The following is a 144,179-nucleotide window of genomic DNA, read 5'->3' as shown; positions in this document are numbered from 1 at the left end:
GATTATTTGTTCCATTTCTTTGAAAAAAATGGATGGTATTTTTTTTTTAAGATTTTATTTATTTATTAGTCAGAGAGAGAGAGAGTGAGCACAGGGCAGACAGAGTAGCAGGCAGAGTCAGAGGGCAAAGCAGGCTCCCCGCCGAGCAAGGAGCCTGATGTGGGACTCGATCCCAGGACGCTGGGATAATGACCTGAGCCAAAGGCAGCCGCTTAATGAACTGAGCCACCCAGGCGTCCCAAAAATGGATGGTATTTTGATAGGGATTGCATTAAATGTGTAGATTGCTTTAGGTAGCATAGACATTTTCACAATATTTATTATTCCAATCCAGGAGCATGGAACATTTTTCCATTTCTTGGTGTCTTCCTCAATTTCTTTCATGAGTACTTTATAGTTTTCTGCATATAGATTCTTAGCCTCTTTGGTTAGGTTTATTCCTAGGTATCTTATAGTTTTGGGTGCAATTGTAAATGGGATTGACTCCTTAATTTCTCTTTTTTTTTGTCTTGTTGTTGGTGTACAGAAATGCAACTGATTTCTGTGCATTGATTTTATATCCTGACACTTTACTGAATTCCTGTACAAGTTCTAGCAGTTTTGGAGTGGAGTCCTTTGGGTTTTCCACATATAGTATCATATCATCTGCAAAGAGTGATAGTTTGACTTCTTCTTTGCCGATTTGGATGCCTTTAATTTCTTTTTGTTGTCTGATTGCTGAGGCTAGGAGTTCTAGTACTATGTTGAATAGCAGTGGTGATAATGGACATCCCTGCCGTGTTCCTGACCTTAGTGGAAAGCTTTCAGTTTTTCTCCATTGAGAATGATATTTGCGGTGGGTTTTTCATAGATGGCTTTGATAATATTGAGGTATGTGCCCTCTATCCCTACACTTTGAAGAGTTTTGATCAGGAAGGGATGCTGTACTTTGTCAAATGCTTTTTCAGCATCTATGGAGAGTATCATATGGTTCTTGTTCTTTCTTTCATTAATGTGTTGTATCACATTGATTGATTTGCGGATGTTGAACCAAACTTGCAGCCCTGGAATAAATCCCACTTGGTCATGGTGAGTAATCCTTTTAATGTACTGTTGGATCCTATTGGCTAGTATTTTGGTGAGAATTTTTCATCTGTGTTCATCAAGGATATTGGTCTGTAGTTCTCTTTTTTGGTGGGATCCTTGTCTGGCTTTGCGATCAAGGTGATGCTGGCCTCATAAAATGAGTTTGGAAGTTTTCCTTCCATTTTTATTTTTTGGAACAGCTTCAGGAGAATAGGAATTAGTTCTTCTTTAAATGTTTGATAGAATTCCCCTGGGAAGCCATCTGGCCCTGGGCTTTTGTTTGTTTGGAGATTTTTGATGACTGTTTCAATCTCCTTACTGGTTATGGGCCTGTTCAGGTTTTCTATTTCTTCCTGGTTCAGTTGTGGTAGTTTATATGTCTCTAGGAATGCATCCGTTTCTTCCAGATTGTCAAATTTGTTGGCGTAGAGTTGCTCATAGTATGTTCTTATAATTGTCTGTATTTCTTTGGTGTTAGTTGTGATCTCTCCTCTTTCATTCATGATTTTATTTATTTGGGTCCTTTCTCTTTTCTTTTTGATAAGTCTGGCCAGGGGTTTATCAATCTTGTTAATTCTTTCAAAGAATCAGTTCCTAGTTTCATTGATTTGTTCTATTGGTTTTTTTTGTTTGTTTGTTTGTTGGTTTGTTTGTTGGTTTTTTGGTTTCTATTTCATTGATTTCTGATCTGATCTTTATGATTTCTCTTCTCCTGCTGGGTTTAGGGTTTCTTTCTTGTTCTTTCTCCAGCTCCTTTAGGTGTAGGGTTAGGTTGTGTACTTGAGACCTTTCTTGTTTCTTGAGAAAGGCTTGTACTGCTATATATTTTCCTCTCAGGACTGCCTTTGCTGTGTCCCACATGTTTTGAGCCGTTGTGTTTTCATTATCATTTGTTTCCATGAATTTTTTCAATTCCTCTTTAATTTCCTGGTTGACCCATTCATTCTTTAGAAGGATGCTGTTTCGTTTCCATGTATTTGGGTTCTTTCCAAATTTCCTCTTGTGATTGTGTTCTAGCTTCAGAGCATTGTGGTCTGAAAATATGCAGGGAATAATCCTAATCTTTTGATACTGGTTGAGACCTGATTTGTGACCCAGGATATGATCTATTCTGGAGAAGGTTCCATGTGCACTTGAGAAGAATATGTATTCTGTTGCTTTGGGATGAAATGTTCTAATATATCTGTGATGTCCATCTGGTCCAGTGTGTCATTTAAGGCCTTTATTTCCTTGTTGATCTTTTACTTGGATGATCTGTCCATTTCAGTGAGGGGAGTGTTAAAGTCCCCTACTATTATTGTATTATTGTTGATGTGTTTCTTTGATTTTGTTATTAATTGGTTGATATAGTTGGCTGCTCCCATATTAGGGGCATAGATATTTAAAACTGTTAGACCTTCTTGTTGGACAGACCCTTTGAGTATGATATAGTGTCCTCCCTCATCTCTTATTATAGTCTTTGGCTTAAAATCAAATTGATCTGATATAAGGATTGCCACCCCAACTTTCTTCTGATGCCCATTAGCATGGTAATTTGTTTTCCACCCCCTCCCTTTAAATCTGCAGGTGTCTTCACGTCTAAGATGAGTTTCTTGTAGGCGACATATAGATAGGTTTTGTTTTTTTATCCATTCTGATACCCTGTGTCTTTTGATTGGGGCATTTAGCCCATTAACATTCAGGGTAACTATTGAGAGATATGAATTTAGTGCCATTATTAGCCTGTAAGGTGACTGTTACTGTATATTGTCTCTGTACCTTTCTGATCTACTACTTTTAGGCTCTCTCTTGGCTTAGAGGACCCCTTTCAATATTTCCTGTAGAGCTGGTTTGGTGTTTGCAAATTCATTCAGTCTTTGTTTGTCCTGGAAGCTTTTTATCTCTCCTTCTATTTTCTTTCTTTTTCTTTTTTTTTTTTTTTTCTCCTTCTATTTTCAATGATAGCCTAGCTGGATAGAGTATTCTTGGCTGCATGTTTTTCTCATTTAGTGCTCTGAATATATCATGCCAGCTCATTCTGTCCTGCCAGGTCTCTTGGATAATTCTGCTGCCAATCTAATATTTTTACCATTGTATGTTACAGACTTCTTTTCCCAGGCTGCTTTCAGGATTTTCTCTTTGTCACTAAGACTTGTAAATTTTACTATGAGGTGACGGGGTGTGGACCTATTCTTGTTGATTTTGAGGGAGGTTCTCTGCACCTCCTGGATTTTGATGCTTGTTCCCTTTGCCATATTAGGGAAATTCTCTGCAATAATTCCCTCCAATATACCTTCTGCTCCCCTCTCTCTTTCTTCTTCTTCTGGAATCCCAATTATTCTAATGTTGTTTCGTCTTATGGTGTCACTTATCTCTCAAATTTTCCCCTGTGGTCCAGTAGCTGTTTGTCCGTCTTTTGCTCAGCTTCTTTATTCTATGTCATTTGGTCTTCTATATCATTAATTCTTTCTTCTGCCTCATTTATCCTAGCAGTGAGAGCCTCCATTTTTGATTGCACCTCATTAATAGCTTTTTTTATTTCAACTTGGTTAGATTTTATTTCTTTTATTTCTCCAGAAAGGGCTTTTATATCTTTAGAGAGGGTTTCTTTAATATCATCCATGCCTTTTTCGAACCTTCAAAATTGTCATTCTGAACTCTAGATCTGACATATTACCAATGTCTGTATTGATTAGGTCCCTAACCTTCGGTACTGCCTCTTGTTCTTTTTTTTTTGTGGTGAATTTTTCTGCCTTGTCATTTTGTCCAGATAAGAGTATGCGAAGGAGCAAGTAAAATACTAAAAGGGGGGGGGGGCGCCTGGGTCGCTCAGTGGGTTAAAAGCCTTTGCCTTCGGCTCAGGTCATGATCCCAGGGTCCTGGGATCGAGTCCCGCATTGGGCTCTCTGCTCCACAGAGAGCCTGCTTCCTCCTCTCTCTCTGCCTGCCTCTCTGTCTAGTTGTGATTTCTCTCTGTCAAATAAATAAAATATTTTAAAAAAAATACTAAAAGGGTGACAAAGACCCCAGAAAAATGCGCTTTAGCCAAATCAGAAGAGACCCCACTTCGTGGGGTGGGGGGTGGGGGGAGATAAAAAGAGGTTCAGAAAAAAAAAAGAAAAAAGTTTAAAAAAGAAAACAAATAAAGAAAAAAATTTTTTAAATATATATATTAGATAAGCTAGTTAAGAAATGTTAAAATAGAAAAGGGTAAAAGTTTTAAAAAAATTTAGCAGAAGGAGAAAAAAGAAAGAAAAAAAATTCAAATTAACTGCAAGACTAAAGTAGCATGGGGAGAAAGCCATGAGTTCCATGCTTTGCTTTCTCCTCCTCTGAAATTCTGCTGCTGTTCTAGGTATTGAACCTGTTTTCCTTGGTAGATGAACTTAGTCCTGGCTGGATTTTTTGTTGATCTTCTCGAGGAGGGGCCTGTTGTAGTGACTCTCAAGTGTCTTTGCCTGAGGTGGAATTGCACCGCCCTTACCGGGGCCAGGCTAAGTATTCCACTTACGTTCACTTTTGGGAGCTTTTGTTCCCTGAATGCTTTCCGTAGAGTTCCAGAGGACAGGAATGAAATTGGCGGCCTCCCAGTCTCTGGCCTGGAGCCGAGAGCACAGGGCCCCCACACCTCAGTGCGCTCCCAGAGAACAGCGTCCAATCACTCCCGTATCCCTGGCCTCCAGCCGCCCTCCGAGCTCACCCAGCCTTTGACCGGTTCAAGGTAACCCCGAGCTGAGAGCTCAGTCCTTGGCTCTATCTCCACAACCGGCTTCCCTTTACTAATACCTGCGAGCTCTGCGACACTCCGACACCCCCGATCCTTCTGTGACCCTGTGGGACCTGGGGCCACGCTGACCCTGTGTGGGCTTCACCCCGGTTTAGCCTCTGGAGTGATATCCCTCAGTGGAACAGACTTTTAAAAGTCCTGATTTTGTGCTCTGTTGCTCCACCACTTGCCGGGAGCCAGCCTCTCCCCCCGCGGTCTATCTTCCCGTCATTCTGGATCCACTTCTCCGCCAGTCCTACCTTTCAGAAAGTGGTTGATTTTCTGTTTCTAGAATTGCTGTTCTTCTCTTCGATCTCCGATTTGCAGGTGTTTGCAAGGTTTGCAATGTTTAGATAAGCTATCTAGCTGATCTCCTGCTACCTGATGTAGTCTCAGCCTGCCACTTCTCTGTCATCTTGACTCCTCCTGGTCAGACATTTTTTAATATTATTTTGTGCCTAAAGAACTTGCTACATTTTGGGGCATCTGGGTGGCTCAGCAGGTAAGCGTCCAACTCTTGGTTTTGGCTGAGCTCATGATCTCAGGGTCCTGGGACTGAGCCCTGCATTCAGGCTCCCTGCCTCCCTTTCCCCCTTCCCTGCTTGCACTCTCTCTCTTTCAAATAAGTATATAAGTAAAATCTTTTCTTAAAAAAAAAACTTACTACATTTTTATGGCAGGTCTAATTGTTTGCTTTTTACTCCACTAGTTTCTAGGTAGAAATTATATCATCTCAAAAAAAAAAAAAAAAGATTCTTATTCTCTTGAAATCCTTAAAATTTTTATCTAAATAAGTTCCTAAATTCTCTTATTACTCCCAGTATTTTGCTTTTTATTTTCTTATATACAATCATATGATCTGCAAATAACAATGATTTTTCTTGAGTTTCTATTTTCATGCCTCCTTATTTCCCTTGCTTTGCTGGGTTAAGAGGGCTTGTAGTATTTTCTACAGAAGAGCAAATACTCCAGTAGGTGGGCATCTTGTCCTTCACTCACTAGAATGCATTTCAACCTTCAGAATCAACTGTGGGTCATACAGGCTGCTTGCAGCTACATTTCTCTCTGGTCTGGGTTGTTCAGGTTTTATGGGAAGGAACATGTAAATGCACCAAATGGTTTTTTCTGTACCTCTGGAGAGGATTACATGACTTTATTTTCTTAATCTGTTAAAGTATTTCTATTAAGAAATTTTTAATAGCACAGTCCTTGTATTCTACAGATAAATCCCAATTCATCTGATACTGGTTTCTGTTTGCAAATATTTTCAGTCTATATACCTACTTTCCCTGTATGTATATATAAATGAGGTAAGCAGATAGTCACTCGTTTAATAATTGTTTTACTTTTTTCTGGGAAAAAGCCTTGCTGGCTTTGGTGTCCTGAGGATTTTGTGCTGGACTCTTTCCTATCCTTTTCTCTGCCTGGAACAACGCATCTGGAGTATAATTACCTGCTGCTCGTCTGGTTTGTACCTAGGACCCTGCACAACCAGCAGGAGCTCTGACCCTCTCCCTCCTATCCCTTAGCAAGCACAGTGCATTCAGACTTTATCCCTCTTCTAGGATTTTTTAAGGTAAAATTTTATTTATAACAAATGTGTTGATATAAGCCATAGACAACACATTCTTCTTCAATCTACATGCCATTCTTTTTTTTTAAGATTTTATTTATTTATTTGACAGACCAGACAGAGATCACAAGTAGGCGGAGAGGCAGGCAGAGAGAGAGAGAGAGAAACAGGCTCCCCACTGAGCAGAGAGCCGATGCGGGGCTCAATCCCAGGACCCTGAGATCATGACCTGAGCCAAAGACAGAGGCTTAACCCACTGAGCCACCCAGGCGCCCCTACATGCCATTCTTGGAACATGTCTACTTTCTCATATTTATTACTCTTTCGATCAGTTCAGAGAGAGGTTTTATATTTTTACGAATTTTCTCAAAAGACCATCTTTGGTGTTGTCAGCCATTTCTATCAATTTTTTTTGTTTGCTTTGCTTTCTCTTTTAATTTTTAGTGCTTTTAAATGAATTTTCTACCTTCTAAATTTTTGCTGATTTTGTCTTTTTCCTAGCTTCCTGATTAAAATCTTAACTCATATTTTTAATCCATCTTGTTTACAAGTAAGTGTTTTGAGGCTATAAATTCCCCCAATACTTGTTACTTCATAATCACTTTGAACCAGAAAAAGAGAATATGTGCTCACCAACATAAAAGCAATATCTGTCAATGAGACTGTGAAAACCACAGTCTTTAAAAATCCCAGAATATTTGAAACTGAAGAAATGCAGAAACAGAGGGGTGTGAGGCCAGAGATACACCTTCTTCATCTCCTGGTCGGCATCTCATTAAAAACACTGAAGAAACTGAAGTTACCAGTCATCACAGAGAAGGGAACAAAGCATAAGCAAATTATTTCTGAAAAATAGTGACCACAGCAGTGATCAAATTCGCCAGTGAGTGCACCTAGCCCCATACTAAAGTCACACAGAGAGTGGATTTCACGTAAAAAAGGCTAATACTAACTCTGCTGATACACGCCCTCGGTTGGCATCTCCTTCCTTCTTGCTAATGAGGAAGCACGTGTTTGTGTGCAGACATGTCCAGGCCTCATTTGAGAAGAAATGTCCTTTCCCTTCTTTTTCACCGCTGGTGCTCATCCTTGCTCTCAAGTTCACTTCTAATCTTTCTGGAAGGGACAAATTCCCTGGGTGTTTGCAGCTTGCTGTGGACTTGATCAAGTAAGCTTCCTCTCATGTGAGAATAAGAAAAGGATTATTTTTAGGTGACCACACACAATTAAAATAATTAAGAATCAAATGATTCATAATGAAATTATTACAAATTGTAAACATAGAGATTCATAAACGTGATCAATAATGAGTTAACTCTTCTCTCATGTACAAAGCTGACTGTAGCCACCTAGTCACATGTCTGGATGGCCTAAAAATGGCTCTTACCTGCCATTAACAAGTTTAGAACAGGGGCGCCTGGGTGGCTTAGTGGGTTAATGCCTCTGCTTTCGGCTCAAGTCATGATCTCAGGGTTCTGGGATGGAGCCCCGCAATGGGCTCTCTGCTCAGCAGGGAGCCTGCATCCCCCTGTCTCTCTGCCTGCTTCTCTGCCTGATTGTGATCTCTCTCTGTCAAATAAATAAATAAAATCTTTTTTAAAAATAAATAAATAAATAAAATCTTTAAAAAAACAAAAACAAAAAAAAGAGTTTAGAACAAAATTAGAATCTAATGAATAAATTAAGAAAAGATCAAATATTAACTAACTAAACACACTTTTACTATTCAACACAACTTTACATTTTAAAATATCTCACTTTTTGACTCAATCACATTACTTTTATGTCCAACAATCAGGAGAGGGACACAGTGTGGGAACCAAATGCTTAGGACCTGCCACGTCTGAAGTGTGGGACTGGCCGCCATCACTCTCTCAGCTGCTTCCTGTCACCCTGTGGACTCTGACAAAACTGCCCCCCCTTCCAACTGCCAGATCCAGAAAGTTAACATTTCAGCTTCTCCTTTCTCCCATGTCCAATCACAAACTGGCCTCGTGTTTATACTACAGTGTAGAACCTTCCGTGAGGAGGTTCTCCCAGTGGACACATCCATCCCTTCAATACAAGCCCACTGTGGCTGAGGTAGAGCCTCTGTTGCTTGCAGGAAGAGAGGAAAGCTGTGTCAGCACTCCATGTGGAGGTTCACGAGGACCACCTTGGGAAGAGAAGAAATGTTTCACAGATTTGTAGAGAATAACTTGGCAAAGACAAATGCTGGGACAGACAAGCTGCAAAGATTCCTGAAGTTTGCCTCTGGGTGGTTAAATGTAAACATAAATAAGGAAGAAGCTTGGAGGAAGAGATTATTCATTGTATCTTAAACATCTGGACACAGAGCTGCCTCTCATACACCCTGGAAACACTCACAGAGAGAATGTTTACCATAACAATAGGAAAAGCTCAGTACATGATGAAATCAATGAATGAATGAATACGTGGACATATTGTGTCAGGAAGAATTCTAGAAAATGTCTTGCATGTTGACTGTTTAACTGTCATGACCACAATACTTCCCTATTTATCATGTGCTGATGCAGCTCGTCCTTTGAAATGTCTGACGAAAATGCTGGAGGATGGATTTCTGCCAGTCACTGATCAGCAGCAGACACGGAACCTCAATTCCTGGCCAGAGGTTTGCTAGAAATCCTTGAAAACACCCAGGACAGGGATTGATTATGATGGCAGGTTAACGTGCAAAAAGGGTGAGTGTTACAAGATGAGGACACATGAAGAGAAAAACAAACAAAGAAAAGGGCTGGAGGAACATTTTCAAGAATCCAGGGAAGGGAAGAGGGAAGCAAGGAGGAATGTTGCAAGGAAGAGAGACGTTATCCCAGTGTCCCCATGAGGCCATGTCCACGTCCATCAGAGAGGAGCTTTTGGTCATGAAGGCTAGAAGTCCACCCTGTTGGGCTGAAATCATGGGGGAGTATTGGCTTATGGAACTGAGGAGCCCAGAGTCACTGGGGCTCCAGGCCCTTCTGTGGGTCTGTGTATCTGCCTTCACTTTTCTGATGCTTTGGTTTTGTTATTGTTGCTATTTTCAGTATCACTGAAGTACGATAACAAATGAACACTGGACCTATGGACAGTGTTCAGCTTTCTAGCTGCCCAGAAAGGAAGGTTTGGAGGCACCCTGGGCCTAACCTGCAGGCTCTAACAGGTGCAGCAGAACCACTGATGTGACATGAACGAAGGTCCTCCTGAGGAAAGTCCTCCAACAACTTCCCAGAGAGGACGGCCTGAAGATCCACAAGAGCCTGGTGCACATGTGGTCTGCAGGGAGCTGCAGCTGAATGCTCACGTCCTTCCCTGCAGAGCCTCCAGTGAGGGCACTGGAAAGAAGGAAAATGCAGAACTGGTCAAGAAAACGTCTACTGAAGCAAATCATGAAAATTAATATTTTATGTAGCATTCGTCACATGTTGGAATACTTCATTTGCCATTTTCTTTTAAAAACATAAAATGAAGTAGCCACTGGAAGTTTGATGTATGTGTACATGGTGATGTGATGTCCACAACCAGGGCAGCTAACTCGGTCACCACCTCACATCTGGAGCTTCTTCTTCTCTTTCTTTTCTTTTATTTTTCTTTCTTATAGTGAGAACACTTGGGATCTACACTCTTGGCAAATTTCATACACTTTCCCTGCCTTCTTGCTTGCAGGCTTCATCCTTAGGCTTGCTTCTCGCTGCTAAAAAAGGATTGTATTTATTTCAGGCTTCATACCCTGACCTTATCATCCAGGACAGGAGAGAGCATTTCTTTTTCCTACATCCTCCATAAGAATCGGGCTGTGATCAGGGAGATCCAAATCAAAACCACATTGAGATACCACCTTACACCAATTAGAATGGCCAAAATCAACAAGACAGGAAGCAATGTGTGTTGGAGAGGATGTGGAGAAAGGGGAACCCTCCTACACTGTTGGTGGGAATGCAAGTTGGTGAAGCCACTTTGGAAAACAGTGAGGAGATTCCTTAAGAAATTTAAAATAGAGCTTCCCTATGACCCTGCAATTGCACTACTGGGTATTTACCCCAAAGATACAGATGTAGTGAAAAGAAGGGCCATCTGTACCCCAATGTTCATAGCAGCAATGTCAAGGTCACCAAACTGTGGAAAGAACCAAGATGCCCTTCAGTGGAAGAATGGATAAGGAAGATGTGGTACATATACACAATGGAGTACTATGCCTCCATCAGAAAGGATGAATACCCAACTTTTGTATCAACAGGGACAGGGCTGGAAGAGATTATGCTGAGTGAAATAAGTCAAGCAGAGAGAGTCAATTATCATATGGTTTCACTTATCTGTGGAGCATAAGGAATAACACGGAGGACATGAGGAAATGGAGAGGAGAAGGGAGTTGAGGGAAATTGGAAGGGGAGATGAACCATGAGAGACTATGGACTCTGAAAAACAATCTGAGGGTTTTGAAGGGGCGGGTGTGAGAGGTTGGGTGAGCCTGGTGGTGGGCATTATGGAGGGCACGTATTGCATGGAGCACTGGGTGTGGTGCATAAACAATAAATTCTGGTACACTGAAAAGAAATTTTAAAATTAATTAATTAATTAATTAATTAATAATTAAAACAACAACAAAAAAATCAGGCTGTGTGTGACCTGTGCTACTGAGAGCAGGTGCCTGGCCTTGAACCCTCACTTTGGGTGATACAAATGGAATCTATCTGATGACTGGCCTGACCTGCAGGTTACCTGTCCATCCTTCAACCTGTCACATTGACAAAAATGCTTTCTCCTTCTGTCCTCAGGCTGATCAGAGCCCAAGGTTACACATGAGGGTGGAGTCAACCAACCTAAATCCACATGATGTCCATGCAAGGGTGACAACGTGGACTAGAAGGTAAAGAAACAGCCAAGCAGTCTGATCCAGGCAGGAAGATTACAGAAGACCCATGGTTTGCTCTCCCCATTCCCATATTTTCACCTTTGCCACCCCTCCCATCTCAACGTTATTTTCCAGAAATGACCAAATGTGTAGGTCTGGGGCCTGCATGTGGTCTCTCTGGACACTTTCCAACCGTGGGTCCCACTCTCAGCTCTAAAACAAAACAAAACAAAACAAACAAACAGATAAACAAAAAACCTAAGTCCCTGTCCCCTAGTTCAACTCACATAAATTCCTGACTAATAAACTGGTTAGAAACAACAATGAACACCATAATCAAATCAGGAAAGCAAAATTTTCAAGGTACAAAGACAGGGAAGACCTTTTCTTCCCCACTACTTGAAACCCAGAATGTCCCTGCTTCAGGGTCAGAGTTTGAGAATGGTGTGCTCAGTTAATTAATGAAACTGAGAGTAATTAATGTCTAGTCATGGATGACTCCACCCCCACTGGATGGAGGTCATCAGTCACAGAGGGTCCATCTTCATTATTCATGGAGTCTGTCTGTGCTGATTGGCCTACTTGCTGACCTTTATTTAAGCCCCAGACACCTGTGCTTAACAATATTCATGGACGTGTAGAGTGACCTGACATGAGTCAACCACAGGTGTTCCAGACCAAGGCTGAACCAAGTGTCTTTCTGCCTTCATGTATTAATTCTGACACTATAAACACATATCCTGTTCATGATCCATTTGGTGCCACATTTTCTGCACCCTGTTGTCTTTCCAGGTGACTTCAGTGTTTTAAATGGCCCTGAAGCCCAGAGCTTCAGGTTGACTGGTGTCCTAGGCACAAGAAGGTGTAATGGGCCTCATGACAAAACACCTGTGTAGGTAAGGCTCGCTCAGGCTCCTGATGCAGAGCTGGGGGCTCTGAGCTCACTGATAATGAGTAGACAATGCAGTAAACCCAGGGAAAAGAAGAGGACATTCATGACATCAGTGTGGACCCACACCAGAGAATAGTAAAATAACATCTAGGAGGCTTTGATGATGCCATGATGACACCAAGAAAAAGGGGAAAAGGAACTCTGTTCTTGGATTCATGAGAAAATGACTGTTTCTTTTTGTTAGTTCCTAAAACTGTATTGGGCAGCATAGCCGCGGTACTGAAAGCCAAAGATTCTGGTGATCACAGAACCCAAGCTGGGAAATTTACACACTTCTGAGCTGGTGGTTTATTGTGGGGAAATACTTCATACAAAAAAATTATTTACAAATACATATTAAAGAAGCTGTCTTTAATTTTTTTTTCTTTTTTTAAGATTTTATTTATTATTTGACACAGCAAGAGAGGGAACACAAGCAGGGGGATTGGAAGAGGGAGAAGAAGGCATCCCGCTGAGCAGGGAGCCCAATGAGGGGCTGGATCCCTGGACTCCAGGATCATGACCTGAGCTGAAGGCGGATGCTCAACTGGCCGAGCCACCCACGAGTCCCGCTGTCTTTACTTTTTTAAGATTTTATTTATTTGAGAGAGAGGGAGACAGAGATAGAGAGAACACAAACAGAGGGAGGGGCAGAGGAACAGGGAGAAGCTGACTCCCTGCTGAGCAGGGAGCTGGACTACATTTCGATCCCAGGACCTTGAGAGTAATACCAGAGCCAAAGGCAGCAGCTTAACTGACTGAGCCACCCATGCACCCAAGAACCTATCTTTAAACAGAAACACACATGAAACAAGTAACAAGGGTCATGAGCAAAGACCCCCAGAACCTGAACCTGCTATTCCCCCAGGAGCAATGGCTCACTATCTCTGACTCAGAGTCCCAGAAGCTGTAAACAGCAACCACGAATGCCAGGAGGCACTGTATGCGTGGTCTCTGCTGGATCTCCATACATTCCTGACCACAACACTCCTGTTCTCTTTCCTGGAGCGTCTCTCTCCCTTCAGGGACTCACAGACACGGCTACCTCTCAGACATCACATTTGTGCACCTGTGAATCTCCCTGCTGATTTTGCTAAAACGCAAATTGTGATTCAGGAAGTCAGCTGAGACCAAGACCTTATATTTTAAAAAGCCCCGGGGGTGACAGTTCTGTTGCTACTGCTCAGAGTCCAGCAAACATCAAAAAAAAAAAAAAAAAAAAAAGCCTGAATCCTGCATTTCTGTTTAATCTAGAACATTTGGAGCAACAGATTTGTCCAATAGGTTTGTGTAGTTAAATAACACAAATCTTCACAGAAAACGTGTTTCTCCTTAGGAGACTGGAGATGTCACCAGAACAGGGAAACTGTGCACTCCCTTGGCCAGGAGACAAGACTTTTAACAAGAAGAGCACAAACATCTCAACAACTACAAGCATGTCTGGAAGAAGAAGAAGGAGGAGGAGGAGGAGGAGGAGGAGAACCTATGGATTTAGCATAAATTCAACACGGGTTTTTTTTTTTAATTTTTTTCATATTTTATTTATTTGAAAGACAGAGATCACAAGTAGGCAGAGAGGCAGGCAGAGACAGAGAGAGGGGAGGAAGCAGGCTCCCTGCAGAGCAGAGAGCCTGATGTGGGGCTCGATCCCAGGACCCAGGTCAGGGATCATGACCTGAGCTGAAGGCAGAGGCTTTAACCCACTGAGCCACCCAGGTGCCCCTCAACACAGGTTTTTATTGAGGACATTTTCCATGCAGGTGAGACACCTTCCCAAGTAGACAAATAGGAAGAACATATAGACTTTGCTCTCAAGAATCCAAAGAGTTAGAAGGAAAACTGTCCTAACTGGGGAAAACAGGCACCAGGGATGGGGAATAGAACTGTCAAAGTGCAGGGAAAAGTGGTGGGAATTCTCACTACACAGACAACTTCCACTTCTGAATAAGGGAGGACTCTCTGGAAGAAGTGACATCTGATGTCTGTCACCCATGGAGGTGCTGGGACTTCATTTTACACCGAGTTAAATTTGAGAGTTAAGTTCCAGAACCAAGTCAGAACAACAAACCCCACTGAATTACACTGAGTTTATATTGACAACTGATAACATTAAGTACAACTGAAAGTCAAAGTTGCACCCAGAAAGTTGTAAGGACTTCACCACTGAGTTGGGTTTAGGTAAGTACTGGAGCCTGGGCTGCTGGGATCTCGTTCAGAATGGAGGTCAGTGCACGGATGTCTCCAGTGTGTTTTCCTGGGAGCAACAGAGGAAGAGTCATTCTGCAGCAGGGGGAGGTGAGGACTGCAGGGGGGAAGGGCACTGGGAGCAGGAGGGCTGAGGACAGACTGAAAGGTGGGACACACATGGGAAAGAGCAGGAAGGTGACTCCAGAGACTTACCAGCGCTTCCAGAGCCACAATGCCAGACCGGCCAGAAGCACCAGGGGCACTATCACCACCAGGAAGACCAAGCCCATGGAATGGGGTTTCTCTGTGGGTTTGGTGCACAGAGGGTGTCACTTCCCATCTACCCTGGGTTGAACTGCACCTCCCTGGTCCTCCTAGCTCTGGTCACCCTCTGCCTAACCAACTCCCCTTCCCGTTTTCACTTCTCCCATCCCTCCTCAGAGATGGACCCTTCACCCAAATTGATGCATCCTCCCATATCCACAGGACTGCACTCCCAGGTCTTCCTTTCTTGGATTGCCATTTTTTTAAGTTACTTTTGGTCTAGCAGCCCCAATTTTTCATCTGGTTCTTCTGCTCTACTGGAGAACCACCCACCCTCTTTCCCAGCTGGGCCCCAGCTCTTTCTTACCCCAGTAGAGGATGATGTCCTGGCCTCCTAGACTACTGTGTCTCACCCGGCACGACAGGCCAGCAGCCTCCCTGGCTTTCACATCCAAAGACACCTGAAGATACCACGTCCCATCAGTCTGGGGCAGAACATCACCTCGCTGGGTGCCTTGTTGTTCCTGCTCACCACGCATCCACATCACCCACACAGGCTTTGGGTAGAAGCCAGAGACATGGCACACCAGCAGCAGACAGCCAGGACCTGGACTGGGGCCAGTGGACAGCCAGGCCTCTGGTCTCACTGCAGACACAGGACAGATAATCACAGACTGAGAGGGTAGATCTTCACATCACTTTATATAGACATCTTTCCACATCTAGAAACCTATAACCATCGTCCCCTCTCCCTCTTGACTCTTTCTTACCCTGAATTTGATGAAATGTTATAAACTATGAGTGCAGAGTAGAGAATTCATTGAGGAAGGGACCAGGACTGACCTTGTCGCTGGAGATACGCCTTCCCTGCTTCAAGAAGACCCAACAGGAACTGGGGGCAGGAATCACTGAGGAGTTTGTATACTATTTCATTGAAAACATGGTACTGATTGAATACTGTACAGACTTGCTGAGCCCTACTTCCTCCCTTTGGAGATGGCGACCATGACGTGTTCTGGAAACTCATGAGATCTGATCCTTGATAAGCAATCCGCATGAAGCCTACTGATGCTTCTCCAAAGTGGGAATCACAGCCTAACACCAGCTGAACCTGGAATGGATCTGGGGAAGAGAGACTGAATTATAGTAGGGGGAGTGAAGGAGATGAAATGAGATGAATGCAAGTCAAGGATGCTAGAAGTAGAAGGGTGAAGTTGGGAACTGGAGCAATGGAGGAAAGTTGGACTTGAGGGGAGGCTCAGACAAAAGGGAAGTGGTGGTCACAAAAGGTGGAGGCAATGGTGAATGACTGAGGAAGGAGCAAATGTGGAGGAGAGACATGAAGGGTGTGGAAAGAGAATAGGGGAGGACTCAGTGGAAGATCTGGGGTAAAAACAATCTAGGGCGAAGGGAATGCAGTAGGGTACAGGGAACACATAGACATCACTGCTGAGATTGAATGGAGAGAAAGCACAGTTCAAAGTCAGTCACAAGTGAGGGAGCAAGGGTGCTTGGCTGGAGGCCAAGGAAAGGGGTAGTCAGGGGAGACACTAGTGAGAGATGGAGAGCACGACCTGTGGTCAATGAGAGGAGTGGGAAGCTGAAGAAAATGTGAAGCTTTTCAAGAATCAGGGTCTGGCCTCTACCCCTGCCCAGAGTCGTGTGATTCACTTTTCAGATAGAGAGAGATGAAGTTCAAAAGCCAGTGCAGTTCATTTCCTAGAGAAAGAAGGAACTCAATGAGACACACACACTTGCCATGTACAACCCAACCCAGAGGGAAATGAACTCACATTCAAGCTGCCATTGGCTGACGTGGTTATGATATGCTGAAGGAGATCTAATGGAGTATGTATAGAATAACTTCTCTACTTCCCCCAGCTCCTCATCGCTGAAGTTGCCTTTAGACCAAGGCTGCAGGTAAATGAAAGCGCCGGTCTTATTGTCCCATCCGTGAGTCTGCAAATCATCCAGCCAAGCTGAGCCTTGATTTTGTGTCCAGGAGGGGTTGTAAAAGGATGTAGTCAGGATGATTCGGAAGGAGACTGGCTCCTGGAAGTCTGTGGGAAAAGAAGCGATAAACTCTGGAGTGGAGAGCATTGGGAAGGAGAGAGGTGTCAGGGAGGGGAACCAAAATCTGGAGGACAGAGAAGCCATAGGTATCTCAGGAGACATGTGCTTCCTCAGACCCTCAAGCCTCATACCCAGCCTTTAGAAGAGCATAAGTCCTCAGGGTCATGAATTCTCAGGGAGGAACCAGGCTGAAAGTCTCCCTCCCCTGTTATATGTTGGGGAACCCACACCATGAATGCACACACTCAGAGACACAAATGCACACATACAGACACACACAGAGATGTACGCATACACACACATGTAGTGCATACACAAACACAGACATGCAGACACAGAACAACACATGTACACACACAGAAATGCAAAGAGATGCAGAAGACTATACACACAAACACACACACATATTCAAGCGCACATGAGCGCATGTAGACACAGCACAAACACACACAGACACACATACACAGATACAGATACATAAACAGATGCACACACACACAAACACACGTGTACCCACTGGGCAGGGCTAGAGTTCTCACCGTCTTCACTGTCACCATCTGGGAGGAGAACCACCAGCAGCACAAGTTGCAGGAACAGCATTAGTATTTGCAGATGTTCTTTCTGTTTCTTACAAAGTCGGTCTTTGACCTCTTTTCTAACAAACCTACCCCACACACAGCCCCTCTCTTCTGGCTTCCTTCTCCACACACAAGCCTTCCCTGAGTCTCTGCAAAAATGCAAATGTGCTCCTCCCTCAACCCTGCACACCTACTCAGACTCTCAGTTCCCCTCCTGGTCTGACCCTCCTCTCTGGCTTCCAGCTTCTCCCTGTCACCAGCTTCCATCCTGCTCCCTGTCCCCTCATTCTGATACCACATAATGAGTCCTGTGTGGCATGGAAACTGATCCTAGCTCTCCTACATTTTCTTCTCATTCGGACAGTAACCCATGAAAACACACAGTTCCCCAGCCCTAGACCCTGCTCTCACTCTGTCCCTCCTGCCCATGTGACATCACCCATGCATTTCCTTCCCCTTCTCATTCCCACCCCAGCTCATTCACACTCTAACTTCTCGTTGGTTGTGTTAAAAAACAAAAGCAAATGGGTAAATTTGGAGATACAATTGATTTTATTAAGCAATTCAAGAATAAGCCAGCATCCCATCTGGCAGGTAGAGGGGAGCTCAGAAGAATGGGGCTAATGGAAAGATTTCATAGCAAGAACGTTGGCAAAGAAGAGAAAGGAGTGTTTCAGGGAAGATCACCCTCCCTTAATTAGGAGAGGAGCAGGTATTATCATGAAAACGACCTCCCCTCCTTGTGGGTGGAGAGGGCCCATGGGACAGAGCCCCTCCCTGGTGCTGACCAGAGAATTCCTAACTGACAGGCGAACATTTTAGGGGGAGGTTAGAGATTAAGTAAGGTTTTGGGACTTGACATGGCCCAAGGTGCCATTTTGGGCCCAACATTTTCTTTTCAATGGTTGTTTTATTGCTTCTCTGGATCCCTTCATGACTGAATGCGTAACAGTATTAGCAACCACCAGTCCACCATTATCCTTAGGGGGAAACCAGCAGCCATCACAGAAACCACGTGACACTGAAACCTCTGAGGAAAACCCCCTCGGTCTGACTTGAATTAATATATATTCACTCACCAAACAGTCACTTAGCCCCTGCCTGGATCCAAGCACCACACTACACTCATGAAAAGCACAGTGTTCACAGTGCAGTCACTTTATTCAGGGAGATTTTAAAAAAGAAAAATACATAAACCAAGAACTATAAATTTTGGTGTCCTGATTTTTTCTTTGTTTGGTTTATTTATTTTAAGGATAGTTAATGTACAATGTCATACCACTTTCAGGTGTACAGGGTAGAGATTCAGAAATCCCATACATTACTCATTGCTCATCAGTTTACGTGTATCCCCAATATCCTTCACCTATTTCTCCATCCGCCAACCCACCTGCCATCCGGGAACCAGTACTGTGTTCTCTATAGAAAAGAGGCTGTTTTTTCCTTTGTCACTTTTTTCTCTGTTACTTTTGTTAGCTTCTTAAATTCCACATATGAAGGAATCCTATGGTATTTGTCTTTCTCTGACCGCTTATTTCACTTACCATCAGACTCTCTGGCTCCACCCATGCTGTTGCGATTGCAAGCTTTCCATCACTTTTATGGCTGTTTTATTCCATTGAATGTACACACCAGATCTTTTCTTCTTTATTCATCTATCTACGGACACTTGGGATGTTTCTATACCTTGGCCAATGTAAATAATGCTGCAGGAAACATTGGAGTGCATGTTTCTTTTCATTTTAGTGTTTTCACATTATTTGGGTAATATCGAGTAGTAGAATTATTGGATCATATGATGATTCTGTTTTTAACTTTTTGAGGAACCTCCATACTGCTTTCCCCCATAGTTGTACCGGTTTCTGTTTCCACCAACAGTGTACAAGATTTCCCTTTACTCCATTTCCTCTACAACACTTCTTTCTTGTGAGTTTTTGAATTTAGCCAGTGTGACAGGTGTGAGGTGATGTCTCATTGTGGTTTTGATTTGCATTTCCCCGATGATGAGAGATGCTGAACATTTTTTTCCTGTTGGCCATCTGGATGTCTTTTTGAAAGAAATGTCTACTCATGTCTTCTACCCATTTTTTAATTGGATTATTTGGTTTTTTGTTGTTGAATTGTCCAAGTTGTTTATATATTTTGGATATTAACCCTTTATCGAATATGTAATTAGGAAGTATCTACCCACATTCAGTGGTTGTCCTTCAATTTTGTTGATTCTTTCCTTTGCTGTACAGAACATTTTATTTGATGTACTCCCAACAGTTTAGTTTTGTTTTTGTTTCCCTTGCCTCTGGAGGCATATCTGGAAAAATGTTGTTGTGGCTGATGCCAGAGACTTTACTGCCCATGCTCTCTCTCTCTTTCCCTTTCTCTCTCTCACTCTCTCTTTGCACATTATATTTTTTTTATTTTTTTACTATTTTTATTATGTTCAGTTAGTCAGCATTTAGTACATCATTAGTTTTTGATCAACAATTCATTAGTGTATATAAGACCCAGTGCTCAATGCAACACATGTTCACCTTAATACCCATCACCTGGTTGCCCCACCCATGTACTCCCTTCCCCACTGTAACCCTCACTCTCAGATTGTTTCTGCAATCCAGAGCTTCTCATGGTTTGTCTTCCTCTCTGACTTTTTAAAGTTCAGTTTTCCCTCCCTTCCCCTGTGGTCCCTTCATGCTATTCCTTATGTCCCACATGTAAGTGAAACCATATGATAATAGTCTTTCTCTACTTGACTTACTTCATTCACCATAATCTCCTCCAGTTCCATCCATGTCGATGCATATGGTGGGGATTCATCCTTTCTGATGGCTGAATATTATTACATTGTGTATATGTGGACCACATCTTCTTTATCCATTAATCTGTTGAAAAGCATCTCAGCTCCTTCCACAATTTAGCTATTGTGGACATTGTTGCTATGAACGTTGGGGAGCATGTGCTCCTTCTTTTCACTACATCTGTATCTTTGGGGGTAAATACCTAATAGTGCAATTCTTGGGCCTTAGGGTAGCTCTATTTTTAACATCTTGAGGAAATTCCATACTATTTTCCAGACAGGCTATACCAGCTTGCATTCTCACCAACAGTGTAAAAGGGTTCTCCTTTCTCCACACCCTTGCCAACACTTGTTGTTTCCTGTCTTATTCATTTTTGCCATTCTACCTGGTGTAAGGTGATATCTCACTGTGGTTTTGATTTGTATTTCCTTGATGGCTAGTGATGATGAACATTTATTCATGTGTCTGTTAGTTATTCATATGTCTTCTTTGGAGAAGTGTCTGTTCATGTCTTCTGCCCATTTACTGACTGGATTATTTGGTTTTGAATATTGAATATTGAGTATTGATCTTTATAGATCTTGGATACCAGCCCTTTAACTGAAATGTGAAAATGTCTATACTGCCCAGAGAAATTTACACTTTCAGTGCAATACCTATCAAAATGCCATTGACATTTTTCATAGAGCTGAAATAAACAATCCCAAAATTTTTATGGAAGCAGAAAAAAACTCAAATCTTCAGGGGAATGTTCAAAAAGAAAACCAAAATTGGGGACATCACAATGACTGACTTCAAGCTACATTACAAAGCTGTAGTCATCAAGATAGTATGGTACTGGCACAAAAACAGACACATAGATCAATTGAACAGAATAAATGTTCAAGAAATAGCTTCAAGAAGTGGAAAAAGGCTCAGGAAAATCTCTAGTCAACTAATCTTGGACAAAGCAGGAGAGATTATCCCATGGGAAAAAGATAGTCTCTTCAGTCAATGGTGCTAGGAAAACTGGACAACAATATGCAGAAGAATGAAGCTAGACCATTCTCTCACACCATAAACAAAGATAAACTCAAAATGGATGAAAGACTTCAATGTGAAACAGGAGTCCATCAAAATCCTAGAAGAGAACATAGGAAGTAACCTTTTCAACATTGGCCATGGAAACTTCTTTCAAGACACGTCTCTAAAGGCAATGGAAACAAAAGCAAAAATGAACTTTGGGAACTTCACCAAGGTAAAAAACTTTGCACAGCAAAGGAAACAGTCAAAAAAACTAAGAGGCAATCCACAGAATTGGATAAGATATTTGCCTGTGCTCTCTTCTATGATTTTTATGATTTCAGATCTCAAATTAAGGTCCTTAATCCACTTTGAATTTATTTTTGTGTATAGTGTAAGAAAGTCACCTAGTTTCTTTCTTTTTATGTGCTGTCCAGTTTTCCCAATACTATTTGTTGAAGAGACTCTCTATTCCCATTGCATATTCTTGCCTCATTTGTCAAAGTTTAATTAACCATAAAGTTGTGGGTTTATTTCTGGGCTTCTATACTGTTCCATTGACCTATGTGTCTATATTTGTGCCAGGTCCATACTGTTATATACAGCTTTGTAGTACAACTTGAAAACTGGAATTGTGATACATCCAGCTTTGTTTTTCTTTTTCAAGATTCTTTTGCCATTCAGAGTACATTTTGGTTCCATACAAATTTTAGGATTGTTTGCTCTAGTTGTGTGAAAAATACTATTGGTATTTTGATAGGCATTGCATTAAATCTGTAGTTGCTTTGGGTAATATGGACATGTTAACAATATTTGTTCTTCCAATCCATGAACAAGGAATATCTTTCCATTTCTTTGTATCACCTTCAATTTTTCTCATCAATATTTTATAGATTTTAGAGTATACATCTTTTGCGTCCTTGGCCAGGTGTATTCCTAGATATTGAATGATTTTTGGTGCATTTGAAATGAGGTGGTTTTCTTAATTTATCTTTATGCTGTAACACTATTAGTGTATAGATATGTCAGAATGTCTACTCTGCTATTTTAGGATGCAATGGTCTGAACTATCTTTTATCCATCTGGTTTAATATGTCATTCAAGGTCACTGTTTCCTTGATGGTTTTCTGATTGGATGATCTGTCCATTGATGTAAGTGGGGTATTAAAGTCCCCTACTATTATTGCATTACTTTTCATTACCTCCTTCATCTTTGTTACTAGCTGCTTTATATATCTGGGTGCTCCCATTTAGGGTGCATAAGTGTTTAAAATTGTTATATCTTCTTATTGGATTTTTCCTCTTATTATTATATAGTGTCCTTCTTTGCCTCTTGTTACAGTCTTTCTGTTAACATTTATCTTGTCTGATACAAGCGTTTCTATCTTGGCTTTCATTTCACATCCATTTGCTTGATAAATGATTCTCCACTATTTCAGTTTTAATCTCATGTGCTTTTAGGTCTGAAATGAGTCTTTTGTAGGCAGCATAGAAATGAGTCTTGATTTCTTTTTTCCATCCCATCACCCTGTCCTTTGATTAATCATATAACCATTTATATTCAATGGGATTATTGATAGGTATGCACTTATTGCCAGTTTGTTACTTGGGTTTTTTTAGCCTTTTTTAAAAATTTATTTTCAGTGTTCCAGAATTCATTGTTTATGCACCACACCCAGTGCTCCATGTAATATGTGTCCTCTGTAATACCCACCACCAGGCTCACCCAACCTCCCATTCCCTTCCCCTCCAAAACCTTCAGATTGTTTCACAGAGTCCACAGTCTCTTGTGGTTCATCTCCCCCTCCAATTTCCCCCAACTCCCTTCTCCTCTCCAGCTCCCCATGTCCTCCATGTTATTCCTTATGTTCCACAAACAAGTGAAATCATATGATAATTTACTCTCTGCTTGACTTATTTTACTCAGCATAATCTCTTCCAGTTCTGTCCATGTTGATAACAAAAGTTGGGTATTCATCCTTTCTGATGGAAGCATAATACTCCATCGTGTATATGGACCACATCTTCCTTATCCATTCATCCCTTGAAGGGCATCTTGGTTCTTTCCACAGTTTGGCAACCATGGCCATTGCTGCTATGAACATTGGGGTATAGATGGCTCTTCTTTTCACTACATCTGTATCTCTGAGGTAAATACCCAGTAGTGCAATTGCAGGGTCATAGGGAAGCTCTATTTTTAATTTTTTAAGGAATCTCCACACTGTTTTCCAAAGTGGCTGCACCAACTTGCATTCCCACCAACAGTGTAAGAGGGTTCCCCTTTCTCCACATCCTCTCCAACACACGTTGTTTCCTGTCTTGTTAATTTTGGCCATTCTAAGTGGTGTAAGATGGTATCTCAATGTGATTTTGATTTGAATCTCCCTGATGGCTAATGATAATGAACATTTTTTCATGTGTCTGTTAGCCTTTTGTATGTCTCCATTGGAGAAGTGCTTGTTCATGTCTTCTGCCCATTTTCTGACATGATTATCTGTTTTGTTTGTGTTGAGTTTGAGGAGTTCTTTATAGATCATGGATATCAGCCCCTTGTACTGTCACTTGCAAATATCTTACTTGTTTTTTGGTTGTATTTGTAGTTCTGTTCCTTTCTCCTCTTGCTCTTTTCTCCAATGGACAGTTGGCTTTCTTTAGCAAAGGACTTGGATTTTCTCTTCACATTTTGCATATCTGTTACAAATTTTTGATTTCTGGTTATCATTCAGTTTGTACAGAACAGCTTTTGTATATAGCAGTCAATATTAAGTTAAGGTCAAGTAAGTCTGAACATATCCTTTATTCCTCTCCCACCCCCCACCTACATTTTCAGTATATTAAGTCATAATTTACATCCTATTATTTTGTGAGTCCTTGACTGATGTTTACAGATGCCTATTTTTATTGCTTTTGTACTTCCTTTCCTTTTCGTCTTTGCTTTTCATTCAGAGCCCCCCTTAACATTTCTTGTAGTGTTGTGTTAGTGGTCATGAATTCCTTTAAAATTTGCCTACCTGGGAAACTCTTTATCTCTCTTTCTATTCTGAATGATAGCCTTGCTGGATACAGTACTCTTGGCTGATGATTTTTTCTTTCAATATTTTGAATATATCATGACATTTTCTTTTGGCCTGCAAAGTTTCTGCTGAAAATCAGTTCAAAACTCTATGGGTTTCCCTTGGATGTAATTGCCTTCTTTTTTCTTGCTGCTCTTACAATTCTCCTTTAATACTACTTTTTTTTGAAGGGCTGCACGCAGACGGGGGTGGGCCTTCGCTCAACTTCCAACAAAAGCCACTGCTGGGGCCAGCCACCTGGCGGCTTCCGGGTGAGGAGGCACCACTCACCAGCCCCTTCAGGCCCAGGTCAGGGCCCTCTTCGCCTCCCCAGCCAGCTGCCTCCCCTCCTTCCTTCCCTCCCTCCCTGCTGGGGCCACAGCCTCACAAACTAGATTCACAATAAATAAAGCCCACCCCCCCCAAAAAAAAACTACTTTTTTGCCATTTTAATTAATATGTATTATGGTGTGGACCTCCCTGAGCTGATTTTTTATTTGGGCCTCTCTGGGCCTCCTGCTTCTTGATTTCTGTTTCCTTCACCAGATTTGGGGAGTTTCCAGCAATTATTTCTTCAAATAATTTTTGGTCCTTTTCCTATTTCTTCTTCTGTGATGTATAATGCAAATGATAAAGTCACTGACTTCCCTAAGTCTATTCATTTTGTAGTTTTTCTCTCTCTCTCTTCTGGTTCACTTTGACCACTATTTATTACTCTGCCTTCCAGATCACTGATATGCTCTTCTGCTTCCTCTATCCTACTATTCATTCCTTCAGTGCATTTTTAATTTCATATTTTGATTTCATTACTGATTGGTCATTTTTTATGCTTTCTATCTCTTTGTTGAGGGTCTCACTGAGGTTTTCTACTCCTTTCTCAAGTCTAGTGAGTATCTTTATGAGCATTCCTTTAAATTCTCTATATGGCATATTACTATTCTTCTTTTCATTTAGTACTCTTGCTGTGATTTTTGTCCTGTTCTCTTTCACTTGAGACATATTCCTCTGTCTCCTCATTTTGTCTAACTCTCTATGTCTGTTTCTATGTATTAGGAATGTTAGGTGTGTCTCCTGTTCTTGAGAGAAGTAGCTTTATGAAGACGAGGTTCTGAGGCCGCAGTCACCATGTTCTGTGTAGCTACCTTTCTTTCTCCCCAGCACAGGACTCATGTTGGAGTTGTGTGGCCTATGTCAGGACTGCATGTGCATTGCTAGGACTGTGGCACTGCTTTGCTTATAGTATTATCAAGATATATTGGAGAAGAGACATCTGACAAAGAAAACTAGTACTGGAGGCACAGTCTTAGTAAGAATTGCACAGGTGTGTTTTTGGAGGGGTCTGTAGTCAGTGAGATGCAGGCAGGCTGGTTTGAAGGGGTTGGAGCCACCCCCGTCAGAGGGCACTGGAGCAGGATGCATTGTGTTGATAAGGTTTACATAGGTCTGCTGCAGGAGGGCACCTGGAGCATTAACCTAACTGGAGGGAGTGTGCCTGTAGGGGAACATGGGTTTGTGGCATGCTGATAGCAAGTGAGTTAGTTGGCTCCGTTAGGGCCAATTTAATGTTAAAACCTGTTTAATTATTTGGGCCTGCTTAGCCAGAGCGACTCTATATTGCCTAGTTAGCCATATTGTTGTTTACATCCATGGACTTCATTCCGGGAATAAATGCCCCAGTAGTTCCTTGTATGGTTCTGGGTATCGATTCTGGGAGTAAACACCTTAACAATAGAAGCCACAGTACCTTGGGTCTGTGGTTATGCCCTATAAAACCAGCCTGTGAGATCGGGAGGGGGTCTCTCTCTTTGGAGGTGGCCCTGGCAGGTCAGTCTGACTTCTAATGCTTGGCATAGAATAAAGCTTCACATAACTTTCACTTTATCTCAGTCTCATTCCCCTGGCCGGTGAGTCTAACTTCTGATGCTTGGCATAGAATAAGGCTTTGCATAACTTTCACTTTGTCTCAGTCTCGTTCCTTTGATAATGGACCCCAACAGGCTCAACACAGGTTTTCACAGTTGTCTGTGTGCTCACACTCAGAGGAGGAGGGGAAATGTCACCTGCCTGCTTCTTTATTCCTGGAGGGGTCCCCAACAATCTCTGTCCCTCTGGGGCATGCTCTGACATTAGCAAATGACTCTCTCCCATAAATCCAGGCCTATTTCAAACCACAGCATCTATGCTGTTACTCTCTTGGCTCTTGGTTTTCTGCTCTTTAAGAGCAGGAGGTTTCAACTTTCTCTTGACCTCCTACCTATCCCAGAGCTGAGCCTGCTGATTTTTTTTTATGTTCCATATATTAAACCCCATGAATTGTAAGAACCCCAGAAATTAAGCCCCTCTGGTTTTCAAAATCAGATAGTGTTGGAATTCATCTTCCCCATGTGGGCTCCCTAGAATGAGTCTTTTTCTATGCCTCACCTGTCCCCATGGCATCCCTTCTTCCTGTGGCCATTGTGCAGGTCCCCTTAGCTCCTTTCTGGGTCTCTCCCAATCCTACTCTCTTAAATACAGTTTCTTCTCTACATTTACCTGTAGACAGTTTGTTCTGCCAGTCTTTGGGTCGTTTTAAGGGTTATTTACACTGTTTCTAGTTGGTAAAATGTGATCTTAGAAATTTCTTGCAGCACAATTTTCCCCAGAACTCTGTGCACTGAGATTCATTATAATACACAATGTCTACCCAACAATATGGCTGCATGAAATGAATTTTCTAAAGTGATGTTCCTTAACTGATCTTTGCTCACTCTGAATAATGACTTCATTGGTTGCATTTGGGTATTAGGTATATACCCCTCTTATAATGGATCCCCAGCATCTAACAGATTATTATTATTTTTATTTTTTAATTTTATTGATTTAGTTGTTCATTTATTTATTTCTGAGAGAGGAGCATATGCAATAGGGGTGAGTGGAGGGGCAGAGGGAGAAGTTTGAAAGAGAAAATCTTTTTTTTTTAATAAACATATAATGTGTTTTTATCCCCAGGGGTACAGCTCTGTGAATCGTCAGGTTTACACACTTCACAGCACTCACCATAGCACATACCCTCCCCAATGTCCATAACCCCACTCCCCCTCTCCCAACCCCCCCTCCCCCCAGCAACGTTCAGTTTGTTTTGTGAGATTAAGAGTCACTTATGGTTTGTCTCCCTCCCATCCCATCTTGTTTCATTTATTCTTCTCCTACCCCCCTAACCCCCCATGTTGCATCTCCACATCCTCATATCAGGGAGATCATATGATATTTGTCTTTCTCCAATTGACTTATTTGAAAGAGAGAATCTTGAGCCAACTCCTCACTTGGTACAAGGTCTGATATGGGACTCTATCTCAGGACCCTGAAATCATGACCTAAGCCAAAATCAGAAGTCAGGTGCCCAACTGACTGAGCCACCCAGATGCCCCGAATTCTTGAATGATTGGTTAATTTGCTTTGTCCATCCAATTAGTCTTAAAATTATGGAGGTTCAGGGGCATCTGGGTGGCTCAGAGGGTTAAGCCTCAGCCTTCAGCTCAGGTCATGGTCTCAGGGTCCTGGGATCAAGCCCCACATCAGGTTCTCTGCTCAGTGGGGATCCTGCTTCCCCCTCGCTCTCTGCCTGCCTCTCTGCCTACTTATGATCTCTGTCTGTCAAATAAATAAATAAAATCTTTTAAAAAATTATGGAAGTTCAACAAAAAGTTCTGAAGGATGAGAAAGCACTAATTGTAACCCTCTTTGAGGAAATGAGAATTTTATACTCTTTCCTTTAGTATAAAAGCATATGCTAATAATTATGAAATTCATGCAGAGTCTACTGTGAATCTTCTATTACTTTAATTAGATACCATGAGAATTTGTAGCAAGTGAAGTTAATAGAGTGTTCTGAAATCATGTGACTACATTCCCTTCTTACTGTTCTTGCTTGCATATTCCATGCTCATCTAAAAATGAGCTGGCTCGGCTAGACACGCTGACCTTCTACTTCTATGATATTCACCACTGTTAAATGCTCTTCAGTATTTGTAGTTTATCTCATCTGAATATATGTGTTCGTGCTATTTGTCTTGTTAATTTTTGGTAAATTGGTAAGCAGAAATAATCTCAGTCGAAAGAAAGGAAGGAAATATATATATATATATATATATATATATATATATATATATATATAGGAATATATATATTCCTATATATATATATAGGAAAGATTGGAACACAGAAAGCTAAAAAAAAAAAAATCTCACTCCTGTGCTTAAGAATGTGAAAAACTGGATAATCAAATCATTTGTCTTGAATCTGTGAGAAAGCTGAAGTATCCAGGCAGCTCATTAACCCAAAATCTAGGGAAAGACAAACTCTCCCAGAAAACAGGGTATGTATGCAAGCCACTTTTAGGCAATGAGCTTGAGTGATGAAAACCTGAGTAAGGTAGAAGGGCCCACAGTGAACCCCTACTGCCTGACTGAATACAAGCAAGCCCATTAGATGACCTACCTACAACGTCCATAATCCCTAACTGACCGATGGATTATTCACACCTGGATACATATATCAAAAATGGAAAATTCTATTTGATCCCAGACCTGTTCACCTTCCTCCTCACAGATACCCATCATGTCCTCCTCCCAGATAGTCTCTCCTTTGCTGTCTTGCCCACAGCTCCCTGACAGGTTATTCAGTAAACTTCTATTTTCTTTGCCCAGCCTTCGTGGATTCTTTCATTGTTCTCACCATCGGCATTGACCTGATCAGGTTGCCCCACATTTGGTGGCCCTAATGTGGAGATTTTGCAGGGTCAGGGTCACCCCAGATGCCCATGGAATTTCTTAGGACTTTCCCTCAGTGGACCAACTCTAGTACTCCTTGGGGAACTGATGACCTATAGCTAAGTTTACCCCTCCCTGAGGATTTATAGCTCCGGAAATAGATAGACACTTCTTGCCAAAAAGGTGATTTTCACTCATGCCATTCAGAGGGACACTGCCCTTACTCTCCTTTCTCTTTTTGGCCCTTCATTGTCTAGTACTACTTAAATAACTGAGGATCTCTGGCCACTGCAGATTTCCAGTGTGGTCTGAAGGTCTGAGAACAAGCAGGTCAGACTGTCCATGCCTGTGAGGGTGAAAGACCCCTTTCTCTCTGCTTTCCCACTCTGTCCCCCCTGAGGCCTCCATTCCCAATGTGTGGCACCCTTCCCAACAGTGGGTCATTCAGGGCAAATCTGCACACATTACAGACTCAGGGAAGTGCACAAATACACACATATTGGGACCCTTTCCTGGCTTTGGCTATCAGTCACCTTACTTCTTCCACGTCCCACCTCTTTATCTCTTTGTTCCCACGGGCTCAGTCACAACCTTAATCTACAGGCAAAATACATTCCTACGTGTCTGAGTAGTGAGTTCTCCCCCTCAATTTCCAATCCTATTTGGTCAAATGAGGTCTGGATCTCCCTGTTGCAGGGGGCATCCCACCAAGGATAGCCATTGTTATTTGCCATGACACTCTTCTTGTAGGGCCTCCACAGTAGAGTCAGTCACTCCCTCTATAATCAGGTCCTTTTTGAAGTTAGTGGGATGACCTGACTGAAATAATATCCAGAAGTCAGAGCTCCATTCCCTTTGGCATGCTGGCCCTTTGAGAAATGGCAGCTGGTCTTTTCAACTATGGCACAAACTCCCTCTATTCCTGCAGACTCACTTTTACGCTGTATTCTTAAAAATTTGAAAAAATTTAGTGTCCTTGTGTAGCTCAGTCAGTTGAGGGTCTGATGCTTGATTTCAGTTCAGGTCACATTCTCAGGGTGGTGGCATCCAGCCCCAAAGTGGACTCCCTGCTCAGTGAAGATTCTGCTTGATCTCTCCCTCCCCTGGCTTGTGCTCTCTCCCACTCTCTCATTCTCAAATAAATGAATAAATAAATAAAACCTTTAAAAAAATTGAAACAAATTTGACCCCCAAGGACTGCAGAGGCAAATCTTATTTTTTTTTCCTGTAATGTTTCCTGGGCTCAGTACAAACTCCCAGATGAAGAGGAAAGACCCCTCAATAGAACTTGTTCTTATAATACTATTTTCAAGCTTGACACTTTTGCCAGAACGCCTTCAAATATGTGGAGGTCTCATATGTGCAATCCACCATGGCATTATCCCCAAATCCTGGCCTCCGCAAAAACTGTGGAATGTGTCTTCCTGTTTCATGGCCCATCTGACCTTGTGGACATTCTAGAACACCTCTCTCTCATTCCATACCATGATCTTACCCCTCCCTCTGATGACTCAGAGGATCCCCTGGATCCTACTAATGCCCTAGGTGTCCCTACCACTGCAACCACTATGTTATCACTCTACCAAAGACACTTCTCCCTGTCCCATACCCAGTCTGCCACTAACTACAAGCTTAAGGACCTGACTTCTGTTTCTCCACAAAATATATAACCCTCTGTGAGGTAGCAAACAAGGATACCAGGACCATAAATGTTCCTGTTCCCTCTTCAATGTCTGATTTGTCTCAGATAGAAAACTTGGCCCTTTAGCCACGATCTTTCCCATTTCACTAAGGACTTTGAAAGCCTCACAATTATTTTGGATCTCACCTGGAAGGACATTCATACCATCTTTACCATGTGCTCTACCCTTAAGGAAAAAAACCCATATCTGGTTTTGTCTCAGAACTGGGCTGGTGATACCCAGACCCATAATCATGACTTCTCTGGTGGAGGTACGGGTAGTCCCAAATGCCAAACCTAGTTGGAATTATCAGGTAGGAGACTCTGGTAGAATTATGCAGGAATACATGATACTGTGCCTAATCAGGGTAGGCAACAAGCAGTCATGAAAACTCTGAATTATGCACAACTTAAATAACCCAAGGCCCAGATGAAAATCGATTTAATCTCATTCTTGCTTAGCAGAGGCCGTGAGAATGTACACCAACCTACATCCTGAGGGCCAAGAGGTCATGGCAATATAAGCGATGCATTTTATTACCCGGCTCAATCAGGAACCTCAGACCCCTGTTCCAACACTTCCGGATATGGCCTTCAAGGTCTTCAATAACCAAGAGTAGCCCTGAGTGCTAAAAGGGGACAGAGAGACAAGGGGCAGACCTAAATATGACTGCAGCTATCGCTAGCTTCCTTCCTTTCTCTGGGTCCATCCAAGGGCAATAGCCATTAAAAGTATAAGCCTCCCATGTCCCAGGAGCACGTCAAGTTGGTGTCTCTTGTTGTCAGTCAGGGCATCTGGCCCAGGTGTCAAAGACATCCTCCATCAGGGCCTGTGCTGAGCAAACATTCAGGGCCCTGGAAATGGAAGTGTCCTCCTTCCCACAAGCAGGAGGGTCCCCTGAGGCCCAAAAACCCAAGCCCAGGCCATCCCAGGTCATCAACAGCCTCACACCAATGCCACTCCAGACAACCCTCAGATGCCCTTAACTCTGTAACTTGATTATGATTAACTTGATTAGCCCAACAGAGCAGGGGTGAATTATTTCCTCTCCTTTTACTGAAGGGGTCCAGAGGCTTATAGGTTCCCATCTTCTCCATCACTATGGTAGAGATTTGGGTAACCCTGGAGACAAACTGAATTCCTAATACATACGGGCGTCTCTTCCCCACGCTTATGAAATACTGAGGAGTCACATTTCAGTCCTAGACTCTCCTCACCCACATAGTCAGATGCCCAAAGAGGGGAACTTTCAGTCCCCCTTTAATTTGTTCTTTGAGTAATAATACCTTTATCTAATCCTTTCCTGTTTTACCCAATTTCCCCATTCCATTTCTGGGAAGGAACATAATGACAAACATACAAACTAATCTTTGTCTTTCTGAGATTGACAGCCACCTGCTGACATTTTTGTCCTCTCAGCCCTCTGTCCCTTCAAACATCGAGGTCTCTATTTTTGAATAGGTGCCCCTCAGGTGTGGGACATTCCAGGGCATTCTCTATCAACAACTACTTTAAGGATACAACTTAAAGATCTTCATTTCTTCCCCAGAAAACACCAGTACCCTTGTGGAGGTCAGACAGAGACTACAGCCACTCATACAAAAATTCTTAGTGACAGGACTTTTGCATTCCTGCAATTTGCTTTGTAATACCCCCATCTCAGCATGGATCATATAGAATGATATCTGAGAGCTACCATTATTTCTTATTATTTCTATTTGCCTAACCATTATACCGTCCTAGGATGGATCTCCTCAGACACAGTGCTGGATCTAAAAGATAACCTTTTTCTGGATCCCAGTGCCCTGGATTCCCAGCTCCTCTTCGCCTTTGAGTGGCAGGACCCCTCCACTAGGTTACTCAACAGCTAACTTGGACTCTCCTCCTTCAGGCCTTTAGGGACTGTCCACATTCATTTGGACGGGACCTAACCAAGGACGACTCTACACCTCTGCTCCCCAGACGCAGTGTCTTACTTCGATATGCTGATGATTTACTTATCTGCAGCCCGGATGACAATACCTCTGACACAAATACCATCCTGGTGCTTCAGAGAGTCCATTCTGGGAGATCTATAAGATCTCCCCTCGAAAGGCCCAAATTTCCTTTCAGAAGGTTCAAATCCTAGGATTATTATTAACTCCAGGGACTAAGAGCCTCTCTGACAACCATAAGGGTCTCATTTTAATATGAATACTCCCTCCACAAAATAGCACCTTCATTCCTTTTTAGTATTGCAGGGTTTTGTCCAATATGGATACCCCAATTTGGGTTAATAACAAGCCTTTTTATGAGGCCCTGAAGGGACCTGAGGAGCAGTCTCTGGAGTGAGACCCTAAAATGACAAAAGCTTTTGGGACCCTCCGTCAGGTACTTACAAGGGCGCCGGCAATGGACCTGCCAGACCTCTAGAAGCACTTGTCCTTACGTGTGCATGAGAGAAGTGGACTGGCCCCTGGAGTCTTGATCCAAATGCTGGGACCTTCCCAACACTTGCTCACACGCCTGTCTAAGAATCTAGGTCTTATGGCACAGGGTTGGCCTCCATCCTCTGAGTACTGGGGTTTACAGCCCTACTGGTAGAAGAGGCCTCTAAGTTAACCTTGGGCCCAGGCATAACTCTTTATATACCTTAATGGGTTTCGGACACCCTGAATTCTAGGACATTTCATTGGATTTCCTAAGGTAGAATTTTAAATGCCCAACCATTTTATTAGAAACACCAGAATACTCTTTGGTATCCTGTCCTCCACCACAGAAGCACTGCAGCACCCACTGGACTCCACACCAGGTGCAGACCTAAAACTCCCGTTGTTGAGCCCCACTGGCTGCAAAAACTCAGAAATGAGCCCTTCTCATTTTCCCAATGATCGACTTTGGAGGAGAGTTTCCCTTGTGTCATCCTTTCCACACTCCTTTCTTCCCCACCCCTCCTGTCTGTGACCAGGGCTCCTTCCCCTCCTCAACATCCATGATCCATTTCTCCCCCAAGTCAGATCTCTGTACCTCCTACCTTCCGTGATGTGGCCTCACCTCCACCTCTAGCTGTGCCAGTCCGCAGATCTGCCAGTCCTCGGGTAGATTTCTTGGGTATCCAGAAAGATGTGATATTTATCTCACTCTTTTGAAGGGGCCAGTGAACTTGGGTTCCTCCTACTCCACCATGTTTACTCCTCCCTCCTGAATCTCTTGTTTCTTTTTCTGCTCTTTTCTTCAACTTTCTTGTGGTGAGAACCCTTCAGATGTATCCTCCTGGCAAATTTCATGTATACAATTTCTCTGCCTCCTTCCATGCAGGTTTCATCTTCAGGCTTGCTTCTCTGGTGATAAAACATGAATTTCACTTGTCTCGGGGTTTATACCCTGATATTATCATCCAGGACAGGAGAGAACATCTCATTCCCCTGCCTTCAACCACAAGGATCAGGCAACAGGTCCACTGCAACAGGTCTCTGCAGCTAAATAACTGGAATGGTCCCAGGTAAAACCATTTCTCCTTGGGGGCTCAGAAACATCAGAAAAGATCCAGAGGATTGTGAATTCCCTTGGCCAGGTGACAAGATTTTTAATAAGAAGAGCATCAGCCCTTCAATATGCTGATGATTTACTTATCTGCAGCCCGGATGACAACACCTCTGACACAAATACCATCCTGGTGCTTCAGAGCTTCCATTCTGGGAGATCTATAAGATCTCCCCTCGAAAGGCCCAAATTTCCTTTCAGAAGGTTCAAATCCTAGGATTATTATTAACTCCAAGGACTAAGAGCCTCTCTGGCTCTTGTTAGGAAGCAAAAGAAAACTTATAAATGTGGCATAAACTCAACACAGATTTTTATTGAGCACATATTTCATGCAGGTGAGACTCCTTGTCAAAGATATATATATATATATTAATAAGACACTGACTTTGATCTTACAAATTCTGACAATTAGAGGGGAAGAGGGCCCTAACTGGAGGTAAGGAGGTGTGGGGAATGAAACATAGATTTACAAAAGTTCAGGAAAAATGGTGAACATTCTCAACAGTACACTGCTTCTGCCTCGGAATCAGGGAAGGTTATCAGGAGGAAGTGATTTCTGATGCCTGATGACCCCAGCCTGTACTGGGACTTCATTTCTCAGATATAAATATTGAGATGTAAGTTCCAGAAACAAGTCAGAACAACAAATTCCACTAAATTACACTGAGCTTATATTGACAAATGATCATTAAGCACAACGGAAAGTCAAAGTTGCACACAGAGAGTTGCAAGCACATCACCGCTGAGCTGGGTTTAGGTAAGTACTGGAGCCTGGGCTGCTGGGATCTCACTCCAAAGGGAAGCCAGTGCACGGATGTCTTCAGTGTGTTTTCCTGGGAGCAACAGAGGAAGAGACATTCTGCAGCAGGGGGAGGTGAAAACTGTAGGGAGTAAGGCCAGCAGAAGCAGGAGGGCTGAGGACAGACTGAAAGGTGGGGAGACACGTAGGAAAGAGCAGGAAGGTGGCTCCAGAGACTTACCAGCGCTTCCAGAGCCACAACGTCAGACCTGCCAGAAGCACCAGGGGCACCATCACCACCAGGAAGACCAAGCCCATGGAGTGGGGCTGCTCTGTGGGTTTGGCGCACAAGGAGTGTCACTTCCCATCCACCCTGGGTTGAACAGCAGTTCCCTGGTCTTGTGCTCCTGTCACATTCAATCTCACCAACCCCCATTCCTCTTCTCTCTTCTCCTATTTCTCCTCAGAGATGCACCCTTCACCCAACTCTCTGCATCCTCCCAGATCTGTAGGACCTTCACGCTCAGCTCTTCCACTTACTGGATTACTGATTTGGTATTATTGGATTACTTTTTGGTCCTTTGTGGTCTGGAGTCCCTAGAATTCCTTATTTTTCATCTGGTTCTCCTGCTCTGTTAGAGAATACCAGCCCCCTTTCCCAGGTGGGTTCCAACTCTTTCTCACCCCAATAGAGGACGATGTCCTGGCCTCCCAGACTGCTGTGTCTCACCCGGCACAATAGGCCAGCTGCTTCCCTGGCTTTCACATCCAAGGACATCTGAAGATACCATGTCCCATCAGCATGGGGCAGGACATCACCTCGCTGGGTGCCCTGTTGCTCCTGCTCACCCCGCATCCACATCACCCACACAGGCTTTGGGTAGAAGCCAGAGACGTGACACACCAGCAGGAGACGACCAGGAGCTGGACTGGGGCCAGTGGACAGCCAGGCCTCTGGTCTCACTGCAGAGACAGAACAGATAATCACTTCACATCACTTTAGATAGATATATCTTTCTACCTCTAGACTCATCAACATCATCCCTTCTCCCTCTTGGCTTGTTCTCACCCTGAATTTGAAGAAATGGTACACATTTATAAGTGAAGAGTAGAGAATTCATGGAGGGAGGGACCAGGACTGACCTTGTCGCCGGAGATATGTCTTCCCTGCATCAAGAAGACCCAACAGGAACCGGGGGCAGGAATCACTGAGGAGGGTGTGTAGTATTTCATTGAAAACATGGTACTGATTGAATACTCTGCAGACCTGCTGAGCCCTACTTCCTCCCTTTGGAGATGGCCACCATGACGTGTTCTGGAAACTCATGAGATCTGATCCTTGATAAGCAATCCGCATGAAGCCTACTGATGCTTCTCCAAAGTGGAAATCACAGCCTAACACCAGCTGAACCTGGAAGGGATCTGGGGAAGAGAGACTATGAGTTACAGTAAAGGGGAGTGATAAAGGAAATGAGATGAATGGAAGCCAAGGATGGGGGAAACAGAGGGAGAAGTTCAGGGGATTGGAAGGATTGGAGCCAAGATTGGTTTGAGGGGACACTCACACAGAGGGGAAGTGGTGGTCAATGCAGACAGAGGAAGAGGTGAATGATTGAGGAAGCAACAAATGTTGGAGGAGAGATATGAATGGTGTGGGCAGAGAATAGGGAAACGTTCAGTGGGAGAGGTGGAGTGAAAGAAATCTAGGGTGAAGGGAGTGCAGTGGGGCACAGGAAAAACATAGACAGCATTTGAGCATAGGTTTGAAGGGGGAGAAAATTACAGTTCAAGGACTCATTCACAGAGTGAGGGAGAAGAAGGTGCCTTGTAGGAGACTAGGGAAAGGGGTGGCCACAGATATTACTCAGAAGTAGGAGAGCAGTCTGCAGTTAACGAGAGGAAGAGCTAGTGGCAAAAGACATGAAGTCTCTCAAGAACTGTGGTCTGTCTTCTGCCCCCTGCCTAGATGTGTGTTATTCGGATATATGATGGAGAGACATGAGGCTCAGAATCCACTGGAAGCTCCTTCCTGGAAGCAGAAGGAATTCAAGGAAATGCACACATACCTGACATATCCATCCCACCCCTAAGTGAATTGAACTCACATTCAAGCTGCCATTGCCTGACGTGGTTATGATACGCTGAAGGAGCTCTAATGGAGTATGTGTAGAATAACTTTTCTACTTCCGTCAGCTCCTTCTTGCTAAAGTTGCCCTTGGACCAAGGTTGTGGGAAAATGAAAGCACCAGTCTTGCTGTCCCAGGCATGAGTCTGTATCTCATCCAGCCAAGCTGATCCTTGATTTTGGGTCCAGGAATGGTTGTAAAAGGATGTGGTCAGGATAATTCGGAAAGAGATAGGATCCCAGAAGTCTGTGGAAAAGGAAAAGGTTGACTTTGGAAGAGGAAGGCATTGGGAAGAAGAGAGAATGGAGAAGGTTGCCAGGGAGGGGAACCTAAATCTGGACAACAGGGAGGCCGTAGTTGTCTTAGGAGACATGTGCTGCCCCAGTGCCCCAAGCTTCATCCCCATCCTTTAGAAGAGCACAAGTCCCTGGAGTCAGGGATTCTCAGGAAGGGACCAGGTTGACACTCTCTCTCCCCAGGTATAAGCTGGGGAACCCACATCATGAATGCACACACAGAGAGACACATATACACACAAAACCATGCACAGAGATGTACATAGGTGCTCACACATAAACACATATACAAACAGACATACAAACACACATGCACACACACAGACATACATAGGCATCAATACACACACACATACTCATTCATAGTTACACAGACATACACATATTCAAATGCATATAAGTACATGTATACACATCACACACACAAAGACTGGCAGACACACACAGATGCATACATGTGCACCCACAGGGCAGGGCCAGAGTTCTCACCATCTTCACTGTCACCATCTGGGAGGAGAACCACCAGCAACACAAGTTTCAGGAACAGCATTGTACTTGCAGATGTTCTTTCTTTCTCTTACTAAGTTAGTCTTTGACCTCTTTTCTAACAAACCTACCCCACACACAGCCCTTCTCTTCTGACTTCCTCTCCACACCCAAGCCTTCCCTGAGTCTCTGCAACAATGCTAATGTGCTCCTCCCTCAACCCTGCACACCTACTCAGACTCTCAGTTCCCCTCCTGGTCTGACCCTCCTCTCTGGCTTCCAGCTTCTCCCTGTCACCAGCTTCCATCCTGCTGCCCCTCCCCTTATTCAGTTGCTACAGAACCAGTCCTGTGTGGCATAGCATAGTGATCCCACCTCTCGTGCCTTTCCTTCTCATCCAGACAATAATCCCTGATAACACAGGGCTCCCAGTACCCAGCCCTGGACCCTGCTGTCACTCTTTCTCTCCGGCCCACGTGACACCTCACCCCAGCTCATTCACATCTCTGACTTATCACTCCTTGTGTTAAAAAAACAAAATCAAGCAGGTAAATTTGAAGATCTAATTGGCTTCATTCAGTGGCCAGTAGAGGGAAGCTCTACCCATTTGCATCTGAGTGATGCAAATGGGTAAACTTTATAGAAAGGAAGTTAAAAAGAAGAGACAGGGGTGTTTCAGGGAAGGTCACCTTCCCTTAATTGGGAAAGCAGGGGGTGTTATCATGCAGATGACCTCCTGTCCTTGGGAGATGGAGAGGGCCCATGTGACAGAATTCCTCCCTGGTGCCCACTAGAGATTACTTGCTGACAGGTGAACATTTCTGAGGGAGGTGAGAAATCTAGTTAGGTTACGGATTAAGCAAGTTTGGGGAATTTGACGTGGCCTCAAGTTCCATTTCGATCCAATGGGATTCTTTTTATCAGCTGCTCTATTTGCTTGTCCAGATTCCCCCCTTGATTGCTTGTGTAACAGTTTCAGCAATGAGCAGTCTGCCATGGTTAATAGGGAGGAACCAGTAGTCATCACAGAGACCACAGGACATTGAAACATCTGAAGAAAAGCCTCTCCTTCTGACTTGCCTTAACATATATCCACTCACCTAACAGTCACTTAGCACCTGCCTGGATGCAAGCACTGTGTTACACTCATGAAAATACAGTGTTCACTGCAATCATTTTACACAAGGAGCTTTTAGTCTACCTGGGAAGGGAAACATTTAAACCAAGAGCTATACAATTTAGTGTGCTGCGTTACTTTTTCTTTGGTTGGTTTATTTTAAGTTCCTGTACAGTTAACATACAGTATTATATTAGTTTCAGGGAGTAGTATAAGGATTCAACAATTTTATCACTCAGTGCTCATCAAGATAGGTGTAATCTTAATCCCCTTCCCCTATTTCCCCCACGTCCCATCCATCTCCCCCCGGGAACCAGTACTGTGTTCTCTATAGAGAAGAGGCTGTTTTTTCCTTTGGCACTTTTTTCTCTGTTCATTTTGTTTGTTTCTTAAATTCCACACATGAAGCAATCATATGGCATTTGTCTTTCTCTGAGTGATTATTTCACTTACCATCATACTCTGGCTCCACCCACGTTGCTGCAAATGGGAAGATTTTGGTACCTTTTATGGCCAAGTAATATTTTATTATGGGTACATACCACACCTTATTTTTCCTGTATTCCTCTACCTATGGACACTTGGGCTGCCTCCGTACAATGACTACTGTAAATAATGTTGCGGTAAATACTGGGGTGCATGTGGCTTTTCATTTTAGTGTTTTCACAGTCTTCGGGTAAATAGTGGAATTCCTGGATCTTACTGGATCCATTACTGGATCATATGGTAAATCCGTTTTTCATTTTTGGAAGCACCTCCATACTGTTTCCCACCATGGCCGCACCAATTTGCATTCCCATCAAGTGCACAAGAGATCTTTTTACTTCACGTCCTCTACAACACTTATTTCTTGTGTGTTTTTGAATTTAGCCAATAGGACAGGTGTGAGATGATGTCTCATTGTGGTTTGGATATGCATTTCCCTGATGATGAGAGATGCTGAGCATTTTTTCCTGTGTCTATTGGCCATCTGAATGTCTTCTTTAGAGAAATGTCTACTCATGTGTACCCATTTCTTAATTCGATTAAATTATTATATATAATAATATATTATATATAATATAATATATAATACATAATATATATTATATACACACATAAATAAATGTATATATGTATAACTATACACACAAATATATATACATATATACATAAATAGATGTATATATGTGTAAATATATATATATATGTATATATATATATATATACACACACACACATTAAAAGAATATATATATTCTCCTTTATCCAGTCATCTGTTGATGGACATCTTGGCTTTTTCCATATTTTGGCTATTGTGAACATTGTTGCCATAAACACTGGGGTGCACGTGTCCCTCCCAATCACTGTGTTTGCATCCTTCGGTTAAATACCTGGTGGTGCAATGACTGGGTGTCAGGGTAACTCTATTTTTAATGTCTTGTGGAACCACCATATTGTCTCCCAGTGTGGCTGTACCAATTTGCATTCCCACCAAGAACATAAGAGAGTTCCCCTTTCTCCGCATCCTTGCCAACATCTGTTGTTTCCTGACTTGTTAATTTTAGCCATTCTCACTGGTGTGAGATGGTGTCTCATTGTGGTTTTGATTTGTATTTGCCTGGTGGTGAGTGATGTTGAGCGTTTTCTCATGTGTCTATTGGCCAATTGTATGTCTTCATTGGAGAAATATCTATTCATATATTATGTCTGTTTCTTGTCTGAATTATTTGGTTTTTGGGTCTTGAGTTTGATAAGTTCTTTATAGATCTTGGATACTAGCTCTTTATCTAAGATGACATTTACAAATATCTTCTCCCATTCTGTAGATTGTCTTCTGGTTTTCCTGTTTCCATTGCTGTGCAAAAGCTTTTTATCTTGATGAAGTCCCAATAGTTTATTTTTGCTTTTGTTTCCTTTGCCTCTGTGTTCTACTGCTTCTCAGTAATAGCATTTTTAAATTTTAGCCTGATGATATTTTAGTTCTTTTATTTCTACAAGGGATTCTCTACTATATTCTATACTTTTTTTCAAGCCTCACTCTTATCGTATAAATATTGTTTTAAATTCTAGTTCTGGCATCTTACTTATATCCATATTGATTAAATCCCTGGCCATGTATACTGCCTCTCGCTCTTTCTTTCGGGGTGAGATTCTCTGTCTTGTCATTATGTCCAGAACAAAATAGATGAAAGGGAAAGAAAAGACAAAAATAGCAACAACACCACCACAAAATATAAACAAAACAAAATAAGAAAGAAACTGAGGGTTTTAGAGGGGAGGGGAGTGAAGGGATGGGTGAGCTGGGGGGTGGGTGTTCAGGAGGGCACGGATTGCATGAAGCAGTGGGTGCTACATGCAGACAGTGAATCATGGAACACGACACCAACACTGATGATGTACTGTGTGGTGACTAACATAACGTAATGAAAAAAAAGGGGGGGGGAGAAAAAAAAGGGGAGGAAAAAAGAAAAAATCAAACAAGCAGTAAAACAGAACAAAACAATAAATTAACCTTGGGTGTATTTTGGTCTGTTTGTTAAAGCAACTAGATCCCGGGCGCCTGGGTGGCTCAGTGGGTTATGCCTCTGCCTTTGGCTCAGGTCATGATCTCAGGGTCCTGGGATCGAGTCCCGCATCTGGCTCTCTGCTTGGCAGGGAGCCTGCTTCCTCCTCTCTCTCTCTCTGACTGTTTCTCTGCCTACTTGTGATCTCTGTCTGTCAAATAGATAAATAAAATCTTAAAAAAAAAAGCAACTAGATCCCAAAATAAGAAAGAAAGAAAAACTTATATATATACAAAAGTAAAATAAAATAAAATGGGAATAAACATATATATATTTCTATAGAGATGTTTATATATAAAAATATATATTGTTTATATATGTTTATGTATATGTTTATATATAAACATGTATATCATATGTAAAAATATATATAGTATATGCATAGTATACATATATATATGTATAGTATAAGTAAAATAAAAATTTAAAAAGTTTAAAAAGAAAGGATAAAAATAAGAAAATAGTTGAAAAAAGTAAAAATAAAAGACTAAAGAATGATTTATAAAACCATGGATGCTGTTTTCCCCAAGACCCAGAGTTTTGCAGTTCTCTAAGATTGGTAAACTTGGTCCTAGTGAGTTGTTCCTGCTGGTCTTCTGGGAGAGGGGCCTGTTGCACTGATTCTCAGGTGTCTTCGCCTGGTGGAATTGTCCCCCCTTGCAGGGAGCCAGGCTCAGTGCACTTGGCTCTAGATTGCACTTTGTGGTGCCATTTTGTTCACAGAAGGATTTCAGGACCTTCTTTCAGTGGGGGAGATGAAAATGACAATGCCCCAATCCCTAGCCCAGCAGCTGGAAGTTCAGCACCCTCCCAGCTCTTCAGTGAGCCCTCCAAGAAGAGCCATCAGTCACTTGTCTCCCTGGTATCTGTTGGATCTGTGTACTAACCCAGCTTTTGACCAAGCATTTTTACCTCAGGCCCATGATCCAGTTTCCAGTCTCCAAACACTACAGATTCCTTTGGCCTGGATCTGTGCCTTTCCTTCCGGGGAGGGAGGCTTTTTTGCCATGTTTCTGCCTTTCGGTGGGCCTCTGTCTGGAGAGCAGTCACTCGACCAAGCAGGGGTTTACAGTTTATGGCAATGCCCAGCAAAACCCAATGCCTAGACTTGCCGTTTTCAGCCAGCCTCAGATGCTCAGGAACTCTGTCACATCAAAACATCCCTGTCCTTTTTGTGACCTAAGGGCTCCTGAGACCACACTGCCCCACCTCAGATTCCACCCCTCTTCAGCACCTGGGCACCTTTAAACCAGGGACATCCCCAGTGCAGTACACTTCTAAGAGTTCTGATTTTGTGCTCCTCTGCTTTTAATACTTTCTAGGTAGCCACCTTAAGCAGGCTCCCTCCCCTCTGCAGTTTACATTCTGACCTATTAACCCGGATTCATTTCTCTGCACCTCTTACCTTGCAAAAAGTGGTCACTTTCCTATTTGTAGAATTGCAGCGGTCCTTTCCTCAGATCTCCTATTGATTTTGCAGGTGTTCAGAATGATTCTACAACTAGCTGAATTCCAGGGACCACATGAATTAGGGTCCTCTATTCCTCCACCATCCTAACTCCTCCACAGAAGCATTTTATTTTGATGTAGTCCTTTTTTTTAATTGTGTTATGTTAGTCACCATAAAATACATCATTAGTTTTTGATGCAGTGTGTCCTAAGTTTATTTCCACTTTTGTTTCCTTTGCCTCTGGAGATATATCTAGAAAAAATGCTGTTGTGACCAGTGTCAGAGTCTTTATTATCTGTGCTCTCTTCTAGGATTTTTATGATTTTAGGTCTCACATTTAGGTTCTTAATCCACTTTGAGTTTATTTTTGTGTATGGTGTAAGAAAGCCATCCAGTTTCTGTATTTTGCATGTGCCGTCCCATTTTCCCAACATCATTTGTTGAAGAGACTTTCTATTTCCCATTGCATATTCTTCCCTCCTTTGTCAAAGTTTAATTGACCATAAAATCATGTGTTTATTTCTGGGCTCTCTGCTCTGTTCCATTGATCCCTGTGTCTATTTTTGTGCCATTTCTGTACTATTTTGACTACTGCAGCTTTGTAGTATAAATTGAAATCTGGAACTGTGATACATCCAGCTTTGTTTTTCTTTTTCAAGATTCCTTTGCCATTCAAAGTATTTTGTGGTTCCATACAAATTTTAGGATTGTTTGCTCTAGTAGTATGAAAAATGTTGTTGGTATTGTGATAAGCATTCTCTTAAATCTGTAGATCGCTTCGGGTACTAGGAACATGTTAATGACATTCATTCTTCTAAACCATGAGCATGGAATATTTTTCCATTTCCTTGTGTCACCCTTATTTTTTTAATCAATATTTTACAGTTTTCAGAGAACAAGTCTTTCACCTCTTTGGTTAAGTGTATTCCTAGGTATTGCATTATTTTGGTGCAAGTGAAATGGGATGGTTTTCCTAATTTCTCTTTATGCTGCTTCACTAGTGTATAGACATATCAGAATGTGTACTCTGCTATTTTAAGATGGAATGTCCCAAATATATCATTTGATCTATCTGGTTCAGTATGGCATTCGAGGTCACTGTTTCCTTGTTAATTTTCTGCTTGGATGATCTATTCATTGATGTAAGCAGAGTGTTAAAGTCTCCGATTATCACTGCATTACTACTGATTATGCCCTCTATGTTTGTTACTAGCTGATTTATGTATTTGGGTGCTCCCATTTGGGGTGCATAAGTATTTACAATTATTATATCTTCTTGTTTGTTTGTCCCCCTTATTGTTATGTGGTGTCCTTCTTTGCCTCTTGTTATAGCCTTTCTGTTAACAGATCTTGTCCAGTACAAGTATGACCACCTTGGTTTTCATTTCACATTCATTTGCTTGAGAAATGTTTCTCCACTACTTCACGTTAATCTGCATGTGTCTTTAGCTCTAAGATGAGTGTCTTGCAGGCAGCATAGAAATGGGTCTTGATTTTTTTTCCATCCCATCACCCTGTCTTTTGATTAATCATCTAATCATTTATATTCAATGGGATTATTGATTGGTATGTACTTATTGCCAGTTTGTTAATTGTTTTTTTAAAATATTTTATTCATTTGACAGAGAAAAATCACAACTAGGCAGAGAAGCAGGCAGAGAGAGAGGAGGAAGCAGGCTCCCCACGGAGCAGAGAGCCCGATGTGGGGCTCGATTCCAGGACCTTGGGATCATGACCCGAGCCGAAGGCAGAGGCCTTAACCCACTGAGCCACCCAGGTGCCCTGTTAATTGTTTTTTAGGTGTATCTGTTCCTTTCTCCTCTTGCTCTTTTCTCCAATGGACAGTTGGCTTTCTTTAGCAAGGACTTGGATTCTTTCTCTTCACATTTTGCATATCTGTTACAAATTTTTGATTTTTGGTTATCATCCAGTTTGTACAGAATAGCTTTTGTATATAGCAGTCAATATTAAGTTAAGGTCACTTAAGTCTGAACACATCTTTTATTCCTCTCACACCCCTCACCTACACTTTTGATATATTAAGTCATAATTTATATCCTTTTATTTTGTGAGTCCCTTGACTGATGTTTATGGATATCTTTATTTTTATTGCTTTTGTGCTTCCTTTTCTTTTGGTCTTTGCTTTTCATTCAGAGTCCCCTTAACATTTCTTGTAGTGTTGTGTTAGTGCTCATGAATTCCTTTAATATTTGCTTACGTGGGAAACTGTTAAGCTCTTCTATTCTAAACGATAACCTTGCTGGATAGAGTCTTTTTGGTTACTGTTTTATTTTTTGTTTTTTGTATTTTTTTTTCCTTTTGGTACATCAAATACATCATGTCATTTTCTTCTGGCCTGCAAAGATTCTCCTGAAAAATCAACTGGTGGCTTTTTGAGTTTCCCTTTATGTAACTGTCTTCTTTTCTCTTGCTGGTATTAAAATTCTCCTTTATCAATACTTTTTGCCATTTTAACTAATATGTATTATGGTGTGGACCTCCTTGAGTTGATTTTTTATTGGGGCTTCTCTGTGTCTCCTGATTCTTGACTTCTCTTACCCTTACCAAATTTGGGAAGCTTTCAGCTATTATTTCTTCAATAATTTCTATCTCTTCTTCCCCTGAAGGAAATATTCTTATGCTTTATGGCATCACTGGCTTTCCTAAGTCTATTCATTTTGTATTCAGCTTGACCACTTTCTATTGCCCTGTCTTCCAAGTCACTGTTCTGTTCTTCAGATTCCTCTATTCTACTATTCATTCCATCAGTGTATTTTTTATTTCATTTATTGAGTTATTCATCACTGGTTGGTGTTTCTTTATTTTTTCTTTCTCTTTGTTGAGGGTCTCACTGAGGTCCTCTACTCCTTTCTCAAGTCTGGTGAGTATCTTTATGACTGTTCCTTTAAATTCTCTATCTGGCATATTACTATTCTCCTTTTCATTTAGTACTCTTGCTGTGATTTTTGTCCTGTTCTCTTTCACTTGAGACATATTCCTCTGTCTCCTCATTTTGTCTAACTCTCTATGTCTGTTTCTGTGTGTTAGGAATGTTAGGTGTGTCTCCCGTCTTGAGAGAAGTGGCCTTATGAAGAAGAGGTTCTGAGGTCTCAGTCACCATGTTCTGTAGTAGCTACCTTTCTTTCTCCCCAGCACAGGACTCATGTTGGAGTTGTGTGGCCCATGTCAGGACTGCATGTGCATTGCCAGGATTGTGGTACTGTTTTGAATATACTCTTACCAAAAGCATATTGGAGAGGAGACATCTGACAAAGAGAACTTGTACTGGAGACACAATCTTAGTAAGAATTGCACAGGTGTGTTTTTGAAAGGGTCTGTAGCCAGTGAGATGCAATCTGGTTTGGAGGGGTTGGATCCACAGAGGGCACTGGGCAGGATGTGTGGTGTTGATGAGATTTATACAGGTCTGCTATAGGAGAGCACCTGGAGCATTAACCTGACTGGAGGGTGTGTTCCTGCAGGGGAACATGAGTTTCTGGTGTGCTGATAGCAAGTGAGCTAATGAGTGTTGGCTCAACACAGGTTTTCACAGTTGTCTGTGTGCTCACACTCAGAAGAGGAGGAGGGAAATGTCACCTGCCTGCTTCTTTATTCCTGGAGGGGTCCCCAACAATCTCTGTCCCTCTGGGGCATGCTCTGACATTAGTAAATAATTCTCTCTCTGGTTAAACCCCAGGCCTATTTCAAACCACAGCATTTATGTGGTTACTCTGTTGGCTCTTTGTTGTGCACCCCTGGAAAGCGGGAGGTTTCAGTTTCCTCTTGAGCTCCCAGCTATCCTAGAGCTGAGACTGCTGATTTTTTTATGTCCCATGTATTAATCCCCACAGGTCATAGGGACCTCAGAAATTAAGCCTCTCTGATTTTCATAATTAAATATTATGGGAATTTGTCTTCTCCCTGTGGGCTCCTTGATGTGAATCCGCCTATGCCTTACCTGTCTCCACTGCCTCCCTTCCTCATTTTTTTAGCTCCCTCCTGCATCTCCACCATTCCTACCTGGCTCAATGCAGCCTCTTCTCTACATTTAGTTGTGAGGTGTTAGTTTTGCCACTCTTTGAGTTGTCTTCTGCATTATTTACACTGATATGGGTGTTATCTAGTGGAAAAGATAATATTAGGGGTTTCCTGCAGCAGCATCTTCCCTGGGCTCAGTACAAACTCCCAGATCAAGAGAAAAGGCCACTCCATGGAACTCTATCTTATAAAACTATTTTCAAGCTTGACACTTCTGCCAGAACTCCTCCAAATGATACAAGGTCTCATATGTGCCAATCATGATGGCATTATTCTAAAACCCTGACATCTGCAACAACTGTAGAATGTGTCTTGCTCAGTTTCGAGGCCCATCTGACCTTGTGGACATTCTAGATGACCCTTTTTCATTTCTACCCCATCACCTTACCACGTCCTCTTCAGAGGACCCCAGAAGCTCCCTGTGTCCTCTTCACACCATAGGGGCCCTTGTTGTTACCACCACAATGCCACGTCCCTTCCAAGTCACAATCGCCTCATCCAATACCAAGGATGAACTCACTATGAGCCCAAGAGCCTGACTTCTTTTTCTCCATAAAATGTCATACCCCTCCATGAGGTTGCAGAAGTGGATGCCAGGACTATTAGGGTCCCTGTTCCTTTTCTGATATTCAGTATGTCTCAGAGAGAAACAAAGCTTGGCTCCTTTAACCAAGATCCTTCCCACTTCACTAAGGAATTCAAAATCCTCACAACTGTTTTTTGATCTCACCTGGCAGGTCATTCATATCACCTTTACCATGTGCTGCATCCATGAGGAAAAAAAAATCTGGTCTTTGACTCAGAGGTGGGCTGGTGATACCCACACCCAGATTCATGACTGAGCTCTAGTTTGAGTATAGGTGGTCCCAAATGCCTACCCTAGCTGGAATTATCAGGGAGGAGACCCTGGCAGAATTAATCAGGACTAAAGGATAACTTGCCTAATTGAGGGTATGTAAAAAGCAATCATAAAACCTGTAAATTATGTAATACTTGAAGAAATAACCCAAGGCCAAAATGAAAATCCCATGTAATTTCATTCTTGCTTAGCAAAGGTCTGAGAAAATACACCAACCTACATCCTGAAGGCCAAAAGGGCATGGCATTATAGCGATGCATTTTATCAGCCAGGTCTCCTCTGACATCAGACAAAAGCTTCAGAAGCTCAACAGGGACCTCAGACCTATGACCCCGCGCTATTAAAGACAAGGTCTTCAATAACTGAAGGTAACATGGAGGGTTGAAATGGAAGAGAGAGACAAGGGGCAAACTCAATGTATGGAACCCGTCCTTCTCTGGGTCCACCCAGGGACAAAAGCCTTTAAAGCTATAAGCCACTAAGACTCCCTATGTCCCAGGAACACCCCAAGCCTGCTTCCTTTGTTGTCAATCAGGGCATCTGGCCTAGGAGTGTCAAACATGTCCTCCATCAGGGCCTTGTCTGGTGGGGAAACAACCAGGGCACTGGAAATTGGAATAATTTCTTCCCACAAGCAGAAGGGTCATCCCATAATGCAAAACTCAAGCCCAGGCCATCCCAAGTAATTAACAGACTCACACCAAGGCCACTTTAGACACCCTGCTGCTGCCTTTAGCTCTGTACCTCAATTATGAGAAGCCCAACAGAGCAGGGAAGGATGATCTCTCCTTTGACTGAGGGCTCCAGAGGCTGTATAGGTTCCCATGTTCTTCATCACTATGTTAGAGCCTTGAGCAACCCTGAGTATGGCAGGAAACAAATTGAATACCTAATAGATACGGGAGTCACTTTTCCACCTTTATAAAATACTCAAGAGTCCCATTTAAGTCTAGACCCTCCTCACTGTTATAGATGGGCTCCCAGAGGGGACATTTCACTTCTTCTTTAAGTTGTTGGGTGGGCAACAATACATTCACCCACTACTTTCCTGTTTTACTCAATTATCCCATTCCATTTCTGGGAAGGGATAAGAGGACAAAGGTACAAACTAATCTTTCCCTTCCTGAGACTGACCACCCCTGCTGGCATTTTTGTTTTCTGAGCTGCCTGCCCCTTCAAAGAGCAGGGTCTCTGTTTTTCAACAGGTGCCCCTCAGGGATGGGATACCTCCGTTTCAGAGTGCTTTCTATCAGCAACTCCTGTAAGTGTACAACTTCGAGATCCTCATCTCTTCCCCAGAAAATGCCGGTACCCCCCTTATGTTCGGAAGCCAGACAGAGACTACAGCCATTCATACAAGAATTCTTAGGGATAGGACTTTTGCACCTCTGCAGGTTTCTTTGAAATACCTCCATGTTGGCTGTAAAAAGTCCAATGGCTCACATAGAATGATACAGGACCTAAGACTATCAACAAGTCCATTATTCTTTTCTTTTCTTTTCTTTTTAACACAGAGAGAACTAGGATTGGAGGCGCAATTCTCCAGAGAGAGGACTTTTTTTTTCCATTTTATTTATTTTTTCAGCATAACAGTATTCATTCTTTTTGCACAACACCCAGTGCTCCATGCAAAATGTGCCCTCCCCATTACCCACCACCTGTTCCCCCAACCTCCCACCCTTGACCCTTCAAAACCCTCAGGTTGCCCCAACCTCCCACCCCTGACCCTTCAAAACCCTCAGGTTGTTTTTCAGAGTCCATAGTCTCTTATGGTTCGCCTCCCCTCCCCAATGTCCATAGCCCGCTCCCCCTCTCCCAATCCCACCTCCCCCCAGCAACCCCCAGTTTGTTTTGTGAGATTAAGAGTCATTTATGGTTTGTCTCCCTCCCAATCCCATCTTGTTTCATTTATTCTTCTCCTATCCCCCTACCCCCCCATGTTGCTTCTCCATGTCCTCATATCAGGGAGATCATATGATAGTTGTCTTTCTCCGATTGACTTATTTCACTAAGCATGATACGCTCTAGTTCCATCCACGTCGTCGCAAATGGCAAGATTTCATTTCTTTTGATGGCTGCATAGTATTCCATTGTGTATATATACCACATCTTCTTGATCCATTCATCTGTTGATGGACATCTAGGTTCTTTCCATAGTCTGGCTATTGTAGACATTGCTGCTATAAACATTCGGGTACACGTGCCCCTTCGGATCACTATGTTTGTATCTTTAGGGTAAATACCCAGTAGTGCAATTGCTGGGTCATAGGGTAGTTCTATTTTCAACATTTTGAGGAACCTCCATGCTGTTTTCCAGAGTGGTTGCACCAGCTTGCATTCCCACCAACAGTGGAGGAGGGTTCCCCTTTCTCCGCATCCTTGCCAGCATCTGTCATTTCCTGACTTGTTAATTTTAGCCATTCTGACTGGTGTGAGGTGATATCTCATTGTGGTTTTGATTTGTATTTCCCTGATGCCGAGTGACGTGGAGCACTTTTTCATGTGTCTGTTGGCCATCTGGATGTCTTCTTTGCAGAAGTGTCTGTTCATGTCCTCTGCCCATTTCTTGATTGGATTGTTTGTTCTTTGGGTGTTGAGTTTGCTAAGTTCCTTATAGAGTTTGGATACTAGCCCTTTATCTGATATGTCGTTTGCAAATATCTTCTCCCATTCTGTCAGTTGTCTTTTGGTTTTGTGAACTGTTTCCTTTGCTGTGCAAAAGCTTTTGATCTTGATGAAATCCCAATAGTTCATTTTTGCCCTTGCTTCCCTTGCCTTTGCCGTTGTTCCTAGGAAGATGTTGCTACGGCTGAGGTCGAAGAGGTTGCTGCCTGCATTCTCCTCAAGGATTTGGATGGATTCCTTTCTCACATTGAGGTCCTTCATCCATTTGGAGTCTATTTTCGTGTGTGGTGTAAGGAAGTGGTCCAATTTCATTTTTCTGCATGTGGCTGTCCAATTTTCCCAGCACCATTTATTGAAGAGGCTGTCTTTTTTCCATTGGACATTCTTTCCTGCTTTGTCGAAGATTAGTTGACCATAGAGTTGAGGGTCGATTTCTGGGCTCTCTATTCTGTTCCACTGATCTATGAGTCTGTTTTTGTGCCAGTACCATGCTGTCTTGATGATGACAGCTTTGTAATAGAGCTTGAAGTCCGGAATTGTGATGCCACCAACTTTGGCTTTGTTCTTCAATATTCCTTTGGCTATTCAAGGTCTTTTCTGGTTCCATATATATTTTAGGATTATTTGTTCCATTTCTTTGAAAAAAATGGATGGTATTTTGATAGGGATTGCATTAAATGTGTAGATTGCTTTAGGTAGCATAGACATTTTCACAACATTTATTCTTCCAATCCAGGAGCATGGAACATTTTTCCATTTTTTTGTGTCTTCCTCAATTTCTTTCATGAGTACTTTATAATTTTCTGTGTATAGATTCTTAGTCTCTTTGGTTAGGTTTATTCCTAGGTATCTTATAGTTTTGGGTACAATTGTAAATGGGATTGACTCCTTAATTTCTCTTTCTTCAGTCTTGTTGTTGGTGTACAGAAATGCAACTGATTTCTGTGCATTGATTTTATATCCTGACACTTTACTGAATTCCTGTACAAGTTCTAGCAGTTTTGGAGTGGAGTCTTTTGGGTTTTCCACATATAGTATCATATCATCTGCGAAGAGTGATAGTTTGACTTCTTCTTTACTGATTTGGATGCCTTTAATTTCTTTTTGTTGTCTGATTGCTGAGGCTAGGACTTCTAATACTATGTTGAATAGCAGTGGTGATAATGGGCATCCCTGCCGTGTTCCTGACCTTAACGGAAAAGCTTTCAGTTTTTCTCCTTGAGAATGATATTTGCGGTGGGTTTTTCATAGATGGCTTTGATAATATTGAGGTATGTGCCCTCTATCCCCACACTTTGAAGAGTTTTGATCAGGAAGGGATGCTGTACTTTGTCAAATGCTTTTTCAGCATCTATGGAGAGTATCATATGGTTCTTGTTCTTTCTTTTATTAATGTGTTCTATCACATTGATTGATTTGCGGATGTTGAACCAACCCTGCAGCCCTGGAATAAATCCCACTTGATCGTGGTGAATAATCCTTTTAATGTACTGTTGAATCCTATTGGCTAGTATTTTGGCGAGAATTTTTGCGTCTGTGTTCATCAAGGATATTGGTCTGTAGTTCTCTTTTTTGGTGGGATCCTTGTCTGGTTTTGGGATCAAGGTGATGCTGGCCTCATAGAATGAGTTTGGAAGTTTTCCTTCCATTTCTATTTTTTGGAACAGTTTCAGGAGAATAGGAATGAGTTCTTCTTGAAATGTTTGGTAGAATTCCCCTGGGAAGCCGTCTGGCCCTGGGCTTTTGTTTGTTTGGAGATTTTTGATGACTGTTTCAATCTCCTTACTGGTTATGGGCCTGTTCAGGTTTTCTATTTCTTCCTGGTTCAGTTGTGGTAGTTTATATGTCTCTAGGAATGCATCCATTTCTTCCAGATTGTCCAATTTGTTGGCGTAGAGTTGCTCATAGTATGTTCTTATAATTGTCTGTATTTCTTTGGTGTTAGTTGTGATCTCTCCTCTTTCATTCATGATTTTATTGATTTGGGTCCTTTCTCTTTTCTTTTGGATGAGTCTGGCCAGGGGTTTATCAATCTTATTGATTCTTTCAAAGAACCAGCTCCTAGTTTCATTGATTTTTTCTATTGTTTTTTTGGTTTCTATTTCATTGCTTTCTGCTCTGATCTTTATGATTTCTCTTCTCCTGCTGGGTTTAGGGTTTCTTTCTTGTTCTTTCTCCAGCTCCTTTACGTGTAGGGTTAGGTTGTGTACTTGAGACCTTTCTTGTTTCTTGAGAAAGGCTTGTACCGCTATATATTTTCCTCTCAGGACTGCCTTTGCTGTGTCCCACAGATTTTGAACTGTTGTGTTTTCATTATCATTTGTTTCCATGAATTTTTTCAATTCTTCTTTAATTTCCTGGTTAACCCATTCATTCTTTAGAAGGATGCCGTTTCGTCTCCATGTATTTGGGTTCTTTCCAGCTTTCCTCTTGTGATTGAGTTCTAGCTTCAGAGCATTGTGGTCTGAAAATATGCAGGGAATAATCCTAATCTTTTGATACCGGTTGAGACCTTATTTGTGACCCAGGATGTGATCTATTCTGGAGAAGGTTCCATGTGGACTAGAGAAGAATGTGTATTCTGTTGCTTTGGGATGAAATGTTCTGAATATATCTGTGATGTCCATCTGGTCCAGTGTGTCATTTAAGGCCTTTATTTCCTTGTTGATCTTTTGCTTGGATGATCTGTCCATTTCAGTGAGGGGAGTGTTCAAGTCCCCTACTATTATTGTATTATTATTGATGTGTTTCTTTGATTTTGTTATTAATTGGTTGATATAGTTGGCTGCTCCCACGTTAGGGGCATAGATATTTAAAATGGTTAGATCTTCTTGTTGGACAGACCCTTTGAGTAGGATATAGTGTCCTTCCTCATCTCTTATTATAGTCTTTGGCTTAAAATCTAATTGATCTGATATAAGGATTGCCACCCCAGCTTTCTTCTGATGCCCATTAGCATGGTAAATTGTTTTCCACCCCCTCACTTTAAATCTGGAGGTGTCTTCGCATCTAAAATGAGTTTCTTGTAGGCAACATACTGATGGGTTTTGTTTTTTTATCCATTCTGATACCCTGTGTCTTTTGATTGGGGCATTTAGCCCATTAACATTCAGGGTAACTATTGAGAGATATGAATTTAGTGCCATTATTAGCCTGTAAGGTGACTGTTACTGTATATTGTCTCTGTACCTTTCTGATCTACTACTTTTAGGCTCTCTCTTGGCTTAGAGGACCCCTTTCAATATTTCCTGTAGAGCTGCTTTGGTGTTTACAAATTCTTTCAGTTTTTGTTTGTCCTGGAAGCTTTTTATCTCTCCTTCTATTTTCAATGATAGCCTAGCTGGATAGAGTATTCTTGGCTGCATGTTTTTCTCGTTGAGTGCTCTGAATATATCATGCCAGCTCTTTCTGGCCTGCCAGGTCTCTGTGGATAAGTCTGCCGCCAATCTAATATTTTTACCATTGTATGTTACAGACTTCTTTTCTCGGGCTGCTCTCAGGATTTTCTCTTTGTCACTAAGACTTGTAAATTTTACTATGAGGTGACGGGGTGTGGACCTATTCTTGTTGACTTTGAGGGGGGTTCTCTGTATCTCCTGGATTTTGTTGCTTGTTCCCTTTGCCATATTAGGGAAATTCTCTCCAATGATTCTCTCCAATAGACCTTCTGCTCCCCTCTCTGTTTCTTCTTCTTCTGGAATCCCAATTATTCTAATGTTGTTTCGTCTTATGGTGTCACTTATCTTTCGAATTCTCCCCTCATGGTCCAGTAGCTGTTTGTCCCTCTTTTGCTCGGCTTCCTTATTCTCTGTCATTTGGTCTTCTATATCACTAATTCTTTCTTCTGCCTCATTTATCCTAGCAGTGAGAGCCTCCATTTTTGATTGCACCTCATTAATAGCTTTTTTGATTTCAACTTGGTTAGATTTTAGTTCTTTAATTTCTCCAGAAAGGGCTTTAATATCTCCAGAGAGGGTTTCTCTAATATCTTCCATGCCTTTTTCGAGCCCAGCTAGAATGTTCAGAATCGTCATTCTGAACTCTTGATCTGACATAGTACCCATGTCTGTGTTGATTAGGTCCCTAGCCTTCGGTACTGTCTCTTGTTCTTTTGTTTGTGGTGATTTTTTCTGCCTTGTCATTTTGCCCAGATAAGAGGATATGAAGGAGCAAATAAGCTACTAAAAGGGTGGCAAAGACCCCGGAAAAATGCGCTGTAACCAAATCAGAAGAGACCCCAAATTGTGGGGGGGAGAAAGGGGATAAAAACAGGTTCTGAAAAAAAAAGAAAAAAAAAGAAAAAGAAAAAAATTTTAAAAATAAAACAAATAAAAAAATATAAAAAAGAAAGAAAAAATATATATATTTAGATGAACTAGTCAAAAAACGTTAAAAAAGAAAAGGGTAAAAGTTTTAAAAAATTTAGCAGAAGAAGAAAAAAGAAAAAAGAAAAAAAAATTGAAAAAAGAAAAAAAAATTGAAAAAAGAAAAAAAAATTGAAGTAGCTGCAAGACTAAACAATCATGGGGAGAAAGCCATGAGTTCCGTGCTTTGCTTTCTCCTCCTCTGGAATTGCTCTGCTGTCTTAGGAATTGAATCTGCTTTCTCCTTGATAGATGAACTTCATCCTGGCTGGATATTTTGTTGATCTTCTGGGGGAGGGGCCTGTTGTAGTGACTCTCAAGTGTCTTTGCCCGAGGCAGGATTGCACCGCCCTTACCGGCGGCCGGACTAAGTAATTGGCTCGGGTTCGCTTTTGGGAGCTTCTGTTCCCTGAACGCTTTCCGTAGAGTTCCAGAGGACGGGAATGAAAATGGCGGCCTCCCAGTCTCCGGCCCGGAGGAGCCGAGAGCCTGGGGCCCCACTCCTCAGTGCGCCCCCAGAGGACAGCACCCAATCACTCCCGTATCCCCAGCCTCTAGCCGCGCTCCGAGCTCACCCAGCCCGCGACCAGTTCAAGGTAACCCCGAGCTGAGAGTTCAGTCCTCGGCTCTGTCTCTGCAGCCGGCTTCTCCGTTCTAATACCTGCGAGCTCTCCGACACTCTGACACCCCCGATCCTTCTTTGACCCTGCGGGGCCTGGGGCCACGCTGGCCCCGCATGGGCTTCACCCTGGTTTAGCCTCTGGAGCAATGTCCCTCAGTGGAACAGACTTTTAAAAGTCCTGATTTTGTGCTCCATTGCTCCGCCGCTTGCTGGGAGCTGGCCCCTCCCCCCGCGGTCTATCTTCCCGTCGTTTTAGATTCACTTCTCCGCCAGTCCTACCTTTCAGAAAGTGGTTGATTTTCTGTTTCTAGAGTTGCTGTTCTTCGTCTCTTCGCTCTCCCGTTGGATTTGTAGGTGTTTGCAATATTTAGATAAGCTATCGAGCTGATTTCCCGCTACCTGATGTAGTCTCAGGCTGCTTCTTCTCCGCCATCTTGACTCCTCCCCCCGAGAGAGGACTTTTTTTTTAAGATTTTATTTATTTATTTGACAGACAGATCACAAGTAGTCAGAAAGGCAGGCAGAGAGAGAGGAGGAAGCAGGCTCCCCACTGAACAGAGAGCCCGATGTGGGGCTCGATCCCAGGACCCTGGGATCATGACCTAAGCCGAAGGCAGAGGCCTTAACCCACTGAGCCACCCAGGCACCCCTTTTCTTTTCTTTTTAACACAAGAAGAACTAGGATTGGACGCGCAACCCTCCCGAGAGAGGACTTTTTTATTTGACACATAGAGAGAGACAGCAAGAGCAGGAAGACCAACAGGGGGAATGGGGAGAGGGAAAGCAGACTTCCCCCTAGGAGGGAGCCTGATGTGGGGCTTGATCCCAAGGTCCTGGGATCATGACCTGAGCAAAGGCAGATGCCTAACAATTGAACCACCCAGGCACCCTTATAAGACTGTTATTCTTCTTCACCCAATTATTACTAACCATTGTACCCTCTTAGGACAGGTCTTCTCAGGTACTGTGTACCTAAATATGATTTCTTTTTTTTCCTTGTAAAAAAGTTTTTAATGACATACTCAGAATACAATATATAAATTGTTTAATATACATTATAAAATCATTAATTTTAGGAAGTTTCCAACTGTCTAAATACCTACAGAATCCCATATTCTAGCATAAATCATCATAAAGATGAATGATTACCTCCATTATGCCAACACTAAAATTTACCCGTATTCTAACATTGAGAAATGAGATAAAAGACAAACATTATAAAGTTTACCTAGAAAATATCTACAGTGATTTCACAGATTATTTTAAATACATATATAAAGTTTTTTTTTTAATTTTAATTTTTTGAGACACATGACTTGTCCTACTTTAATAACATGATTCATATGTTGAATGGGGCTTATAATGTGGAGGGCAGAACAGAGGATTTGAAGCTGAAGACCATTGTTCAATCTAGGATTGAACTTCCTAGATTGCTGGCATTTCTATCCTTTGTGCCAGTTGGCACATTTTAAACATCTAAATAAAAAATTATATAAATAGATCCTGGATATCAATCTTTTGTCTGTACTGTCATTTTCAAATATCTTCTCCCATTCCGTGGGTCGCCTCTTTGTTTTGTTGACTGTTTCCTTTGCTGTGCAGAAGCTTTGGATCTTGATGAAGTCCCAAAACTTCATTTTCACTTTTGTTTCCTTTGCCTCTGGAGACATATCTTGAAAGAAGTTGCTGTGGCTGATATCGAAGAGGTTACTGCCTATGTTCTCCTCTAGGATTCTGATGGGTTCCTGTCTCACCTTGAGGTCTTTTATCCATTTCGAGCTTGTCTTTGTGTACAGTGTAAGAGAATGGTCGAGTTTCATTCTTCTACATATAGCTGTCCAGTTTTCCCAGCACCATTTATTAAAGAGACTCTTTTTCCATGGTATATTTTTTTTCCTGTTTTGTCAAAGATTATTTGACCATAGAGTTGAGGGTCCATATCTGGGCTCTCCACTCTGTTCCACTGGTCTATGTGTCTGTTTTTATGCCAGTACCACGCTGTCTTGGTGATCAAAGCTTTGTAGTAAAGCTTGAAATGAGGTAACGTGATGCCGCCAGTTTTATTTTTGTTTTTCAACATTTCCTTAGCAATTCGGGGTCTCTTCTGATTCCATACAAATTTTAGGATTATTTGCTCCAGCTCTTTGAAAAATACCAGTGGAATTTTGATCGGAATGGCATCGAAAGTATAGATTGTTCTAGGCAGTATAGACATTTTAACAAAGTTTATTCTTCCGATCCAAGAGCATAGAATGGTCTTCCATCCTTTTGTGTTTTCTTCAATTTCTTTCATGAGTGTTCTGTAGTTCCTCAAGTACAGATCCTTTACCTCTTTGTTAGGTTTATTCCCAGGTATCTTATGGTTCTTGGTGCTATAGTAAATGGAATTGATTCTCTAATTTCCCTTTCTGCATTTTCATTGTTAGTGTATAAGAAAGGCACTGATTTCTGTACATTGACTTTGTATCCTGCCACGTTACTGAATTGCTGTATGAGTTCTAGTAGTTTGGGGGTGGAGTCTTTGGGGTTTTCCACATAAAGAATCATATCATCTGCAAAGAGAAATAGTTTGACTTCTTCATTGCCAATTTGGATACCTTTTATTTCTCTTTGTTGTCTGATTGCTGTTGCTAGGACTTCTAATACTATGTTGAACAAGAGTGGTGAGAGTGGGCATCCTTGTCGTGTTCCTGATCTCAACGGGAAGGCTGCAAGCTTTTTCCCATTGAGGATGATATTTGTTGTGGGTCTTTCATAGATAGATTTTATGAAGTTCAGGAATGTTCCCTCTATCCCTATACTTTGAAGAGTTTTAATCAGGAACGGATGCAGGATTTTGTCAAATGCTTTTTCTGCATCAATTGAGAGGACCATTCTCTTACACTGTACAAAAAGATAAGCTCAAAATGTATAAAAGACCTCAACGTGAGACAGGAACCCATCAGAATCCTAGAGGAGAACATAGGCAGTAACCTCTTCAATATCAGCCACAGCAACTTCTTTCAAGATATGTCTCCAGAGGCAAAGGAAACAAAAGCGAAAATGAAGTTTTGGGACTTCATCAAGATCAAAAGCTTCTGCTCAACAAAGGAAACAGTCCACAAAACAAAGAGGCAACCCACGGAATGGGAGAAGATATTTGAAAAAGACAGTACAGACAAAAGGTTGATATCCAGGATCTGCAAAGTACCCCTAAAACTCAACACACAAAAAACAGATAATCATATCATCATATCAAAAAATGGGCAGAAAACATGAACAGACATTTCTCCAATGAAGACATACAAATGGCTATCAGACACATGAAAAAATGTTCATCATCACTAGCCATCAGGGAGATTCAAATTAAAACCACATTGAGATACCACCTTATACCAGTTAGAATGGCCAAAATTAGCAAGACAGGAAACAACATGTGTTGGAGAGGATGTGAAGAAAGGGGAACCCTCTTACACTGTTGGTGGGAATGCAAGTTGATGCGGCCACTTTGGAAAACAGTGTGGAGATTAAAAATAGAGCTTCCCTATGACCCTGCAATTGCACTACTGGGTATTTACCCCAAAGATACAGATGTAGTGAAAAGAAGGGCCATCTGTATCTCAATGTTTATAACAGCAATGGCCATGGTCGCCAAACTGTGGAAAGAACCAAGATGCCCTTCAACGGATGAATGGATAAAGATATGGTCCATATATACTATGGAGTATTATGCCTCCATCAGAAAGGATGAATACCCACCTTTTGTAGCAACATGGGTGGGACTGAAGAGATTATGCTGAGTGAAATAAGTCAAGCAGAGAGAGTCAATTATCATACGGTTTCACTTATTTGTGGAGCATAACAAATAACATGGAGGACATGGGGAGATGGAGAAGAGAAGGGAGTTGAGGGAAATTGGAAAGGGAGATGAGCCAAGAGAGACTATGGACTCTGAAAAACAACCTGAGGGTCTTGAAGGGGTGGGGGGGTGGGAGGTTGGGGGAACAATGTGGTGGGTATTAGGGAGGGCATGTATTGCATGGAGCACTGGGTGTGGTGCAAAAACAATGAATACTGTTACGCTGAAAAGAAATTTTTAAAAATCTAAAAAAAAAGTCTAAAAAAAAGAAAAATAAGTCAGTCAGAGAAAGATGAATATCACTGAATTTCATTCATATGTGGAATTTAAGAAATGAAACAGGTGAACATAGGGGAAGGGATGGAAAAACAAAAGGAAATGAGAGAGGGAGATAAACATAGGAGATTCTTAACTCTATGAAACAAACTGAGGTTTGCTGGAGGGGTGGTAAGTGGGTTGATGGGGCAACTGGGTGATGGACATTAAGGAGGGCATGTGAATGAATGAGCACTGGGTATGTATGCAACTGGTGATAATGAATTCTACCACTGGAAAAAATACAACATATGTTAATTAAAATGAATTTTTTAAAAATTTAAAACAAAAAGAAAGCAAAAAAAAAAATCGCTTTCCTCTGTATCCCAGTGCCCTGGATTCCCAGCTCCTCTTCCCTTTGAGTGGCAGGACCCCTCCACTAGGTTACTCAACAGGTAACTTGGACTCTCCTCCCTCAGGCCTTTAGGGACTGTCCACATTCATTTGGACAGAACTTAATGAAGGACTTCTCTACACCTCTGCTCCCCAGACGCAGTGTCTTACTTCAATATGCTGATGATTTACGTATCTGCAGTCCCGATGACAACACCTCTGACACAAATACCATCCTGGTGCTTCAGAGCTTCCATTCTGAACTATAAGATCTCCCCTCGAAAGGCCCAAATTTCCTTTCAGAAGGTTCAAATCCTAGGATTATTATTAACTCCAGGGACTAAGAGCCTCTCTGACAACCATAAGGGTCTCATTTTAATATGAATACTCCCTCCACAAAATAGCACCTTCATTCCTTTTTAGTATTGCAGGGTTTTGTCCAATATGGATACCCCAATTTGGGTTAATAACAAGCCTTTTTATGAGGCCCTGAAGGGACCTGAGGAGCAGTCTCTGGAGTGAGACCCTAAAATGACAAAAGCTTTTGGGACCCTCCGTCAGGTACTTACAAGGGCGCCGGCAATGGATCTGCCAGACCTCTAGAAGCACTTGTCCTTACATGTGCATGAGAGAAGTGGACTGGCCCCTGGAGTCTTGATCCAAATACTGGGACCTTCCCAACACTTGCTCACACTCCTGTCTAAGAATCTAGGTCCTGTGGCATAGGGATGGCCTCCGTCCTCTGAGTACTGGGGTTTACAGCCCTACTGGTAGAAGAGGCCTCTAAGTTAACCTTGGGCCCAGGCATAACTGTTTATATACCTTAATGGGTTTTGGACACTCTGAATTCTAGGACATTTCATTGGATTTCCTAACGTAGAATTTTAAGTGCCCAACCCTTTTATTAGAAACACCAGAATACTCTTTGGTATCCTGCCCTCCTCCACAGAAGCACTGCAGCACCCACTGGACTCTACACAAGGTGCAGACCTAAAACTCCCGTTGTTGAGCCCCACTGGCTGCAAAAACTCAGAAATGAGCCCTTCTCATTTTCCCAGTCATTGACTTTGGGGATGTGTTTTCCTTGTGTGATCTCTTCCATACTTCTCTCTCTCTCTCTCTCTCTCTCTCTCTCTCTCTCTCTCTCTCTTCTGGTTTCAATCAGGATTCCCTCCCCTCCACAGCACCCATGATCCATTTCTCCCCCAAGTCATGTCTTCACATCTCCCACCCTCCATGATGTGGCCTCTTCTCTGCCTCTAGCTGGTGCAAGTCCTCAGATTTGCCAGTCCTCAGATAGATTTCTTGGATATTCAGAATGATATGATATTTATCTAGCTGTGTTTGAGGGTCCAGGCAAGTTTGGGATACTCCAACTACTACACCATATTAACTCCTCCCTCTGGACCATCTTGTTTCTTTTTCTATTCTTTTCTTCAACTTTCTTTTGGTGAAACACTTCAGATGTATCCTCCTGGAAAATTTCATGTACATAATTTCTCTGCCTTCTTGCATGTAGGGTTCATCCTCAGGAATGCTTCTCTGGTGCTGAATAATGCCTTGTACCTGTTTGAGACTTTATACCCCACACATTATCATCCAGGACAAGAGAAAACATTCATTTCCCTGCCATCAGCCCCAAGAATCAGACAACAGGTCCACTGCAACAAGTTTCTGCAGTTAAATAACTGGAATGGTCACAGGCAAAAATCTGTTTCTCCTCAGGGGCTCAGGCACATCAGAAAAGATACAGAGGACTGTGAATTCCCTTAACCAAGTGACAAGATTTAACATAAGAGCATCAAACATCTACTCTACTACAAACTTGTCAGAAACTAAAAGGGAAAAAAATCTATAAATGTGGCATAAATACACACAGGTTTTTATTGAGGACATTTTTCATGCAGGTGAGACACCTTGCAAGCATGCAATTATTAAAAAGGCATTGACTTTTCCCCCCCAAATCCTAAGAATTAGAAGGGAAAAGGATCTTAACTGGGGGGGTAAAAAGAGGTAGGGAGTGAGGCATAGATCTACGAAGGTATAGGAAAATGTGATCTAAATTTTCAAAAGGCAGAGACTATTTCTACTTTAATTCAGAGAGGGCTCATGAGAAGAAGTGACATGTGATGCCTGATGACTCATGGAGTTGCTGGGACTTTATTCTGTTCAGAGAAAATTCTTGAAATTTAATTTCCAGAACCAAGACAGAGCAAACCCCACTAAAATACACTGAACTTATATTGACAACTGATCATTAAGCACAACTGAAAGACAAAATTGCACACAGAGTATTCCAAGCACATCACCGCTGAATTGGGTTTAGGTAAGTACTGGAGCCTGGGCTGCTGGGATCTTGGTCAGAAGGGAAGCCAGTGCATTTTGTCTCCAGTGTATCTTCCTGGGAGGAACAGAGGAGTCACTTTGCAGCAGGTGAAGATGAGGACTGCAGGGGGAAGAGCACTGGGAGAAGGAGGGCTGAGGACAGACTGAAACTGGGGGAAACACCTGGGAAAGAACAGGAAGGTGGCTCCAGAGACTTACCAGCGCTTCCAAATCCATAATGCCAGACCGGCCAGAAGCACCAGGGGCACTATCACCACCAGGAAGACCAATCCCATGGAGTGGGGCTGCTCTGTGGTTTTGGTGCACAGAGGAGGTTACTTCTCAACTATCTGGGTTGAACTGTACCTCACTGGTCTTCTTTTCTCATGTCACCTTTTGCCTCACCACCTGCCTTTCCTCTTTTCAATTCTCCCATCCCCCTTCGGATATGGACCTTCAACAGCCCTCCACATCCTCCCACATCTGCAGAACCCACAACCTCAGGTCTTCTACTTCTTGGATTACTGACTTTTTGGTCCTTTGTAGTCTGGAGTCCCTAGAATTCCCTATTTTTCATCTGATTCTCCTGCTCTGTTAGAGGAATATAGGCCCCCTTTCCCAGGTGGGTTCCAGATCTTTCTTACCCCAGTAGAGGATGATGTCCTGGCCTCCCAGACTACTGTGTCTCACCCGGCACAACAGGCCGGCTGCCTCCCCGGCTTTCACATCCAAGGACATCTGAAGATACCATGTCCCATCAGCATGGGGCAGGACATCACCTCGCTGGGTGCCCTGTTGCTCCTGCTCACCCCGCATCCACATCACCCACACAGGCTTTGGGTAGAAGCCAGAGACATGGCACACCAGCAGCAGACGGCCAGGACCTGGACTGGGGCCAGTGGACAGCCAGGCCTCTGGTCTCACTGCAGACACAGAACAGGTAATTATAGACTGAGAGAGTAGGTCTTCATATCACTTTATAGAAACATCTTTCCACATCTAGAGATCTGTTACTATTGTCCCCTCTCCTCTTGACTCCTTCTCACCTTGAATTTGAGGGAATGGTACAAGTTTATGAGTACAGAGTAGAGAATTCATGGAGGAAGGGACCAGGACTGACCTTGTTGCTGGAGATATGCCTTCCCTGCATCAAGAAGACCCAACAGGAACCGGGGGCAGGAATCACTGAGGAGGGTGTGTAGTATTTCATTGAAAACATGGTACTGATGGAATAGTCTGCAGACCTGCTGAGCCCTACTTCCTCCCTTTGGAGATGGCCACCATGACGTGTTCTGGAAACTCATGAGATCTGATCCTTGATAAGCAATCCTCGCATAGCCTACTGATACATCTCCAAAGTGGGAATCACAGCCTCCTGCAGTCTGTACCTGAAAGGGATCTGGGAACAGAGACTGTGAGTTACAGGACAGGGGGAGGGAAAGAAATGAAATAACATGCATGGAAGCCAAGGATGATGGAAGAGAGGGAGAAGTTTAGGGAACTGGAAGGAATAGATCAGTTTGGTTTGGGGGGACATTCACACAAAGGGGAAGTGGTGGTTGATGCAGACAGGGGAAGAGGTGAAGGCTTGAAGAAGGAACAATTGTTGAAGGAGAGACATGAATGGTATGGCTGGAGGACAGGGAAGGGCTCAGCATGAGAGCTGTGGTAAAAAAAAAAAAAAAAAAAAAAAAAAAAAAACCCTAAGTTGAAGGGATTGCAGTGGGTACAGAGAACACATAAATAGAGTTCACTAATAGGACCGAATGGGGAGAAAACTCATTTCAAGGAGTCATTCACAGAGTGAGGGAGCAGAGTGTGCCTGATTGGAGGCCAAGGAGAGTGTGGTGTCAGGAGTCACTAGTGAGGGACTGGAGAGCTCAGTCTGCACTCAATGAGAGGTGTGGAAAGTAGCAAAAGACATGATATTTTACCAGAATTGGGGTCTGGCTTCTACCCTCTGCCTAGATTAGTGTTGTCCAGATTTATTATGGGGAGATGTGAAATTCAGAAGCCAGTAGGTTTCTATCCTAGAGAAAGAAAGAACTCAAGGAGGCACACACACCTGCCACCTCCATCCCACCCTGGAGGGAAGTGAACTCACATTCAAGCTGCCATTCGCTGACATGGTAATTAAATATCTGAAGAAGTCTAATCAAATTTGTATGGAATGTTCTTTCCAGTTCTGTGAATCTCTCCTTACTGAAGTTGCCCTTGGACCAAGGCCACAGGAAAATGAAAGCACCGGTCTTGTTGTTCCAGCCATGAGTCTGCAGCTCATCTAACCATGCTGAGCCTTGATTTTGTGTCCAGGAATGGTTATAAAAGGACGAGGTCAGGATAATTCTGAAGGAGATTGGCTTTTGGAAGGCTGTGGGCAAAAAACAGATTGAGGAATAGGAGAGCATTTGGAAGGAGACAGAATGGAGAAGAGGGTACAGGGAGGAGATCTAATATCTGGAGGACAGAGAAGCCATATTTATCTCAGGAGACATGTACTGCCCCAGAACACTGAGCTTCGTACCCATCCTTCAGAAGAAGAGCACATCCTTCAGAAGAAGAGTCCTAGATGTGGGAATGCTCAGGAAGGAACCAGGCTGGCACTCTGGTCCCCAGATAAATGGGGAGGAACACACACCATGAGTGCACACACACAGAGACACAAATGCACACCTGTAAACACACAACCATATGCACAGATGCACACATATGCACACACTATGCACACAAACAAAAGCAGACACATCCCCACACACCGACACACATGCACATGCTGAGATGTACACAGGCACAAACATACACATACTCATACATACTCACACAACACACACATATACACATATTTAAAGGCACACAAGCATATGTTCACACATTACACACACAAATACTGGTACACACACACACATCACACACACTCACATGTGTACCCATTGGGTAGGGCCACAGTTCTTACCATCTTCACTGTCACCACCTGGGAGGAGAAACACCAGCAACACAAGTTGCAGAAACAGCATTGTATTTGCAGATGTTTTCTTTCTCTTACAAGTCAGCCTTCGATGTCTGTTCTAACAAACCTACCCCCCCACACACACAGCCCCTCTCTTCTGACTTCCTTCTCCACACACAAGCTTTCCCTGAGTCTCTGCTAAAATGCAAATGTGCTCCTCCCTCAACACTGGAGACCTACTCAGACTCTCACTTCCTCTCTTGATCTGACCCTCCTCTCTGGCTTCCAGCTTCTCCCTGTCACCAGCTTCCATCCTGCTGTCCATCCCCTAATTCAGTTGCTACAGAACCAGTCCTGTGTGGCATGGAAAATCACCCCACCTCTCAGGCCTTTCCTTCTCATCCAGATAATAACACATGAAAACACATGGCTCCCAACACACAGCCCTGGGCCCTGCTGTCACTCTGTCCCTACTGCCCTTGTTACACGCCCATGTGTTTTATTTCCTGTCATTTCCCCATTACAGTCATTCATATATCTGACTTCTCACTGTTGATGTTAAAACAAAAACAACAAAAGAATCAGCCAGGTAAATTTGAATATCCAGTTGCTTCCATTAAGTGATTCAAGGATGGAACAGCATCCCATCTGACGGGTAGAGGGAACTCTGAAGAGATGTATAAATGGGTAGATTTTATAGGAAGGAAATTGAAAATGAAGAAAAGGAGGGTTTCAGCTGTTTATTCCCTTAATTGGGAGCGCAAAGAGGGTCTTACCATGCAGATGACCTCCTCTCCCTGGGGAATGGAGAGGGTCCATGTGAAAAAGCACCTCAATGCTGCAGACCAGAGAATTATCACTGAGGGATGCAGTGAAAACTGAAGCTAGGTTAGGGATAAAGCAAGGTTTAGGGACTTAGCCTAGCCCTAGGCACCAATTTGGGCCCATGGATTTCTTTTTCACAGTTGCTCTATTCGCTTGTCCAGATTCCCCCATGATTATCTGTGTAACAGCACCAGCAACCACCAGTCTGCCATTATTCATAGGGGAGGAACCAGGAGCCATCACAGAGACGACAGGACATTTAAACATCTGAAGAATGCCCTCTCCATCTAACTTACATTAATATATATTCACTCACCAAATAGTCACTTAACACCTGCCTGGATCCAAGCACCACACTACACTCATGAAAATACAGTTTTCACAATACAATCACTTTAAATCAAGGAACATTTAAGTCTACCTGGGAAGAAAAGAACTTTATATTTTGGTGTGCTGAGTTATTTTTTCTTTCATTGGTTTATTTTAAGTTCCTGTACAGTTAACACAAATATTATATTAGTTTCAGGGGAAGAGCATAGGGGTTCTACAATCCTATACATTATTCAGTGCTCATCAGTATAAATGTATTCCTAATCCCCTTCACCTATTTCCCCCACGTCCCATCCATCTCCCCTCTGGGAACCAGTATTGTGTTCTCTATAGATAAGAGTCTTGTTTTTACCTTGGTCACTTTTTCCTTTGTTCATTTTGTTAGTTTCTTAAGTTCCACACATGAAGAAGTCATATGGTATTTGTCTTTCTCTGAGTGATTATTTCACTTATCATCATACTCTAGCTCCATCCATGTTGCTGCAAATGGGAAGATTTCAGTAACTTTTATGGCCAAGTGATATTCCATTGTGGGTACATACCACACCTTTTTTTCTGTATTCTTCTATCTATGGACAAAAGGGCTTCTTCAATACATGGACAATTGTAAATAATGCTACAGTAAACTTTGGGGTGCATGTGTCTTTTCATTTTAGTGTTTTCACAATCTTCAGATAAATATCCAATAGTAGAATTACTGGATAATATGGTAAATCTCTTTTTAATTTTTTGAGGAACCTTCATACTGTTTCCTCCATGGTTGCACCAATTTGCATTCTTACCAAGTGTACAACAGTTCCTTTAACTCCACTTCCTCTACAACACTTGTTTCTTGTGTGTTTTTGAATTTAGCTAATGTGACAGGTGTGAAGTGATATCTCATTGTGGTTTTGATCTGCATTTCCCTGATGATGAGAGATGCTGAGCATTTTTTCCTGTGTCTGTTGGCCATCTGGATGTCTTCTTTAGAGAAATGCCTACTCATGTCTTCCACCCATTTTTAAATTGGATTATTTGTTCTTTTGGTGTTGAGTTCTCTAAGTTCTTTATGTATTTTGTATACTAAACCTTTAATAAACATTTTATTAGGAAATATCTACTCACATTCAGTAGCTTGACTGGTAGCTTCACTGTTTCCTTTGCTGTTCAAAAGCTTTTTATCTTGAAGTCCCAATAGATCATTTTTGCTTTTGTTTCTCTTGCTTCTGACAATGTATCTAGTAAGAAGTTGCTGCAGTCAAGGTCAAAGAGGTTGCTGCCTGTGTTCTCTAGAATTTTGGTGGATTCTATTCTCATATTTAGGTCTTTCATCCATTTGGGGTTTATTTTTGTGTATGGTGTTATAAAATGGTCTAGTTTCATTCTTCCAGTGTGTCTGTCCAATTTTCCCAACACTGTTGAAGAGACTGTCTTTTTTCCATTGGACGTTCTTTCCTCCTTTGTGAAAGATTAGTTGACCATAGAGTTGTGGCTCATTTCTGGGTTCTCTATTCTGGTCCATGGATCTATGTGTCTCAATACCATACTGTCTTGATGCTTACAGCTTTGTAATATAGCTTGAAGTCTGGAATTGTGATGCCACCAACTTTGGTTTTCTTTTCCAACATTTCTTTGTCTATTTGGGGTCTTTTCTAGTTCCATACAAATTTTAGGATCATTTGTTCCAGCTCTGTGAAAAATGTTGATGATATTTGGATAGAGATTGCGTTGAAAGTGTAGATTTCCTTGGGCAACATAAATAATCCATGAGCATGGAATGTTTTTCCATTTCTCTGTGTCTCCCTCAATTTCTTTCATAAGTGTTCTATAGTTTTCAGAGTACATGTCCTTTACCCCTATGGTTAGTTTTATTCCTAGGTATCTTATGGTTTTTGATGCAATTGTAAGTGGGATTGATTTTGTAATTTCTCTTTTCGTCTGCCTTGTCATTAGTGTATAGAAATATGACTGAGTTCTGTGCATTGATTTTATATCCTGCCATTTTGCTGAATTCCTGTATGAGTGCTAGCAATTTTTGAGTGGAGTCTTTGGGTTTTCAACATAGAGTATCATGCCATCTGTGAAGAGTGAAAATTGCCAATTTGGATGCTTTTTATTTCTTTTTGTTGTGATTGCTGAGGCGAAGACATCCAGTACTATGCTGAACAACAGTGGTGAGAATAGACATTCCTGTCATTTTCCTGACCTTAGGGGAGAAGCTCTAATTTCTTCCACATTGAGGATGATATTTTCTGTGGGTTTTTCATATATGGCTTTTATGATATTGAGGTATGGTTCCTCTACCTATACTGAAGAAAGTTTTTATCAATAGAGGATACTGAATTTTGTCAAATGCTTTTTCTGCATCCATTGAGAGAATCATATGGTTCTTGTCCTTTTTTTTTTAATTAATGTGATGTATCACATTGATCAATTTTCAGATGTTAAACCACCCTTCCAGTCCAGGAGTAAATCCTCTTGGTCGTGGTGAATAATCCATTTAATGTACTTTTGGATCCTATTGGCTAGTATCTTTGTGAGAATTTTTGCATCCATGGTCGTCAGGGATATTGATCTATAATTCTCCTTTTTGGTGGGGTCTTTGCCAGGTTTAGGGATCAAGGTAATTCTGGCTTCATAGAATGAGTTTGGAAGTTTTCTTTCCATTTCTTTTAGAAACAGCTTCAGAAAAATAGTTATTAATTCTTCTTTAAAAGTTTGTAGAATTCCACTGGGAGGCCATCTGACCCTGGACTCTTATTTATTGGGAGAGTATAGATTACTGCTTCAATTTCTTTGCTGGTTATGGGTTTGTTCAGATTTTCTATTTCCTCCTATTTTGGTTTTGGTAGTTTGTATGTTTCTAGGAATGCATCCATTTCTTCCAGATTGCCTAATCTATTGGCACATAATTGCTCATAATATTCTTTTATAATTGTATTTCTTCAGTGTTCATTATGATCTCTCCTCTTTCATTTATGATCTCATTTATCTGGGTCCTTTCTCTTTTCTTTTTGATAAATTTGGTTAGGGGTTTGTTGATCTTATTAATTCTTTGTTTGTTTATTTGTTTGTTTTTAGTAGGCCGTTTTATTATTTTTTTCTTTTCAGCATAACAGTATTCATTGTTTTTGCACCACACCTAGTACTCCATGCAATATGTGCCCTCCCTAATACCCACCACCTGGTTCCCCCAACCTCCCACCCCGCCCCTTCAAAACCCTCAGGTTGTTTTTCAGAGTCCATTAATTCTTTCAAAGAGGTTCCTAGTTTGCTTGATTTGTTCTACTGTTAGTTTGATTTCTATGTCATTGATTTCTGCTCTAGTCTTTATTATTTCTCTTCTCTTGCTGCATTTAGGCTGTATCGCTGTTCTTTTTCCAGCTCCTTTAGGTATAAGGTTAGGTTTTATAATTGAGACATTTTTCATTTCTTGAGAAAGGTCTGTATTGCTATATACTTCCCTCTTAGGACTGCCTTTGCTGCATCCCAAAAGTTCTGAACTGCCATGTTTTCATTTTCATTTGTGTCCATGTATTTTTAATTACTCTTTAATTTCCTGGTTGACCTATTTATTCTTTAGTAGGATGTTCTTTAACTTCCATGTAGTTGTGTTCCATCCAAATTTTCTCTTATTCATGTCTCCTGTCCATTTTTTTTTATTTATTTTTATTTGTTTATTTACAGCATAACAGTGTTCATTGTTTTGGCATCACACCCAGTGCTCCATGCAGTACGTGCCCTCCCTATTACCCCCCACCTGGTTCCTCAACCTCCCACCCCCCCACCCCCCTGCCACCCCTTCATAACCCTCTGGTTGTTTTTCAGAGTCCATAGTCTCTCATGGTTCATTTCCCCTTCCAGTTTCCCTCAACTCCCTCTCCTCTCCATCTCCCCATGTCCTCCATGTTATTTGTTATGCTCCACAAATAAGTGAGACCATATGATACTTGACTCTCTCTGCTTGACTTATTTCGCTCATCATAATTTCTTCCAGTCCCGTCCATGTTGCTACAAAAGTTGGGTATTCGTCCTTTCTGATGGAGGCATAATACTCCATTGTGTATATGGACCACATCTTCCTTATCCATTCATCCGTTGAAGGGCATCTTGGTTCTTTCCACAGTTTGGCGACCGTAGCCATTGCTGCAATAAACATTGGGGTACAAATGGCCCTTCTTTTCACTACATCTGTATCTTTGGGGTAAATACCCAGCAGTGCAATTGCAGGGTCATAGGGAAGCTCTATTTTTAATTTCTTCAGGAATCTCCACACTGTTCTCCAAAGTGGCTGCACTAACTTGCATTCCCACCAACAGTGGAAGAGGGTTCCTCTTTCTCCACATCCTCTCCAACACACGTTGTTTCCTGTCTTGCTAATTTTGGCCATTCTAACTGGTGTCAGGTGGTATCTCAATGTGGTTTTAATTTGAATCTCCCTGATGGCTAGTGATGATGAACATTTTTTCATGTGTCTGATAGCCATTTGTATGTCTTCATTGGAGAAGTGTCTGTTCATATCTTCTGCCCATTTTTTGATATGATTATCTGTTTTGTGTGTGTTGAGTTTGAGAAGTTCTTTATAGACCCTGGATATCAACCTTTTGTCTGTACTGTCATTTGCAAATATCTTCTCCCATTCCGTGGGTTGCCTCTTTGTTTTGTTGACTGTTTCCTTTGCTGTGCAGAAGCTTTTGATCTTGATGAAGTCCCAAAAGTTCATTTTTGCTTTTGTTTCCTTGGCCTTTGGAGACATATCTTGAAAGAAGTTGCTGTGGCTGATATCGAAGAGGTTACTCCCTTTGTTCTCCTCTAGGATTCTGATAGATTCCTGTCTCACATTGAGGTCTTTTATCCATTTCGAGTTTATCTTTGTGTATGGTGTAAGAGAATGGTCGAGTTTCATTCTTCTACATATCGCTGTCCAGTTTTCCCAGCACCATTGATTGAAGAGACTGTCTTTTTTCCATTGAATATTTTTTCCTGTTTTGTCGAAGATTATTTGACCATAGAGTTGAGGGTCCATATCTGGGCTCTCCACTCTGTTCCACTGGTCTATGTGTCTGTTTTTATGCCAGTACCACGCTGTCTTGGTGATCACAGGTTGGAGTAAAGCTTGAAATCGGGTAACGTGATGCCGCCAGTTTTGTTTTTGTTTTTCAACATTTCCTTAGCAATTCGGGGTCTCTTCTGGCTCCATACAAATTTTAGGATTATTTGCTCCAGCTCTTTGAAAAATACTGGTGGAATTTTGATCGGAATGGCATTAAAAGTATAGATTGCTCTAGGCAGTATAGACATTTTAACAATGTTTATTCTTCCAATCCAAGAGCATGGAACAGTCTTCCATCTTTTTGTGTCTTCTTCAATTTCTTTCATGAGTGTTCTGTAGTTCCTCGAGTACAGGTCCTTTACTTCTTTGGTTAGGTTTATTCCCAGGTATCTTATGGTTCTTGGTGCTATAGTAAATGGAATTGATTCTCTAATTTGCCTTTCTGTATTTTCATTGTCAGTGTATAAGAAAGCCACTGATTTCTGTACATTGACTTTGTATCCTGCCACGTTACTGAATTGCTGTATGAGTTCTAGTAGTTTGGGGGTGGAGTCTTTGGGGTTTTCCATATAAAGAATCATGTCATCTGCGAAGAGAGAGAGTTTGACTTCTTCCTTGCCAATTTGGATACCTTTTATTTCTCTTTGTTGTCTGATTGCCGTTGCTAGAACTTCTAATACTATGTTGAACAAGAGTGGTGAGAGTGGGCATCCTTGTCGTGTTCCTGATCTCAACGGGAAGGCTGCAAGCTTTTTCCCATTGAAGATGATATTTGCTGTGGGTCTTTCATAGATAGATTTTATGAAGTTCAGGAATGTTCCCTCTATCCCTATACTTTGAAGCGTTTTCATCAGGAACAGATGCTGGATTTTGTCAAATGCTTTTTCTGCATCAATTGAGAGGACCATGTGGTTCTTCTCTCTTCTCTTATTGATGTGTTCTATCACACTGATTGATTTGCGAATGTTGAACCAACCTTGCAACCCAGGGATGAATCCCACCTGGTCATGGTGGAGAATCTTTTTAATGTGCTGCTGGATCCTGTTTGCTAGGATCTTGTTGAGAATCTTTGCATCCATATTCATCAGTGATATTGGTCTGAAATTCTCCTTTTTGGTAGGGTCTTTGCCTGGTTTGGGGATCAGGGTAATGCTGGCTTCATAAAAAGAGTCTGGAAGTTTTCCTTCTGCTTCAATTTTTTGGAACAGCTTCAGGAGAATTGGTGTTATTTCTTCTTTGAAAGTTTGGTAGAATTCCCCAGGGAATCCGTCAGGTCCTGGGCTCTTGTTTTTTGGGAGGTTTTTGATCACTGCTTCAATCTCATTGCTAGATATCGGTCTATTCAGGTTGTCAATTTCTTCCTGGTTCAATTTTGGGAGTTTGTAGCTTTCCAGGAATGCATCCATTTCATCTAGGTTGCTTAGCTTATTGTCATATAACTGTTGGTAATAATTTCTGATGATTGTTTCTATTTCCTTGGTGTTAGTTGTGATCTCTCCCTTTTCATTCATAATTTTATTAATTTGGGCTTTCTCTCTTTTCTTTTGGATTAGTGTGGCCAATGGTTTATCGATCTTATTGATTCTTTCAAAAAACCAGCTTCTAGTTTCATTGATACGTTCTACTGTATCTCTCATTTCTACCTCATTGATCTCTGCTCTAATCTTGATTATTTCCCTTCTTGCATGTGGAGTTGGTTTGATTTGTTGTTGATTCTCCAGTTCTTTAAGGTGTAGAGACAGCTGGTGTATTCTGGATTTTTCAATGTTTTTGAGGGAGGCTTGGATGGCTATGTATTTCCCCCTTAGAACCGCCTTTGCTGTATCCCATAGGTTTTGGACCGAGGTGTCTTCATTCTCATTGGTTTCCATGAATTGTTTAAGTTCATCCTTGATCTCCTGGTTGATCTAAGCATTCTTAAGCAAGGTGGTCTTTAGCTTCCAGGTGTTTGAGTTCCTTCTGAACTTTTCCTTGTGATTGAGCTCCAGTTTCAAAGCATTGTGATCAGAGAATATGCAGGGAATAATGTCAGTCTTTTGGTATCGGTTGAGTCCTGCTTTGTGACCCAGTATGTGGTCTATTCTGGAGAAGGTTCCATGTGCACTTGAGAAGAATGAGTATTCTGTTGTTTTAGGGTGGAATGTTCTGTATACGTCGATGAGGTCCATCTGGTCCAATGTTTCATTCAATGCTCTTATTTCTTTATTAATTTTCTGCTTCGATGATCTGTCTATTTCTGAGAGAGGCGTATTAAGATCTCCTACTATTATTGTATTCGTATCAATATGACTCTTTATCTTGATTAATAGTTTTCTTATGTAATTGGGTGCTCCCATATTGGGGGCATAGATATTCACAATTGTTAGATCGTCTTGGCGGATAGTCCCTTTAAGAATTATGTAGTGTCCTTCTGTATCTCTGACTACAGTCTTTAGTTAAAAATCTAATTTATCTGATATGAGAATCACTACTCCGGCCTTCTTTTGAGGCCCATTGGCATGAAAGATGCTTCTCCATCCCTTCACTTTCAGTCTGGGTGTATCCTTAGGTTCAAAATGGGTCTCTTGTAGACAACATATGGATGGGTCCTGTCGTTTTATCCAATCTGCAACCCTGTGTCGTTTTATGGGCGCATTTAGGCCATTCACATTGAGAGTGATTATTGAGAGATAGGTTTTTATTGACATCGTGTTGCCTTTGAAGTCTTTCTGTCTATAGATTGTTTCTGTATTTCTGTTCAATGATATTCTTAGATTTTTCCTCTCTTATAGGACCCCCCTTAATATTTCCTGCAGTGTCGGCTTGGTGGTTGCATAGTCTTTTAAGCCTTGCCGGTCTTGGAAACTCTTTATCTCTCCATCCATTTTAAATGTCAGTCTTGCTGGATAGAGTATTCTTGGTTGCATGTTCTTCTCATTTAGTACTCTGAATATATTTTGCCAGCCCTTCCTGGCTTGCCAGGTCTCTGTGGAAAGGTCTGACGTTATTCTAATGGGCTTTCCTCTGTATGTAAGAAGCTTCTTTGTCCTAGCTGCTTTTAAGAGGGTCTCTCTTGAAACAAAATTCCCCATTCTAACGATAAGGTGCCGTGAGGACTTTCGAGAATCTAAAATCTTGGGAGGAAATCTTTCTGCCTCTAGTACATGAACGTTGTTTCCATTCGTGAGATTGGGAAAATTTTCATAGACAACTTCTTCCACTATATCTTCTAGACTTCTTTCTTTTTCTTCCCCTTCAGGGATTCCAATAATTCTGATGTTGGAACGTTTCATGGCATCGTTTATTTCCCTGATTCTGTTTTCGTGGCTTCTGAGCTGTTTGTTCCAGGCTTCCCCCTGATCCTTTCTCTCTATCTGTTTGTCCTCCAGATCACTAATTCTATCTTCTGTCTCAGTTACCCTAGCTTTTAGAGAATTTAGATTGGATTGGAACTCATTGAGAGCATTTTGAACATCATCCCTGGTGGCTTTCAGTTCTGCCCTAACATTGTGAACATCATCTCTGGTGGCTTTCAGTTCTGCCCTAATCAATTCTGTTTGGTCATCCATGGCTTTCTCCAACCTAGCTATTGCCTGGATAATTGTTAGTCTGAATTCCTTTTCTGACATATTGTCTATGTCAATAGCCATTAGCTCTGTTGCAGAAGGTCCATCCTCTGTATTTTTCTTCTGTTGGGTATTCCTCCTCCTAGTCATTTTGGTAAGAGATGACTAAACAGATGCAGCTGGACTTATCGATTGTGGTGCAGTCAATGTGCACCCTGGAACGCTTCTGTGCAATCAGGATTCCCCACCCAAATGAGAGAAAAACGAGAAGAAAAAGAAATAGAGAAGAAGAAAGAAAAAAAAGGGGAAAGAAAAAAGGAAAAAAAAAGAGAGAGAGAGATAGGAAAAAAAGGGAAGATAAAAGAGAAGGCTCAGCCCAAATGGGCCACAAGGTAAGATTTGTGGAGTATACAAACAAAAACAGACAGACAAAAAGAGTGATAAAAGTATATGACAAGAGAAAAAAAAATGTATATATAAGCAAAAAAAAAAGGGAAGAACCTCATCAGAAAGAACCCCAAGTATAAGGTTTATATATTATCAGGACAAACACAAATTCACAGAAACACTGACAGAAGGAAAAATTGGGAGAATGGTTATAGATTCTCAGTGTGGGTGAGGAAGGTTATTTTGATTCTTCCTGAAGGTATCTTGATGTTTTTGTTAAGGGACTCAGCTTTCCTAAGTTACAGGGGGATTAGAAACTGGTTTGCCTATAAGGGTAGCATTGATTGGGGAAAGGGGATTACCTTGAAGTTTAACTCTATATGTATAGTAGAAAATAAAAATTAAAAAAGAGTAAACTAGACTAAACTAAGTTAAAATTAAAAAAGAATTAAAAAAATAGAAAAACAAAAGAAAAACACGGGTGTATGAAAAAGTTCAGGTTAGAAGGTTATTAAAGAATTTGATGTACTGGACATCTCGGTGTGGTGGTAAATAGGTTAAAAAATTATCTTTATGTATAAAAAAAAAAAAAAAGAACCAGAATGTTGGTAAAGAGTTAAAAATAAAAGTTGCATTTATGAAGTAGTGGTGATTGTTCTCTTGTAGTCTTTTTTTTTTTTTTTCTTCCTTCCTGGTTGGTTTTCTGGGGGAGGGGCCTGCCACTTGGCTTTTCAGACAATGATGTTCCCTGAGTTAGGTCCTCCTGCTCCCCTCAAGGGGGTGAGCTCTTTTTTTTCCGGAAACTGTTTTTTTCAGCCTTTTATTCTCTGGGGGTTTTTATGTTCTTTCATATGCTTTCTCTCGCCTTGACAGCTTTTGATGGTTTTTGGAGGTTTAGAGGAGAGCAAACAGCACCCCGACCTCCCTCTCAGAGAGAAGCCTCAGACTGTTTTGCAAAAGCTGCTGGCAGGGTCGGTTCTGAGTCACTGTCCCTGGGGATGCAGGAGCTCCTCGTTGTACCCAAAACCAGGGCAGCGGTGGCTGTCTAGGCAGCTCCAGACCGCCAGAGAGGCTCGGAGCAGAGCTCGCACACTGAGATTTTCCCGCTGTCCCAGGCTGGGAATGTCTGGTTTTACGGCTGCCAGAGCTCCAGGCTAGCGCCTATGAGCACCTATCCCAAGGGAGGGTGTGGGACGCGCGCGTTTCAGGATTGCCGTCTGGCCAGGCTCCCAGCCCCTCACGGGAGCCAGACCCCACTCGTTCTCGGGCGCGCTGGCGTTCAGGTGCACTGGCTGCTCAGGGACGGAGACCTGATTTCTCCGCCGCACTCTCTCTGGCTCCACGCCAGGGGAGGCTGTCCTGGGTCCGGGGACTTAGGTCCCTGACCCTAACTGCCCAGGTTCCCACTATTACCCTCCGCGATCCTTTGCTGTTTGTTTTTTGAGTGCTTTCAACCAGACTCCAAGTTAATGCTGGTCCCCAGATGCAGAGCACTCTCGTGTTGGGATGTTACTTTCCGATCGGTCACCTCTGGTGGCTCCCTCCCCGTTTTGTTTATCTTCCGATATCAGTCGGACGTTCCCAGTCTGATTTACCTGCCACTGGCGTCTTCTGCTCCTGTAGAGATCCAGACGTGTATAATTCTGATCTCAGGCTGATTTCATGGGTGGTCGGAGTTCTTTGGTAGGTAATCAGCTCACTTTAGCATACAGGTTGAAATGGTGCCTCCTCCTACTTCCCCGCCATCTTGACTCCTCTCTCCTGTCCATTTTTTGATGTGATTATGTGTTTTTTGGGTATTGAGTTTGAGGAGTTCTTTATAGATCTGGATATCAGTCCATTGTCTGTAATGTCATTTGCAAATATCTTCTCTCATTCCATGTGTTGCCCCTTTGTTTTGTTGTCTGTTCCCTTTGCTGTGCAGAAGCTTTTTATCTTGAAGTCCCAAAAGTTTTTTGTTACTTTTGCACTATCTCCTCGCTCAAAGATCCCCTTTTATATATATATTTTTTTTATTTTTTTTTTTGCAGGGCTGGCTTAGTGTTCACTAAATCCTTTAGTTTTTGTTTGTCTGGGAAACTCTATGTCTCCTTCTATTATGAATGACAGTCTTGCTGGATAAAGTATTCTTGGCTGCATATTTTTCCCATGCAGCACCTTGAATATATCATGTCAGTCCTTTCTGGCCTGCCAGGTCTCTGCAGACAGGTCTGCTGCCAGCCTTTTGTTTCTATATTGGTAGGTTAAGGACCTCTTGTCCTGAGCTACCTTCAGGATTTTGTCATTATCTCTGAAATTTGCAGGTTTCACTAATATATGTAGAGGTGTTGACCTATTTTATTATTGTGTTATGTTAGTCACCATACAGTACATTATTAGTTTTTGATGTAGTGCTCCATGATTCATTGTTTGTATATAACACCCAGTACGCCACACAATCCATGACCTCCTTAATACCCATCACAGGGCTCACAATCTCCCCACCCCTCTCCCTTCTAAAACTCTCTGTTTGTTTCCTGGAGTCCATAGTCTCTCATGGTTCATCTCCCACTTCCCCTCCTTCATTTCTCCCTGACCTATTTTGAGTGTGTTCTCTGTGCCTCCCGGACTTCAGTGCCTGTTTCCTTCCCTAGATTAGGGAAGTTCTCAGGTATTATTTGTTCAAATAAACCCCAATAGGATCCCTATTATTCAAATATTATTTGGCTTTGTGATATTGATGATTTCTCAAATCCTCCACTCATGATCCAGTAGTTGTTTTTCACTTTTTCTAAGATTCCTTATTCTGCCTCATTTTGTCTTCTACATCACTGATTCTCTGCCTCATTTATCCTAGTAGTTAGAGACTTTATTTTTTACTGCATCTCAGTGATAATATTTTTTGTTTTAGCCTGATTAGATTTAAGTTCTTTTATTTCTATAGTAAGGGATTCTCTACTGTCTTCTATGCTTTCCTTCTTTTTTTTTCCTAAGCCCCACTAGTATCTTTATAATCATTGTTTTGAATTCTATTTCCAACATCTTACCTATATACAGCAGTTTGTGGTTTATGGCAACACCCAGCAGAAAGCCAGCACTTAACTCAACGTTTTCTGTAGCTTCCCTGCTCTGATGCTTGGGAACTCTTCCACCCTCAGTCACCTCCATTCTTTTTGTGACCCCAGGGATCCTGAGATCATATTGTCCCACCTGGGATTCTGCCCCACCCCACCACTTGAATACATTTAAGCAAGAGATGTCCCAAGCATAGCAGACTTCTAAAAGTTCTGATTTTGCTTTCTTCTGCATATAACAATTTCCAGTATCCTCCTTAAGTAAGCTGCCTCCCCTCCCTGGTTTATCTCCTGATCTATCTCCCCAGAGATGTTTTTTTAAGATTGTTTTGGCCATTTAGAGTCTTTTGTGATTCCTTGCAAATTATAGGATGGTCTACTCTTGTTGTGTGAAAAATGTTGTTGGTATTGTGATAAGCATTCTTTTAAGTCTGTAGATTGTTTTGTAAGGTAGTGTGGACATGCTAACAATATTTGTTCTTCCAACCCACGAAAATGGAATTTCTTTCCATTTCCTTGTGTCACCTTTTTTTTCCATCAATGTTTTATAGTTTTCAGAGGATAAATCTTTTACCTCTTTGGTTAAGTGCATTCCTATGTATTGCATTACTCTTGGTGTGATTTTAAAGGGTTTGGTTTTCTTAATTTCTCTTTATTTTCCTTCACTATTAATGTATAGAAATGTCATTATGTGTACTCTGCTATTTTAGGATGGAATGTTCTGAATATACCATTTAGATCCATCTGGTTCAATATGTCATTCAAGGTCACTGTTTCCTTGTTAATTTTCTGCTTGAAAGATCTGTCCATTGGTGTAAGTAGGGTGTCAAAGTCCCCTACTATTACTGAATTACTACTGATACCTCCTTCATGTTTGTTACTAGCTTCTTTATGTATTTGGGTGCTCCCATTTGGGGTGCATATGTATTTATAATTGTTATATCTTCTTGTTGGATCGCTCCCCTCAGTATTATATACTGTCCTTCTTGGCCTCCTATTACAGTCTTTCTGTTAATGTCTTTCCTGTCCAATACAAGTATTGCTGTCTTAGCTTTCAGTTCACATCCATTTGCTTGATAAATGCTTCTCAACCCCTTCACTTTGAATCTGCATGTATTTCCCTTTAGCTCTGAGGTGAGTCTCTTTTATGCAGGATGTAAATGCATCTTGACGTTTTTTATCCATCCCATCACCTTTGTCTTTTGACTAGATCATGTAATCTATTTACATTCAATGTAAATAGATCTGTACTTATTGCCATTTTGTTATTTGTTTTATGATTATATTTGTAGTTTTGTTCCTTTCTCCTCTTGTTCTTTTTTTCCAATGGACAGTTGGCAATCTTTGGCAATGCTTAGATTCTTTCTCTTTATTTTGCATATCTATTACTAATTTTTGATTTCTGGTTATCATTCAGTTTGTATAGAACATCTTTTGTATATAACAGTCAATATTAAGTTAAGGTCATTTAAGTTTGAACACAAACCTTACTACTCTTCTGTCCCACCCCATCTATGTTTTCAGTATATGGTGTAATATTTTACATCTCTTATTTTGTGAGTCCCTTGACTGATCTTTACAGTTATCCTCATTTTTACTACTTTTGTGCTTTCTTTTCTTTTGGTCTTTGCTTTTCATTCAGAGTTCCCCTTAAAATTTCTTGTAGTGCTGTGTTAGTGCTGATGAATTCCTTTAACACTTGCTTACCTGGGAAACTCTTAGTCTCTTCTATTCTAAATGATAACCTTGCTGGATAGAGTATTCTTGGCTACTGTTTTGTTTTTGTTTTGTTTTGTTTTCCTTTCAGTACTTCAAATATATCGTGCCATTTTCTTCTGGCCTGCAAAGTTTCTCCTGAAAAATCAACTGGTGGCTTTATGAGTTTCCCTATATGTAACTGTCTTCTTTTCTCTTGAGGATGTCAAAGTTCTCCTTTATCATTACTTTTGGCCATTTTAACTAATATGCATTATGGTGTGGACCTCCTTGAGTTGATTTTTTATTGGGGGTTCTCTGTGTCTCCTGATTCTTGACTTCTCTTACCAAGCTTACCAAATTTGGGAAGCTTTCAGGTATTATTTCTTTAATAATTTCTATCACTTCTTCTCCTAAGATCTATAAAGGAAGTATTCTTATGCTTTATGGTGTCACTGGCTTTCCTAAGTCTATTCATTTTGTGTTCTTTTTTCCTCTCTATCTCCTATTCAGCTTGACCACTTTCTATTGCCCTGTCTTCCAAGTCACTGTTCTGTTCTTCAGATTCCTCTATTCTACTATTCATTCCATCAGTGTATTTTTTATTTCATTTATTGAGTTATTCATCACTGGTTGGTTCTTCTTTATTTTTTCTATCTCTTTGTTGAGGGTCTCACTGAGGTCCTCTACTCTTTTCTCAAGTCTAGTGAGTATCTTTATGACCATTCCTTTTAATTCTCTATCTGGCATATTGCTATTCTCCTTTTCATTTAGTACTCTTGCTGTGATTTTTGTCCTGTTCTCTTTCACTTGTGACATATTCCCCTGTCCCCTCATTTTGTCTAAGTCTCTGTGTCTGTTTCTCTATGTTAGGAATGTTAGGTATGTCTCCTGTTCTTGAGAGAAGTGGCCTTATGTAGAAGAGGTTCTGAGGCCTCAGTCACCATGTTCTGTAGTAGCTACCTTTCTTTCTCCCCAGCACAGGACTCATGTTGGAGTTGTGTGGCCCATGTCAGGACTGCATATGCATTGCCAGGATTGTGGTACTGTTTTGAATACACTCTTCAGAACGTATTGGAAATTAAAAATAGAGGTTCCCCATTACCCTGCAGTTGCACTATTGGGTATTTACCCCAAAGATACAGATGTAGTGAAAAGAAGGGCCATCTGTACTCCAATGTTTATAGCAGCAATGGCCTCGGTCGCCAAACTGTGGAAAGAACCAAGATGCCCTTCAGTGGATGAATGAATAAGGAAGATGTGGTCCTTATAAACTACGGAGTTATGCCTCCATCATAAAGGATGAATACCCAACTTTTGTATCAACATTGACGGGACTGGAAGAGATTATGCTGAGTGAAATAAGTCAAGCAGAGAGAGTCAATTATCATATGGTTTCACTTATTTGTGGAGCATAACAAATAACATGGAGGACATTGGGAGATGGAGAGGAGAAGGGAGTTGAGGGAAATTGGAAGGGGAGGTGAACCATGAGAGACTATGGACTCTGAAAAACAAGTTGAGGGTTTCGAAGGGGCGAGGGGTGGGAGGTTGGGAAAACAGGTGGTGGGTAATAGGGAGGGCACGTATTGCATGGAGCACTGGGTGTCGTGCAAAAACAATAAATACTGTTACATATTTAATTGTAGTCATTATAAAAAGCAACAATGAAAGCTAAAAATAAAAGAAAATGTCTTCCTTGTTTGTGAAAAAAAAAATTATTGTAGGGGCGCCTGGGTGGCTCAGTGGGTTAAAGTCTCTGCCTTCGGCTTGGGTCATGATCCCAGGGTCGTGAGATTGAGCCGGGCATCAGGGTCTCTGCTCAGCAGGGGGACTGCTTCCCTTACCCTCTTTCTGTCTGCCTCTCTGCCTACCTGAGATCTCTGTCTGTCAAATAAATAAATAAAATCTTTAAAAAAATAAAGTAAAATAAAATAAAATTTTATTGTAAGGAATGAATAATATATATATCACCAATGCATGGGCATATGTAGTAATATATACACAGTTAAATATTTAATTTATTTTTTTAAGATTTTATTTATTTGACAGAGATCACAAGTAGGCAGAGAGGCAGGCAGAGAGAGAGGAAGGGAAACAGGCTCCCCGCTGAACGGAGAGCCCGATACAGGGCTCGATCCCAGGACTCTGAGATCATGACCTGAGCCGAAGGCAGAGGCTTTAACCCACTGAGCCACCCAGGTGCCCCTATTTAATTTATTTTGAATTGGTATTTCTACCATGCTCAATCTTTTTTTTTTTTCATTATGTTATGTTAGTCACCACACAATACTTCATTAGTTTTTTTTTAAATTTTTATTTATTTTTTACTTTCTTTTCAGTGTTCCAGAATTCATTGTTTATGCACCACACCCAGTGCTCCATGCAATATGTGGCCTCCATAATACCCACCACCAGGCTCACCCAACTCCCCACCCCACTCCCCTCCAAAACCCTCAGTTTGTTTCTCAGAGTCCACAGTCTCTCATAACTCATCTCCCCCTCCAATTTCCCCCAAATCACTTCTCCTCTCCATCTCCCCATGTCCTCTGTGTTATTCCTTATACTCTACAAGTAAGCAAAACCATATGATAATTGACTCTCTCTGCTTGACTTATTTCACTCAGCATAATCTCTTCCAGTTCTGTCCATGTTGCTACAAAAGTTGGGTATTCATCCTTTCTGATGGAGGCATCATACTCCATAGTATATATGGACCATATCTTCCTTATCCATTCATCCATTGAAGGACATCTTGGTTCTTTCCACAGTTTGGCGACCATGGCCATTGCAGCTATGAACATTGGGGTACAGATGGCCCTTCTTTCCACGACGTCTGTATCTTTGGGGTAAATGCCCAATAGCGCAATTGCAGAGTCATAGGGAAGCTCTATTTTTAATTTCTTAAGGAATCTCCACACTGTTTTCCAAAGTAGCTGCACCAACTTGCATTCCCACCAACAGTGTAAGAGGCTTCCCCTTTCTCCACAACCTCTCCAATACTTGTGCATTCTTAAAAACTGTAGTAAATTTGATCCCTAAGTTCTGTGAATACAACTTCTCATCTTTTTATGTAATGATTCCAGACCTCAGTACAAACTCCAAGATCAAGAGAAAAGGCCCCTTCCTGGAACTCTTATAATATTATTTTCCAGCTTGACACTTTAGCCAGAACTCCTCCAAATGATTGGAGGTCTCATATGTGCAAACTTTCATGGCAGTGTCCCAAAACCCTGGCTTCTGCAAAAACTGTAGAATGTGTCTTCCTCAGTTTCATGGTCCATCTGACCTTGTGGACATATTAGATGACCCCTCCTTTAGGCATCCCATTCGCTTACCCCTCCCTCTGACAACCCAGAGACTCCCCTGGATCCTATGAATGCCCTAGGTGCCCACTGCCACCACAATGCCACCTCCTTACCAAAGTCCCTTCTCCCCATTCAGTATCCAATCTGGCACTCACTACAAGCCTAAGGACCTGACTTCTATTTCCCCACAAAATGTCATGACCCTGTGAGGTAGCAAATGAGGATGCCAGGACAGTTAGGGTCCCTGTTCCCTTTACAATGTCAGATCTGTCTCAGATAGAAAGAAAACTTGGCTCCTTTAGCCAAGACCCTTTCCACTTCACTAAAGAATTCGAAAGTCTCACAATTATTTTTGATCTCACCAGGCATGACATTCATATCATGTTTACCATGTACTGCATCCATGAGGAAAAAAACCTGTATCTGATTTTTGTCTCAGAACTAGACTGATTAGATCCACACCCATACCCATGACTATGCTCTGGTGGAGGTACAGGCAATTCCAAATGCCAACCCTAGATGGAATTATCAAGGAGACCCTGGTAGAATTAATCAGGAGTACAGGATAACCTGCCTAAATGAAGGTATGCAAAAAGCAGTCATAAAACCTTTAAATTATGTAATACTTGAAGAAATAACCCATGGCCAAAATGAAAATCCCATATAATTTCATTCCTATCAAAGGCCATGAGAAAGCACACCAACCTAGATCCTGAGGGCCCAGATAGCATGGTAATAAAAGCAGTATGTTTTTATCAGCCAGACCTCCCTTGATAATCACACAAAAGCTTCAGGAGCTGTATCAGGGACCCCAACCCATGTTGTCACACTTCTGGATATGGCCTTCAAGATCCTCAGTAACTGAGAGGTAGCCCTGAGTGCTAAAAGAGAGCAGAGAGACAATAGGCAGGCCCAATATAGAGCTCCCTGCCCTCCTCTGGGTCCATCTCTATTTGACTTATTTCGCTTAGCATAATCCCCTCCACTCCCATCCAAGTTGATGAAAAAGTTGGGTATTCATCCTTTCTGATGGCTGAGTAATATTCCATTATGCATGGGGAACCCATCTTCTTTATCCATTTTTTTTATGGAAGGGCATCTTGACTCTTTCCACATTTTGACTATTGTGGCCATTGCTGCTACAAACAGTGGGGTGCATATGGTCCTCCTTTTCACTACATCCGTATCTTTGTAGCAGATATAAATGGAGCACAATTGCTGGGTCATAAGGTAAATCTATTTTTAACTTTTTGAGGAACCTCCACACTGTCCACCAATTTGCACTCCCACCAACAGTGTAAGAGAGTTCCCCTTTCTCCACAACTTCTCCAACATTTGTTAGAATGGCAAAAATTGACAAAGTCTCTATTTTTCAATAGATGACCCTCAGGTATGGGATACCCTCATTCTGGGGTATTTCCTATCAACAATTACTGTAAGGATACAACTTAAAGATACATCTTCATTTCTTCCCCCAGAAAATTCCAGTACCTTTACATGTGGAAGCCGGACAGGGACTATAGCCATTCATACAAAAATTCTTAGTGACAGGAATTTTTCAGTCCTGCAATCTGCTTTGAAATGCCCCCATCTTGTCAATAAAAAGTCCAATGGCTCATAGAGAATGGTACAGGACCTAGGAGCTATCAACGAGGCTATCATTCCTATTCATCCAATTACTAACCATTATACCCTCCTAGGACAGGTCACCTCAGACATTGTGTTGGATCTAAAAGATGAGGATATTCTGTCCTGCTTTGTTGAAAATCAGTCCCTTCAACAAATGGTGTTGGGAAGATTGGGTGGCCACATGCAGAAGAATGAAACTGGACCACTTACTTACACCATACACAAATAAAACCCAAAATGCATGAAAGACCTAAATGTGAGACAGGAACCCATCAAAATCCTGGAGGAAAACACAGGCAGCAACCTCTTTGACTTTGGCCACAGCAACTTCTTTCTAGACACATCTCGAAAAACAAGGAAAACAAAAGCAAAAATGAACTATTGGGACTTCTTCAAGATAAAAAGCTTTTGCACAGCAATGGAAACAGTCAACAAAACTGAAAGGCAACCTACAGATTGTGAGAGATCTTTGCAAGTACCTTATCAGATAAATCTATAAAGAATTTATCAAACTCAATACCCCCAAAAAACAATTCACAATAAATGGGTGGAAAACATGAACAGACATTTTTCCAAAGAAGACATATGAAGGTCCAACAGAAACATGAAAACCTGCTCAACATCACTCAGCATCAATGAAAAACAAATCAAGACCACAATGAGATACCAGGCCACACCAGTAACTTAATAAGTCATGAAACAACAAATGTTGGTGAGGATTTGGAGAAAGGGGAACCCTTTTACACTGTTGGTGAGAATGCAAATTGGTATAGTCACTCTGGGAAACAATATGGAGGTTCCTCAAAAAAGTTAAAAATAGAGCTATCCTATGACCCAGCAATTGCACTACTAGGTATTTATCCAAAGGATACAAACATAGTGATTCAAAGGGATACATGCACCACAACGTTTATAGCAGCAATGGCCATAATAGCCAAAATACGGAAAGAGCTCAGATGTCCATCAACAGAAGACAGAAGAATGGATAAGGAAGAAGTGAGATAGTGTGTGTGTGTGTGTATCCAATATACAATGGTATATCAATGGTATATATACAATGGAATATTACTCAGCCATCAAAAAGAATGAAATCTTGCTTTTTGCAATGATGTGAATGGAACTAGAGGGTATTATGCTAAGTGAAATAAGAGAAAATCAAATACCATATGATTACACTCAGGTTGGAATTTAAAAAACAAAAGAAAGGAACATAAGGGAAGAGAAGGAAAAATAAAATAAGAAATCTTATAGAGGAAGGCAAACCACAAGAGACTCTTAAATATAGGAAACAAACTTGAGGGTTGCTGGAAGGGAAGTGCATAGAGGGAATGGGGTAATTGGCTTTGGGGAAGCATTTTCCTTGTGTAATCCCCTCCACACTTCTCTCTCTCTCTCTCTCTCTCTCTCTCTCTCTCTATCTATCTATCTCTCCTGTCTTCAGTGATGCCTCCCACCCCTCCACAGCACTCCTGACCATTTCTCCCTTAAGTCATGTTGTCATGTCTTCGCATCTCCTACCCTCCATAATGTGGCCTCTTTTCTGTCTTTAGCTGTGTGGTTTGTTCTTCCAGTCTTCAGATCAATTTCTTGGGTATTCAGAATGATTTGATATTTATCTAGCTATGTTTGAAGGTCTAAGCAAGCTTGGTGTCCACCCACTACTACACCATGTTAACTCCTCCATCTGGACCATCTTGTTTCTTTTCCTGTCCTTTTCTTTATCTTTCTGGTGGTGAGAAAGCTTCATATGTATCCTCCTGGTAAATTTCATGTGCACAATTTCTCTGCCTTCTTGCATGCAGGGTTCATTCTCAGGCATGCTTCTCTGGTGCTGAAAAATGGGTTGTTTTTGTTTTCAGGCTTTATACCCCATACCCTATAACCCAGGACTGGAGAGAGCATTCATTCCTCTGCCATCAGCCCCAAGAATCAGGCTACAGGTCTGCTCCAGTGGGTTTCTGCAGTTAAATAACTGGAATGGTCACAGTCAAAACTGTGTTTCTCCTCAGGGGCTCAGGGACATCAGAAAAGATCCAGAGGATTGTCAATTCCCTTGGCCAGTTGACAAGACTTTTAACAGAAAAGCATCAAACATCTTAACTACTACAAACATGTCCGGAAGTAAAAGATGAAAAACCCATAAATGTTTCATAAATATAACACAGATTTTTATTGAAGGCATATTTCATGCAGGTGAGACACTTATCCAAGGATACAAATATTAAAAAGACATGAAATTTGTTCTCAAGAATCCTAGGAATTAGAAGAGAAAAGGGACTGAACTGAGGGTAACAAGAGGTGGGAAATGAGATATAGATTTTATGAAAGTTCAGGAAAAGGTAGTGGAAATTCTCAACAGGCAGAGACTACTTCTACTTGTGAATCAGGGAGGGCTCTCTGGAGGAAGTGATATCTCATGCTTGTTCACCCACACAGGTGTTGGAACTTCATTCCATTCAGAGATAAATTTGAAATTTAGGTTACAGACCACAAACTGAGGGTTTTTGAGGGGAGAGGGGTGGGGAGTTGAGTGAGCCTGGTGGTGGGTATTAAGGAGGACATGTATTGCATGGAGAGCTGGGTGTGGTGCATAAACAATGAATCTTGGGACACCGAAAAAACAAAATAAAATTTTAAAAAAGGACAAGAAATGCTAAATTATACTTAGTTTATATTGTCAACTGATCATTAAGCAGAAATGAAAGACAAAGTTGCACACAGTTGCAAGGACATCACCACCGAGCTGGGTTTATGTAAGTCCCAGAGACTTGGCTGTGGGGATCTCACTCCAAGGGGTGACACTGCACAGTTTTCCTGGGAGAAACAGAGGAGGAAGTCACTCTGCAGCCGGTGGACATGAGGACTACAGGCAGGAAGGTCACTGGGAGCAGGAGGGCCGAGGACAACCTGAAAGGTGGGGACACACCTGGGAAAGAGCAGGAAGGTGGCTCCAGAGACTTACCAGTGCCTCCAGAGCCACAACGCCAGACCTGCCAGAAGCACCAGGGGCACCATCACCACCAGGAAGACCAAGCCCATGGAGTGGGGCTGCTCTGCGGTTTTGGGGCACAGAGGGTGTCACTTCCCTGGTTGAAATGCACCTCCCTGGTCCTCTTTGCTCCAGCCACCCTCTGCCTCACCAACTGTCCTCCCTCCTCTCTTCTCCTTTTCCTCCTGAGAGATGGACCCTTTGCCAACCCGCAACATTCTCCTACATCGAAGGACACTCACCCTCAACTATTCCATTTCTTGGATTAGTGGGTATTTTAGTCCTTTGTGGTCTGGAGTCCCTAGAATCCCATTTTTCATCTGACTCCCCTGCTCTCCCTTAATATCCCCACACCCTTTTGCAGCCAGGTCCAGCTCTTTCTCACCCCAGTAGAGGACCATGTCCTGGCCTCCTAGACTGCTGTGTCTCACCCGGCAGTACAGACCAGCCACCTCCCTGGATTTCACACCCAAGGACATCTGAAGATACCACGTCCCATCAGCATGGGGCAGGACGTCGCCTTGCTGGGTGCCCTGCTGCTCCTGCTCACCACGCATCCACATCATCCACACAGGCTTTGGGTAGAAGCCAGAGACGTGGCACACCAGCAGCAGACGGCCAGGACCCGAACTGGGGCCAGTGGACAGCCAGGCCTCTGGTCTCACTGCAGACACAGGACAGATAATCACCGACTGAGAGAGTAAAGCTTCGCATCACTTTAGACTGACACATCTTTCTACCTCTAGAAATCTGTCACCACCATCCCCTCTCCTCCACATCTCCATCTTATCCTGAATTGAAAGGAAACATTGCAAATATATGATTGCAGAATAGAGACTTATGGAGGGAGGGAAAGGACTGACCTTGTCGCTGGAGATAGGCTTTCCCTGCATCAAGAAGTCCCAAGAAGAAACAGGGGAGGATGCTGTTGATGCGAAGTGTACTATTTTTTAACCACATGGTACTGATTGAATAGTTTGCAGATCTCTTGAGCCCTACTTCCTCCCTCTGGAGATGGCCGCCATGTCATGTTCTGGAAGTTCACAAGATCCAATCCTTGATAAGCAATCCTCAGGTAGCACTCTAATGTTTTCCCAAAATTCAGCTCACAGCCTTTGACTACCTGTACCTGAAAGGGATCTGGGAAGAGAAATTGTGAGTTAGGAGACAGGGGAAGTGAAAGATGAAATGAGATGGGTGGAAGCCAAAGATGGTAGAGGCAGAGGGAGATTGGAGAGAATGAGTAGACTTTGGCTGGAGGGGAGGCTTAGACAAAGGGGAAGTAGTGGTCACTGCAGGCAGAGGAAGAGGTAAATGATGGAGGAGGGAATAAATGTTGGAGGAAAGACATAAAGGTTGTGGGCAGAGAATAAGGAAGGGCTCACTGGAAGAGCTGGTGTAAAAACAATCTAGAGTGAAGGAAGAGCATTGGGCATAGGAAACCCATAGAAAGACATCGCTGCTGGAATCGAATGGGGAGAAAAGTACAGTTCAAGGAGTCAGTCACAGAGTAAGGGAGCAGAGGGTACCCGGTTGGAGGCCAGGAAAGGGGTGATCATGTGAGACAGTAGCGGGAAACAGGAGAGCACAGCCTGTGGCCACTGAGAGGAGTGGGAAGTAGCAGAGGATGTGAAGCATTTCAAGAATCGGGGTCTAGCTTCTACCTCTGGCACAAGTGAGTGCAATTCAGTTTTATGAAGGGGAGATGTGAATTTTGGAAACCAGTGGAATTTCTTTCCCAGAGGAAGAAGGAACTCAAGGGTACCTACCACACTTGCCACTTCCATCCCACCTGCCCGTAGGAACTTGAACTCACATTCAAGCTGCCATTGGCTGACATGGTTATGAAATATTGGAGGAAATCCAGTGGAGAATATATGCAAGGACCTTTCCTGTTCCTTGAGCTCCTTGTTGCTGAAGTTGCCCTTGGACCAAGGCTGCAGGAAAATGAAAGCACCGGTTTTGCTGTTCCAGCCATGAGTCTGCAGTTCATCTAGCCAAGCTGAGCCTTGATTTTGTGTCCAGGAATGGTTGTAAAAGGATGAAGTCAGGATCATTCGGATAGAGATTGGCAACTGCAAGTCTGTGGAAAAAAAACAGATAGACTGAAAGAGGAGGGCATTGGGAAGGAGACAGAATGGAGAAGAAAGTGTCAGGGTTGGGAACCAAAATCTGGAGGACAGAGAAGTCATAGCTGTCTCAGGAGACATGTGCTGCCCCAGAGCCCTGAGCTTCATATGGATCCTTCAGAAGGAGCACGGAGCCCTGCAGTCGGGGAAGCTCAGGTAGGAAGCAGGCTGGCACTGTCCCTCCCCAGGTGTGTGCTGGGGAACCCACATCACTAGTGCACATACAGAGAGACACAAATACACACATGTACACACACATCACAAGAGTACAGATGCACATGAGCACAAATATGCACACACAATCCTACAAGCTAACAGAAATTTACACACTCTAACAAGCAAATATACACATACATATGTACACAAGTACACAAAAACAGACACACACATACACATGTACAAACTCATACACATATTAAAACAGACACATACGTACAGACAAGCACCTGTACACACATGATATACACAGACTTGCACACAGAGATGCACCTACACACACACATAACACGCACACACACACACACACACACGTGTACCCACTGGGTAGGGCCAGAGTTCTCACCATCTTCACTGTCACCACCTGGGAGGGGAACCACCAGCAACACAAGTTGCAGGAACAGCATTGTATTTGCAGATATTCTTTCTCTTACAAAGTCGGGCTTTGAATGTTGTTCTAACAAACCTACCCCCCACACAGCCCCTCTCTTCTGACTTCCTTCTCCACACACAAGCCTTCCCTGAGTCTCTGCGACAACGCAGATGTGCTCCTCCCTCAACCCTGCACACCTACTCAGACTCTGAGTTCCCCTCCTGGTCTGACCCTCCTCTCTGGCTTCCAGCTTCTCCCTGTCACCAGCTTCCATCCTGCTTCCCCTCCCCTAATTCAGTTGCTTCAAAACCAGCCCGGTGCAGCCTGGAGAAGTCACCCCCCACTCTCGTGCCTTTCCTTCTCATCCAGACAGTAACCCGTGAAAACACATGGCTCCCAACACTCAGCCCTGGTCCCTGCTGTCACTCCATCTCTACTGCTCTTGTGACCCCCCACCACTTACTTCTTTCTCTATCTCACCCCCACCCCTGCTCATTCACATCTCTGACTTCTCACTGTTTGTGTTAAAAAACAAAGTCAACTGGGTATATTTGAAGATTTAACTGGTTTTATTAAGTGATTCAAGAATGGGGCAGCATCCTATCTAACAAGAAGAGGGGAGTTCCTAGAAGTGATAAAAATGGGGGATTTTTATAGGAAGGATACTGTTAACAAAAGAAAAAAAGTCATATTTCTTTTTTTTTAATTATTTTTTGAAAGATTTTATTTATTTATTGGACAGACAGAGATCACAAGTAGACAGAGAGGCAGGCAGAGAGAGAGGGGGAAGCAGGCTCCCGCTGAGCAGAGAGCCCGATGCGGGGCTCGATCCCAGGACCCTGGGATTGTGACCTGAGCCGAAGGCAGAGGCTTTAACGCACTGAGCCACCCAGGCGTCCCCCAAAAATGTTATATTTCATGGAAGGTCATCTTCCTTAACTGGGAGAGCAGGGAGTCACCTTGCAGATGACTTCCCCTCCTTGGGGGATGGAGTGGCCCGTGTGAAAGAGCACCTCCCTGCTGCAGACCAGAGAATTCCTAACTGACCTGTGAACATTTCGAGGGGGAGAGGGAGTAAAAACTGCAGCTAGGTTAGGGATAAAGCAAGGTTTAGGGACTTAGCCTAGTCCTAGGCACCATTTTGGGCCCATGGGTTTCTTTTTTCACAGTTGCTCTATTCGCTTGTCCAGATTCCCCCATGACTGTGTAACAGCACCAGCAACCACCAGTCTGCCATTATTCATAGGGGAGGAACCAGGAGCCATTACGATACCACAAGACATTGAAACATCTGAGGAAAACCCTCTCCGTCTGACTTGAATTAAAATATATTCGTTCACCAAACAGTCACTTAGCACCTGCCTGGATCCAAGCACAGTGCTACACTCATGAGAATACAGTGTTCGCATCACAATCACTTTATACAAGGAGATTTTAGTTTACTTGGGAAGAAAACTACATAAACCAGAAATATATATTTTGGTATGCTGAGTTAGTTTTTTTTTTTTCCTTAATTCCACTATAGTTAACAATGTGTTATATCAGTTTCTGGTGTACCACATAGTGATTGAGCAATTCTATACATTATCAGTGCTCATGAATGTAATATGATGCTAATCCCCTTCACCTATTTCCTCCATCCTCCACCCACCTCTGCTCTGGGGACCAGCAGTGTGTTCCCTGTGACTAAGAGTGCATTTTTTCCTTTGTCACTTTTCCTCGGTTCTTTTGTTTTGTTTCATAAATTCCACATATGAATGAGACCGTATGGTATTTGTCTCTGTCTGACTGACTTACATCACTTACCATCAAGCCCTCTAGCTCTATCCAGGTTGTTGCAAATGGAGAGACCAGTTATTTTTATGTCTTAGTAATATTCCATTGTGTGGACACACCACAACTTTTCTCTTCATTTTAGTGTTTTCACATTCTTTGGGTAAGTACCTAATAATATAAAAAAAAAATCCAGTAGTAAATTATTGGATCATACAGTAATTCTGTTTTTAGTTCTTTGAAGAACCTCCATATAGTGTTTCCCACAGTGGCTGGGCAATTTACATTCCTACCAACAGTGTACACGTGTTCTTTTTTCTTGACATCCTCCACAATGTTTGTTTCTTGTTTTGTTTTGTTTTTCTTTTTTGTGAATTTACCAATGCGAGCGTTGTGAGGTGATACTTCATTGTGGTTTTGGTTTACATTTCCCTGTTGATGAGTGATGTTGAGAACCTTTTCAACTGTGTGTTGGACTTCTGAATGTCTCTTTTAGAGAAATGTCTACTCAAGTCTTCTGCCCATTTTTTAATTGGATTATGTCCTTTCTTAGGTGTTGAGTTGTGCATGTTCTTATATATTTTGCATGCTAACCATTCACCACATATGCCACTAACAAATATCTACTTACATTCAGTTGATTGTCTTTTGTTTTGTTGATTATTTCCTTTGCTTTGCAGAAGCTTTTTTTTTTTTTTTTTTTTTTGACAGACAGAGATCACAAGTAGGCAGACAGGCAGGCAGAGAGAGAGGAGGAAGCAGGCTCCCCGCTGAGCAGAGAGCCCGATGCGGGGCTCGATCCCAGGACCCTGAGATCATGACCTGAGCTGAAGGCAGAGGCTTTAACCCACTGAACCACCCAGGCGTCCCTTTGCAGAAGCTTTTTATTTTGATGTAGTCCCAACAGTTTTTTTTTCTGTTTTATTTTGTTTTTATCTCTTTACTTTTGTTTTCCTTGCTGAGGAGACATATCTGGAGAGATGTTGCTACGGCTCATGTCAAGACCTTACTGCCTCTACTCCCTCCTCAGAATTTTATGGTTTCAAGACTCAAATTTAAGTCCTTAATCCACTTTGAGTTTATTTCTTCTATAATGTGAGACAGTAGTCCAGTTTTTTTTTTCTTTTGCATGTAGCTGTCTAATTTTCCCAACATGATTTTTTTGGTTTTTGTTTTTGCCTTTTTATTATTATTTTCATTATGTTACGTTAGTCACCTTACAGTATGTCATTAGTTTTTGACATAGAGTTCCAAGATTCATTATTTATGTATAACATCCTGTGCTAAATGTAATATGTGCCCTCCTTAATACACATCATCAGGCTCACCTAGCCCCCCACTTCCCTCCCTTCTAAAACCCTCAGTTTGTTTCCCGGAGTCCACAGTGTCTCATGGTTCTCTCCCCCTCTGATTTCCCTCCTCTTTCACTTTTCCTTTCCTTCTCCTAATGTCCTCTATGTTATTCCTTATGTTCCACAAGTAAATGAGACCATATGATAATTGATTTTCTCTGCTTGACTTATTTCACTCAGCATAATCTCCTCTTGTTCCATCCATGTTGACACAAAAGTTGGGTATTCATCCTTTCTGATGGCTGAGTAATATTCCATTGTATATGTGGACCCCATCTTCTTTATGCACTCATCTGTTGAAGGTCATCTCAGCTCATTCCACAGTTTGGCTATTGTGGACATTGTTGCTATGAACATTGGGGTGGATATGGCCCTTCTCTTCACTACACCTGTATCTTTGGGGTAAATACCCAGTAGTACAATTGCCAGGTCATAAGATAGCTCTATTTTTAATTTTTTGAGTAACCTGCTCACTGTTTTCCAAAGTGGCTGTACAAATTTGCATTCTCACCAACAGTGTAAGAGAGTTCCCCTTTCTCCACATCCTCTCCAACATTTGTTCTTTCTGTCTATAGCAGTCAAAATTAAGTTAAAGTCATGGAGTTTGAAATCATTCTTATTCCTCCCCACCCCCAAGTTTTTGAAACATCGTGTGATATTTTGCATCCTTTTATTTTTTGATTCCTTGACTGATTTTTATGGATATCCTTATTTTTCCTGCTACTCTGCTTCCTTCTCTTTGGTCTTTCCTTTCTTTTCCTTTCCATCAAGAGTCCCCTTTAACATATCTCATAGTGCTGGGTTATTGTTCAAGAATTCCTTTCACATTAGTTTATCTGGGAGACTCTTTATCTCTCCTATTTTGAATGGCCTTGCTGAATAGTATTCTTTGCTAGGGTTTTTCCTTTTAGTACTTGAATTTATCATGCCATAATTCTGGTCTCAAACTTTCTGCTGAAAAATCAGCTGATAATTTTATGGTTTTCCTTTGCATATAATTTTATTCTTTTTTTTTTTACTGGTCTTAAAATTTTCCTTCATCACTACTTTTTTAAATTTTTTAAAAATTTTTTCAATGTTCCAAGATTCACCGTTTATGCACCACACCCAGTGCTCCATGCTATACGTGCTCTCCTTAATACCTACCACCAGGCTAACACATTTCTCCACCCTCCTCCCTTCTAAAGCCCTCAGTTTGTTTCTCAGAGTCCACAGTCTTTCATGGTTTCTCTCCTCCTCTGATTTATCCCAATTCACTTTTCCTTTCCTTCTCCCAATGTCCTCCATGTTATTCCTTATGCTCCACAAGTAAGTGAAACCATATGATAATTGACTCTCTCTGCTTGACTTATTTCACTCACAATAATCTCCTCCAGTCCCGTCCATGTTGATACAAAGATTGGGTATTCATTCCTTCTGCACAGCAAAGGGGACAGTCAACAAAACAAAGAGGCAACCCAGGGAATGGGAGAAGATATTCGCAAATTACACTACAGACAAAGGGCTGATATCCAAGATCTATAAAGAACTTCTCAAATTCAACACCCAAAAAAACAGATACTCATCTCTACTTTTTGCCATTTTAATTGATATGTATTGTGCTGTGGACCTCCTTGCATTGATTTTGCTGGGGGCCCACTGTGCCTCCTGAATCTTGATTTCTATTTCCTTCAACTGTTGGAGGGAGTTTTCAGCCATTATTTCTTCAAATAAATTTTTTGCACCTTTTTCTCTCCTCTCATTCTGGGACATATACTGCAGATATTTTTATGCTTGATGATGTTGCTGAATTCCCTAAATCTAATTTTCTTTTGTATATTTTTCCCTCCTCTCCTCTTACACTGGATTGCTTCCCATACCGTGTCTTACAGGCCACTCATCTGTTTCTCTGCTTCCTCTATTTTCCTACTCATTCCACCTACTGTATTTCTAATTTCAGTTATTTAGTTCTTCAACACTGATTGGTTCTTTATCATTTCTATCTCGTTGTTGAGGATCTCACTGGAGTCCTCTACTCTTTTCTCAAGTCTAGAGAGTAACTTTATGATATTTACTTTAAATTCTCTATCAGGCATATTATACCTCCTTGTCATTTAGCTCTCAGGCTGTAATTTTTTCTTGTTCTTTCATTTGGGATGTATTCCTCTGTGTCTTCATTTTGTTTCAGTCTCTCTTCTCTTTCTGTATGTTAGGAAAGTTAGCTATATCTCCTGCTCTTGAAAGTCGTGTCCTTATGAAGTTCTGGAATGTTCTGCAGTGCAGTGTCCCCTGTTCACCAGAGCCTGACACTTCTGGGTTATCCCCTATGTATGTTGCATATCTGCCGTGGAGGCTGATCCATTTTTCCTTGAGTCCAGTAATCTGCAATGGCTGTCCTTGCATGTGCAGGTAGGGGATGGTCCCTCTGTTCTTAGTGGACCATTCAGCAGCCTCCTTGTCTTTAAGTTATGTCATATTAAATGTTTCCCAGAGATGAGGTTGCACTGATCTGCAAGGCCCATTCTCTGTGTTGTCCCCTGGGAAGTTTCACTGGTGAAAGGGCCCTGCATCAGAGGTCCATCCCAGCCCACTTCTAGCCTCAGTCAGAATGTACTGTGTAGTTACCGTTACCTATCCCCAGGGCAAGATTCATCTTGCAGTAGCGTGGCCCCTATCAGGAATGCTTGAGCATACCAGGCTTGTGATGCTACTTTGATGGGCTCCTGCTAAGATCCTCCTGGAGTGGGAAGAACCTCAGAAGAGCATGGGGGTGGGTGGTATGGCGTTAGCCAAGTTTCCACAGGTTTGCTGTCATAGTGGTCTGCTCCCATTGAGATGCATACTGTCTGGGTTGGAGGAGCCAAATCCACAGAAGTGTACTGAGGCAGCATGTACAGTTTGCACAGGTATATTGTGGGAAGGGAACTGTAGCATAAAGTCTGACCTGAGGGAGTAGGCCCGTAGGGAAACATGGGTGGGTGTGTGGTATGCTGATAGCAAAGGAATTGGTGAGTGTTCACTCTACATGGGTTTCCACAGATGTCTGTGTGCTTACACTTAGGGGAGAAGGAGGGAAATGACACCTGACAGCACCTTTATTCCTGGAGAGGTCCCCCAACAATCTCTGTCCCTTTGAGGCATGCTCTGAGAGAAGAAAATAACTCTCCTTCCTGTAGCAAAATGCATTCTTACATATCTGAGTGGTGAGTCCTCTCCCATGTTTTTCTGATCCTATTCGTCCAACTGATGTCGGGCTCTCCCTGTGGCAGGGGACATCCCACCAAGAATAGCCATTGCTATTTGCCATGATGCTATTCTTGGGAGAACTCTGCAGCTGAGTCAGTCACTTCTTATATAAAAAAGTCAGTTATATATAGAAAAGTCTTTTTTAGAAAAGTCAGGACTTTTCTGAGGTCAGTGGGATGTCCTGACTGAAATCACAACCAGGAGTCAGGAGTTGGGGCTCCATTCCCTTTGGCATGAAGGCCCTTTGGGAATTGGCAGCTAATTTTTTCAACTATGACATAAACACCCTCTATTCCTGCAGACTCACTCTTGGGCTGCATTCTTAAAAACTAAATCAAATTTTAGCCCCAAGTTTGTGGAAACATCATCTCATGTTATTATGTAATGTTTCCTGTCTTCAGTACAAACTCCCAGATCAAGAGGAAAGGCCACTCCATGGAACTCTTTCTTGTAATAAAAGAAATAAAGTAAAATAAAATAAAATAAAATAAATTTTTAAAAAAAATCTGTTCATGTCTTCTGCTCATTTCTTTTTTCTTTTATTAATTTTTATGTATTTTTATTTCTTTTCAGTGTTCCAAAATTCATTGTTTATGCAATACATGGCCTCCATAATACCCGCCACCTGACTCCACCAACCTCCCATCCCCTGCCCCTTCAAAACCCAGTTTGTTTCTCAGAGTCCACAGTCTCCCGTGGTTCATCTCCCCACTCCCATTTCCCCCATCTCACTTCTCCTCTCCACCTCCCCATGTCCTCTGTGTTATTCCTTTATGCCCCACAAATAAGTGAAACTATATGATAATTGACTCTTTCTGCTTGACTTATTTCACTCAGCATAATCTCTTCCAGTCCCAGCCATGCTGATACAAAAGTTGGGTATTCATCCTTTCTTTTTTTTTTTTTTTTTAAGATTTATTTGTTTGACAGAGAGAAATCACAAGAGAGGCAGGCAGAGAGAGAGGAAGGGAAGCAGGCTCTCCGCTGAGCAGAGAGCCCGATGTGGGACTCGATCCCAGGACCCCGAGATCATGACCTGAGCTGAAGGCAGCGGCTTAACCCACTGAGTCACCCAGGCGCCCCGGGTATTCATCCTTTCTGATGGAGGCATCATACTCCATAGTATATATGGACCACATCTTCCTTATCCATTCATCCGTTGAAGGGCATCTTGATTCTTTCCACAGTTTGGCGACCGTGGCCATTGCTGCTATGAACATTGGGGTACAGCTGACCTTCTTTTCACTACATCTGTATCTTTGGGGTAAATACCCAGCAGTGCAATTGCAGGGTTATAGGGAACCTCTATTTTTAATTTCTTAAGGAATCTCCACACTGTTTTCCAAAGTGGCTGCACCAACTTGCATTCCCACCAACAGTGTAAGAGGGTTCCCCTTTCTCCACATCCTCTCTAACACATGTTGTTTCCTGTCTTGTTGATTTTGGCCATTCTAACTGGTGTCAGGTGGTATCTCAATGTGATTTTGACTTGAATCTCCCTGATGGCTAGTGATGATGAACATTTTTCCATCTGTTAGCCATTTGTATGTCTTCTTTGGAGAAGTGTCTTTTCGTGTCTTCTGCTCATTTTTTGACATGATTATCTGTTTTGTTTGTGTTAAGTTTGAGGAATTCTTTATAGATCATGGATATCAGCCCTTTGTCTATACTGTCATTTGCAAATATCTTCTCCCATTCCGTGGGTTGCTTCTTTGTTTTGTTGACTGTTTCCTTACTGTGCAGAAGCTTCTGTTCATTTCCTAACTAGATTATTAGTTTTATGGGTGTTGATTTTGATAAGTTCTTTATAGATTTTGGATAGTAAACCTTTATCAAATATGTCATTTTTCAAATATCTTCTTCCATTTTGTAGGTTGCCTTTTAGTTTTGTTGATTATTTTGCTGTGCAGAAGGTTTTTAACTTGATGAAGTCCCAATAGTTTATTTTTCTATTCTTTCCCTTTCCTCAGGAGACCTGTCTAGTCTCCTAGTCGAAAGAAATTTCGACAACCCATATTAAAGAGGTTTTGCCTGTGTCCTCCTCTAGGCTTTTCATGGTTTCCTGTCCCAAATTTAGGTCTTTCATCCTTTTTCAATTTAATTTTGAATATGGTGTAAGAAAGTGGTACAATTTCACTCTCTTGCATGTTGCTGTCCAGTTTCCCAACACCATCTGTTGAAGAGATATTCTTTTTTCCATTGGATACTCTTTCCTGCTTTCTCAAAGATTAGTTGACCATAGGTTTGTGGGTCCATTTCTGGGCTCTCTATTCTGTTTCACTGTTTCATGTGTCTGTTTCTCTCTAGAGCTTTGTAATATAGCTTAAATTCTGGAATCACGATATCTCAAGCTTTGCTTTTCTTTTTCAAAATTACTTTGGCTATGCCGAGTCTTTTCTAGTTCCATACAGATTTTAGGTTTGTTTGTTCCAGCTTTGTGAAAAATACTGATTGGCAGGGGAGGAAAATGTCACCATCCCCTCTCTTGCCCATAGAGAAGGGATTCCTTGCTTCTGCTCTCAGGGAAGCCCTCCCAGAAGAGCAAACCATCTCCCCTTGTGTGTTCCAAGTGTCCCTTATATCCCTGCCTTCACCCTGTCTGTACCCTGACCTTCTGACCACCAAATAACATAGTGCCCCTCTTCTCTATCCCAGGCAGGCTTGCTGAGTTTTAAACCTCCAAACATTAGGGACCTGGCATGTCAGGTGCCCATGCTGGTTGTGTGGGGAGGGTCTCACCACACTGGGGCTGGTGCAGGTTTGTCCCAGAAGGGCAGTCACACCGAAGCCCAGGGGCATGGAATTTGTAGTAAAGTGCAGCAAATAACCAGTGTCTAGGTTAGCCACATGCAGCAAGTGTCCCAATGTCAATGCTCTGGGGTGTGGCAGGGTAATGGTGCCTCCCAGCTCTTTTGTCCCCAGAGAAGTGCTGCCACCTCTCCCAGATGAGCCCAAATAGGAGGAGACTCACTTATCCCATGTGTCCCAGGGGATCCTCAGATCATGTCTGTCCCCAGATTTCTGCCCTCCCTCTCCATAAGGGCACAGCAGTGCCCACTGGGTTCCACATTGGCCATGGTTTGGACCTCCAGAACTCTAGTCTTTAAGTCCCACTGATTGTAAATTTCACAAAGAAATCAACCCTTCTTCTTTTCCCAGTCAACGGCTATGGGGAAGTGTTTTCCTTCTCTGATACCCTGGGTTTTCCCCACTCTCTCTGTCTCCTCTGTATGAGACCAGGCCTCTGTCCCCTCCACAGAACCCATAATTGTATCTCCCCAAAAACACAACTCCCCACCTCCTACTTTCTATCATGTGGCCTCTTGTCTCTCTGTAGTTGTGCAGTTTTTTCCTATTGATATGTTGGGTATTTGGAATGATTTGATATTTACCTAACTGCTCTACTGTTGAGGCAAAGCTTGGGGTCTTCCTACTACTCTGCCAAATTGGTTCCTCCTCCCTGACCCTCTACTTTTTCTTTTCTTTGTTTTGTTTCTCTTTGCTTTATCTTTCTTGTGGCAAGAATAATTTGGATCTATGCTCTTAGCAAATTTCGCATATGAAATTTCTCTACCTCCTTGCATGCCAATTTTATCTCCAGGCTTGCCTCTCTGGTACTGAAAAGTGGATGGTAGTTGTTTCCATCTTTATACCCTGTACTTTATCATCCAGGAAAAGAGAGAACATCTCCTTCCCCTCCACTGACCACAGAATCAGACTTTGTGGAACCTGTGTCAGCTGGGGCAGGTACCTGGCCCTGAACCATCACTCTGGGTGAGGATTAGTGGCATCTGGTTGGCCTGAACAGCAGGTGGCCCATCTATCCTTCAGCCTATCATTGTCGAGGATGCTTTCTCCTGGTGGCCTCGGACTGATCAGAGCGCAGAGCCACACATTAGGGTGGAGTCAACCAGTCAAAATCCACATGGTGGCCCTGTGAGGGTAACAAGTAGACCAGAAGTTAGAGAACCAGCCAAGCAGTCTGATCCAGTCAGGAATATCACAAAAGTCCCATGATTTGCTCTTCCCTTTCCCTCATTTTCACTTTTGCCAAATCTTCCATTTCAAAGTTTTTTTCCAGAAATATTTACATGCACAGGACTGAGACCATGCATGTGGTCACTTTGAACATTCTCCTGCCCTGGTCTCCTCCCTCAGCTCCTAAACAAATTAGAACTAAGTTCCTTTCCCCTAGATCAACCCACATAAGCTCCTATACGAAGAAACTAGAAACACAATGAACACAATGAAAAAGGTACACAAATCAGGAAAGTAAAACTTCCACGTCCTGAAGACAGAGAAGACATTTTCCTCCCCACTACTTGACATTCAAAATGTACCAGCTGCATGGTCAGGGCTTGAAAATGGTTTTTTGAGTTAATTAATGAAACTGAGAGTAACTGAGGTCATGGATGTCTCCACTCTCACTATGGGCCTCATCAGTCACAGAGTGTCCATCTTCATTATACATGCAGTCTGTCTGTGCTGATTGGCCTACCTGCTAATATTGATCTGTAACCCCCGGACACATGCACTCACCACTATCCGTAGAGGCAGGGACAGAGGCCTGAAATATATGATCCACCTTGTGTGTTTCCTGGTGAGACTGAACCAGATGTCCCTCTGCCTTCCTATGTTAATTCCCACACTGTAAACCCATCTTGTTCATGGTCCATTTGGTGCCACATTTCTTAAATTACATGATCTTTCTTGGTGATTTCAGCATTTAAAAAGGCTGTGAAGCCCAGAGCTGCAGGGTTGACCAGTTCCTAAGCACAAGAAGGTGGGATGTGACTCATTACAAAACACTTATGTAGGTTAGACTCGCTCAGGTTTCCAAGGCAGAGCTGTGGACCATAAGGTCAGAGGTAATGAATTATCAATGCAGTAAATCCAAGAAAAGGATTAGAACATTCATGACATCTATATGGAGCCACACCAGAGAATGCTAAAATAACATCTAAGACGCTAAGATAATACCACAGAAGAGGGGGAAAAGAATCTATATTTGTGGCTTCATGAGATGATAACTGTCTCTTGTTTGTTTCTTAAAGCATCATGGGCAGCACAGCTGTGGGGCTAAAACCAAAGACACTGGTGATCACAGTACATGATGTGGAAAATGTTACATTTCTGAGCTACTATTTCAGCATTGGGAATATGGCACATGGTGAATTATTTGGAGTATATATATGTGTGTGTGTGCGTGTGTATATATATAGATATGTGTGTACGTATATATATACACACACACGAGCGCACACACACACACATGCACACACACATATGCTGTTTTTAATCAGAAACACATATGAATCCAGGCTGTGTATTCATCAGTCACCAAATGTTATTAGCAGAAGCTCCTAGGAGCCCAACCCCAGATCTCCCCCAGGAGCAATGGCTCACTGTCACTGACCGTATCCTCACGACTGCAACAGAGCAGTCATGAATGCCAGGAGGCAAGTATGCACGCTCCCTGCTGGATCCCCATTCATTCCTGAGCCAAATGCTCCTGCTTTCCTTCCTGGAATGTGTCATTTCTGTTCAGAGACCCCCTTGCACTGTTACCTCTCAGGCATCATTTATGTCCGTGCCTCTCACATTTTATGCATCTGTGAATCCCTTGCTGACTTTACTAAAAATGCAAATTGTGATTCAGGGAATCTCTGCTGAGTCCAAGACCCTGTATTTCTAACACACTCCAAGGTGACAACTCCGCCAGTGTCCCTGAGCCTCACAAAGAGCAAGCATCCTGCCTTCCTCTTTTTTTTTAAGATTTTATTTATTTATTTGACAGACAGAAAGAGATCACAAGTAGGTAGAGAGGCAGGCAGAGAGAGAGGAGGAAGCAGGCTCCCCACTGAGCTAAGAGCCTGATGTGGGCCTCGATCCCAGGACCCTGAGATCATGACTTGAGCTGAAGGCAGAGGCTTAACCCACTGAGCCTCCCAGGTGCCCCCGCCGCCTTCCTCTTTTTTTTCGGAATACTTGGAGCACCAGGTCCACTCCAATAGGGGTCTGCAGTAAATAACTAGAATGCTTATAGGTAAAACTGAGTTTCTTCTCAGAGGCTCAGAAATGACACAAGTCATTGTGAGTGTGAAGTCCCTTGGCCAAATGAGAAGATTTTTCACAAGAAGAGCACCAAACACCTTAACTACTATAAACATTTCAGGAAGGAAAAGAAGACAACCTATAAATTTGACAAAAATTCAACACAGGTTTTTATTAAGCATATATTCCATGCAAGTGAGATACCTTACCAAGGACACTAATAGTTACAAAATATATATATGAACTTTGATCTCAATGGGCCTAAGAATTAGAAGGAGAAAAGGCACCTCAGTAGGACCAACATTGTGTGGGGCTCAGAAATAGATTTGCCAAAGTGCAAGTAAAGGTTGTGAGAATTCTCACCAGGCAGAGACTGCTTCCACCAGTGAATCAGGGAAGACTGAAGAAAATGACATTTGATGTCTGATGTCCTATGGAGGTTCTGGGACTTTTTCCCATACGGAGTTAAATTTTGAATTTTAAGGTCCCAGAATCAGGTCACAACAACAAATCCTGGTAAATTACACTGAGCTTATATTGACAACTGGTCATCAAGCAAAAATGAAAGACAAAGTTGCACCCAGAGAGTTGCAAGCACATCACCACTGAGTTGGGTTTAGGTAAGTACTGGAGCCTGGGCTGCTGGGATCTCGTTCAGAAGGGAAGCCAGTGCACTGGTGTCTCCACTGTGTTTTCCTGGGAGGAACAGAGGAAGAGTCATTCTGCAGCAGCTGGAGGTGAGGACAGCAGGGGAGAAGGCCACTGGGAGCAGGAGGGCTGAGGACAGCCTGAAAGGTGGGGAGACACCTAGGAAAGAGCAGGAGGGTTGCTCTAGAGACTTACCAGCGCTTCCAGAGCCACAATGTCAGACCTGCCAGAAGCACCAAGGGCACCATCACTGCCAGGAAAACCAATCCCTTGGAGTGGGGCTGTTCTATGGGTTTGGCACACAAGGAGTGTCATTTCCCATCCACCACAGGTTGACCTGCACCTCCCTGGTCCTTTTTGCTCCTGTCACCCTCTGCCTTACCAACTGCCCTTCCTCCTTTCACTTCTCCCATCCCTCCTCAGAGATGGGCCTTCACCCAACAAGATGCATCCTCCCACATCCAGAGGGCTTCTACTCTTAGTTCTCCATTCCGTGGTTTACTGATTTTAGTCATTTTTTTGTCTGGAAACCCAGCAACCCAGATTTTTCATCTGGCTCTCTTCTCTGCTTTAGCACCACCTTCCTGCTTTCCCAGGTGGGTCCCAGCTCTTTCTTACCCCAGTAGAGGACCATGTCCTGGCCTCCCAGACTGCTGTGCCTCACCCGGCAAGCCAGGCCAGCTGCCTCCCTGGCTTTCACATCCAAGGACACCTGAAGATACCATGTCCCATCAGCAAGGGGCAGGACGTCACCTCGCTGGGTGCCCTGTTGTTCCTGCTCACCACGCATCCACATGACAAACACAGGTTTTGGGTAGAAGCCAGAGACATGGCACACCAGCAGGAGACGGCCAGGACCCGGACTGGAGCCAGCGGACAGCCAGGCCTCTGGTCTCACTGCAGAGACAGAACAGGAATTCACAGACTGAGGAGAGATCTTCACATCATTTTATATAGACATATTTCAAACCTCTAGAAACCTGTCACCATCCTCCCCTCTCCCTCTTGGCTCCTTCTCACTCTAAATTTGAGGGAATGGTGCAAATGTATGAGTGCAGAGTAGAGAATTCATGGAGGGAGGGAGCAGGACTGACCTTGTCGCTGGAGATCTGCCTTTCCTGCATCAAGAAGACCCAACAGGAACTGGGGGCAGGTGTCACTGAAAAGTTTGTGTATTTCTTCCTTGATCACATGGTCCTGATTGAATAGTCTGCAGACCTCTTGAGCTCTACTTCCTCCCTCTGGAGATGGCCACCATGTCATGTTCTGGAAGCTCATGAGATCTGCCCCTTGAAAAGCAAACTTTACAAATCCTACTGATGCTTCCCCAAAGTGTAGCTCACAGCCTTCTGCCAGCTGTACCTGAAATGGATCTGGGGAAGGGAATCTGTGAGTTACAGGAGGGGGTGTGAAGAAGATGAAATGAGATGAGTGGAACAATGGAGACCTGAAGCAGAGGGGAAAGTTCAGGGGATTGGAGGGAATGGAGCACAGTTTGGTTTGAGGGGAGGCTCAAACAAAGGGGAAGTGGTGATCACTAGATGCAGAGGAAGTGGTGAATGATTGAGGAAGGAACAAATGTTGGAGAAGATACATGGATGGTGTGGGTAGAGAATAGGGAAGGGCTCAGTAGAAGCCATGGAGATAAAAACAGTCTAGGATGAAGAGAGTACAGGGAAAACACAGACATAATTTGCTGGTGGGATTGAATAGGGAGAAAAGCACAGCCCCAGGAGTCAGTCACAGAGTGACAGAACAAAGTGTGTGGAGACACTAGTGAGAGACAGGAGAGCACAGCCTGTAGTCACTGAGATAAGTGGGAATTAGCAGATGTGAAGATTTTCAAGAATCAGGATTTGGCTTCTACCCCCTGCCCAGAGTTGTGATTCAGATTTATGATGGGGGAGATGTGAGTTTCAGAAGCCAGTGGAGGCTCTTTCCTAGAGGAAGAAGAAACTCAAGGATACCCGCACACACTTGCCACCTCCGTCCCTCCTTCCCTGAGGGAACTGAACTCACATTCAAGCTGCCATTGTCTGACATGGTCTTGAAACACCTGACGAAGTCCAATGAAGTATGCATAGAATAACTTTTCCAATTTCATCAGCTCCTCGTTGCTCCAGTTGCCTTTGGACCAAGGCCACAAGAAAATGAAAGCACCAGTCTTGCTGTCCCAGCCATGAGTCTGTATCTCATCCAGCCAAGCTGAAGCCAGACTTTGTGTCCAGGAACGGTTGTAAAAGGATACAGTCAGAGTAATTTGGAAGGAAATTGGCTCCTGCACAGCTATGGCAAAAGCAAAGATAGACTTTGGAAGCGAGGACATTGGGAAGGAGAGAGAATGGAGAAGGTGCCAGGGAGGGGAACGAAAATCTAGATGACAGAGAAGCTGTAGTTGTCCCAGGAGACATGTGGTGCTCCAGAGCCCCGAGTTTCCTACCCACCCTTCAGAAGAGCACACGGCCCTGGGATTAGGGATGCTCCCAGGAAGAAACCAGGCTGGCACTTTCCCTCCCCAGCTATTTGGTGGGGGCTTGCTCCACAAGGGGTCACATATGCTCATGCACAAACACACTTATGAACTCACACAAACTTACACAACTTTACACACTCTTATGCAAACAAACATACACAGATACATATGTACATGGACATACAGACACAGAGACACACATATAAACATAAACAAATACAAGCAGACATATGCCCACATGTACACACACATAGACACACATAGAGAGGCACACCTATACATGAACACACAAACTTCTCTGAACCTACACACACATATGCACACATACAAACAGACACACGGGCACAGGGATCCACATCACACACACAAAAAGGCAGAGAAACACACACACGCACACACACCCTCTTACACCCACTGGGTAGGGCTAGAGTTCTCACCGTCTTCACTGTCACCATCTGGGAGGAGAACCACCAGCAGCACAAGTTGCAGGAACAGCATTGTACTTGCAGATGTTCTTTGTGTCTCTTACAAAGTCGGTCTTTGACGGTCGTTCTAACAAACCTACCCCACACACAGCCCTCTCTTCTGACTTCCTTCTCCACACACAAGCCTTCCCTGAGTCTCTGCTAAAATGCAAATGTGCTCCTCCCTCAACCCTGGAAACCTACTCAGACTCCTACTTCCCATCCTGGTCTGTCCCCTACTCTGGCTTCTAACTTCTCCCTGTCACCAGCTTCCATCCTACTCCCATCCTCCAATTCAGATGGTGTGGAACAAGTCTTGTGTAGCATGGAAAAGTCACCCCACTTCTCATGCCCATTCTTCTCATCCAGACAGTAACTCATGAAAATCCACGGCTCCCAGCACCCAGCCCTGGACCCTGCTGTCACTCTGCCCTCCCGCCTTTCTGACACCCTCTGTGTATTTCTTTCCCTATCTCACCCCCACCCCAGCTCATTCACATTCTGACTTCTCACTGCTTTTGTTAAAAAACAAATCAATCAGGTAAATTTGAAGATCTGGTTGGTTTTATTAAGTGGCTCAAGAATCGGGCCACATGCCACTTGGTAGGTAGAGGGGAACCCTAAAGAGTCCTGCAAATGGGAAGTTTTTAATAGGAAGGAAGTTGGCAAAATAGAAAGGAGTCTACTTGGGAAGAAAAACCATAAACCGAGAACTACACATTTTGGTGTGCTGAGTTTTATTACCATGTGCCGACTCTAGACAAACACGGCTCTGCTGGAAACAATATTTTCTACAGTGGTGATCCTTGGTGATATTTGCCCACTCATTATCTTTTTCTTTTTCTCTGCTCCCATTTTCCATCTTCCACTAACCTCAGGACTTCCTTCTTCCACTTCCTTCTTCCATCTTCCACTAACCTCAGGACTAACCATTCCTGAGGTTAGTCACCGTAAAATACATCATTAGTCTTTGATACAATGTTCCAAGATTCGTTGTTTACATACAACACCCAGTGCTCCATACAATACGTGACCTCCTTAATACCCACCACTGGGCTCACCCATCTCCCCATCCCCCTCTGCTCTAAAATCCTCAGTTTGTTTTTTGACTCACTATTTGGCCTCACGTGTTTCTACTCCCTTGTGAACTGGATTGCCACATCTAACAGAGGGCCTAGCATGAGGTTCATGCTCAATGATTATTTCTGAATGATTGAATAATTCAGTTTAGGTATCTGATTATTCTTAATGATTATGGAGATTTTCAGCATAAAGTTTTTTAAGCATCCAAAAGTTTTTGCTATCTTACTTGATGAAATGAATATCCTACTCAGTTTTCTCTAAAATAAAACCATATGCTAATAATCATGAAGTTTACACAGAGTCCTGCCATGTATCTCCTATAATTGCCATACGAAACCATGAAAACTTAAAGGAAGTGAGGTCAGTATTCTAGAATCATGTATCCAGATCCTCTTCTTACTGTTCCTGCTTGAATGTTCCAGGCTTGTCTTATCATGAGCTGGCCTCTGCTGGACATGGTGCCCTTCCTCTTTCATGATGTTCTTACATGTTTTATACCACTTCAGTATTTGTGTGTGCCTCATATCATTGGAGCAAATGTGCCTGGGCTATTTGTCTTGTTATTTCTTGGCTTACAAGTAAACAGAAGTAATCTTGGGTTGTTAGAACGATATCTCTTGGAAAGTTCCAACTGAAATCCAGAAAGAGATCACTCTCACGCTCAAGATGTTGAAAAGCTAAAGATGAAAATGACTTCTCTTGAATCCATTTGAACTGAAGGATCAGGACAATTTGTTAACCCAAATTAAAGGGAAAGACATTTCCTCCAAGGAAACTGAGATTGCAAACCTTGCTTTCTTGGAACAGATCCCAGATGCTCATGAAGTCAGAGAGAATAATTCAGCTAAAATTTCTCACAAATCATTAAAGGCTAGCATGAGTACTGGGAACCTGAGATTCACAGACCTGGGAAGCTCCTGTATCTCCAGGCTTCCCACACACCCCTCGAACTCACCAGGGGCTCCTGACAGGCTGGAATCCAGGATACAGACCAGAGAACTGATTATACCTAGTGCAAGCCTGAGGCCAGAGAGCAGCTACTGCCTGAGAAGGGCAGAAGGCCACCATCTCCACACAGAAAGAAGACTTAACTGGGTGTGGGAAAGACAGGGAGCCCCACTGCCTCAGGGCACAGGTGAAGCCACACTGCAGCTGGGGGGAAGGGCCAGTGGGTAAGGGACTGTAACACACCCTGTCCTGGATGAAGAGAGTCCACTGAGGGAAAGGTGGGGAACCCTTAGAAGTCCCAGACCCCAAAACTGAAAATAAAATGCCTGGCTGAGAATGAGACTGAACCAGAGCAGAGCTAGTGCCCCACTCTGTCCCAAGCAGGCTCGCCAGCAGGTACCAAGAGCTGCTCTGCTGGTGGGGGGCAAGTGAATGAAGATACCTCCCATGAGGTTCTTCCTCTTAGAAAATTGCAAGTCCAAGATGACGTCGTGACGTGAGTTCCCACACTGGGCTTCGCACCCAATCTACGTAATTCAACCCCGTTCCTCCAGACACATGGCCTTCGTGATTCACTGTCCGCACCTTTGTCTTTCCGTCACAGCCAGTGAGTCTGCCACCAGGGTCCTCTCCACCCGAAAGGCAGATGAGGTCATGTGCATGATGAGACCCCTTGCTCCCCCACCTAGAAAGCAGGCTGGCAGTTGGAACACCTCTCTTTTGCTAACAACTCCCTGGTCTCGCTTTCTGTTTACAAAACATTCCATTTTGTACAACTCTTCCAAGTGCCTCCCTACTTGCTAAATGAGGGCTGCCGATTCATGCTTCAAATAATAAAGCCAATGAGATTTTCAAAAGTACACCGTGGAAATGTGTTATTTAGCAGGTTTGGTGGTAGCAGTGAGCTTCCAGCAGCATTCAGGGACCCGGAGAAACACCGACAGGTACCCAGGCTCCCTTGGACCTCACTGCTTTTCCCATGTTTCCAAAGATTGTGGGTAAGCTCCTGGATCTGAGCTCAGCTGTGTTGGTGCTTCCAATCTGGTTGGCTTTCTTTGACAAGGAGGGTCAGCTGGAGCTTATGCCCAGAGCCACCTGCAGTTTTGCCTGGAACATGCTGAGTTGAGAAGAGTATGCCCAAAGCCAAGTCTCCAGCCTTTGAGACAGCTCCTGGGGGGAAACCTCAGCGAGGTGATGCACACAGGACCTTCTTATGGCCAGATGCGGTACTGCTAGTATATTAACGTACATGTTTGTTGTCTTGTTTTGTGTAAATGAAGGCTGTTACTAGTGGGATCTCAGAAGTCAAACATCCCCAAAGTTGGTGGGTGCACGTCAAGCACTGAAAGGCTGTTAAAGCCCTCACCACCTCTAGAAGGCTCCCGAGACAGGATAAGTTGGTCACCAAATGGATTCACACTAGGTCACCTGCCAACCTCAAGAAAACTTCTGGGCAACGAGGTATACTATAACCTGTGCACACCCCAACCCCACAGCCTGTCCCTTGTAGGTATTACCACAGCTTCAGAAAATCTAAAGGCTTAGTTTGGAGGGGATCCTTAAACTCCATAGAGTCAAGGGTACCACCTTTGGGTGTGCCTGCTCAGTTCACACCTAAGGACTAGAGTCCTAGAAGTTGTAGTCATGGAGCAAGATTTTTTTTTTTAATTATGTAAAAAAAAAAAAAAAAAAAAAAAAAAACCAACCTAGAATTACAGCCCCTACAGGGAACATTCCACTTAGACCATTGTTCATTTAGGAAGTGCACTTGAAAGTAAAGGGTCTCAATTTCAATAAACAGAAATGGATGCCTGTTTTAATTGGCATGCAGAAAATTCCAAGAAGCATCAAGATTCAAAAATGGTCTCATCAAAAGATTCACCACAATAATCTGATAAAAAAAAAATCTAAAATGCAACAGGTGCCTAAGAGAAAAGAAGAAGGCTGATGTAGATCCTACTGTCCCTTACCCTTCTTCGCCTGAGGTCTCACAGTCTAATTTTCCATCTCAACCACCCCTCCACTCTAAAGAGACAGCTCCCTTTCCAACAAAACCTCCTGAGGTTACAGATGATCCTCGGAGTTCTTCTACTCCTTGATCAAAGACTGAAAAAAGGGTCCTAGCAAAATAGTTCTTTAACCTAGGTAGAGTTCTCCAGAATCATTTTAAATAGATTACCTCCTGAGTCCAGTAAGTCAGGGAAATAAAAGTTCACATTAAGTCCTTCCTTTCCAAATCCAAACCCATCGACTACTACTAGTCCTTCCCTGAAATAACTATTTCCTTCCTGTTCATAGCCTTTGACATCCTAAGAGCATGGTTTGTGGCTTTCTGCTGCCTGTGATATGCAGGTTGTTGATTCTTTGTTGATGATCTTGGGGGGTGGCTCTAGATCTGGTAAAAGTAATACCTCGGTGGATGCCTCTTGGGTCCATAAGGTTGTAGTGCCAGAAATCTCTAAGGTTTGTCCCAGCTACATCCTGATAAGATACATTTAAATTTAGTAACTCCATGATAGAAAACTAAGCCAAATTGAAAGCTGATATTCAGAGCTTGATAGAAAATGTTCTCTGCCTCCTCTTCTCAGTGAAATGTATCCAGAGGAAAAGAAGACTTTCTCATAGGTGGATGGATGTGTCAGTCCTTTGATACATTTCAGGCAATTAGGACATTCCTTGAGAAACTAAAAATACCTGTTCTTGTTTTACACAGTGAGTCTTTATGGGGTGAGAGGTGTGGTTCCAAAAGCAATTCAAAGACCAAGGATCTTTTTTTATCTGAAACTCCTATATGTATTCTAACCATTCTATCCTTGAAAGATCAAGTCATTCTAGAAAGGGCTTGCATTTATTTTCCCTGAGTCTTTCCATTGCAAATATATAGATTTCTGCCTGGTTCTTCTCCAGGAATTCCTTTCAAACGCAAATGTTAGATCCTTATCAAGTACAAAAGGAGAGGGGAAACCCCATTTAAAAAGTTGACTTGCTGGAGGTTCCTCAAAATGTTGAAAATAGAACTACCCTATGACCCAGCAATTGCACTACTGGGTATTTACCCTAAAGATACAAACATAGTGATCCGAAGGGGCACGTGTACCCGAATGTTTATAGCAGCAATGTCTACAATAGCCAGACTATGGAAAGAACCTAGATGTCCATCAACAGATGAATGGATCAAGAAGATGTGGTATATATACACAATGGAATACTATGCAGCCATCAAAAGAAATGAAATCTTGCCATTTGCGACGACGTGGATGGAACTAGAGCGTATCATGCTTAGTGAAATAAGTCAATCGGAGAAAGACAACTATCATATGATCTCCCTGATATGAGGACATGGAGAAGCAACATGGGGGGGTAGGGGGATAGGAGAAGAATAAATGAAACAAGATGGGATTGGGAGGGAGACAAACCATAAATGACTCTTAATCTCACAAAACAAACTGGGGGTTGCTGGGGGGAGGTGGGATTGGGAGAGGGGGAGGGGGCTATGGACATTGGGGAGGGGAGGCGAACCATAAGAGACTATGGACTCTGAAAAACAACCTGAGGGTTTTGAAGGGTCAGGGGTGGGAGGTTGGGGCAACCTGAGGGTTTTAAAGGGTCAGGGGTGGGAGGTTGGGGGAACAGGTGGTGGGTAATGGGGAGGGCACGTTTTGCATGGAGCACTGGGTGTTGTGCAAAAAGAATGAATACTGTTACGCTGAAAAAATAAATAAAATGGAAAAAAAAATAACACTGCTGACCCCATGTAACCTTACAAATATCCTTTGGATAAATAAACATCTTCCAAAGTATAAAAAAAAAAAAAAGTTGACTTGCCTGGGTGGCTCAGTGGGTTAAGCCACTGCCTTCGGCTCAGGTCATGATCTCAGGGTCCTGGAATCGAGTTCCACATCGGGCTCTCTGCTCAGCAGGGAGCCTGCTTCCCTCTCTCTCTCTCTCTCTCTCTCTCTGCCTGCCTCTCTATCTACTTGTGATCTCTCTCTGTCACATAAATAAATTAAAAAAAAAAAAAGTTGACTTGCAAAAAAAAAAAAAAAAAAAAAGTTGACTTGCCCAGGTTTTTGGGTGGTTCAGTGGGTGAAGCTTCTGACTCTTTCTGGCTTATGTCATGATCTCAGGATCATGAGTTTGAGCCCTGTCTGGCTCTGCGCTCAGTGTGTAGTCAGCGTGTGATTCTCCCTCTGCCCCTCTCCCTGCTTGTGCTAATTTTTTCTCTAAATAAAGATCTTTTCAAAAATTATTTTAAAAATTTAAAAACTGAGTAAAACTTGACTTGCCAAGGACAAATACAAATCTTAAGTGTTTTTACCAGAAGTACTTTAAAAAGAGTCTTTAGCCATCTAGACAAATCATGTTGATTTATTCCATCTGCCCCAAACAAAGAAACAAAGAAAGTACTTCAAATATAGCTTTTATAACTAGTGAATTTGCACCTATTTGATGGCAGGCACTTAAAACAGAAGCTGTAAAGGTCTACATCTGTCTTGTATGCTCATGTCTGTCTATACCTGTATTGTAAATGTATTTCTGTCTCATGAAAGTATTGCTAAAATTAATTTGTGAAAGAGCTATTTAGCTTTAATTTGTGAAAGAGCTATGCAGTGGATTTGAAGACAAGCAGTTGTGAAAATTGGGCATTCTAAAACTCAAAATATAGAAAAAGACCCAAATTTTGTTGAAGTCCTTGTGAATGGAATAATATTTTATATAAAAGCTAGTTTGAGATTGATGGTTTAATTAAAGCAAACATGTTTTTAGAGTTCTCAACCTTAAATATAACACTTCTATCTTTCTTACTAACTGAATAAGTGTGCCTTATCTCTTATAAGATCCAGCGATAACAACAGCAAAATATATACGATAGTTGACTTTCTCTAATGCCTCATGTAGTCTTGTGGGTAATCTAATCATAATTGTTAAGAACAAGCAAATTTTTTTTCTACTTTGCATTGATTCTCATTTATAAACAGTAAGGACACTTTGAGTATAAATCATCAAGGACAAAAGAAGGAAACCAAATACAGCTACAAAGAATGGCATTTAAGATGACAAAGTGAAATGAAACAAAAAGTCTACTTGTGCCTTTGATCATTCACTGTAAGAGAGTCAGTTCTGAACCTGCTTTTCTTTTTTTTTCCCTTTCAGCCTCTTTTTAAAATTTTATCTTATTTTATTTTATTTCAGTGTTCCAAAATTCATTGTTTGTGCACCACACCCAGTGCTCCATGCAATACGTGCCCTCCTTAATACCCAACACCAGGCTCACCCAACCCCTCACTCCCCTCCCCTCCAAACCCACAGTTTCTCAAAGTCCACAGTCTCCCATGGTTCATCTCCCCTCCAATATTCCCCAATTCACTTTTCCTTTCCTTCTCCTAATGTCCTCCATGTTATTCCTTATGCTGCACAAATGAGTGAAACCATATAATACTTGACTCTCTGTGCCTGATTTATTTCACTCAGCATAATCTCTTCCAGTCCCATCCATGTTGATACAAAAGTTGGGTATTCATCCTTTCTGATGGAGGCAAAATACTCCATCATGTATATGGACCATATCTTCTTTATCCATTCATCTGTTGAAGGGCATCTTGGTTCTTTCCACAGTTTGGTGACCGTGGCCATTGCTGCTATGAACATTGGGGTACAGATGACCCTTCTTTTCACTACATCTGTATCTTTGTGGTAAATACCCAGCAGTGCAATTGCAAGGTCATAGGGAAGCTCTATTTTTAATTTCTTAAGGAATCTCCACACTGTTTTCCAAAGTGGCTGCACCAACTTGCATTCCTACCAATAGTGGAAAAGGGTTCCCTTCTCTCCACATCCTCTCCAACACACGTTGTTTCCTGTCTTGTTGATTTTGGCCATTCTTTCTGGTGTAAGGTGGTATCTCAATGTGGTTTAGATTTGAATCTCCCTGATGTTATTAATTCTTTTGCATATTTGGGTACTCCCAAGTTGGGCACATAAATATTTACAATTATTAAATCTTCTTGTTGGATAGACCCCTTTATTATGATATAGTACCCTTCTTCATCTCTTGTTACATCTTTGATTTGAAATCTAGTTTGTGTGATAGAAGTATGACTACTTCGAATTTTTTTCGAACTCCATTTACGTGATAGATGGTTCTCCATCCCCTCAGTTTCAATTTGTGGGTGTATTTAGGTCTAAAATGAATCTCTTTTTGGCAGCATGTAGGTGAGCCTTGTTTTTTCATCCATTTGGATACCCTATGTCTCTTGGTTGGAGCGTTAGTCCATTTATATTCAGAGGGATTGTTGATAGATATGAACTTAGTTTTATTACTCGTTTTGTCATTGTTTCTGTAGATTTTCTGCTTCTTTCTAGTCTTCATTGCCCTTGACCTTTCCGAAAGAGTCCTCTTTAATATTTTTTGTGGGGATGGCTTAGTGGTCACAAACTCCTTTAGTTTTTTATTTGTCTGGGAATCATTTTATCTCTCCTTCTATTCTGAAGGACAGCCTTGGTGGATAGAATATTCTTGACTGCATATTTTCCCATTTATCACATTGAATATGTATCATTCCACTTCTTCTGGCCTGCCACATTTTTGTGCACAGATCTGATCTGCTGCTAACCTCATTTGTCTTCCCTTGTAATTTAGGGACTTCTTTTATCTTGTGGTTTTTATTGTCACTGTTAGGATTGTTTCTTTATATCTGTATTTTGTAAATTTAACTATGATTGTCTTGGTGTTGGCCTGTTTTTGGTATTTTGATGGGAATTCTTTGTAACTCCTGGATTCAAATATCTGTTTCCCAGATTAGGGAAATATTCAGCTATAATTTACTCAAATAAAGCTTGTGTCCCCTTTTCCTTCTCTTCTTATTCTGGGAGTCCTATAATACAAATTTTATTGTGCTTCATGGAGTCACTGAATTCTCTAAGTCTCCATTTCTGATCCAATATTTTTCTTTCCCTTTTCTTTTCAGCTTAAATATTTTTTCATAATTTTATCTTCTATATCACTTCTTCATCCCCCTGTTTCTTCCATCTTCGTGGTTATTACATTCAGTCAGTTTTGAATCTCAGTTATAGTACTTTATTTTCAGCCTGACTAGTTTTTAGGCATTTTATCGCTAATGTAAGAGACTTCCTGGTTTCTTCTCTGCTTTTCTCAAGCCCAGCTATTATCCTTATGATTTTTGCTTTAAATTTGGGATCAGACCTATTACTTACCTGTTTCAGTTCGCACCTAACTGTGACCTTTTCTTGTTCTTTCTTTTGGGATGAATTCCTCCATTTTGGCATTTTTCTCTAGGTCTCTGTCTTCTTCTGTGTGTTCTGAAAGCCTGTTATGCTTCCTGCTCCCGAGAGTAATGACTTTATTAACAACAGATCTTAAACAGTCCAGGATCTGGTGCTTCGGGAAGTGTCTCCGTTGTGTGCTATGTTCACCCGACTACTGTGTTCTGGCTGCCCTTTCCCTCAGGCCAGTCATCTGCAGAGGATCTCCTTGCCTGCAGTGGGGAGTATTTATACCTTGTCTAGAGTGGGGCAAGTTTTAACTAGGTGTCCAGTGATCTGCTTGTTAAATGAAACCTGATGCAACTCCCACTAGAAATGAAGCTCTGCAGAACTCCGTGGTCAGTAGATGCTGCACATGCGGAGGTTTCTGCTGGTCTTTTAGGGAGGCCACTGCTCTGGTTCTCAGGCACGCTTGTTGCAAAGCAGCACCTGCAGAGCACTGAGGAGGAGGGATTGATGGAGTGGTTTAGGCCACCACTGCTGCACTTGGCTTACTGAAGTTCGCTTATGCTGAGGGGCAGGGGAGGGAAATGGCACCAGCCTCACCCACAGAGAGGGGTTCAGTGCTTACTGCTCTGAGGGAGGCACTCAAGAAGAGGGAACAGTTTCCTTTCATGTGTCCCAAGTGTCCCTTAGATCCATGCCTTCACCCTGTGTCCAGACCATCCTCTATCTGGCAATGCAGTGCCCCGTGCTCTAACCCCAGCAGCCTGGCTGAGTTTTAAAATTCCAGACTTGAGGGAACTGGCATGGTGCTGACTCCTACTGCTCCTTGGGGAAGGTCTCCTGGGCTGGAACGGCGCAGATTTGTTCTAGAATGGCAGTCACACCAAAGCATAGGGATGTGGGTTTGGACTAAACTGCAGCAAATAGCTGGTGTCCAGGTAAAGAACCGCCGCAAGTGTCTCTTACCCTATGCTTTGATGTGGGGAAGGGTAGTGCTGCCCCCTGCTTGGCTTTTTGGTCCCTGGAGATGCAGGGCCACCTCTCCCAGATGTACTCATAGAAGGGCAACCATTTCTCCCCGAGTGTCCCAGGGTATCCTCAGGTCACACCATCTGCCCTTGGGCTACTGCCTCCTTCTCCACGGGAGCACTGCAGTGCCTGCCAGATGCCACACTGGCCAAAGCACCAACTTCTAAAACTCCAGTCTTTCAGCCCTTGGTTGTAACAACTCATGAAAATCAGCATCTCTCCATTTAGTCAGTGGCAGTGGGGAAGTGTCTTCATTGGTGATCTCCTGTGGGTTCCTCTCTCTAACTCTCTCTCTCTTCCTCTCTCTCAATGACCAGGACTTCCACTCCTCCACAGAACCCGTGATCTGTGTCTACCCAAACCACAATTCCATGCCTCCTACCTTCCGTGATGTGACCTCTTCTCTCCCTAAGTTGTGCAGTTTGTTCTTTCAATCTTCAGACCAATTTTTGAGTATTTGATATGATTAGATATGTATCTAGTTGTGTTCAAGGGAAGAACAAGCCTGGGGTCCTCTTACAACTCTGCCAACTGAGCTCCTCCCTCCTGACCCTCTTCCTTTTTTACTTTTCTTTTATGTGTCTTGTGGTGAGACACTTGGGATCTACCTTCTTGGAAAATTTCACATATACAATTTCCCTACCTCCTTGCAAGCAGATTTCATCTTCAGGGTTGCTTCTCTGGTGCTGAAAAATAGACAATAGTTGTTTCAACTTTTATACCCCAAACCTGATCATCTAGGCAAAGAGAGAGCATCTCATTCCTCTCTATCAGTGATAAAAATCGGGCTCTCTGTGATCTGTGCCACCTGGAGCAGGTGACTCGATTGATCACTCTTTGTGAGGTCAAATGGCATCTACCTGATGATTGGCCTGAACTGGAGGTTACCTGCCCATCCTTCAGCCTATCCCATTGTCATGGTTGCCTTCTCCTGATGGCCACAGGCTGATCAGAACCCAGGGCTACAATGATAGTGGAATCAACCAATCAAAAATCACATGACAGTTATGCAAGGGTGATAGGTAGCCTGGAACATAGAGAAGCAGCCACACAGTCTGATCCAGGTGAGGAGATTGTGGTAGTCCATGATTTTCTCTCCCCCGCTCCCATTTTTTAACCTTTGCCACCTCTCCCAACAAAATGTTATTTTCTAGAAATGTCCACATGTGAAGTGGTGGAAGCTTACACATGGTCCCTCTAGATGTTCTCCTGCACTGGGACCCTCCTCAGCCTCTACACAAAGTAGAACAAAGTGCCTTCCCCCTACATCAATGCAAATAAGATGCTGTACTAACTGGATAGAAACAATGAAAACCATAATCAAATCGGAAAGCAAAATTTTCAAGCTCCAAAAGTAATGATGACCTTCTCCTCCCCACTACTTGACACTCAGAATGTCCCTGCTGCACTGGGCTTGAGAATGGTTTGTTGAGTTAATTAATGAAACAGAGTAACTGAAGTCCAGCCATGGATGTCTCCACTCACACTGCCATAAGCGCCATTAGTCACAAAGGATCCGTCTTCATTATTCATGGAGTCTGTGCTGATTGACCTACCTACTGACATTGATTTGTAAACCCCAAACACATGTGCTCACCATTGCTCATGGACGTGTAGCGTGGCCTGACATGTGTGAACCACTATACGTGTTCTCAGCTGAGGCAGAACTAGGTGCTACTCTGCCTTCTTGTTTTAATCCCTAGACTGTAAACTTGTGTCCTATTCATGGTCCAATTGGCGCCAAATTTTCTGCATTTACATGTTCTTTCTTGGTTATTTCAGTGTTCAAAATGGTCCTGAAACCAGAGCTACAGGGCTGACTGGTGTTCCTAAGGGGGAAAAAAAAGTAGCATATGCTTCATGAACAAAATGCCTGTGTAAGTAATGCTTGTTCAGGCTTGAGAATCAGAGTCGTGGGCCGTGAATTCAGTGGTAATAATTCAACAATGTAATGAAACCAGGAAAAAGAACAGGAAATGTGTGAGGCTTATGTGGATCATGTCACAAAGCAAAAGAAAATAAAAATCTATGAATTTTGCATATATCACCCATATTTTTATTGAGGAAATATTCCATGCAATGAGACATTTGGCAAAGATAGAAATATTTAAAAGACATGGACATTGCTCCCAAAAGGCCTAAGAGTTGGAAAGCAAAAGGAACCTAATGGGACCAACAAGGGTTTGGGGGGCAGGAACAGGTTAGCCAAAGTGGAGGTCAAGATAGTGGTATTCTCACAAAGGATACTGAATCTACTTGTGAATCAGGGAATTCTCACTGGAAGAAGTGATATCTGATTCTCCTGACCCATAGAGGTCACTGGTAATTCATTTTACTCTGAGTTCAGTTTTGAGATTAAGTTGCAAACCAAGTCAGAAAAACAAATCCATCTAAAGTACACTGGACTTAAATTGTCAATGGATCATTAAGCACGAATGAAACATAAAAGTTGCACAGAAAGGGTTGCAAGGACATCACTGCTGAGCTGGATTTAGGTATATCCTGGTCCCTGGGCTGCTGATTTCTCATTCCAGTGGGAGGCCAGTGCATTGAGGTCTCCAGTGTGTTTTCCTAGGAGGAACAGAGAAGGAGTCATTTTGCAGCAGGTGGAGGTGAGGAATACATGGTGGGAATGACAACAGGAGGAGGAGGAGTGAGGACAGACTGAAAGTTGGGAAGCCACCTGAGAAAGACCAGGAAGACTCCATAGATTTACCTGTGTTTCCAGAGCCACAAGGTGAGAGCTCCCAGAAGCACCAGGGGCACAATCACTTCCAGGAAGACCAAGTCTATGGGTTGATGCTTCTCTGTGGTTTTGGTGCAGAGATTGTGTCATTTCCCATTCATGCAGGGTTGGACTGTACCTCCCTGGTCCTCTTTGGTCCTGTCACCCTCTGCCTCACCAACCGCCCCTCCTCTTCTCTCTTCTCCCATCCCTCCTCAGAGATGGACCTTCACCAACCCTCTGCACCACCTACATTTACAGGACTCTCACCCTCAGCTCTTCCATTTCTTGGATTACTCATTTTTGTCCTTTTTGGAATGGAGTCCCTAGCAACCCCAATTTTTCTTCTGGTTCTTCTGCTCTTCTAGAGAAATACCCATCCCCTTTCCCAGGTGGGTCCCAGCTCTTTCTCACCCCAGTAGAGGACCATGTCCTGGCCTCCTAGACTGCTGTGTCTCACCAAGCATGACAGGCCAGCAGCCTCCATGGCTTTCACATCCAAGGACACCTGAAGATACCACGTCCCATCAGCATGGGGCAGAACATCACCTCGCTGAGTGCCCTGTTGCTCCTGCTTGTCCCGCATCCACATCACCCACACAGGCTTTGGGTAGAAGCCAGAGACATGGCACACCAGCAGCAGACGGCCAGGACCTGGACTGGGGCCAGTGGACAGCCAGGCCTCTGGTCTCACTGCAGAGACAGGACAGGTATTCACAAACTAAGAGGTTAATTCTTCACACATTTCTCCACCTCTAGAAATTTGTCACTGTCAAACTCTCTTGACTCTTTCTCACCCTGAATTTGAGGGAATGGTGCAAATTTATGAGTGCAGGGTAGAGAAATCTTGGAGGAAGGGAGCAGGACTGACCTTGTCGCTGCAGATGTGTCTTCCCTGCATCAAGAAGACCCAAGAGGAAACGGGGGCAGGTGTCACTGATATGTGTTTGTAATCTTACATTGATCACAGGTACTGATTGAACAGTCTGGAGACCTGCTGAGCCCTTCTTCCTCCCTTTGGAGATGGCCACCATGACTTGTTCTGGAACATCACGAGATCTGATCCTTGATAAGCAATCTGCATGAATCCTACTGATGGTTCCCCAAAGTGCAGTTCACAGCCTTTTGCTGCCTGTACCTGAAAGGGATCTAAGGAAGAGAGACTGTGAATTTCAGGACAGGGGCAGTGAAAGAAATGAAATGAGATCAGTGGAAGACAAGGATGGTGGAAAGCAGAGGGAGAAGTTCAGGGGATTGAAGGAAATGGAGCAAAGTTTGGTTTGAGAGGAGGCTCAGCCAAAGGAGAAGTGTTGGCTGCTGGAAGCAGAGAAAGAGGTGAAATATTGAGGAAGGAGCAAATGTTGGAAGAAGAGACATGAAAGTTCTGGGTAGAGAATAGGGAAGGGCTCAGAGAGAGAGCTCGGGTAAAAATAATCAAGGGAAAGGGAGTCCTATGTGGTACAGGGAACACATAGACAGACATCACTAACGGGATTCAATGGGGAGAGAAGAAATGTTCAAGGAGCCAATCACAGAGTGAGGGAGCAGATGTGCCTGGATGGAGGCCAGGAAGAGGGGTTGTCATGGGAGACATAAGTATGAGAAAGTGAGGATAACCCGTAGTCAATAAGAGGAGGGGAAATTGCAGAAGACATGAAGATTTTCAGGAATTGGGGTCTGGCTTCTACCTCCGCCCATAAAAGGTAAAATTCAGTTTCATAATGGGGAGACATGAGGTTCTGAAGCCAGTTGGGTCTCTTTCCTAGATGAAGAAGGAACTCAAGGAGACATACACACAACTTCCACCTCCATCTCACCACTGAGGGAACTGAACTCACATTCAAGCTGCCATTCACTGAAATGGTCCTGAAATATCAGAGGAAATCTAATGGAGAATGTATGGAATGACCTTTCCTCTTCCATCAGCTCCTTGTTGCTGAAGTTTCCCTTGGACCAAGGCCACAGGCACGTGAAATTGCCAGAGTCACTGTCCCAGTCATGAGTCTGTAGTTCATCCAGAACTAGGATGAACTTTGGATGAACTAGGTTCATCCAAACCTAGTTTTTGTGTCCAGGAATCATTGTAAAAAGATGTGGTCAGGATGATTTGGAAGGAGGTCTCCTGGAAGTCTGTGAAAAAAGGACAGATAGACTATGGAGAAGGAAGACTTTGGGAAGGAGAGAGAATGCAGAAGGTGCCAGAGAAGAGAACCAAAATCCAGATGACACGGAAGCCATAGCTGTCTCAGGATATATGTGCTGCCCCGAGCCCTGAGCTTTGTATCTGTCCTTCAGAAGAGCACAGGGCCCTGGTGTCAGGGAGTTTAGAAAGGAACCCTGCTGACACTCTCCTTTCTCACGTATGTGATGGGGAACTCACACCACAAGTGCACACACACACACACACATGCACCACAGATGCACACATGCACAAAAACTCTACACAACCATAAAAACACACACACATTCACACACTCTTAAAGAAATGAACATGCAAAGACACACACGCACTTAAGTATACAGACACAGAGACACACGTACACACATTCACATATTAAAACACACACATAGACATACAAGCATTTGCACACACACACACACACACTTGCACCCACTGGACAGGGCCAGATCTCACCATCTTCACTGTCACCACCTGGGAGGGGAACCACCAGCAACACAAGTTGCAGGAACAGCATTGTATTTGCAGATGTTCTCTCTGTCTCTTACAAAGTCGGTCTTTGGTGTTTGTTCTAACAAACCTACCCCACACACAGCCCTCTCTTCTGACTTCCTTCTCCACACACAAGCCTTCCCTGAGTCTCTGCGACAATGCAGATGTGCTCCTCCCCCAACCCTGGAGACCTACTCAGACTCTCACTTCCCTTCCTGGTCTGACCCTCCTCTCAGGCATCCAGCTTCTCCCTGTCACCAGCTTCCATCCTGCTCCCTGTTTCCTATTTCAGTTGCTATGGAAAAAAACTTGTGTGGCTTGGAAAAGTCATCCCACCTCTCATTCCTTTCCTACTCATCCAGAGAGTAAACCATGAAAACACGTGGCTCCCAGCACCCAGCCCTGCACCTATCCCTCCTGCCCTTGTGAAACTTCTCACATATTTCCTTCCCTGTCTTGCCCCCACCCCAGCTCATTCACACTTCTGACATCTCACTGCTTTTCCTAGAAAACAAAATCAACCAGGTAAATTTGATGATCTAATTGATATTTTTAAGTGATTGAAGGACCTGGCTGCATCCCATCTGGCAGGTAGCAGGATTCCACCTGCTGAGAAAAAGGCAGGAATGATTAGACTGTCCAGTCCCCAAAACTGAAAAACAAAGTGCCCGGCTGCAGATGAGACTGGACCAGAACAGAGCTGGTGCCCCACTCTCTGTCCCAGGCAGGCTAGCCCAACAGGGTACCAAGAGCTGCTCTGCTGCTGGAGGGGCAGAAGTCTGAAATATGTCCCCAGGGGGCTCTTTCTCTTAGAAAAAGAAAATCACAAGCCCCAAAAATGGTGTCATGTAGACCCAGTCCCCACACTGGGGCTTCACACTAAGGTTTCACATCCAATCTAATTACAGTTTCAACCTCCCCCAGAAATTCAGCCTTAACCAGGCGGGCAGGAAACTTTTCTTTCCATCAGTACCAGTGAATCCTCATCTGGGTCCTCTCCATTCCCAACAGACAGAGGAGGTCATGTGTATGATTACACCTCTTGCTTTTCTCTAAGAAAACAGGCCTGACTCCTGGAAAAATGCCCTTTTGCTACTAACTCCCTGGTCCCAACCTCTCTTTTAAAAAACCTTCCATTTTGTACAACTCCTTTGAGAGAACCCCAGTATGTCAGATAGGAAGTCTCCTGACTCATGGATCATTTAATAAAGCCAATTGGATATTCCATATATGTGGCTGACTTTCCTTATTGGACAGTTCTGAAGTTTGACTCTGGGTGATTAAATGTAGACATGAAAAAGGAAAGAGTTTGCAGGAAGAGATGACTCCTGATATCTTACGTGTCTGCACACAGAGCTGCTTCTCATATCTGTTGGAACCACTCTCAGGATATGTTTACCAGACAAATAGGAAAAGCTAAATATGTGATGAAATGAATGAATGGATGGATGACTGTGTCAAGAATTCTATGGAAAATTTCTGCATTTTGAGTACTTACCTGCCATTGGCATGACACTTCCTGATTTATCATATGCTGAGGCAGCTTGTCCTTTCATTGGTAGGAAAACCCTGGAGTATAAATATTTACCAGTCACTAACCAGCAGCAGACCCAGCACCTTGATTCCTGACTGGTGGTTTGTTAGAAATCCATGAAAACACCCATGACATGGATTGCTCCAGATGTCAGAGTTAACGCACAAGACAGGGAAAGTGTCACAAGATGAGAACACATGGAAAAAAAAATAAAAAGCAAACAGGCAAGAAAAAAAAATAGAGGAATACTTTCAAGAATCAAAGGACAGGAAGAGGGAAGTGAGGAGGAAACTTGCAAGCAAAAAAAGACATTAGCCCAGCATCCCCTTGGGGCCACATCCACCGCTGTCACAGGGGAGCTACCAGTCACAAAGGATAGAAATGCACCTTGTGGGCTGAAGTCATGTGGGGAGTGTATTGGCTGATGGAACTGGGGAGCTCAGCGTCATTGGGGCTCCAGCCCCTTCCGTGGGTCTATGTGTCTGATTTGCTTTTCTGATGTCTTGATTTTGTTGTTGCTACTATTTTCTGCTTCACTGATATACGATGATAGATGAACATTGGACATATGGACAGTGTGCAACTTTCCAGCCTCCCAGGAAGGAAGGTTGGGAGGCACCATGGGCCATGTGAGTCCTCGAGGGCTCTAACAGGTGCAACAGAGCCTGTGACATGACATGAATGAAGGTCTTCCTGGAGAAAGTCCTTCAACAACTTCTCAGAGAGGATGGTCTGAAGAACCACAGGAGCCTGGTACACATGGAACCTGCAGGGAGCTGCAGCTGAATGCCCACGTCCTTCCCTGCAGAGCCTCCAGTGAGGGCACACAGCATTTCAGAAGGAAAATGCAGAATTGGTCAAGAAAACTTCTATTGAAGCAAATCATGAAAATTAATATTTTATGTAGCATTCATCACATGTTTGGATACTTTTATTTGCTGGGCAATAAACTCCGTTTTCTTTTTAAAAATATAAAACAAAGTAACCTCTTGATGTTTTAGTGTATGTGTACATGGAGACATGATGCCCGCAATGAGGCCGATTAACACAGCTACACACTTCACATCCTAACCCTCTTCTTTCCTTTTATTTTTCATTTTTAAAATTTTTTTTATTTCTTTTCAGCATAACAGTGTTCATTGTTTTTGCACCACACCCAGTGCTCCATGCAACACGTGCCCTCACTAATACTCACTACCTTGTTCCCCCAACCTCCCACCCCCGCCCCTTCTAGACCCTCAGGTTGTTTTCCAGAGTCCATAGTCTCTCATGGTTCACCTCCCCTTTCAATTTCCCTCAAATCCCTTCTCCTCCCCATCTCCCCATGTCCTCCAGGTTATTTGTTATTCAAGTTCCAGTTAGTTAACATACCGTGAACATTAGTTTCAAGTGTGAAATTCAGTAATTCATCTCCTACCTATAAGACCCAGTGCTCATCACAAGTGCCCTCCCTAATGCCCATCCCCCATCTAACCCATCCTACCCACATCCCTCCATCCATCCTCAGTTTGTTCTCTATCTTTAAGAGTCTCTTTTATGGTTTGCCTCTCTCTTTTTCCCCACTATATTCACCTGTTTCATTTCTTAAATTCACATATGAATGAAATATGGTATTTGTCTTTCCCTAAGAGACTTACTGTGCTTAGCATAATACCCTCAAGTTCCATCCACATTGTTTCAAATGACAAAATTTCATTCCTTATTTTGGCTGAATAATCTTTCATCGTGTGTATATATGCTACATCTTCTTTATTGATTCATCAGTTAACAGACATTTGGGCTCTTTCCATAATTTGGCTATTGTCAATAAATGCTGCTATAAACCTTGGGGTGCTTATGTCCCTTTGAATTAGTATTTTGTGTCTTTTGGTTAAACACCTAGTAGTGCAATTGTTGAGTCATAGGATATGTTCTATTTTTAACTTTTTGAAGACATCCATACTGTTTACCAGAGTGGCTACACCAGTTTTCATTCTCATCAACCATGCAAGAATGTGCTTCTTTTTCTGCATCCTCACCAATATCTGGTGTTTCCTCTGCTGTTAATTTTAGCCGTTCTGACAGATGTGAGATGATATTTCACTGCACTTTTTATTTGTATTTCACTAATGATCATTAATGTTGAGCACATTTTCATGTGACTCTTGGCCATCTACATGTCTTCTTCAGAAGAATGTCTACTCATGTCTTCTGTCCATTTCTCAACGAGATCACTAGTGTTATTGGTGTTGATTTTGACAAGTTCTTCATAGATTTTGGATACTAACCCTTTATCACATATGTCATTTTTCAAATATCTTCTTCCATTCCAAAGGCAGCCTTTTTCTTATTGTTTCTTTCACTATGCTGAAGGTTTTTATCTTGATGATGTCCCAATACTTTATTTTATTTTATTTTTTCAGTGTTCTAATATTCATTGTTTAGGCACCACACCCAGTGCTCCATGCAATACATGCCCTTCTTAATACCTGCCACCAGGTTCTCCCAACCCCTCCCCCCAAATCCCTCAGTTAGTTTCTCAGAGATCACAGTCTCTCATGGTTCATCTCCCCCTCTGATTTCCCCCAACTTACTTATCCTCTCCTTCACCCACTGTCCTCCATGTTATTACTTTTGCTCCACAAATAAGTGAAACCATATGATAATTGACTCTCTCTGCTAGATTTATTTCACCCAGCATAATTTCCTCCAGTCCCATCCATGTTGATTCAAAATATGGGTATTCATCCTTTCTGATGGAGGTATAATACTCCATTGTATATATGGACCATACCTTCTTTATCCATTCATCTGTTGAAGGCCATCTTGGCTCTTTCCACAGTTTGGCGACTGTGACCATTGCTGCTATGAACATTGAGGTACATATGGCCCTTCTGTATCTTTGGAGTAAATACCCAGTAGTGCAATTTCAGAGTCATAGGGTAGCTCTATTTTTAATTTCTTAAGGAATCTCCACACTGTTTTCCAAAGTGGCTGCACCAACTTGCATTCCCACCAACAGTGTAAGAGGGTTCCCCTTTCTCCACATCGTCTCCAACATTTGTTGTTTACTGTCTTGTTAATTTTGGCCATTCTAACTGATGTAAGGTGGTATCTCAATGCAGTTTTGATTTGAATATCCCTGATAGCTAGTGATGATGAACATTTTTCCATGTGTCTGTTAGCCATTTGTAAGTCTTCTTTGGAGAAGTGTCTGTTCATGTCTTCTGCCCATTTTTTGACATGATTATCTGCTTTTTGAGGGTGAATTTGAAGAGTTCTTTATAGATCTTGGATATCATCCCTTTGTCTGTACTGTCATTTGCAAATATCTTCTCCCATTCCATGGGTTGCCTCTTTGTTTGTTGACTGTTTCCTTTGCTGTGCAGAAGCTTTTGATCTTGATAAAGATCCACTGGCATTTTTCAAAGTGCTGGAAGAAATAATCCTAAAATTTGTATGGAACCAGAAGAGACCCCAAATTGTTAAGAAATGTTGAAAATGAAAAACAAAACTTGGAGCATCACGTTGCCTGATTTCAAGCTTTACTACAAAGTTGTGATCACCAAGACAGCATGGTACTGGCACAAAACCAGACACATAGACCAATGGAACAGAGTAGATAGCCTGGATATGGACCTGCAACTGTATGGTCAACTAATCTTCAACAAAGCAGGAAAAAATACACAGTGGAAGAAAAGACAGTCTCTTCAATAAATAGTGCTGGGAAAATTGGACAGTTCGGTGTAGAAGAATGAAACTTGGCCATTCTCTTACACCATACACACAATAAACTCAAAATGGATAAAAAACCTCAATGTGAGGCAGGAACCTATCAAAATCCTAGAGGAGAACTTAGGCAGTAACCTCTTCAACATCAGCCACGGAAACTTCTTTCAAGATATGTCTCCAAAGGCAAAGGAAACAAAAGTGAAAATGAACATTTGGGACTTCATCAAGACCCAATATTTTATTTTTCTGTTCTTTCCCTTTCCTCAGGGGACCTATCTAGTAAAAAGTTTCTATGGCCCATATTAATGTGGTTGCTGCTTGTTTTCTCCTCTAGGGTTTTCATGGTTCCAATCTCATATTTAAGTCTTTCATCCATTTTGAATTTATTTTTGAGTATAGTGTAAGAAAGTGGTACATTTTCATTCTTCTGTATGTTGCTGTCTAGTTTTCCCAACAACATATGTTGAAGATTCAGTCTTTCCACTGGATAATCTTTCCTGTTTTCTCAAAGATTAGTTGACCATAGAGATGAGGGTCCATTTCCGGGCTCTCTATTCTGTTCCATTGACCTGTGTATCTGCTTTTCTTGCCAGTACCTTACCATCTTGATGACTACAGCTTTGTAATACAGCTTGAATTCCAGAATTGTGATGTCTTAAGCTTTACTTCTTTTTTTTCTTTCAAAATTGCATTGACTATTCACAATCTTTTCTAGTTCAATACAAATTTCAGTTTGTTTGCTTTAGTTGTGTGAAAAATATTGGTGATATTTTGATAGGGATTGCATTAAATGTGTAGATTGCTTTGGACTGTATAGGCATTTTAACGATATTTGTTCTTCCAGTTCATGAGTATGGAACATTTTTCCATTTCTTTGTGTCTTCCTCAATTTCTTCATCAGTGTTCTATTGTTATCAGAGCCCAGGGCTTTTCCTTCCTTGGTTAGGCTTATTCCTATATACCTTATCGAGTCTGGTTCAATTGTAAATAGGACGGATTCCTTAATTTCTCTTTCTACAGTTTCATTATTGGTGTGTAGAAATGCAACAGATTTCTGTACATTGATTTTTATATCCTGTGATTTTACTGAATTCATATATAGTTCTAATAATTTTTTAGTGAAGTCTTTCAGATTTTCTCTATAGAATATCATGTAGTCTGTGAATAGTATAAGTTTGACTTCTTTCTTGCTGATTTAGATGCCTTTTGCTTCTTTTTGTTATGTGATTGATGAGGCTAAGGACTTCCAGGGCTATGTTAAGTAAAAATGGCTAGAGTGAATATCCCTGTCTCATTCCTGACCATAGAGGAAATGCTTTCAGTTTTTTGCCATTGATGATGATTTTAGCTATAGGTTATAGATCCTGGATATCAGCCCTTTGTATGTACTGTCATTTGCGAATATCTTCTCCCATTCTGTGGGTTGCCTCCGTGTTTTGTTGACTATTTCCTTTGCTGTGCAGAAGCTTTTGATTTTGATGAAGTTCCAGAAATTAATTTTTGCTTTTGTTTCCTTTGACTTTGAAGACATATCTTGAAAAAGTTGTTGTGGCCAATGTCAAAGAGGTTACTGCCTATGTTATCTTCTAGGATCTGATGGATTCCTGTATCACGTTGAGGTCTTTTATCCATTTTGAGTTTATCTTTGTTTACAGTGTAAGAGAATGGTCGAGTTTCATTCTTCTACACATAGCTGTCCAATTTTCCCAGCACCATTTATTGAAGAGACTTTCTTTTTTCCACTGTGTATTTTTTCCAGCTTTTTCGAAGATTATTTGACCATAGAGTTGAGGGTCCAAATCTGGGTTCTCTAGTCTCTTCCACTGGTCTATGTGTCTGTTTTTATGCCAGTACCATGCTGTCTTGGTGATCACAGCTTTGTGGTAAAGCTTGAAATCAGACAATGTGATGCCCCCAGTTTTGTTTTTCTTTTTCAACATTTCCTTAGCAATTCAGTGTCTCTTCCGATTCCATACAAATTTTAGGATTCTTTGCTCCAGCTCCTTGAAAAATTCCAGTGGAATTTTGATCAGAATGACATTGAAAGTATAGATTGCTCTGGGAAGTATAGACATTTTAACAATATTTATCCTTCTGATCCAAGATCATGGAATGGCCTTCCATCTTTTTGTGTCTTCCTCAATTTCTTTCATGAGTGTTCTATAGTTCCTCGAGTACAGATCCTTTACCTCTTTGGTTAGATTTATTCCCAGGTATCTTATGGTTCTTGGTGCTACAGTAAATGGATCAATTCTCTAATTTCCCTTTCTGTATTTTCATTGTTAGTGTATAAGAAAGCCACTGATTTCTATACATTGATTTTGTATCCTGCCACATTACTGAATTGCTGTATGAGTTCTAGTAGTTTGGGGGTGGAGTCTTCTGGGTTTTCCACATAAAGAATCATGTCATCTGCAAAGAGAGAGAGTTTGACTTCTTCATTGCCAATTTGGATACCTTTTATTTCTCTTTGTTGTCTGATTGCTGTTGCTAGGACTTCTAATACTATGTTGAACAAGAGTGGTGAAAGAGGGCATAATTGTCATGTTCCTGATCTCAAAGGGAAGCCTGTCAGCTTTTTCCCACTGAAGATGATATTTGCTGTGGGTTTTTCATAGATAGATTTTATGAAGTTGAGGAATGTTCCCTCTGTCCACATACTATGAAGTATTTTAATCAGGAACGGATGCTGGATTTTGTCAAATGATTTTTCTGCATCAACTGAGAGGACTATGTGGTTCTTCTCTCTTCTCTTATTGATTTTGCTGTCACATTGATTGACTTACGAATGTTGAACCACCCTTGCAACCCAGGGATAAATCCCACCTGGTCATGGTGGATAATCTTTTTAATGTACTGTTGGATCCTATTAACTAGGATCTTGTTGAGAATCTAACCATCCATATTCATCAGGGATATTGGTCTGAAATTCTCCTTTTTGGTAGGGTCTTTGCCTGGTTTGGGGATCAGCGTAGTGCTAGCTTCATAAAAAGTCTGGAAGTTTTCCTTCTGTTTCTATTCTTTGGAATATTTTCAGGAGAATAGGTATTATTTCTTCTCTGATAGTTTGGTAGAATTGCACAGGGAATCGTCAGGTTCCTGTCCCTTAATTTGGGGGGAGGTTTCTGATCACTGCTTCAATCTCATTACTAGATATTGGTCTATTCAGGTTGTCAATTTCTTCCTGATTCAGTTTTGGAAGTTTATAGTTTTCCAGGAATGCATGCATTTCATCTAGGCTACTTAACTTATTGGCATATAACTGTTGATAATAATTTCTGATGATTGTTTCTATTTCCTTGGTGCTGGTTTTGATCTCTCCCTTTTCATTCATAATTTTATTAATTTGGGTCTTCTCTTTTTTCTTTTGGATTAGTTTGGCTAATGGTTTATTGATCTTATTCTCTCAAAAAAAACCAGCTTGAGTTTCTTTGATGCATTTTACTGTATCTCTAGTTTCTATTTCATTGATCTCTGCTCTAATCTTGATATTTCCCTTCTCGTGTGTGTAATTGGCTTAATTTGTTGTTGATTCTCCAGTTCTTTAAGGTGTAAAGACAGCTGGTGTATTCTGGAGTTTTCCATTTTTTTGAGGGAGGCTTGGATGGCTATGTATTTCCCCCTTAGCATTGCCTTTGCTGTATCCCATAGATTTTTGGACCAAAGTGTCTTCATTCTCATTGGTTTCCATGAACTGTTTAAGTTCTTTGATTTTCTGGTTGATCCAAGCATTCTTTTTTTTTTTCTCATTTTATTTATTTTTTCAGTGTAACAGTATTCATTCTTTTTGCACAACACCCAGTGCTCCATGCAAAACGTGCCCTCCCCATTACCCACCACCTGTTCCCCCAACCTCCCACCCCTGACCCTTCAAAACCCTCAGGTTGCCCCAACCTCCCACCCCTGACCCTTCAAAACCCTCAGGTTGTTATTCAGAGTACATAGTCTCTTATGGTTCGCCTCCCCTCCCCAATGTCCATAGCCCACTCCCCCTCTCCCAATCCCACCTCCCCCCAGCAACCCCCAGTTTGTTTTGTGAGATTAAGAGTCATTTATGGTTTGTCTCCCTCCCAATCCCATCTGGTTTCATTTATTCTTCTCCTATCCCCCTACCCCCCCCCCCATGTTGCTTCTCCATGTCCTCATATCAGGGAGATCATATGATAGTTGTCTTTCTCCGATTGACTTATTTCACTAAGCATGATACGCTCTAGTTCCATCCACGTCGTCGCAAATGGCAAGATTTCATTTCTTTTGATGGCTGCATAGTATTCCATTGTGTATATATACCACATCTTCTTGATCCATTCATCTGTTGATGGACATCTAGGTTCTTTCCATAGTCTGGCTATTGTAGACATTGCTGCTATAAACATTCGGGTACACGTGCCCCTTCGGATCACTATGTTTGTATCTTTAGGGTAAATACCCAGTAGTGCAATTGCTGGGTCATAGGGTAGTTCTATTTTCAACATTTTGAGGAACCCCCATGCTGTTTTCCAGAGTGGTTGCACCAGCTTGCATTCCCACCAACAGTGGAGGAGGGTTCCCCTTTCTCCACATCATCTCCAGCATCTGTCATTTCCTGACTTGTTAATTTTAGCCATTCTGACTGGTGTGAGGTGATATCTCATTGTGGTTTTGATTTGTATTTCCCTGATGCCGAGTGACGTGGAGCACTTTTTCATGTGTCTGTTGGCCATCTGGATGTCTTCTTTGCAGAAATGTCTGTTCATGTCCTCTGCCCATTTCTTGATTGGATTGTTTGTTCCTTGGATGTTGAGTTTGCTAAGTTCCTTATAGAGTTTGGATACTAGCCCTTTATCTGATATGTCGTTTGCAAATATCTTCTCCCATTCTGTCAGTTGTCTTTTGGTTTTGTGAACTGTTTCCTTTGCTGTGCAAAAGCTTTTGATCTTGATGAAATCCCAATAGTTCATTTTTGCCCTTGCTCCCCTTGCCTTTGCCGTTGTTCCTAGGAAGATGTTGCTACGGCTGAGGTCGAAGAGGTTGCTGCCTGCATTCTCCTCAAGGATTTGGATGGATTCCTTTCTCACATTGAGGTCCTTCATCCATTTGGAGTCTATTTTCGTGTGTGGTGTAAGGAAGTGGTCCAATTTCATTTTTCTGCATGTGGCTGTCCAATTTTCCCAGCACCATTTATTGAAGAGGCTGTCTTTTTTCCATTGGACATTCTTTCCTGCTTTGTCGAAGATTAGTTGACCATAGAGTTGAGGGTCGATTTCTGGGCTCTCTATTCTGTTCCACTGATCTATGTGTCTGTTTTTGTGCCAGTACCATGCTGTCTTGATGATGACAGCTTTGTAATAGAGCTTGAAGTCCGGAATTGTGATGCCACCAACTTTGGCTTTGTTCTTCAATATTCCTTTGGCTATTCGAGGTCTTTTCTGGTTCCATATAAATTTTAGGATTATTTGTTCCATTTCTTTGAAAAAAATGGATGGTATTTTGATAGGGATTGCATTAAATGTGTAGATTGCTTTAGGTAGCATAGACATTTTCACAATATTTATTCTTCCAATCCAGGAGCATGGAACATTTTTCCATTTTTTTGTGTCTTCCTCAATTTCTTTCATGAGTACTTTATAATTTTCTGTGTATAGATTCTTAGTCTCTTTGGTTAGGTTTATTCCTAGGTATCTTATAGTTTTGGGTACAATTGTAAATGGGATTGACTCCTTAATTTCTCTTTCTTCAGTCTTGTTGTTGGTGTACAGAAATGCAACTGATTTCTGTGCATTGATTTTATATCCTGACACTTTACTGAATTCCTGAACAAGTTCTAGCAGTTTTGGAGTGGAGTCTTTTGGGTTTTCCACATATAGTATCATATCATCTGCGAAGAGTGATAGTTTGACTTCTTCTTTACCGATTTGGATGCCTTTAATTTCTTTTTGTTGTCTGATTGCTGAGGCTAGGACTTCTAGTACTATGTTGAATAGCAGTGGTGATAATGGACATCCCTGCCGTGTTCCTGACCTTAACGGAAAAGCTTTCAGTTTTTCTCCATTGAGAATGATATTTGCGGTGGGTTTTTCATAGATGGCTTTGATAATATTGAGGTATGTGCCCTCTATCCCTACACTTTGAAGAGTTTTGATCAGGAAGGGATGCTGTACTTTGTCAAATGCTTTTTCAGCATCTATGGAGAGTATCATATGGTTCTTGTTCTTTCTTTTATTAATGTGTTCTATCACATTGATTGATTTGCGGATGTTGAACCAACCCTGCAGCCCTGGAATAAATCCCACTTGATCGTGGTGAATAATCCTTTTAATGTACTGTTGAATCCTATTGGCTAGTATTTTGGCGAGAATTTTTGCGTCTGTGTTCATCAAGGATATTGGTCTGTAGCTCTCTTTTTTGGTGGGATCCTTGTCTGGTTTTGGGATCAAGGTGATGCTGGCCTCATAAAATGAGTTTGGAAGTTTTCCTTCCATTTCTATTTTTTGGAACAGTTTCAGGAGAATAGGAATTAGTTCTTCTTTAAATGTTTGGTAGAATTCCCCTGGGAAGCCGTCTGGCCCTGGGCTTTTGTTTGTTTGGAGATTTTTGATGACGGTTTCAATCTCCTTACTGGTTATGGGCCTGTTCAGGTTTTCTATTTCTTCCTGGTTCAGTTGTGGTAGTTTATATGTCTCTAGGAATGCATCCATTTCTTCCAGATTGTCCAATTTGTTGGCGTAGAGTTGCTCATAGTATGTTCTTATAATTGTCTGTATTTCTTTGGTGTTAGTTGTGATCTCTCCTCTTTCATTCATGATTTTATTGATTTGGGTCCTTTCTCTTTTCTTTTTGATGAGTCTGGCCAGGGGTTTATCAATCTTATTGATTCTTTCAAAGAACCAGCTCCTAGTTTCATTGATTTTTTCTATTTTTTGGTTTCTATTTCATTGATTTCTGCTCTGATCTTTATGATTTCTCTTCTCCTGCTGGGTTTAGGGTTTCTTTCTTGTTCTTTCTCCAGCTCCTTTACGTGTAGGGTTAGGTTGTGTACTTGAGACCTTTCTTGTTTCTTGAGAAAGGCTTGTACCGCTATATATTTTCCTCTCAGGACTGCCTTTGCTGTGTCCCACAGATTTTGAACTGTTGTGTTTTCATTATCATTTGTTTCCATGAATTTTTTCAATTCTTCTTTAATTTCCTGGTTAACCCATTCATTCTTTAGAAGGATGCTGTTTAGTCTCCATGTATTTGGGTTCTTTCCAGCTTTCCTCTTGTGATTGAGTTCTAGCTTCAGAGCACTGTGGTCTGAAAATATGCAGGGAATGATCCTAATCTTTTGATACCGGTTGAGACCTGATTTGTGACCCAGGATGTGATCTATTCTGGAGAAGGTTCCATGTGCACTAGAGAAGAATGTGTATTCTGTTGCTTTGGGATGAAATGTTCTGAATACATCTGTGATGTCCATCTGGTCCAGTGTGTCATTTAAGGCCTTTATTTCCTTGTTGATCTTTTGCTTGGATGATCTGTCCATTTCAGTGAGGGGAGTGTTAAAGTCCCCTACTATTATTGTATTATTATTGATGTGTTTCTTTGATTTTGTTATTAATTGGTTGATATAGTTGGCTGCTCCCACGTTAGGGGCATAGATATTTAAAATGGTTAGATCTTCTTGTTGGACAGACCCTTTGAGTAGGATATAGTGTCCTTCCTCATCTCTTATTATAGTCTTTGGCTTAAAATCTAATTGATTTGATATAAGGATTGCCACCCCAGCTTTCTTCTGATGCCCATTAGCATGGTAAATTGTTTTCCACCCCCTCATTTTAAATCTGGAGGTGTCTTCGCGTCTAAAATGAGTTTCCTGTAGGCAGCATACTGATGGGTTTTGTTTTTTTATCCATTCTGATACCCTGTGTCTTTTGATTGGGGCATTTAGCCCATTAACATTCAGGGTAACTATTGAGAGATATGAATTTAGTGCCATTATTAGCCTGTAAGGTGACTGTTACTGTATATTGTCTCTGTACCTTTCTGATCTACTACTTTTAGGCTCTCTCTTTGCTTAGAGGACCCCTTTCAATATTTCCTGTAGAGCTGGTTTGGTGTTTGCAAATTCTTTCAGTTCTTGTTTGTCCTGGAACCTTTTGATCTCTCCTTCTATTTTCAATGATAGCCTAGCTGGATAGAGTATTCTTGGCTGCATGTTTTTCTTGTTGAGTGCTCTGAATATATCATGCCAGCTCTTTCTGGCCTGCCAGGTCTCTGTGGATAAGTCTGCCGCCAATCTAATATTTTTACCATTGTATGTTACAGACTTCTTTTCTCGGGCTGCTCTCAGGATTTTCTCTTTGTCACTAAGACTTGTAAATTTTACTATGAGGTGACGGGGTGTGGACCTATTCTTGTTGACTTTGAGGGGGGTTCTCTGCATCTCCTGGATTTTGATGCTTGTTCCCTTTGCCATATTATGGAAATTCTCTCCAATGATTCTCTCCAATAGACCTTCTGCTCCCCTCTCTGTTTCTTCTTCTTCTGGAATCCCAATTATTCTAATGTTGTTTCATCTTATGGTGTCACTTATCTCTCGAATTCTCCCCTCATGGTCCAGTAGCTGTTTGTCCCTCTTTTGCTCCCTTATTCTCTGTCATTTGGTCTTCTATTTGGTCTTCTATATCACTAATTCTTTCTTCTGCCTCATTGATCCTAGCAGTGAGAGCCTCCATTTTTGATTGCACCTCATTAATAGCTTTTTTGATTTCAACTTGGTTAGATTTTAGTTCTTTAATTTCTCCAGAAAGGGCTTTAATATCTCCAGAGAGGGTTTCTCTAATATCTTCCATGCCTTTTTCGAGCCCGGCTAGAATGTTCAGAATCGTCATTCTGAACTCTTGATCTGACATATTACCCATGTTTGTGTTGATTAGGTCCCTAGCCTTCGGTACTGTCTCTTGTTCTTTTGTTTGTGGTGATTTTTTCCGCCTTGTCATTTTTTCCAGATAAGAGGATATGAAGGAGCAAATAAACTACTAAAAGGGTGGCAAAGACCCCGGAAAAATGCACTGTAACCAAATGAGAAGAGACCCCAAATTGTGGGGGGGAGAAAGGGGATAAAAACAGCTTCTGAAAAAAAAAGAAAAAAAAAGAAAAAAATTTAAAAAATGAAACAAATAAAAAAATACAAAAAAGAAGGAAAAAATATATATATTTAGATGAACTACTCAAAAAATGTTAAAAAAGAAAAGGGTAAAAGTTTTAAAAAATTTAGCAGAAGAAGAAAAAAGAAAAAAGAAAAAAAATTGAAAAAAGAAAAAAAAATTGAAAAAAGAAAAAAAAAATTGAAGTAGCCGCAAGACTAAAGAATCATGGAGAGAAAGCCATGAGTTCCGTGCTTTGCTTTCTCCTCCTCTGGAATTGCTCTGCTGTCTTAGGAATTGAATCTGCTTTCTCCTTGATAGATGAAATTTGTTCTGGCTGGATATTTTGTTGATCTTCTGGGGGAGGGGCCTCTTGTAGTGACTCTCAAGTGTCTTTGCCCGAGGCGGGATTGCACCGCCCTTACCGGCGGCCGGACTAAGTAATCGGCTCGGGTTCGCTTTTGGGAGCTTCTGTTCCCTGAACGCTTTCCGTAGAGTTCCGGAGGACGGGAATGAAAATGGCGGCCTCCCAGTCTCCGGCCCCGAGGAGCCGAGAGCCTGGGGCCCCACTCCTCAGTGCGCCCCCAGAGGACAGCACCCAATCACTCCCGTATCCCCAGCCTCTAGCCGCGCTCCGAGCTCACCCAGCCCGCGACCAGTTCAAGGTAACCCCGAGCTGAGAGTTCAGTCCTCGGCTCTGTCTCTGCAGCCGGCTTCTCCGTTCTAATAGCTGTGAGCTCTCTGACACTCCGACACCCCCGATCCTTCTGTGACCCTGCGGGGCCTGGGGCCACGCTGGCCCCGCGTGGGCTTCACCCCGGTTTAGCCCCTGGAGCAATGTCCCTCAGTGGAACAGACTTTTAATGGTCCTGATTTTGTGCTCCGTTCCTCCGCCGCTTGCCGGGAGCCGGCCCCTCCCCCCGCGGTCTATCTTCCCGTCATTTTAGATTCACTTCTCCGCCAGTCCTACCTTTCAGAAAGTGGTTGATTTTCTGTTTCTAGAGTTGCTGTTCTTCTCTTCGCTCTCCCGTTGGATTTGTAGGTGTTTGCAATGTTTAGATAAGCTATCGAGCTGATCTCCTGCTACCTGATGTAGTCTCAGGCTGCTACTTCTCTGCCATCTTGACTCCTCCCCCCTGATCCAAGCATTCTTAAGCAAGGTCATCTTTAGCTTCTAGGTGTTTGAGTTCCTTCCAAACTTTTTCTTGTGGTTGAGCTCTAGCTTCAAAGCATTGTGATCTGAGAATATGCAGGGAATAATCTCAATCTTTTGGAATCAGTTGAGCCCTGATTTGTGACCCAGAATGTGGTCTATTCCAGAGAAGGCTCCATGTGCACTCAAGAAGAATGAGTATTCTGTTGTTTTAGGGTGGAATGTTCTGTATATATTTATGAGGTCCATCTGGTCGAATGTGTCATTCAATGCTCTTTTTTCTTTATTGATTTTCTTCTTAGATGATCTGTCTATTACTGAGAGTGGTGTGTGTTAAGATCCCCTACAGTTAATGTATTCATATCAATATGATTCTTTATCTTGATTAACAGTTGCCTTATGTAGTTGACTGCTCCCATATTGGGGGCATAAATATTTACAATTGTTAGATCTTCTTGTCAGGTAGACCCTTTAAAAATGATATAGTGGCCTGGGGCGCCTGGGTGGCTCAGTGGGTTAAAGCCTCTGCCTTTGGCTCAAGACATGATCCCAGAGTCCTGGGATCAAGCCCCGCATCAGACTCTCTGCTCAGCAGGGAGCCTGTTTCCTCCTCTCTCTCTCTGCCTGCTGTGATCTCTGTCTGTCAAATAAATAAATAAATAAAATCTTTAAAAAAAAAGAATGATATAGTGGCCTTCTGTATTTCTGACTACAGTCTTTAGTTTAAAATCTAATTTATCTGATATGAGAATCACTACCCCAGCCCTTTGAGGACCATTGGCATGAAAGATGCTTCTCCATCCCTTCACTTTCAGTCTGGATGTATCCTTAGGTTCAAAATGGGTTTCTTATAGACAACAAATGGATGGGTCCTGTCGTTGTATCCAATCTGCAACCCTGGGCCATTTTATGGGCCCATTTAGGCCATTCATGTTGAGAGTGATAGATACGTTTTTATTGACATCATGCTACCTGTGAAGTCTTTGTTTCTATAGATTGTCTCCATAAATTTCTGTTCAATGATATTCTTGGTTTTTTTTCCTCTTTCATAGAACGCCCCTTAATATTTCTTGTAGTGCCAGCTTGGTGGTCACATACTCTTTTAAACCTTGCTGGTCTTGGAAGCTCTTTATCTTTCCATCCATTTTGAATGTCAGTCTTGTTGGATAAAGTATTCTTGGCTGCATGTTCTTCTCATTTAGTGCGCTGAATACATCTTTCCAGCCCTTTCCAGCTTACCAGGTTTCTGTGGACAGGTCTGATGTTGTTCTGATGGGTTTTCCTCTGTACATAAGGAATCTCTTCCCCCTAGCTCTTTTCAAGAGCTCCTGTCTAAAATTATGATTCATCATTTTCACAATCAGGTGTCTCAAGGTCTTTCTAGATTCTATGATCTTGGGGGGAGTCCTTTCTGCCTCTAGGACATGAACACTGGTTCCATTCGCCAGATTGGGAAAATTTTCATGGAGAATTTGTTCAGCTAGATCATCTAATCTACTTTCTTTCTCCTCTCCCTCAGGGATTCCAATAAATCTGATGTTGGAATGTTTCATGGTGTCATTTATTTCCCTAATTCTCTGTTCAAGGCTTCTAAGCTGTTTGTTCCAGGCTTCCTCCTGATCCTTTTCCTCTATCAGTTTGTCTTCTAGATCACTAATTGTATCGTCTGCCTCAGTTACCCCAGCTGTTAGAGAATTTAGATTAGATTGGAACTCATTGAGAGCATTGTTAACATCATCCCTGGTGGCTTTCACTTCTGCCCTAATCAATTCCATTTTGTCATTAAAGGCTTTCTCCAACCTAGCCATTGCCTGGATAATTGTTAGCCTGAATTCCCTTTCAGACATACTGTGTATGTCCATATCCAATAGCTCTGATGGAGAGGGCACAATCTGTGAATTTTTCCTCCATTGGGCATTCCTCCTCCTAGTCATTTTGGTGAGAGATGGCTGAAGGGATGTGTAGCTTAATGTATCAACAGTGGTGCAGGCAAGGCGCACTCCAGCATGCATCTGAGCAATCAGGAGTCCCCACCAAAAAGAAAGAAAAAGAGAGAGAGAGAGAGAGAAAGGGAAAAAAAAGAAAAAAGAGAAGAGAATACCCAGCCCAAATGGGCCCCAAAGGTAATATTTATAAAATATACAAACAAAAAGACCAAAAAAAAGTAAATGACAAGAAAAAAAAAAGAACCCAGCCAAAATGAACCCCAAGAATAAGATTTATATACTACCAGAACAAAAACAAATACACAGAAACACTGACAGAAGAAAAAGATGGGGGATGGTTGTAAATTCTCAATATGGGCGAGGAAGGTTATTTTGATTCTTCCAGGATGTATCTTGATATCTTTATTAAAGGACTCAACTTTCCTGAGAAAAAGGGGATGAAAACTGGTTTATTATGGGGGTAGCATTGATTGGGGAAAGGGGATTACCTTGAAGCTTATCTCTATATGAATATTAAATAAATAAATAAATAAACAAACAAATAATAGAAAAGCAAAAGAAAGACACAGGTATTGTATCAAAGAAGTTCAAGTTAAAAGGTTATTATGGAATTTGTTGAACTGAACATCTCATTGTGATGGTAAATAGGTTAAAAAATTATTTAAAAAATTGAAAAGAACAAGAATAGTAGGAAAGAATTAAAAATAAAAGTTGTATTTATGAAGTAGTGGTGGTTGTGCTCTTGGTTTTTTTTTTTGTTTGTTTGTTTGTTTTTTGTCTTTTTGTGTGGTTTTTTTGGCTGGCTTTCTGGGGAGAGGCCTGCCACATGGTTTTTCAGGCAGTCTTCCTAGAGTTGAGTCCTCCTGCCCCCTATCAAGGGGCTGGGCTCTGAAGAAATGGTTTTTCAGGCTCTTGTTCTCTGGAGGTTTTTTGTTTTCTGTTTTTTGTTTTCTGGTTTTTTTTTTTTTCTTTTTCTCTCTCCCCTTGGCAGATTTTGGCAGTTCTTTGGAGGTTTAGAGGAAAGCAAACTGCACCCAGGCCCCAGCTCAGAGAGAAGCCTCAGTCTGTTCCCTTCTGGGTGCTCCAGTGCACATAAATTCCCCCTCCACAGTCGGCAGAGCATGTTCCCAGTCATGGTCTCAGGAGTCACAGGAACTCCCGCTTGTACCCAAAACCATGAGAAATACTAGTCCAGATATGGTTTCCAGCGGCTGCCTCTGCTATGGCTGTCTGGGCAGGTCCAGACCGCCAGAGAGGTCCCAACCTGAGATAGCACACTGAGATTTTTCACGCTGGCCTGGGTTGGAAGTGTTCGGAATCTTCCGGTCCTAGAGAGCATCAGCTAGCACCTGCATGGCCCTCTCTCAGGGGAGGGTGTGGAGTGCGACTCAGACCCTGGTCCTGCAGCATACACGCAGAGTGCAAAAGGCTGTGGTTCTAGAAAGTGCCAGCTGGCATCCATGCCAGACTCACTCACTTGTGCCACCACCCAGATGCTCTCACGCACCCTGGCAGCTCAGGGACCAATGCCTGACTTCTTAGCTTCACTCTCTCTGGCTCAGCGCCAGCAGTGGCCATCCTGGGTCCATGGGCTTAAGCCCATGTCCCTATCCACCCAATTCCACCTTAAGATCTTTGCTCTTTTTTGAGTGCTTTCAACCAGACTCTAAGTTAATGCTGGTCCCCAGTCACAGGGCACTCTCATATTGGGGTATTACTTTCCAATGGGTCACTTCTGGTGGCTCCCTCCCCCTTTTGTTTATCTTACGGTATCAGTCTAGTGTTCCCACTCTCCTTTACCTGTCCACTGGTGTCTTCTGCCCCTGTAGAGATCCAGAAGCATATAATTTTAATCTCAAGCTGATTTCATGGGTGATCAGAGTTCTTTGGTAGAAATCAGCTAACTTTAGGGGACTGGTTGAAACAGTGCTTCCTACTTCTCTGCCATCTTGTCTCCCCCTCTGAAGGCAGATTCTTAACCAACTGAGCCACCCAGTCACCTTCTTTTTTGCCCCCTTTCTCTCTCTTTGCCATCTGTGATTTACCATACAAATATTTTTATGCTTGATGGTGTTGCTAAGTTCCCTACATCTATTTTCCTTTTGTATTTTTGTCCTCTCTCTCCTGCTTAACTTGATTGCTTTCTATACCCTCTCTTCCTTGTCACTGATCAGTTTTTCTGCTTCATGTATTCTTCTATTCACTCCACATAGGGTATTTTTAATTTCAGTGTATTTTTAATTTCAGTTATTGAGTTCTTCATCAATGATTGGTATTTTTTTTTATGTTTTCTCTTTCCCAATTGTGTGTCTCACTGAGGTCTTCTACTCTTTTCTCATCTAGTGAGTAACTTTATGACCATTACTTTAAATTCTCTATCAGGCATATTAATTATCTCCTTTTCACGTAGCTTTCTTGCTGTGAATTTACCCTGTTCTTGTATTTGGGACATATTCATCTGCATCCTCATTTCATTTGAATCTCTGTTCTCTTTCGGTATGTTAGGAAAGTTATCTACACCTTCTGATCTTAAGTGTCATGGTCTTAAGAAGAAGAGTTTCTGTGGTGCCCTGCAGTGCAGTGTCCCCTATTCACCAGAGCCTGACACTTCAGGATTATCACCTATGCGTGCGGCATGTCGGCTGTAGAAGCTGATCCAATTTTTGCTTTAGTCCAGTAACTGCAATGGCTGTCCTTGATGGTTCTTTACCAGAACCTTGACTGTTCTGGTTTGGGTTTTGTCTCTGTCTTTAGTGGGCCATTTAGCAGCCGCCTTGACCTTAAGTTGTGTCAGACTGAGCATTTTCCAGAGGTGAAGCAGCACTGAACCACAGGATGCATTCCCTCTGTTGTCTCCTGAGAAGATTTCATTGGTGGGACGGCCCTACATCAGAACAGATGTCTACCCCAGCCCACTTCTGAGGCCATGGTCAGGATGTTCTATGTAATCATCTTTCCCTCTCCCCAGCACAAAATTCACTTTTCAGTAGTGTGCCCATTTCAGGTAGGCTTGAGCAATGCCAGGTTTATGGTACCACTTTGATTGGGCTCCTGCCAAGACTTTATCAGAGGAGACAGATCTACAGGAGAGCATGGGAGTGGAAAGCACAGTGTTAACAGGTTTCCACAGGTTTGCTGTTGGAGCAGCCTGCACTCCATGGGATGCAAATAGGCTAGGATGAGGGAACAGATCCATAGAAGCACACTGGTACAGCATGCTCATGTGAACAAGGTTTGCACAGGTATGCTGTGGGAGGGGAACTGGAGCAGAAGGCCTAATTGGAGGGAGTATGCCTGCAGGGAAACATGGGTGTGTGGCATGCTGACAACAAGTGAGTTAGTGAGAGTTGGATCTACATGGGTTCCCACAGTGTCTGTGTGTTCATGCTTAGGGGAAAAGGAGGGAAATGGCACATGACAGCATCTTTATTCCTGGGGGACACCCCCAACAATCTCTGTCTCTTTGGAGTATACCATGAGATTAGGAAATAACTCTCCCTCCTGTAGCCCCAGGCATATTTCAAACTGTGGCTTCTATATTATAACTCTGTGGTGGTGTTTGTTATGGTGCTTCTTTAAGAGTGTGGGGACTCAGTTTCCTCCTGACATCACAGCTCTCTCAGAGCTGAGCCTGACATTTTTTTTGTGGTCCAGCAGTTAAGCCCCATGGCTCATAAGGACTCCAGAAACCATGATTTTCAAAACCAAATATTACGGGAATTCATCTTCCCCAGTGGACTCCCTGATGTGAATCTGTTTCTTTTTTTTTTCCATTTTATTTATTTTTTCAGCATAACAGTATTCATTCTTTTTGCACAACACCCAGTGCTCCATGCAAAATGTGCCCTCCCCATTACCCACCACCTGTTCCCCCAACCTCCCACCCCTGACCCTTCAAAACCCTCAGGTTGCCCCAACCTCCCACCCCTGACCCTTCAAAACCCTCAGGTTGTTTTTCAGAGTCCATAGTCTCTTATGGTTCGCCTCCCCTCCCCAATGTCCATAGCCCGCTCCCCCTCTCCCAATCCCACCTCCCCCCAGCAACCCCCAGTTTGTTTTGTGAGATTAAGAGTCATTTATGGTTTGTCTCCCTCCCAATCCCATCTTGTTTCATTTATTCTTCTCCTATCCCCCTACCCCCCCATGTTGCTTCTCCATGTCCTCATATCAGGGAGATCATATGATAGTTGTCTTTCTCTGATTGACTTATTTCACTAAGCATGATACGCTCTAGTTCCATCCACGTCGTCGCAAATGGCAAGATTTCATTTCTTTTGATGGCTGCATAGTATTCCATTGTGTATATATACCACATCTTCTTGATCCATTCATCTGTTGATGGACATCTAGGTTCTTTCCATAGTCTGGCTATTGTAGACATTGCTGCTATAAACATTCGGGTACACGTGCCCCTTCGGATCACTATGTTTGTATCTTTAGGGTAAATACCCA

At 42.3% G+C, this 144,179-nt stretch overlaps 3 protein-coding genes and 2 pseudogenes across 10 annotated transcripts; all 5 read right to left on the bottom strand.

Annotated features, from left to right (window-relative positions):
* Positions 1 to 13,658: 13,658 nt before the first annotated feature.
* Positions 13,659 to 17,611, bottom strand: LOC123928054 (T-cell surface glycoprotein CD1a-like). Of its 2 annotated transcripts, XM_045983109.1 has the most exons (6): positions 17,230 to 17,611; positions 16,411 to 16,677; positions 15,461 to 15,739; positions 14,985 to 15,263; positions 14,567 to 14,657; positions 13,659 to 14,420 (listed from the first exon to the last, which is right to left on the bottom strand). In XM_045983109.1, the coding sequence occupies exons 1-6, from the start codon at positions 17,288 to 17,290 to the stop codon at positions 14,324 to 14,326; spliced, it is 1,074 nt and encodes a 357-aa protein (XP_045839065.1). In that variant the 5' UTR covers positions 17,291 to 17,611; the 3' UTR covers positions 13,659 to 14,323. The 2 variants fall into 2 exon arrangements, with proteins under 2 accessions (XP_045839065.1, XP_045839066.1); XM_045983110.1 differs by lacking the exon at positions 15,461 to 15,739.
* Positions 17,612 to 33,762: 16,151 nt separating this feature from the next.
* Positions 33,763 to 106,784, bottom strand: LOC123928052 (T-cell surface glycoprotein CD1a-like). Of its 7 annotated transcripts, XM_045983105.1 has the most exons (7): positions 106,567 to 106,784; positions 105,676 to 105,942; positions 104,751 to 105,029; positions 104,275 to 104,553; positions 103,852 to 103,942; positions 103,637 to 103,704; positions 33,763 to 33,865 (listed from the first exon to the last, which is right to left on the bottom strand). In XM_045983105.1, the coding sequence occupies exons 1-7, from the start codon at positions 106,625 to 106,627 to the stop codon at positions 33,852 to 33,854; spliced, it is 1,059 nt and encodes a 352-aa protein (XP_045839061.1). In that variant the 5' UTR covers positions 106,628 to 106,784; the 3' UTR covers positions 33,763 to 33,851. The 7 variants fall into 7 exon arrangements, 6 of the variants coding, with proteins under 6 accessions (XP_045839061.1, XP_045839064.1, XP_045839060.1 ...); XR_006815592.1 differs by lacking the exon at positions 33,763 to 33,865 and having other exon boundaries at positions 103,155 to 103,704; positions 104,321 to 104,553; XM_045983104.1 differs by lacking the exon at positions 33,763 to 33,865 and having other exon boundaries at positions 103,155 to 103,704.
* On the bottom strand, positions 33,794 to 37,842 carry LOC123928057 (T-cell surface glycoprotein CD1a-like). The gene is made up of 7 exons (XM_045983112.1): positions 37,718 to 37,842; positions 36,912 to 37,178; positions 35,950 to 36,228; positions 35,491 to 35,769; positions 35,048 to 35,138; positions 34,833 to 34,900; positions 33,794 to 33,865 (listed from the first exon to the last, which is right to left on the bottom strand). Exons 1-6 carry the CDS (start codon positions 37,776 to 37,778, stop codon positions 34,888 to 34,890), a joined length of 990 nt encoding a protein of 329 aa, XP_045839068.1. The 5' UTR covers positions 37,779 to 37,842; the 3' UTR covers positions 33,794 to 33,865; positions 34,833 to 34,887.
* On the bottom strand, positions 61,814 to 65,209 carry LOC123928055 (annotated as a pseudogene).
* A 12,624-nt stretch (positions 106,785 to 119,408) lies between the features above and the next one.
* On the bottom strand, positions 119,409 to 122,304 carry LOC123928058 (annotated as a pseudogene).
* Positions 122,305 to 144,179: the final 21,875 nt, after the last annotated feature.

Source organism: Meles meles, chromosome 17 (genome assembly GCF_922984935.1).
Source record: "Meles meles chromosome 17, mMelMel3.1 paternal haplotype, whole genome shotgun sequence".
In the NCBI taxonomy this organism is placed as follows: Eukaryota; Metazoa; Chordata; class Mammalia; order Carnivora; family Mustelidae; genus Meles; species Meles meles.
Note: the sequence above shows the minus strand (reverse complement) of the source record. Positions and strands in the feature narration are given on the sequence as shown.

Excerpts from the sequence above, each read along its gene's own strand:
- LOC123928057 (XM_045983112.1), bottom strand. The coding sequence starts at position 37,778 with ATGCTGTTCCTGAAACTTGTGTTGCTGGTGGTTCTCCTCCCAGATGGT. Across the intron at positions 37,179-37,717 it reads AGATGGTGACAGTGAAGATG|ACTTCTGGGATCCTATCTCT; the intron begins GTGAGAACTCTG and ends CCTTTTCCACAG. Across the intron at positions 36,229-36,911 it reads CAGGCAATGGCAGCTTGAAT|ATCCCTTCCAGGTTCAGCTG; the intron begins GTGAGTTCAATT and ends TCTCTTCCCCAG.
- LOC123928052 (XM_045983103.1), bottom strand. The coding sequence starts at position 106,627 with ATGCTGTTCCTGCAACTTGTGCTGCTGGTGGTTCTCCTCCCAGATGGT. Across the intron at positions 105,943-106,566 it reads AGATGGTGACAGTGAAGACG|CTGTGCAGGAGCCAATTTCC; the intron begins GTGAGAACTCTA and ends CTTTTGCCATAG. Across the intron at positions 105,030-105,675 it reads CAGACAATGGCAGCTTGAAT|ATCCATTTCAGGTACAGCTG; the intron begins GTGAGTTCAGTT and ends TCCCTTCCCCAG.
- LOC123928054 (XM_045983109.1), bottom strand. The coding sequence starts at position 17,290 with ATGCTGTTCCTGCAACTTGTGCTGCTGGTGGTTCTCCTCCCAGATGGT. Across the intron at positions 16,678-17,229 it reads AGATGGTGACAGTGAAGACG|ACTTCCAGGAGCCAGTCTCC; the intron begins GTGAGAACTCTA and ends CTTTTCCCACAG. Across the intron at positions 14,658-14,984 it reads GGACATCATCCTCTACTGGG|AGAAACCCCATTCCATGGGC; the intron begins GTAAGAAAGAGC and ends CCAAACCCACAG.